This window comes from Danio rerio, chromosome 22 (assembly GCF_049306965.1).
Source record: "Danio rerio strain Tuebingen ecotype United States chromosome 22, GRCz12tu, whole genome shotgun sequence".
Lineage (NCBI taxonomy): Eukaryota > Metazoa > Chordata > Actinopteri > Cypriniformes > Danionidae > Danio > Danio rerio.
This window is the reverse complement of record NC_133197.1, coordinates 24,069,347-24,202,500: the sequence shown is the minus strand read 5'-3', so window position 1 is coordinate 24,202,500 and position 133,154 is coordinate 24,069,347. Positions and strand designations below refer to the sequence as shown.

General features: G+C 34.4%; 7 protein-coding genes, 2 long non-coding RNA genes and 1 other non-coding gene across 15 annotated transcripts in view; 8 read left to right on the top strand and 2 right to left on the bottom strand.

Moving 5' to 3' along the window:
• LOC101883865 (claudin-1) overlaps nt 1-5,107 on the bottom strand; it is a 5,725-nt gene extending 618 nt beyond the window's left edge. Inside the window, exons 1-3 of the mRNA XM_068216462.2 lie at nt 2,776-5,107; nt 2,520-2,684; nt 14-95 (exon numbers count right to left, since the gene is read on the bottom strand). Of these exons, the coding sequence (XP_068072563.1) occupies nt 14-95; nt 2,520-2,684; nt 2,776-2,986 (458 nt within the window). The 5' untranslated portion in view covers nt 2,987-5,107. The remainder of the gene's footprint in view (nt 1-13; nt 96-2,519; nt 2,685-2,775) is intronic.
• A 7,928-nt stretch (nt 5,108-13,035) lies between these two features.
• On the top strand, nt 13,036-15,270 carry LOC137488936 (uncharacterized). The gene is made up of 2 exons (XR_011008235.2): nt 13,036-13,214; nt 14,743-15,270. It is a non-coding gene; the product is annotated as an uncharacterized lncRNA (long non-coding RNA).
• Nucleotides 14,778-14,857, top strand: mir725 (microRNA 725). The gene has a single exon (NR_030506.1). It is a non-coding gene; the product is annotated as a microRNA 725 (primary transcript).
• A 3,649-nt stretch (nt 15,271-18,919) lies between the features above and the next one.
• On the bottom strand, nt 18,920-62,753 carry ccdc50a (coiled-coil domain containing 50a). Of its 4 annotated transcripts, XR_012397479.1 has the most exons (13): nt 62,484-62,692; nt 47,496-47,558; nt 42,643-42,772; nt 35,635-35,725; nt 31,083-31,182; nt 27,645-28,460; nt 26,086-26,210; nt 25,965-26,009; nt 25,781-25,885; nt 25,302-25,396; nt 23,086-23,192; nt 20,544-23,004; nt 18,920-19,944 (listed from the first exon to the last, which is right to left on the bottom strand). XR_012397479.1 is itself a non-coding variant. In NM_001365997.1 (12 exons), exons 1-12 carry the CDS (start codon nt 62,530-62,532, stop codon nt 22,985-22,987), a joined length of 1,746 nt encoding a protein of 581 aa, NP_001352926.1. In that variant the 5' UTR covers nt 62,533-62,753; the 3' UTR covers nt 21,066-22,984. The 4 variants fall into 4 exon arrangements, 2 of the variants coding, with proteins under 2 accessions (NP_001352926.1, NP_001352927.1); XR_012397480.1 differs by lacking the exon at nt 27,645-28,460; NM_001365997.1 differs by lacking the exon at nt 18,920-19,944 and having other exon boundaries at nt 21,066-23,004; nt 62,484-62,753.
• Nucleotides 62,754-67,746: 4,993 nt separating this feature from the next.
• Nucleotides 67,747-69,855, top strand: uts2d (urotensin 2 domain containing). The gene is given in 5 exon segments (NM_001258318.2): nt 67,747-67,893; nt 68,620-68,724; nt 69,260-69,297; nt 69,458-69,542; nt 69,627-69,855. Coding segments are annotated over 5 exon segments (348 nt in total). The 5' UTR covers nt 67,747-67,799; the 3' UTR covers nt 69,653-69,855.
• Nucleotides 69,856-71,951: 2,096 nt separating this feature from the next.
• Nucleotides 71,952-76,451, top strand: LOC101884430 (uncharacterized). Its single transcript, XM_021469461.3, has 2 exons — nt 71,952-72,004; nt 73,596-76,451. Exon 2 carries the CDS (start codon nt 73,605-73,607, stop codon nt 75,510-75,512), a length of 1,908 nt encoding a protein of 635 aa, XP_021325136.1. The 5' UTR covers nt 71,952-72,004; nt 73,596-73,604; the 3' UTR covers nt 75,513-76,451.
• Nucleotides 76,452-81,204: 4,753 nt separating this feature from the next.
• On the top strand, nt 81,205-93,276 carry si:ch211-117l17.6. The gene is made up of 5 exons (XM_001923553.9): nt 81,205-83,639; nt 83,726-83,812; nt 84,798-84,844; nt 89,222-89,388; nt 92,774-93,276. The coding sequence occupies exons 1-5, from the start codon at nt 83,539-83,541 to the stop codon at nt 92,951-92,953; spliced, it is 582 nt and encodes a 193-aa protein (XP_001923588.6). The 5' UTR covers nt 81,205-83,538; the 3' UTR covers nt 92,954-93,276.
• A 2,310-nt stretch (nt 93,277-95,586) lies between these two features.
• On the top strand, nt 95,587-100,263 carry si:ch211-117l17.4. Of its 2 annotated transcripts, XR_012398204.1 has the most exons (8): nt 95,587-95,716; nt 96,599-96,661; nt 96,866-96,933; nt 97,139-97,207; nt 97,412-97,559; nt 97,702-97,857; nt 98,010-98,102; nt 99,374-100,263. It is a non-coding gene; the product is annotated as a si:ch211-117l17.4 (long non-coding RNA). The 2 variants fall into 2 exon arrangements; XR_659588.5 differs by lacking the exon at nt 96,866-96,933.
• Nucleotides 100,264-108,387: 8,124 nt separating this feature from the next.
• rgs13b (regulator of G protein signaling 13b) lies at nt 108,388-117,887 on the top strand. 2 transcript variants are annotated; one of them, XR_012398203.1, is made up of 6 exons: nt 108,388-109,646; nt 109,747-109,806; nt 113,110-113,171; nt 113,255-113,421; nt 116,140-116,672; nt 116,865-117,887. XR_012398203.1 is itself a non-coding variant. In XM_001332065.10 (5 exons), the coding sequence occupies exons 1-5, from the start codon at nt 109,573-109,575 to the stop codon at nt 116,326-116,328; spliced, it is 552 nt and encodes a 183-aa protein (XP_001332101.7). In that variant the 5' UTR covers nt 109,408-109,572; the 3' UTR covers nt 116,329-117,083. The 2 variants fall into 2 exon arrangements, 1 of the variants encoding a protein (XP_001332101.7); XM_001332065.10 differs by having other exon boundaries at nt 109,408-109,646; nt 116,140-117,083.
• A 14,732-nt stretch (nt 117,888-132,619) lies between these two features.
• Nucleotides 132,620-133,154, top strand: part of rgs2 (regulator of G protein signaling 2) — a 2,214-nt gene continuing 1,679 nt past the window's right edge. Inside the window, 2 exon segments of the mRNA NM_001002662.2 lie at nt 132,620-132,751; nt 132,842-132,928. Coding sequence (NP_001002662.2) covers nt 132,648-132,751; nt 132,842-132,928 — 191 coding nt within the window. The 5' untranslated portion in view covers nt 132,620-132,647.

The following is a 133,154-nucleotide window of genomic DNA, read 5'->3' as shown; positions in this document are numbered from 1 at the left end:
AAACTCAACTTACTTATCCTTGTCATCGTCCTTCTGGTAGAAATCATCGACAATTAAATAAGTGAACCAGCTGGTTATTCCCAAAGCAAATAGACCTACATTGGGTAGAAGAAAGAAGAATATATGTTCACAAAGCTTATTTAAATAACTGTTTTAGATGTGAATGTATTTCATTCATTCATTTTTCTTGAGCTTAGTCCCTTATTTATCAGGGGTCGCCAAAGCGGAATGAAGCGCCAACTATTCTAGCAAATGTTTTATGCAGAGGATGCCTTTCCAAATGCAACTTAGTACTGGGAAACACCCATATGCTCTCACATTTTACACACACACACTTATATGTAAATGTATTTTTAAAAAGTAATTTATTAATTTGATGAACAGCTCAACTGTTTTGTATAATTACTCTATTTAAAGCCACATGATCCTTCAGAAATTCTAATGTGTGGATTTTCTGCTCAAGAAACATTTTGTTTTTATTATCAATGTTGAAAATCATTGCATTTTTATGAATGTTATTTTAAACCATTTTAGTTAATTTCAGGGTTTTTAATGAATAAAAGGACATTTTCAAAAGAAAATTAAAAAATGTTTTGAAACATTAAATGCTTTTTTTATTTTAGAGTAAATAATAATTTTAAAAAATTATAAATAAAAAGCAGTTGACTAAACCTTAACAGATTTGTAAAATGTAAAGCATTTTTATTCAGCAAGGATACATTTAATTGATTAAAAATGATTGTAAATTAAAAAATAAATGTCATTTTTTTAAAACCTACTTTCTATTCATAAAATTGAATCAGTTTAAATTATGTTTTCAAATATTTTAGTTAATCCTTTAGGTACCAATTTAGAAATAAAACATGCTAGTTTATAAATGTGTTTTCAATCAATAATTTTTGTTAAGTTTATTAATTATTTATAAAATAAATATATCTGCATTTCTCGGTTTAAAATGTATAGCATTTAATAGCATTTTAAAAGCAATTAAAAGCAATAATAGCATTGTTCAACAAGTAAGATACAGTAATCGATCAAAAGAGCCAGTATATTGATTTATTTGAAATAAATTCTGTTGTGTCATAATAAACAGCTCTATGTAAATTCTGTTTCTCTAGATTTTTGATTAGTAGTTATGATATAGTTAGAATTTTGTTAGATTCCATCTATCTATCATAACACATCTCCGAATATACAGAGCAAAGATGCGACAAATGCACCATTCAGAGATTTGCAGATATAAGCTGAAGTCAGAATTATTAGCCCCCTTTTGATTTATTTGTTTTTTGTAAATATTACCCAAATGATGTTTAACAGGGCAAGGAAATGTTCACAGTATGTCTGATAATAATCTGGAGAAAGTCTTATTTGTTTAATTTCGGCTAGAATAAAAGCAGTTTTGAATTTTTTTAAAACCATTTTAGGGACAAAATTATTAGCCGCTTTAAGCTACATATTTTTTCGATAGTCTACAGAACAAACCATCGTTGGGTAGAATGAATTATTAAAACTATTATGATTAGAAATGTGTTGAAAAAAAAAGTCTCTTAGTTAATCAGAAATTGGGGGAAGAAAATAAACAGGGGCGCTGATAATTCAGGGGGGCTAATAATTCTGACCTTAACAGTAACATTTAAAGTGGATTCAAAAAATATTCTAAATTTTCCTAAGACAAAAATAAGTGCTGTTTAGTAGTTTTAGAACAACTTTCATAACTCTTTTGATCCACTTCAAACACTGAGTACTGTATATATTAACAATTAGACAACACATTACACATGTTTTAATTATGAAAACAACTTTTACTGGAACAACCCTAAATAATTGTCATTTTCAAAAAACAAAAAAATAATATTTTTTAAATAATTTCTAAAATATGTTCTACATTTTCAAATATTAAAGAAAATGCTCTAAATTGCAATATTTTTATTTACAATTTGGAAAAAAAAAAATTTAGCAGACCTAAAAAAAATCTAATTTTACACAAGCCTACACAGAAAAATCCTCTGAGTAAAATTTACTCAGCTTAAATACAGTAGAATTTAATGCCTCTCTAAATTGAGTTGAAGTTACTGAAGTTAATGAGACAATGAAAGGATTAAGTGATGACTGAACACCTGCTGTTATGCTGTTAATAAGCAGAAACACAGAAGAGAAACACAAAACTACATCTCACTTCAGTCACAGCCTTAGATGAAATCAGCAGAAATATAAAACATTGAATCTCTCAAAATCTCAGCAGGGGAACATTAAGCAACTCCACAAGCAGCAGCTTCGCTTTTTACTAACCCATTTGCCCTTATTTAAAGATGAACCAAATACTCTCTGAACTGAGTACATTTTACACAGAGGACTTTGCTGTGTAATAAATGCAGTAAATCCAAAGGAACCTGGAATTTTCAAGTGCTCTCCACATAGTATTTTAATTCAAAGGAATCTTTTATCGGTATAAAAACATTGGAAATATTTTAACAAAATCACTTTAAATGATCAGTAATATTTAAAATTCATAAACTCACCACCACACACAGAGAGGATTCCTCCAAAGAAGGCAGTTCTGTCCTTCATCGTCTCATTGTCGTCTAAAAATTTTGTGCATCTGAGTCCAGAAACAGCTACCAGAACAGCAAAGCTTGACAACACGATGCTGATGATCATGAATACTCGACTCATCCGAATTTCAACTACAACAAGCACACAGCACACATATAAGAAGACATGCATATAAGAAACCGAATGTCTGTTTCATCCATACAGTAAATGACTGATACTTACAAGTTTGATGAAGGAGAGAATTAAAATTGGTGCATCGAACATGTGACGAACTGTCGACTGAACACTGCATCCACAGTCCTTCATATTTCACCAGAATCACAGACTTGTCATTGTCGTGTCCGCTGATTTTCCATTCGTTCGTAAATGTGCCTATAAGCAGGCCACATAATCCAGCGATGGTCAAGATATAACCAAAGAGTTGAAAAGCCATGTTTGAGTAAAATAATCAAACAACGAGAAGTAAATGTTTCGGTCAGTAGTGTTTGTCCACTGAGGCTCACCAATGCAAACTGAGCATTGCAGGCTGCTATTTATCATCTGAAGTAGGTGTGAATCATTCATGGACTGGACATTGGGTCATATTTCAATAGAATTAGTAACTCTGATCTGGAAATATCTAGTTTGAGCTTAACAACAAAGTGTTGGGGGTTAGAAACAGTAGGTTATTGGTTTGATTCCTATTATTATTTAGGGTAAAGTAGATGTGTAAATCATTCATGGGCTGGATGGATCCATGAATTATTTATTCTGAATATAGAATGGTAGGGTTGAATCATTTATTGTCAGGACATCGGGTCACCTTTGGAATTTTTTTGAGTTTCAGGTGTGATGGTTGAAACCTTTAGTTGAAAATCAAACAGTAGGTTGTTGGTTCATTTCCCAAAATGAAGCAGCTTTGGAAAAAGCATTGTGAAGTACAGTTGTTATGAATAATTTATAGACTAGACGTTGGGTCAGATTTCAATAGAATTAGTAGCTCTGATCTGAAAATATATAGTTTGAGTTTGTTTTTGAGATTTTTGTATGGGGCTTGAAACTTTTGATAGAAAAACAGTAAGTTGCTGGTTCAATTCCCCATAAACAGAGAAGTTTAATAAAGCATTGTTGGTTTGAATCATTCATTGTCAGGACATGTGGTCAGATTTGGGAAAACAAATCAAAGTGGAACTTATTTATGAATTTCAGGTATGGTTGTTGAAATCTTTAATTGGAAAACAAACAATAGGTTGCTGATTCATTACCCAAAATTCCAAAATTTTGGAAAAAGCACTGTGAACTACAGCAGGTGTGAATCCTTTATGGACTAGACATTGGGTCAGATTTTAAAGGAATTAGTCTGATCTAAAAAAATTTAGTTTGAGCATATTTTTGAAATTTATGCAAGCGGGTTGAAACTTTTGATTGAAAAACAGTAGGTTGCTGGTTTAGTTCCCCATAATCCGTGCAGGCTATTAAAACATTGTCATTTTGAACCAATCACTGTCAAGACATCGAGTCAGATTTGGAAAAAATCAAAGTTGAACTTTTTTTTTTTTTTTCAGGCATTGTGGTTAAAACCTTTAATTGGAAAACAAACAGGTTGTTGGTTCATTTCCCAAATCAAAACAATTTTGGATAAAGCATTCCAAAGTACCATAGGTGTGAATAACTTATGGACTAGTCATTGGGTCAGTTTTTTTAATAGAGTTTGTAGCTCTGATTTGAAAATATCTAGTTTGAGATTTTTTTTTTTTTTTTTTTTAGATTTTTTGTATGGGGGTTGAAACTATTGATTGAAAACCAGTAGGTTGCTGGTTCAATTCCCCATAAACAGTGTAGGTTAATAAAGCATTGTAGGTTGAATCATTCATTTTCAGGACATTAAGTCAGATTTGTCAAAGTTAGATTTAGGCAGGAAATGTGAACTTGAGCTTATTTTGAGTTTGAGGTGTAGTGGTTAAAACCTTTAAATGGATAAGAGTAGGTTGTTGGTTTATTTCCAAAAATGGAATTAGGATAAAGCATTGTGAAGTACAATAGGTGTGAATCATTTATGGACTAGACATTGGGTCAGTTTTAATGGAATTAGTAGCTCTGATCTGAAAATACCTAGCTTAAGCTTATTTTTTGAGATTTATGTATGGAGCTTGAAACTTTTGATTGAAAAACAGTAGTTTGTAGGTTAATGAATCATTCATAGTCAGGACAGTATAGGTCAGATTAGCAGAAACTTAGCAGATCTGGGCAGGAAAATCTAACTTGAGCTAATTTTGAGCTTCATGTATAATAGTTGAAACCTTTAGTTGGAAAACAGTAGGTTGTTACTTCAATTCCCCAAAACAAGTGTGCAGTACTGCACTGCCGAAGTAAAGCAGGTGTAAATCATTTATGGACTAGGCATGGGGTCAGATTTCAATAGAATTTGCAGATATGGCCTCAAAAAAAATTTAACTTGAACTTATTTTTGAGTTTTATAGAGTTTTATTTTTAATCAGATACAGTATGGTTGTTGGTTTAATTCCCAATATTAAGCCATTTGGGATAAAGTAGGTGTAAATACTTAATTGACTGCACAGGGCCAGATTTCAATGGAATTAGCATCTCTGATCTGAAAAAAAAACTGTATTTTGAAGCTTTTGATTTGAAAATAGTAGGTTTTTGGATCAATTCTCAAAATTAAGCCATTTTGAATAAAGTATCATGAAGTTTTAATATTATGTTGAAAGGACATAAAATTAGTAAATTCGGACCAAAAAAATCTAACTTAAATAAGTTTTATATGTGTGGGGATTGAAGTTTTTAATTGGAAAATGTTGTTGGTTCAATTCCCTTTAATAAGACATTTTGAATAAATCTAAACAAATGTATTTTAAGTAACCAATTGACCATTTATTTTGATGAATGAACATGTTTATAGGGAGGATGATGAAAAATGTTTCAAAACACACAAATCAGCACATTACGCCTGATGATGAATGCATCATGACTATGATAAGTTGTTAAACTAACACCCATTTACTTACAAATACAAAAAGATGTATTTATAGTCTCATAATCTTGTGATGCTTCCTCCTTTTTTAAGGGTTGTGACTCTGACAGGAAACAAATGGGTGTGATGATGGACACATGCCGGGAAGGTTAGCTTTTGGTCATCCATTATAGTAACATTGAGCAACAATATTTCATGATTTTTAAACATTTATTTCAAAGATCATAATGTTGAAGTTTTTTATTTATAATAATTAATAAATATTAAGAGTTTTTCCTTTTTTGTTGAATGAAAGTTTAAATTGTCTGGGGAGAATATTTTGCATAACTTTTATAATTTTTTTATGTAAAGATACAAAGTTAAAACTTTAGCAATGAAGTATACACATTACTATTAACTATATTTGTATTGCAAATTTTCTAAATAAAAATGTATATATATATTTTTTTTCGTGTAAATGTATCTTAATATAATACTTTTTTCAACACATATTGAAGTAAGTATTATGTTCAAAGAAATGGAAAGAAATAAAATGTGCCAACAACACCAATGTTTGTTGTATGTTTTGGCTCTCACACAAAAATGTTTTCCAGTTTTCGAGCTGATGAGTGTACAAACACTTTCTGCTTTGTTTCATTGCATGAGTCATGTTTTGCTGTACTAGATTATGATTCTGATGAAAAGAAAAGCCCTTATTTTCTCAATATGCTACATGATTTGAAATTCCATTAATGTTTTAGGGCACAAACACCCTAGTTAATATGTTTTTTTTTTTTTTTAAATAAAGAAGTTATATATTTAATGGTGCATATTGGCAGAGTCTAACGCTATCCTATGGTTCCTCAATATACCTTATGATTAAAAAGCAAAATGTCAGTACTGAATACTAAAAAAAATCATTAAAGAATCAACAAATAAATTTCTTCATTTAATGCTTTATTAGAGTTTAAGTGCTTTAGAGTGGCTGAATTCAATGAAAGTTAATCCCATTATATAATAACTATATGCCCATTTGTACTTTATATTTTACCCATATCATGTTAAGTGTAAGCGTTGATTTTAATGTTTCAAATAATTTTTGTGAAAGCAATTTTTTTTAAAATATATGGATGAAATTCATCATTCACCATAACAAAAATTAAACAACATACTTGGTTTGACCTGTACTGAAGATATACAATAATAAGCGATCCCAATCAATTTGATTAGACAATAATGAGCAAACATTTGAAGGAAATGGCTAAATATTTAAAATCAGATTAAGATTTAAAATAACAATAAATTAGTATTTTGGTGCTCCACTGTGAACATTTTCATCAAATGATTTTTGTTCTAAGTTTGACCAATGCCTTATTTGTTTGGTATTATATACTGTAACACTGAATTATATTTTAGTTTAAGTATTCTGTGTCAACCCTAAAAAATTTAGGGTTGCACCGATATGAATTTATGAATTTGCCAATAGCTAATACGCAAGCTGGTAAAAATCAGTATTTCTACTTATTTCTGAATGATTGCAAAAACAAAAGGCAAACACAAAAGATTTTATTTTAAAACATTAACTTCAGAAAAGTTTGAACTGATCTCTGAATTTAATAAATAATCTACTATTAATAACTAAACATTAATACAATTTTCACAAGATGGTTATAATGTGCTTAACTGTCATAATTAGCATCTTAATATCCTAAAAGTTTTAAATATTTTAATTAAAAACAAAACAAATGTTTGTACATTTATAAAGCTATATGTCATAATTGCATCCAATTATAAAAAACAAAAAAGCCCCGAATGAATTACCGCTTATGCAAGGTGTTTCTAATGCACTGTCAGTATGAGCAGGACAGTAAATTAGACGTGTTCTCTCTTCCAGTCACACTTTTTTCAAAGTCATGAAAACACTATAGTGAAGTTTTTCTTTTATTATTTGAGCAAACAGAGATACAAAAAATAAATCAATAAAAAATTTGGTTCCCCCATGTACACAATTTATCGGCTTTATCAGCCTAATTTTGTTACCGGATCAATAACGATAACATTAAAAATAGCATTTGTATGGCCAGCAATTTATTGTCCACCTCGAAAAAATGAATATGATTTTTTTTCTCATTCTAATGTAAACACAAACGAAAAACACAAACACACACACACACACACACACTGAAAGAGAATGCAGTGCATCTGAAAGGTATTCATAGTGTTTCACTTTTTCCACATTTCTTTATGTTACAATCTTATTGCAAAATGGATTTAATTCATTTATTTCCTCAACATTCTACATACAAGACCCAATAATGACCATGTGAAAAAAAGATTTTTTTAAATTGTTGCAAATTCATTAAAAATTAAAAAAAAAACTGAAAAATCACATGTACATGAGTATTCACAGCCTTTGCTGTGAAGCTCTAAATTGAGCTCAGGTACACTCTGTTTGCACTGATCATGTTTGAGATGTTTCAGCAGCTTAACGAGTTCACCTGAGGTAAATTCAGTTGATTGGACATGATTTGAAAAGGCATACACCTGTCTATAAGGGCCCAGGGTTGACAGTGCATGTCAATGCACAAATCAAGCATGAAGACAAAGGAATTGTCTGTATAACTCTGAGACAGGATTGTCTCGAGGCACAAGGACAATGACTCAAAGCACCACCAAAATTTCAATGGAGTGGCTTCACAACAACTTGGCGAATGTCCTTGAGTGGCCCAGCCAGAGCCCAAACCTAAATTCTATCGAAATCTGGAGAGATCTGAAAATGGCTGTACACCGTCAATTCCCATCCAACCTGATAGAGCTTGAGAGGTACTGCAAAGAGGACTGGGCAAAAAGTCCCAATGACAAGCTTGTGGCATCAAATTCAAAAAGACTTGAGGCTGTAAATGCTGCCAAAGGTGCATCAACAAAGTATTGGGCAAATGCTGTGAATAATTCTGTACATGTGATTTTTCAGGTTTTTTATGTTTAATACATTTGCAACAGAAACTCTTTTTTCACAATGTCATTATGGGATATTGTGTGTAGAATTGAGGAAATAAATCAATTTAATCCATTTTGGAATAAGGCTGTAACATAAACAAATGTGGAAAAAGTGAAGCGCTATGAACACTATTCAGATGCACTGTACATTTAAATCCAACATTTTACTTATACCTTAAACACTATATTATAACATACTAAGTTTTCTGACTTTTCAATATTAAAGTACTCAACAGTACTGTAATCAAAGACCAACTTATCAATCGTAATATTTTTTTTACTAATTTTTAATAGCTACTACTAATATTATAAAACATAACCAGCATAATCCTCAAACATCAATTAGATGTTCAAGTCAAACTCTGGGTATTTGCGCCCCAGGACAGCCGCTCTCAAACCTGTCAGATGTCATTCCTGCAGAGAAAGCCTCAGGCCCAACGACACATTACTATGGGAATGTACTGTATGTGGCTTTCACTCTTTTTAAACCATACACACAGACTTACCCCATTCATGTGTGGAGCGATTATGAGGGAGAAGTTCTAACATACTTGCACTTAATTACACAAATCAGACTGAAACGACCTACAAATGTCAGAAATTACAAACTTTTAGCTGCAACTGGGAATGCAGTTGCACCATAGTTTTTGCAAAGCAAGTTTGACACACCAAATTGCTCATTTGTAGAGATAAATGCATATTAGGCATTTGAATGCATTTAAAAGTTAAAACACGCACACAGACACACACACACACACACGTTTTTACTTTAAGTATGACTCATGTTAACCACATATGACTTTTATGGAAAGCTTGCCTGCAATGTGCTCACATATATTCACTGCACATTATGGTCAAAACAAAAAACAAGAAAACTACAACATATACATTATTTAATTAGACTCCACAGATCAGACTCTACAGATATATATTCTGCATATTAACCTTTTAATTATAACTTACTATAAAATATGCACCAATGGTCAATCAGGCAGTTGCAATACATGTTAAACTATAAATAAATAAATAAATAAATAAATAAATAAATAAATAATACACACTGCAGTTTTAAGTGTTTTTAAGTGGCCCTTTAACATAGCAATACTTAAAATAAAACCTAGGTTGGCAACTCCAGAGCATGAACAACACTCATTTTACATTTTTCTAATAAATTGCTCAAAAAAAAAAAAAAAAAAAAAAAAAACTGGCTCACTTAGATTTATCTTCATATTAGTCATCAAGCAATATTGGATAATACTGGCTCTTGAGCATGACTTGAATAGGACATAAAACATTTTTTTTTTGAGAAATTAACTCTCAAATGACAAACAAACACATCAAATATACTACTTCTGATATACTATACTCGCTGCACAGAATGAGAGCCACAGATTTGACTTTTTAAGAAAGTTCAACAACAAATTGCTTATAACTAGGCCCACATGGAATCTGCGTGCTCAGAAATCCGCAGATTTTTAGCCCATCATTGAATTTATTTATTTTGTTATGTGTAAATATGTGTAAATTTAATTTTATTCAGTTTTTAAATTAGTCAGTAATATTATTGACTAACAGGAAAATGTTGAAATGATTTATTTACAAAACACTTTATAAACGAATATTTTCTGTCTTTTTGGAGATCTATTTATGAGAGACTTGCTTTGTTTAACAATGTATAAGTGGATCTAATTAGATTTGCACTGTAAATATTAAATACGAATTGGAGAAAATATCTAATTGCAATTTTTTTGACAGATATTTCAGTTTCGATTTAATTTGCGATTTAATTTTGTAGTCAGGCTTCAGCACTACTTTTTCTACAAGAGCAATATAGCAGTTATAGCGTTAGTTATCACATGATGCCTGTGATGCTTTTAAGGTGCTGGTTTTTGTATTTCCTCATAATGTTGCAACAATTCTGCGACAGCTCTTACAAATTACCTGTTTTTATTAGGTGTCTGTAACTTTAAAACAAAAATATTCCCATATTACTAATGCTGTTTTTTCTTTGATATGAATTTGTCTGTTAATGCTTCTGAAGCAGCAGACGCCATCAGTCTAGTTGTCTGCGACTTCCTGTCTGTTTTAATTGTGGGCATTCCGTATAGTTCGGCTGCACAATTCTGATTGATCAAAACAAAAGTGAGTCCACTTAATTGGCTAGTAAGACTGTCACACACAAACGGCAGTCACACATTTGCTCTGGGTGGCAGAAATTATATAATACATATAAATTTCATATTGCAGCCTCTTGTGATTAGCTAATTGCAATGTTTCAAATCACGATTGCTATTCGATTAATCGCTCAGACCAAATTTTTATTTAATGTACTATGTTTAGTTAGGATCCTCCCAAAATCAATTATTCCGCATAAATCCAAAGATTTATTTTATTTTATTTTTTTACAAAATTCTGTGCAAAAACAGCTGAAAAAAATCAGCAGATTCTGTCTGGCCCTATTATAACATATATACCTGTAGCTACACTGTAAAAGATGCTGGGTTCCACATAATCAATTTGTGTTCGGGCAACATGAAAAAATGAAGTTAACTTATTAGTTTTTACAAATTTAAGTGGATTGAACATGAAACAATCAAGCTGTCCCCCCCCCAAAAAAAACTTAGGAATTGTGTTGTATTAGCTGTTGTGTAGTTTCAGTTACATTCTGTCCAAGTGGAATTTTTTTTATTATCTGTCATCCTTATAATTTTTAACCTTTTTGTTTGTGTGATTTAACGTAACGTTGTGAATTTAACGTAACACTGTATTTACAATGCGAAAGCCCTAAAACCACATAACAGCTAATGTTAACGCGGGTATCCCACAAATGGCGGCTATGTTCCATAATACAACCCAGCGTTCACATGGGTGACGTCACCTGACAGAGATCGATTTAAACAAGTAGTTTGAACAACTTAATGTGCAAAAGCTGTTCTATGTGCACAAGTTCTCTCCATATAAAGCAATCTCTCTATGTGCAAGATTGGACAGATAAAAATATTTATTTCTTATCTAATATTTTGAACCAATTAGCAAGTAGCTCTGCAGTGAGGACCACTTGGGCTGATTTACTTTCTTACAAAAATTTTATGGAAAGATGGTCATTCCCTTTTAAATTTAAAGAGCATAACTCTGTAACAAAAGTCATTCCTTCTGGTTTACTAATGCTAATGATAAATCATATGTCCTCATATAGTTCTCATAGAACTGATCCTGTACTATGGGGTAGAACTTTGTAGTAAAAAATGTACAAAGTTATTAGATTGTTATTATTTTTTTTTTAAACAGAGCCTTAAAGCCTGAAAGTTTTTTTTGAATGTCTGTTTTGATATTGTGTGGGGAAAAAGCTTGTTTGCTTCCTTTTCATTTCTGCATAATAAACATAGGCAACTACATTTAAAAATACTTCACATCATTTATGTTAGCAATTATACATTATATAATTCATGCAGACTGATGGAAATTGCTCATTCTGTTTAGATCATCCAGAGTCGTTGTTCATTTTTTTTATGACTGTCAGCATTTAAAAAAGTTTTGGGAAGACCTATCGTTGTGTCCAAAAAAAAAAAAAAAGAATCTGGTTTTAGATGTGATTTGACCCCCAAAGATGTTATATTTTATTTTGACTTAAACAATTTATCTGTGGAATTTATAATAAATCTTTTGATTTTATTTGGTAAACTTCATATTCATAAACGTAGATTCAATAACTCTAAACCTTGTTTAAAGGTTTCTATTGTAGGTTTTTATTTATATATATACTCACTCCACTATATTAATAGCAAGACATGTCAAGATACAGTTGCAAAGAAGCTAAAATTAATTAAACTTGCTGTCATTTGAGTAGGTTAATTCATGTTATCATGTAAAGGTTTCTATCTTGAAGCTGTCTTTTAATTTATTTTATGTAATTTATATTTTATGTTATTTACATTTGTATCATTTGGATGTCATGTTTAAATTGTACATTTGCTATTGTTTAAATAAATGAAAAACACTTCATTTTTTTGAGTGTATAGTAATCTCTGCATATTATGATAAAAGGTAGAGGGCATTTTAACATTAAATAAACAACTTTAGCTTTAAGCTTGGAATGAACTATGCTTCACTATAGGCCTACAAGAGGACAACAAATAAAATTAAATAATTCTGATATGTGAACCTAAACGACTCCCTTATAGATATACAGTATTTGCATATTAAAGTCTCTAAAAATGCCCCAAAAACACACGCTTCAGCTGTAAGCCTGACTCGAGTTCGCGTCTCGAGCTTCGGGTTTCAGCACTCGCGTTTCCTTCTTTGGAAAAACCAAAACAACTTAACCAGCACAGCGAACTTATTTTCAGGTAGCCCGGTGGTAGTCGTTTTTATTCACCAGAATAAGTTTTTACACGCATATCCAACCTGTTTGAGTTTAATTATCACTGACTCACCACACCCTCATGTGACCACCTGTACCGGTTTTTCCTGAAGATGTGCCGCAGGCTCATCGGCCCGAAAAGGGTAAACGACGAGAATTAAAGCAAAGCCTGAAGAGCTGCACTCACACCTGCGCGCCGACACACCTAAACGCTTCAGTTTACGCTCTCGGAAGAGAAGGTGTTGAGGTGTACGGTGTAAAGCTGTCTGGAGGCTGTAAGTGTTAAGTATTAGGTGTGTGCATCTCCAATTTTCGATACGAGACGGGGGTTTTGACCGTTGCAGCGTTTCTCAGGTAAGCAATTGTCATTGCTGAGGGGAGCCCTTTAGGTAACTGACAGCCCGTTTGAGTGACGTGTTCGAGTGTGATAATAAACACGACATAAACCCTTACGGTTTAATATTCTCTGTCTAAAAGTTCACAGGTGAGGTGTTTTTTTTAATCATTTCATGTTTTTCATTATTAAACTTGTCTGACGTCGGTTATCTGTGCGTTGCGTTTTTAAAATGGCGCGTCAAGTTTAGTGTAACGTTCATATAAAAGCAAGTTGATCTTCATATTCAATTTTTGTGGCTGTCACTAAACAAAATGGGTTGTCAAAGCCAATAAATGCATGTCAAATAGTATTATTTTCTAAGTTAGACAGTGCTTTCTAATTAGATTGGGGGGAAAAGTGAAATTTAAAATAAATAAATAAATAAATAACTTGCAAAAATAAAATCGAACCGGTATTAAAATTAATAGATAGACCAACTTAGGACTTTGAATTATAGGGATAGTTCACCCAACAACAACAACAACAAAATAGCTGCTCACTATTTACTCACCCTCAAGTGGCTTCAAATCTTTGTAAGTTTCTTTATTCTGTTGAACACTGTTAAATATATTTTTAATAAATCTAAAAACATTCACTAACCACTGACTTCCACAGTAGAAACAGGTAGGTATGGAATTCAATAATAGGTTTTCAGCATTCTTCAAAATATCTTATTTTGTATTTGGCAGAAGAATGAATCTCAAAGGTTTAACTGTAAAAAAAAAAAATGTTTCTGGTTGGTTTAAGCTGAATTAAATTAACCTTATGAGTCCATTGAACTGATATTACGTTAAACTGACTTAAAACAGCTTGTAACGTATAAAATTAAGTTAGAACATGATTAACATGATTAATTATAAAAGTTTAATAAGTTACAATGACTAAAAACATATGCTGTCGGGACTAATTGATTATATAATGTTTTACAGTGTGGAAACAAGGGTGCGAAAATGACAGAATTTTCATTTTTGGGAAAAAATATCCCTTTAAGTCTTATTGACTTTCATTTTAAATGACTAACATTTAGCCTGTTGAAATGACAATTGTGATTTGATAGATTTAATAGCCTTTTGAAAGTTTCTAAATACTTTGTATGGGCTATAAATATGCTCTATATTAGTAATATGTAATATTTGTCATTAATTTATTAAAAAAAATAATTTCCCTTGCTTAAATTAATCATTTTATTAAAGAAGTGTGTTTAATTTTTGTAAGGGTGAATGATTAGCTTTTTATACCGAATTTGTTGCATTTTACCGTGACACCCATTTTAAGTGCAAACATTCAATGTAATAATAATAATAATGCCAGGATTTTTGAAGACACACTGGGAAATTGTTGAAAAACATTAAGCAATGTTGAAATAAATTTAAGTAGATTTAGATAAGTGGTTAAAGTATAATATCTACCTAATAATAAAAATAATAATTATTATTATTATTAAAAACGAAGTTATTTTAAAGTGGAACATGTGCATGAAATTTCATACAGCCATTTTTATTCCAGATGTTGCATAATACATGTTTACCTGGACGTAAGACCTGCAGTGCACATTGCTAGGAATGGTGGCTGAGATGAAGAGCAGGATTTCAGTCATTGTTTCTAGTAGTGCGCGCTGCAGATATTCAGCTTTACTAAACTCAAATCCGCAAACCTGAGAAGAGGACAGTTGTAAAATGGATTTATATATGCATGAAATACTCACGTATGCCTCTGGATGGCAGCAGAGCTGAAGGAAAGAGTTTCTGTCACCTGTGAAGATCTGTGCTGTTTCAACATGCAATCTAGCATGCACATCTTCGGCATGTCGGTGAACCTGCCCTCGACTGGCGGTTGTTTTCATTTACAGACAGGACATTTCCTCATTCATTAGTTATTGAAGCCTTTATGAAGATGAAAACCACACCACAAATTTTGCATTTGACTATTTAAAGTGATTCATTTTACAACTTGCTTTCAGTTTCTGTTGTCTTGGGTTGGGTTGATGTGTGGGATTGTTGAAAGTGACAAATAAAGAAAATGACAAAGACAAATGCACCTGTGTGACTGAAAGCTTTCTAATGGATTTAAGTGCTTGATTATTAAATAAAACAATTAAAGTATACCCTAAACCTAATTTATTATCAATATTTTCAAGAACATGCATACAATGTAAACAATGCTGGGTTCCACACAATTTCTACATGTCGTCTTAACACAAAACAATTAAGTCAGTTCAATCATTTTGTAACAATTTAAGTTGTCATCCCAAAAACTCTAAAATTGTTTCAACTTATTTTAAATAGGAAGTTTGAACAAGCAGCAAAAGTAATTTTGTTTCAGTGTTTATTTATTTAATATCTTTCTTTATAAATATAATTATTAACTTTATGATTCAGGATGTTTAAACAATATTTGGAGACTATATTATAATAAATAGATTTAGTTAAAGGTGGCTCACGCTCTAAATAAATGTTGGATTGTCATAACCAAACATTGGTTTGTCAAATGTGGACAAACACAACATTGGGTTAGTTTTTTTTTTCCACTTAAAAGTAAAAGTAAATTACCCTTTTAATTCAACAGTTAATCCTAACTCAATTATATTAATCACAACCTAGCTTTTAAAGAGTAGCCTACAAATACTACCTGACAAATGTCTTGTCGCTATCCAAGGTTTAGGAACAATAAATAATAACTTGATTTCTAGTTGATCATTTAGTATCAGAAGTGGCTTATATGAAAGGTAAAGGCCTCTAGATTACCCTTATTTGACCAAAATAAAATATGATCATGCCTTGATTTTTGATTATTTAATTACCACAGTAGGGGCTGACTTTGCTTAGACAAAGGTCTTGTCACTTAACAGAAAGAATGCACAGTATAGCATATAAAGTCATGGTGCAGTGGAAAAATAATTTATGACTCCCATGAGCTTGGACGACTTCATTCATACATCTCTGCAATGACTCAAATAAATTATTAATAAGTCATCTTGAATGGCAAAGAAAGCATTTTTGCAGACTACCAAAGTTCATCAGGATATTTTGGATTCATCTTCAAAGCCTCCTCCTTCCTATTACTCCAGACATGCTCTATGATGTTCATGTCTGCTGACTGGGCTGGCCAATCGTGGAGCACCTTGACCTTCTGTACTTTTAGGAACTTTGATATGGAGGCTGAATTATGAGAAGGAGCGCTATCCTGCTGAAGAATTTGCCCTCTTCTGTGGTTTGTAATGTAATGGGCAGCACAAATGTCTTGATACCTTAGGCCAGGGGTCACCAATCTCGGTCCTGGAGGGCCGGTATCCCTGCAGGGTTTAGCTCCAACTTGCCTCAACACACCTGCCTGGATGTTTCCATAGATATATACACTAGATATCGCATAGGGACCCTGAGCATGCGTCAATAGCGCCGCCACATTGGTACAGTGCTCCCAGGACAAATGTCATTCAACCGCACTAGTCAAGACAGTGTTATTACGTGAAGATGCGGGACTTTAGCGCTGTCTACGGGTGTAGAAACGAGCAAACAAAGCACAAAGGCAGAACATTTTACAGGTAATATTAAGTTTTTTTCTGTTTTTGTATGTTCTGAACTTTTGCGCTAATCAGGTAACGTTATTGATGATAACAGTCAATTACTGCATTCACCATAAGGCAAAGCAGCTCCAACTCGCACTAAACACTCGGCTTATGCTAGTTTTGTTGAATAAAATAAGCAAACAATGCAAAAGAAATATGACAACGAGATGCTGCGCTGCCAGAAACTTGTATTATTGTCAGCTAACGTTAGTGAAAGTGTCGTTCTGGGGATTCATTTACAAGCGAGTCACTCCCTCCGTCAGTATGAGAAGTGAAAGCAGGAGAGGAGGTGTGTTTCAGGACACTGATTACATTAAATTTAACAGGGAGGGTGAATAGTACATTTCTGTACACACAAACACAAGCTTTTTGTCAGGAATGCCCGTGCGGTCACTGCTCCATCAATGTAGAAAAGTGATGTAAAATTATAATTTTCGTAATTAGAAAAAAAAAAAATTACATAATAACATCCAGGAAAACTCCTGATCATAGATATATGTGTATATGTGTATATCTCTGGCTTTGGATGGCCACAGTCCTTCACTGTTGGTCCCGCATTCATTTCAAAGGAGTGCTACCCTTTAGCAAGATGGGGGTGCTATTGACGCATTCCGTCCTATAGACCACAATAGGCCAGGCGACATCTAATGTATATATCTATGGGATGTTTCAAATATACCTAGCAAGACCTTGATTAGCTTGTTCAGGTGTGTTTGATTAGGGTTGGAGCTAAAATCTGAAGGACACCGGCCCTACAGGAACAAGTTTGGTGACCACTGCCTTAGGCTATTGATGTTGCCATCCACTTTGCAGATCTCTCGCACAGCCAAACAAACCATGACTTTTCCTTCACCAAACTTGACTGATTTCTGTGAGAATCTTGAGTCAATGCGGGTTCCAATAGGTCACAAATTGGTGCAGTATTTGTGATGATTCGGATGCTGCTCAACAGATCAGCATCAGAAAAATCTACCTTTCCAAAATGATCAACTAGAAGTCAAGTTACTATTTGGTGCTCTTATAACTGGGATCGACAACAAGACTTGTCAGGTAATCATTTTTTAAAAACTTCTATAAAAAATAGGTAATAGTTTTAACTCATATAAATAAACAATTTATTTAAAAAACAACAAATTTTCAGTAATTATTTATTTTTCAAACTATTTAAATACATGAAGATAATAATTTAATGTTTTAATTGTCATAAATGTTGTTGAAAAGAATAAAAAAATAAATCAGCCAAAAATGTTTTGTTGACATGCTAAATATTTTAATTTAAATATATAATTTTTTAATTAATAAAAAAATAATTTAAATAATTAATTATATATAGGCCTATTAACACACACTTCTATAATAAATTATAATATAATAAATTACTTGTAACAATAAAATAACAAATAAATAATTCAATAATTAAAGGCATGCAAAAAAAAAAACTATATATGTACAGTTAAAAAACAGAATTATTAAATCCCCTTTGAATTTTGTTTTTCTAAATAAAATAAAAATTTTCTAAATAATGTTTAACAGGGAAAGGAAATTTTCACAGTATGTCTCATATTATTTTCTTCTGGGGAAAGTCTTATTTGTTGTATTTCAGCTAGAATAAAAGCAGTTTTTAATTTTTTAAAAAACATTTTAAGGGTAAAATTATTAACCCCTTTTAAGCTTATTTCTCCCCAATAGTCTACAGAACAAACCATCTTTATACAATATCTTACCTAATTACCCTAACCTGCCTAGTTCACCTAATTAACCCAGTTAAGCCTTTAAATGTCACTTTAAGCTGTTTAGAAGTGTCTAGTAAAGATCTAGTCAAATATTATTTACTGTCATCATGGCAAATATAACATAAATCAGTTATTAGAAATGAGTTATTAAAACTATTATGTTTAGAAATGTGTTGAAAAAATCTCTCGGTTAACGGGGCTGATAATTCAGGGGGGCTTATAATTCAGATTTCTTTCGCATGACATTAATTATTGAATTATATAAAATTTTGCCTAAAAAATGAATTAAACACTTCATGAATAAACAGTAGTTGTCAGGTTCTACCCAGGGAGTTGTTATTTATTTGACAAGGTTTTACAAATACACTTGAGCGCCACAAACAGACCCTTTAAAAGTCATTTATTTGGTATTTACAGTTGGCCAGTGGAAGCTATGAGAATGTGCAAGATACAAACACTTTCGCCGGTCACAAAAACGCTTCCAGCAGCAGCTGATTGTAAAACAAACTGGCATGAACATCATCTCCGTACAATAAGAGAAAAAAAAAATCTGACGCTCCGCCACACACATACACACACACACACATCTACAACAACACATCGGGTGCTAAAAATTCAGTTTGTTTGTTACAACCTCCAGCAAAAACATTTGTAAACCAGATTCAGTTCCCCCTCTGATCACTGGTCAGTTTTACAGCAATACTATGTTTTTAAAATCCCTGAATCTTACAAATTTGGCACAAAAACCATCCAGCCAATTAGTATCAGAATCGTAACATATAATCGTCTTTTCTACAGCGCACTGATTGATACAGCACTGAGAGAGAGATATATATATATATATGCACATTCATCACTAAAACACACACACACAAACACAAAGTGATCGAAAACTGATTCAGTAATACAGATGCACAAGAAAAAATAAATTATCTAAAAATAACCAGTTAAGCACAGCAGCATCATGGCAACAGATTTCCCCTAAAAGTTTATTTCAGGCCATGCCTTTCAGAGAAATGCACAAACACAAACTTAGCATATCGTTATTGAGAGCGATTAGCACTAGCGATCCAACACTGGTCTTAATAGAGGCACTAATGCGATGTACAAAAGTAGCTGCTGCCTTTAGTTGTAACTGTACTGGATGCTACATGAAGCTCGCACAATCATATTCCCATCCAAAAGCAGAGTGGATTGTATTCCCTTTAACTCATTTTGATGGGAAGGATGGAATGTTAGCAGTAATTAAGCTGTAAGGTAACGATAAGAATAAAAAATGCCCTGATAGAGTGATGTGCTTCTGGCACTTTCCATTAATAGAGTAACAAATGTAGTGTTTTTATTGGCGATAAATGCGCAAATTGTTCTGAAGCAGTGGTCTCAAACTTAAATTCCTGGAGGGCCGCAGCTCTGCACGGTTTAGCTCTAACCACCTCCAACTCACACCTGCATAATAGTCTCTAGTAGTCTTGAACACCTTAATTAGTTGGATCAGCTGTGCTTGATTAGGGTTGGAGTAAAACTGCAGAGCTGCAGTCCTCCAGGAATCAAGTTTGAGACTATTGTTCTCATAGGACTATTTGATATTCTGGATTATATTTAGATTAGAAAAGAAAAAGGAGGATCATTTAAATATTTGATAATCACAACGCTGTCATAATACTGTTAAATGTACTTTCACAAAAACTTAATCAAGATTTGGTCTCAAAGAGCTTGGCAGCAGCCGAAGGCCTTAATTTACACGAAAATAAATAATTATTATAAAGAAATAAAATTAAAATAGATTTCTATAAAACAAAAATAGCATTGTTTTGTGAAAACAGAACAAAAAAATAAAGCAAATACAAATCAATATGAAAGCTAAATTCCAAAAAGCATAAAAAAACACAAAATCAAAAAACAAAAACAGAGAAGAAAATAACAAAGCATCAAAATAAAAAGCACAATTAAAACAAAAGGGAAGAAAAACAAAGTAAAATATCCAGAATAGACGAAGACACAATGCAGACCAAATGCAAAACAGCAATATAGAAAATAAACAAATAAATAAATAAGAATAGACTTTTACAAAACAAAAATAGCATTGTTTTATGAAGACAGAACGAAAAAATAAAGCAAATAAGAAGCAATAAGAAAATGAAAGTACAAACAGCATAAAAAAAGACACACGAAATTAAACAAAAAACAGCGACGAAAATAACAAGGCATCAAAATAAAATGCACAATGAAAACAAAAGTGAAAACAAAAACAAACTAAAAGATCCAAAGTAGATGACGACAAACAATGCAAGCCAAAACCAAAAGAGCAATAAAAAAACAAATAAAGAAATAAAATAAAAACTTAAAGAAAAAATAATAATAAGGATTTCTACAAAACAAAAATAGCAAGACAGGACAAAAAAATCAAATGCAGAACAATATGAAAGTGAAAGTCCAAAAAAAAAAAAAAAAACGCAAATCAATCAAAAAACAGAAACGGCGATGAATAAAAAAAAGCACAATTAAAACAAAAATAAAAGCAAAAACAAACTAAAAGATAAAAAAAACACAAAGACAAACAATGCAAATCAAAAGCAATAAAACAAAAACAAAACAAAAGGAAAGCAAAAGTGTTTTCTTAATTGTACAAGCTTCACTGAACAAAACAACAAACAAAATGTAACCCTAACTTGTACACTATTTATGGAAAGTGCCAGATAAACGCTGCCGTAGTCACTTGTTCGCTGCTTTGATGGGTTTGCTGGTAACTTTTTATGTCCCTGCTTAATGTAAGTCTGCCACCAAATTCAAAGCACTGTAACTCCGAACACATATTAGCATGAATTGCATATGACGATGCAAGCAATAAAACGGTTTACATCTGTGCTGACAGCAATGCTACTACATGCCTTAGAACTTGTATTTGGAATTGCTATTGACTTATAAATAAAAATAAAATATATATAAAAATAAAAACTGAAGAGTAGAGATGAGTTTGTGGCCATTTTTTTTGTTTGTTTGTTTTGTTTTTAAGTTTTCTGGATGATACGATTTATATAGAGCCCATACTGTTCACATTCAGCCAGCATGCATTTGAACGATGGAGCATCATATTAGCAGGTGTCGAAGAAAAAAAACCTACGAAGAATCATTGTGGACACTGCAGTAATAATCGCAAAAACAAAGGCACCCGAAGGCTCAGCATCTCAAACTCTAGAAGCGAGATCAGTCTCTCACTAATGATGATAATGATTGATATTTGATTAGTTGGAAAACAGAGCAAAGGGCTGGAGCTTTGCGTTAAAGATGACAATTCACCCAAAAATAAAAACTTGCTGTTAATTTACTCACTCTCAAACTTTGGGGATTCACAAAATGCAAGTGAAAACTTACTTTCTGTGCCTCCTGAGAATAAATAGATTTAATTAAGTAAAATTATCACTCTTTATGCGTTTTGTATACGTGTCTAATATTTGTTTAGTATGTAGTGGTGGGTATTTTGATTTTTGGGTTATGTTACCTCAGATTTAACACATTTAAATGTGCTTCAAATGGCGTAGGAAACATTAGATAGTCTCACTGAGGCTACAAATTCTGCCATGCTTCTGGGTTTAAGTACGTACGTAAAATGACGTGAATCTCTGAGCGCACATTCAGAGTTCGGAAGCCTACCCAAGTCCATCAGAAATGGGTAGTCTGGTGTGTGGTTGATCCCTCTATGAAAGAGGTGTAGCATGAAACCTCAATAAAACCTCAATAATGTATCGTCAGGTGTTATATTTGTTTTGCCTGTAAATATGGTTTGCATTTAATAAGTTACGAACAATTGAAGAGGAAAAAAATAGTCACGTAAGACAAGACCTGTGTGCACATGCGCGAGTAAATGAACAGCAAATTTTCAATTTTGGTTAAACTTCTAAAGCAGATGTCCAGAATTTTGACTACTTCCGGGATTAACAGTCTCTCCAGATCGATGATAGAAGGTAGAACTTTAAAATACGAATTATAAAATAAAATAGATCCTCTCAAAAATAAATCAATAAATATACAGCACAAAAATGATTTATATTAACTCAAATAATGTTAAATAAAAACTAAATGTTGAAAACTCTTGATCATCAACATCAAGATGAGGCTTGATTGGAGATGCCAAAAAAAAAAAGAGAGCTGTGCAGTAAATCACTTCCCAGTCCAGTCGTCCACAATAAGACGAGAACATGAGAAGCAAACAGGAAACCGTCCCTGTTGGCCAGTAGTTCATAGCTCCAGGATAAAAGACTCCTTCACAACATGAAAAGACAACACCGGCTTACCTGATGCGATAAGCCGAATAATTCAAGAAAAAATAATCAAATAAAGTGTCAGTAGCTTCTGCTGAAAGCCTCATGAACTCAAAGTAGTTTCTGAATCACTTCCTCGCAAAGTAAAGGGCCGAATGGACATAAAATTGGACAGCAGTGGAGGCTTATGGTCACTGTCTGTAGTAGGCACCTAAAAAGAGACAAAGTTAGATGTTAGAAAGTCACCCGAATTTGAAGTGTGATATCACAGTTGTGTTGTGCAAGTGTGAACCTTTGTACGCAGCTTCTGGCCTTGATGGAGGTCGAGGCGAGTATGGGCTCTCGACGTAGGCGTAGCTTGGGTTTATGTTCTCATAATGCTGTGTAGGAGGTGGAGGCCTGAAGTGAAGAAACAAAACAATACGAGACTCCAGCAAGACTTTTGGGAGTATAAAAGTGCTGATGAATAGGGATGGATGATATAGACCTGAAACTACATCACGATATTTTCTGGTATTTATTACGATAACAATATCAAGGTGGATAATTGTAAATTGTAAATGTAAGTCATAATCAAGGGTGCACAAATCTGGTACACATGACAGAATGCAATGCTAGAGGATTGCTTTTGTGTATTAACGCATTTTGGAACCTTGTTACCAAAGTTAAGATAAGATAAATATTACAAACATGCTAATTTGTGTGTCAACTGTGTGAAATAATAACATTAAAGTTATTTGTTTTGGTTCTGTGCCTGAGGACTGGGTTGTGTTGGTCCTAACCTTCGCCCACCACCCATTTCACAATGCCCCGGCCTATGGTCAAGAGCTTTGGGTCATGAATTAAAGGACAAGATCTTGAATACAAGCGGCCGAAATGAGTTTCCTTCGCAGGGTGGCAGCACCCTTATAGATAGGGTGAGGAGCTGTCACCCGGCACGAGTTCGGAGTAGAGCTCCTCCACATCAAGAGAAGCCAGCTGAGGTGGCTCGGGCATCTGTTTCGAATGCCTCCTGGACACCTACCTAGGGAGGTGTTCCAGGCATGGCCCAATCAGGAGGAGACCTTGAGGAAGACCCAGGACATGCTGGAGGGAGTATGTCTCTTGACTAGCCTGGGAAAGCCTCTGGATCCCCCCTGAGAAGCTGGAGGAAGTGTTTGGGGAGAGGAAAGTCAGGTTCTCTCCTCCTGAGACTGCTGCCTCCGTGACCCGGCCAGGGAAAAGTGGAAGAAAATGAATAAACTAATATTTAATTTGTATGGTGGGTATTTGGATTTTGGGTTTATGTTACCTCAGATTTAACTCATTTAGATGCGATTCTATTGGCGCTGGACACATTACATAGACTCATTGACTTGACAAATTCTGCCATGCTTGTGGCTTGAAAGAAGACTGTAAAATAAAGTGAATCTGAGTGCACATTCAGAGTTGCAGTTGCATTTGTAAACCGACTCAAGTTTGTCTGAAATGGGCGGTCTGGTGTGCGGTTTAAACAAACTCTGCCAATGGTTCCATTTAAAGGGGGTGTAAACTCTGGTATGAGCCAGAGAAAGGTAGAGAAATCTCAGGAATACAACAATATATGTAGATCTAATTTAGCAAAAAAATGAGCAATTATATAGGAAAATGACAGTATGTAGGTACCAGGTGGGCTGTTTTTTTGATGGTCCAACCAATCAATAACAAAATAGCTAGATTTTCTATTTGATTTAATGATCAATTAAATATCAAACCCCCTCTACACGAAATGTTTAAATAATTCGTACATTAACTAACCTAAAATAAATAAAGCATTGTGACTGTGCCTTAAAGCATATCATATTGCTCTCTCTTGTAAATGTGATCTCTTTATATTGTACTTTTAAATATTGCTGTTTGTTTTTTGCAATTTGTTTATTATTATATTTCAATAAGGGTTAACGGGACAGCATACGCCAGAAGAAAAGGAGTGAGTCAGGCCTGTTTTTGAATACTTAGCCTTGGCTATATTTATATATAAAAATCCACTTTTGGAAAGGAATTTTGCATCTTAATTCTGATGTTCTCATCGTGCTAGAGAAAGAGCATTATAACTGTAGCGTGTGACTGCTTCATTTAGGAGGGTTTGAAAAAAACAGACGACTTTGGAAGTCGATTCCATTACTAGGTCCATTGAGAGACAAGAAATCCCTATTCCTAGTACCAGGTACTTTTTTGAAAACCAGACCAAAAATGTAATGCTAACCCACCTAGCTATTATTTTTGAACTCATTTTTACATTTTAAACACTCGACTGATGATACGGAGTAAATTTGGAGTAAAATATAGTTTGTCAGTAAATCAGTTACTGAACTGACTCAAACACTCAAAATTGTATTGCACTCATTCTATTTTAGTACATCCAATCACAGGCCCATTGTAGGTTTTATTGTTATCATTGCAGAACAAGCAATTGTTATAGTAGGAGTGAGGTATTTTGCAAACGTTAAGATATCACCCATCCCTATTGATGAAATGGAGATGTTGTACCTCGCAGGTTTGTGGTTGCGTGCTCTCTGGTACTCCTCCTCTCTGCTACGCACCTCTTCTCGTGTTCGTGGTCGTACTACATCTTCTTGCACTGGCTAATATGTAGGACCAAATGACATTAGTTTCAACAGGGACCATGCATGTGAACAAAACACTATATTGTCACTATATTGTCAGTCTGACCAGTGGGTGGAGCCACAGTCCTGCAGAACCATGATAAAGAATTGCCTGTAGAGTTCTAGTAAGACTCAATCCCTGATTATCTTGTTCAGTGTTTTTATTAGTGTCAAAGCAAAACTGTGGCTCTTAAAAACTGAACTTGGCTACCCCTGCTGCTAAAGTGTCTTATTTCTGATAAAAACTGTAAAAACTGTGAATATATATTTAATGGATCTTTTTAAAAAGGTTAAACATGTTTGACCAATCAGCATTCAGAACCAGAACTATGCATCTTATATGTTGAAATGGATGTTGCTTACTTTGTATTCTAGCTCGGGTCGTCTCCTCTCAATCACTTGTTTTTCCTTATCTTTCGATTTTTTATATTCTCTTTTCTCTTCCTCCATTAGCCGTCGGGCTATTTCCTTAAATCATAAAACACAAAATAATCAGGTCTGGAAGAAACCCAACATCAATTCCTCCCAAAAATTCAACTTGCCGTACCTCATCTTGTGCAACTTGAGCTGCTCGTTTGTCAACTTGGACAGCCTGAAAAAAAAGACAGGTGGTTAAATTTTTTGGACTACAGATGGTTAATAATTATAACCACAGAAAATCGAGATACCTTTAACTCTTCATCTTGTAGTTTGCGTGCCACCTCCAGGTCTCTGAACTCTTGGTCATGTAGGTCTAACTGGGCCAGTCCATGTGTTGCTTCCTTCATGCCATACTCTCCTCGTACCTTGCGGCCTGCAGGGGGCACAACAAGACATCAGTCAACAGGAAAGCACGCTTCTGCCATGCAACTCAGAGGTCTTCAACACTGCCCCTGGGGACCCACTTTCCAGCAGAGTTTAGTTCCAAATCAAACAAACTGGAACCTGCAAACCAAATTCTTTAGTATCACCTGAAACACAGGTTAAGTAAAGTTAGCTTTGCAAAATATGCCTACTTGCATACTATTTAGTAAATGGTCAAAAGTAGTAGTCTGAATTGTTTTTATAAAAGTAGGTGAGAAGTATGTGGATGACCTATACCAGGGGTGACCAATCCTGCTCCTGTCATGCATATTATAGCTTTTACCCTTATGAAAGTGTTAGTTCACTCAAAAATCAAAAACTATGCAGTTAATTATATACCCTCATGTCGTTCCAAACCCCAGAGGTGTTTGTTTGTCTTCAGAACACAAATTAAGATATTTAAGGTGAAATCTGAAACCTCTCTTATCCTCCATTGACAGCAAGGTTTCAGACATTTTCAAAGTTCAGAAAGATACCAGAAACATCCACAAAACAGAACACAAGGATTCTTGTAACTTGATATTCTGATTGAACCACTGAATTATCTTAATTTGTGTCCCAAAGACGAATGAAGGTCTCGTAATTTAAAAAAAAAAAAAAAATTGTTGGGTGAACTAACCCTAAACATCTGAACTGGCTAATAAAAGGTCTTATTTAGCTTACCAGAAACTTCCAGATGGACGTGTTGAGGCTACAGTTTAGGACAATGGCCTGCCAGGACCTTGACCCAATCCTTCTAGTAAGATTCTAAAGAGACTTTACTATTCTATGAAGCAACTGAAAAGGATTTATGAATGCCAGTGAAGTGACAAACAACATGGCATGGGTCAGAGTGCAATAAATCCAAGTTTCAATTAAACTACATAGATTAGAAGTGACCATTATGAACGACCATTATCCTGCAAGAGTTAAGCTTGAACACATTTGCCTAGAATAGATTTCTTTTTATAAAGTTTGAGGACCTTGATAAGCTGGTTCATGTGTTTTTAATAAGGGTTAAAGCTGAACTCTGTAGGACAACGGCCCTCCAGGAACAAGTTTAGACACTCCTGATACAGATCATACCTTTTAACAGTCGTAAAGTAAGTTCCAAACCAAATGTAGAGTCCACTCTAAAATTATGTGATTTCAGATGCAGCAAGTGTGTTTCCAGAGACAGTGTTGAAGACCTCTGCAGTAATATATTCAAACAGCATTCAGAGATTTGTTTTAAGATTGAGAAAGGATGATCAAAAATGCAAGTTGCAAAGTTTTAGTGCACAAGATTCCTGCAAACCAAAATCACCAATAAATAGGAAAAAGGAAATCAAGAGTATCCCTTGACAGTACTCCCACCACCAGTAGCACCGCAGGCTCACTCAAACACATGGACACAGGTCCATACCTCTCTCTCTGGAGGAATAGCCAGGGGATTGGCCATCATTTGAGTGGCCTCTGAAAGTGGGTTCCTCAAACACCTCATTGGGACCAATGGGAAGCCTAGGCCTGTTGCTGAAATCCTCCCACTCCAGGTTGTCTTCCGACCTTCCTCTAGAAGGGGACAGACTGTAGTCCAGTTCTCGCTCTCTACTTCTGTGCCTTTCTCTGTTCCCATCTCTGCCTCTTTCTCTTTGTCTATCTCTGCTTCTATGCCCATCAATATTTTGGTCCATTGCCCTGTCCATGTTTCTACCCCTGACATCTCCGCTAAACAAGCGATCTTGACTTTTTGTTCGGTTTCGGTCTCTTTGCCTGTCCTTGGTTCTCTGTCCATCCCTTTCTCGTTCTCGATCCTTGTTCCTCTCCTTGTCCCAAACCCTGTCTCGGTCAGCAGAGTAGTCCCTATGTGGTTTCTCCTTCAACCGCACAACAGGCTCAAAGTTGTCCCCTTGATCCTGTTTCTTCTTTCTACGGGGTTCTGTGTTATCCAGATCGAGAGGTTGGTTTCTTTCTTTCAAATGATCTTCAGAGATTTTTGGTTGTCGATCGGGTGAGTAGTACTCCCTTCCCTTGTTTGTAATCTCTGGACGCTTTGATCGGCTGAACTCAACAGGCTCATATTCTGGATAACGACTATGGCTATTAGGATATCTTTTTCTGTCCGGGTTGGGGGAGCTGTAAGGGGAAATCATTTGGTTGTAGTCACGGTGCTTCTCTTTTCTGTAATCTGAAGAAGTGGAATGAGGGTTCGGCTCCCGCAGGTCTGATGGAAATCGGGAGGCTGTGTGAAAGTGAGTGTGAGGGATGGGAAGAGGTGGAGTTCAGAACAAGGAAGAAAATAAAACTTAACTGGGTTAGTACACATGGGTTAGTACACTATGGATAATGTAGGAAGCAAAATTGTAAATAAAGCTTTTTCTGACTAGTACCACCAACCCACTCAAGTAAAGGTGGTACAGCCAGAATCCAGAATTGTGCCACAAATACAAAAGTGATCAAAATTTAACTGTACTTTGAAAGCCATTAAACTGGATTTTGCCATATTTTAGACTGTTTTTAATATTAAAAACTTATACACATAACAAAATGATTCATATTTAAAAATTATTCAATATATTTAAAGATATTTTATTGTGAAATATACTTACAGTAGTATAACAATGTCAACTTTATGTCAATGTTAATTTTAGATTTGACTTACTGGCTGTAAACCCACTTGTTTCTCATTCAAATTCTCCAGATTTCAAAATCTTTAAACCTTAATCCCTTTTCTACAACCTAATCTCAGTGCACACTGTAGGTGTCTATAAAAGGCCCACACACTTTTCCGTTCTAATTTATGCCAACAAACCAAGACTTAGAGACACAAATAGCTTGTTAACACTCCTCCAGCAATTTCATCAGATTCTAAATTGGTGGGTTCAGATAAACATGTCTGATTTCTTCCTCCTTGCAGAAATGCAGCACAGGCCAAATTGTTTGCATCCTGGCGTGAGAACGGAGCTTAGCTATTCTGTCATGGTTCAAAAGAGAGCGAGCTAAAGATACTCCCCTAAGCGTTCTCAGAGATGGTGAATTTTTTATGTTGTGCCCTGTAGGTGGTTGCTAATCTGTGCTTACCATGGCAGGGTCATTGCGAACAAAATATAAACACTGTGAAGAAACGCATTACGAGCCGAAGCTACATTCTTTAGGGTTTGGGTTTCATTGAAATGAACTCTTCATTAAGCACATATGAACGGTAGATCTGAGTATTTATTGAGGCGAGCAGACCCTATGGGAACAATACCAGCCAACCAGAAAGAGGCCCTAAACACATTAAAATGATTGCATGAGAGAATGATTACATAACACGTGAAAACAAACAGTTAGAATGCAAATACTGGCACGCAAGGGCGGATAGGGTTAACAGATGCAGTGTTGACATGAATAACTGGCATGTCCAGTTTTGTAGCACTTGTTGCTAAATGGTAATCCATTACGAACGCAAGATGGTCTGCTGGTGCTATATTAGATACGAGGCAAAAATGCCTTCTTAGAGATCCCCAATGTTGTTTAAACAAACAGCAGATGAACATGTGGTCAAGTTATTCGAAACATTGTTTAACTTTACAACAAACAGATCAAAGTATCTGCAGTGCTTTTGACTTGAAATAAGCATTAATGACTGTAATCAGTTCCTAGAGCGCAAACACTTCTAAAAAAAACTGAAACAGTAAAAGCACTAATGTAAGTGTAAATGTAAAACTTTGTCAACGTCCTATCTTCATTTGACTCCTATATCTGGTCCTGACTACATAAATACTAAACAATATGTTTTGTTTTTCATTTTATTGTTTTTTAAATTTCTTTGTTTTCTATTTATAGTTATTAGTTTACAAAATAAAAACTTGGATCAGTGTGATAACTTGAGCGTTCTTTACTAGTTCATTAAAAGAATGTTTTGTGTGTGTATTGGCTGTATTGTGTCTTTGCATACAACTAACAAGGTCATGTTGTCTGTTTTTGTATCACTTCAAACACACGTTTGCATGGCATTTCAAAACATTCGCAGGAAATCCTACAACCACCTCTTTTCCAGCTATCAAAACTGTTTACCAATCAAAAATCCCAATGTGCTCCTCTACAAACTTCCACCTTTACCCAACTGCAATCCTTTCAAAGGTTATTATATTAACGAAAACTAATGAAAAAAATGAAAACTAGAATTGAAAAAACATTTCTTGTAAGCGAAATAAAAACAAAAAAACAGTTTTTTTTTTAAACTAGAATTAACTAAAACGGTATTGTGTACAAACAAAACTAACTAAATTGTTTTTGTCTTTGCAAATGTATTTAATACGTAAGCCTTTTGGAAGTGAGGGTGCTTTTACAGCTAGACTTGGTTGGTTTGGCATATGTGAAACCCGCAAAACCGCTTGGATCCACACCAAAACAACCAGTCTGAGATCGCCTGAATGAGGAGGTCTCGGCTTGATTGAAACGAACTCTGAAGCGGATCGATTGTAGTCAGAAAGCAATACAATCTGAACAAGGCTATATCACAGTGTATGATGGTTATGTAATATGTATATATGGCAATATGAATAAAGAATTATGAGTAGGGCGGAACATCATTCCTACCGGCAAACGTGTGTTTCATGCTAAATACGAAAGTGAAAGCATGTTAACTATTAACGAGAGCTGTTTATCCATTAGGAAAATTGACCGAACTGCAGTTTGTTTGTCTATTACTTCTCTCTATAATGTAAAGCCTGTAATACAGAATTCTAGCCAACTGCTATGTATGAGAAAGTCTAGTAAAACTAGTAACTAGTCCTTCCTTTGTAAACAAAGTCAAAACTAAATCAAAACTAAAACTAATGACAAGTCCAAAACTATTATACCCTTGTGGTCTACACACCTTTGTCTTCATAGAATTCCTCCTCAATGTTTGTTTCCATCTGCTTCTGTCGTTTCCTCTCCTCCTTCATCTCTCGCTCATGCAGCTTTCGTGCAATGGCCTATTTGAATGCATAGAAAAATAAATGTAAATGTCATGAAAATGTCAGTTACAGCTTACACGCACAAGACAATAAAACCAACAAAAACTGGAACAGCATCTTTAAAAAAATAAATAAAAAATAAATAATTTTAAAAAAGATTTTTAAAATTCTGATCTGCAAACTGGGTTTCCACTAATCTCAAATAATCATCAAAGCTCTTAGTTAAGCCACTTTCCACTGAACATGACAATTCGGACACGGCTGTCGGAATACGCCCCTATGTGGTAGTTGCACAGAATTTTCTGTTTTGTCGTGCACCATGGGAAATGCAAAAGCAAAAGCCTTTATTCTCTATGCGTTCACCATGGTTGAATGAATGAGTACTAAAAACTCATCATAGACCGCAAAAAATTTTGGGGGAAATGTGGAGACGGGATTAAAAATAATAATATTTTTTATTACTCATTTATGAATACTTTTTTTCTGTTTCAAAAAATAACGGAAAAGTCCTATTTCTCATCTCGCGTGCATGCACCTGCTCGGACAACACTGAAATACATCATATCTAGTTGGCCTGTCGCATATGGTCTAGTCGCAGGAGTTCAAATATTTTAATGAATCTGTAGCTCAAATCGGATCCTAATTTTCCACACACTAAGATGATCGAACTCCACACAGCTCCTCGCTACTCTCCATTGGAAATGAATGACTTCTGGCCTGTCGCTTGTCCTGTAAAAGGCAGCTTTAGTTACTTTTTTTTCCTTACAATCGTATTTTCACAGCATGTTAATCCATTACAGCAGATCAACCAGATAGACCAAGGGTATCAAACTGCTGGCCTGTGAACCATTTGGAACCCTGCCTCGTTCTTCCTCCGGCCCGCAACTGATGTCAAAATATAACAAGATTCGGCCTGCCAAAACATATATTTTTGAATCACAATTATTGTTGTGCAGTTGCATATACACTTGTGGTTTTGACCCCCACCTACTGGACATTCAAGGTACTGTACTATATACTTATTACTTTCGGTTTCTCTCAGTGTGTGACGCCCCATTCACATGGGGCTTCAGCATTAACGCTTGACAGAGGGCGTGTCTGAAGTTGGGAATAGCGCTGCTATGACGTTGCATCAATGTGCTAAAATGTTAAAATGGCCCTTCTGTGAAATGTCAGTCACTGATATGGCCCCCTGCCAATTTGGGTTAAAGACGCCTGATCTAAACCCAGACATCAGCTGTCAATGCATCATAAGGAAACAAAAACAATACTTTTGTGTTGGCACATTCAAGAACAAAGAACATGTGTCTCTGAATGAGGGGAGATAATGAGGGAAGATAAATGCTTCATTTCCACTTAGCGGTACAGTCCAATTCAGTGAAATACAGTTCGGGTCACCCTGACCAGGCTTGTGTTTTCACTGAAAACAAGCATACCCCATACTTTGTAGGCTTGGTGTTCGCCAGAATGTTGTAATCAAGGTCATTCTCACTCAAAGACGATAGCTATGTGTCTATTGCAAACTTTAAGTTCATTATTTCAAGAGTGTATGTGCGACAAACATACGCAAACAGAGAGAAAAGGCATCAACATTCACGCTTTTCACACATTTAGATGGTCCTTGCAAACGGTCCCATAAACAACAATGGAGGACAGCAGATCCTGTTCTTGGTATTTTGCTTTTTGTCACAAAAAGACCACAAGCTTTGTTGGAGCATGGTTCCTTTCTGTGCATCACTAAAGTATTATTATAGTGTCATGCTTTGGCTGTGTAATTAAAATGCTGCCAGTTTCCAGTTCTTCCCAATTGGTACTGTACTGCTGTGCTAGATACTCGTAGGAAAGGGTGCCACAAAGTGTTATTGTACGGTTAACTATTTAGGTACCTTTGATGTATTGCAGTTCTTTAATGAACATGTATTATTGTGCCCAAACTACAAATAATGGTTCTTACAATTATCTGTACTGAAATTATAGAGAAAACTGTGGAACACTTTACTTTTCTCTGAAAAAAAGGAAAGCCAAATAATAGCTTTTATTTGCAATATTATTTAATGTTATAAATGCATTTACTTTCACTCTTAAACATTTTATTATTATAATACAATTTTAATGGTTCTTTTGAATGGTATTGTCTCATTTTCAGCAACTTCTAATTATAGAATATTTTGAAGGATTAAAATTAATCTTCCAACCACAAGGATTAATGAAAATGAACACTATATTCAATAAAATGTATTTTACTTTGCAATAACATTTAATTATTTAGTTTCTTTTATTTTCTATGAAATAAACGCAGCCTTTGCGAGCAGAATAAGCTTATAATAAAATATGATATAAGTTTTACTGATTCCAAACTTTTGACTGCTGGCGTTTATAAAAGTGTATACAGTTAAAGTCTGAATTATTAGTCCTCCTGCTAAATTTAAATTCTTTTATATTTTTACCCCAATTTCTGTTTAACAGAGATAATTTTTTTTAACACATTTCTGTGACATAACTGACTTCTTTTATCTTTGCCATGGTGACACTAGGCATGGGACGATAACTGTTATCAAGGTTTACCACGATTTGGAAAAATCAAGGTTTTAAAACCACAAGAATTTTCAGTTATACCATTCCTAAGGCATTTGTAAGTGTTTTTATTTTATTTTATTATTTTTTTATATGTTTTTTCCATTTATTTTTATTTATTCATTCTTTTAGGGCAACAGTATTGCCAGCAGAAAAGGACCATTCACATCAAAAGCTTCTGGTCACAATACAGCAAACATATGAGAAATAAACCCTTCATAAACCGACATTTTATGAAGCTTTTTGCATCCTATCCCTTACTTTAAATCCAAAGGAAAAAAAAGATATTCAAAGATGCTTTTTTCAAGAAATCTGTTTTGTAAACTAATTAAGTTAGCAGGTCAATGATATTAATTGCTTAGCCATTCATCCATTTATTTATTTTCTATCGATTTTCCAGGGCTGGGTCGCAGGGGCAGCAGTCTTAGGAGAGAACCCTAGACTTCCCTCTCCCCAGACACTTCCTCCAGCTCCACCAGGGGGATCCCGAGGCGTTCCCAGGCCAGCCGAGAGACATAGTCCCTCCAGTGTGTCCTGGGTCTTCCCTAGGTATGTGTCCAGGAGGCATCCAAAACAAATGCCCAAGCCTCCTCAGCTGACTTCTCTCGATGTGGAGGAGCAGCGGCTCTACTCCAAGCTCCTCCCGGGTGTCAGAGCTCCTCACCCTATCTATAAGGGTGCGCCCTGCCACCCTTAGAAGCAAACTCATTTCAGCCGTATCTGAGATCTTGTCCTTTCGGTCAAGACCCACAGCTCATGACCACAACAGAGTAGGAACATAGATTGACCGGTAAATTGAAAGCTTTGCCTTTCGGCTCAGCTCCTTCTTTACCACAACAGACCGGTGCATTGACCGCATTACTGCTGCACCAATCCACCTGGGGTAAGGACTTTCCTCCAACCTGGAGATGGCAAACCACCTTTTTCCAGTGGAGCACAATGGCCTCGGACTTGGAGGTGCTGATTCTCATCCCAGCTGCGTCACACTCGGCAGCAAACCGCTCCTTTGCATGCTGAAGGTCCATGTTCGATGAAGCCAACAGAACAACATCGTCTGCGAATAACAGAGATAAAATCCTGTAGTCCCTGAACCGGACACCCTCCAGCCCAAGGCTGTGCCTTGAAATTCTGTTCATAAAAATTATGAACAGAATTGGTGACAAGAGGTAGACCTGCCAGAGCCCAACATGCACTGGAAACAAGTCTGACTTATTGCCGGCAATGCGAACCAGACTACTACTCTGTTCATACAGGGACGCAACAGCTCTTAACAAAGCGCCTCTGACCCTATAATCCCCGAGCACCCTCCACAGAATGCCACGAGGGACACGGTCGAATGCCTTCTCCAAGCCCACAAAACACATGTGGACTGGTTGGGCATACGTCCATGAAAGCTCGAGCACCCTGGTAAGTATAGAGCTGGTACAATGTACCATGGCCTGGACAAAAATCACATTGTTCCTCCTGGATCCTAGGTTCAACTGTTTACTGTTCCAAAATACTTTAAATGATATACTGTAGCTCAAAAAATATAGCTTAAGGGGACAGATAATATTGACCTTAAAATGGTTATAAACCATATTCAAAACTGCTTTTATTCTAGATGAAATAAAACAAATAAGACTTTCTGCAGGAGAAAAAATACTATCAGACATACTGTGAAAAATTGAAATGATAAACATCATTTATATTTGACTTGTATGTCATCCTTTAAAAATAACAAAGTAGTCAACAAAAGCACTGCTGTATCATGGGTGTGAATACTTATGACCTATACACAGAAAACGCCAGTATCTGTTCTACAAACACAATCACGCTGATGTCATGTGACCGCTGTGGGCATGGCTAAGGCAATGATGACCAGCACAAGTGACTACTGGGAAAGACGGCTCTCACCTCGTCTTTCTCCTCCTGCTGCCGCTGCTGTTCAGCCTGTCGGACCAGTTGGTCTTGAATCTCCTGAGCAATTTCATTGTCAATGCGTTCGCTGGAGGGACAGAGAAAAACAGTTGAGTTTACACATCGAGATCTTGCATCATCCAGTGTGGGTTTCACTTCCTATGTTTAATTTTTTGTTGGGGGACTAAAATAAAGTGCACTGGGTTATAAAAAGTCAACATGGCAGTATTAAACAGGGCAGCTATTGGCAAACTTTTTGCAAAACTTATAGGCAAAATATTTCGTTAATGATTTTAAAGGCAAAAGAAGCGGAGGTTAATTCATGTTAAATTTAAAAACCTGGAATGAAATTTTTTTTGGTTCATATATTTATTTACAATTATAATATATAAAAATGTATCCATATGTTAAATTCACTTGTTTTTGTGATTAATGTCTATTGATTTGAATATTGAATTTGATTATGCTTTTTACTTTTAAATTGAGTTTTAATTTCATTTTGGTCTGTTTATTTCAGTTGAACTAGTTTTAGTTGTTTGATTTAAACCATTTCAGAAACAAGTCCAAGTTTACATTGTTCATGTAATATGCAGTTAAACTTTTTTGTGACGTTAAAAACTTTAATTTCCAGTTTTTGTTTGACTAACACTTTTTTTTACTTTTTTACTTTTTTACCAAGCATTTTATCCATTTCCTATTTATATTATTTTGCTTTACAAAACATGAAAGCACTAAATATAACATTATAATTAGTGTACACTACCGGCCAAAAGTTTGGGGTAATTTATTTTTTCAAATTTTTACATTTCATTAAGGCAGAATTTATTAAATGTAAAAAATAAAATAAAATAATAATAAAAAAATATATATATAATATAATTTATAATAAATATATATAATACTGTTAAAAAAGTATTTATTAAAGATTTACTATTTACTTTATGTATTTTTGAATGAAATTATTACTATTATTGTTTCATTATTGTTTTAAATATATAAATATAAATTAAATGATAAACTACTTTTGAACAGTTGTTTTATAGTGCAAACATTTCATAATTTTACCATCTTTAGGTGAGGAGGAAAAGCTTATTTTTAACTTTTAAAAATCGTACTGACCAAAAACTTTGGACCAGGAGTGTATATTCCTATTATAATAATAATTATTGTTTACTAATCTGACTTAGCAAATAATACTTGTATTAAAGTTACAGAGTTAATTAATTAGCATTTATATTTTCAGTTTCCATTTGTGCTCATTTTGTAAACAAATAAATTAAATGTATATAAATTAATAAATAATCAATTTGAGCTTAATCTGTAATTTGCTATAGGTTCAGCTCATATACAGCTTGATTTCAATTACTAAAAACTACAGCACCGATTTAGTTAATAACAGCATAGAAAAAATGTATATTTGGCCCTTTTTTCCCCTAAAGTTTGTGTACTCCTAATAGTCTTGCATTTTTTTTGTTAGAGCCATTGATTTTGCTAAAACATGTTAAAAACGTGTTTAATCCTAGGAGCAATGCCAATCCGGTGTCTAGATTTACACCAGTTTGGGAGATTAATTAACACATAATTTGCCATGTGATTACTGTTCAGAGAGTAAGTAGTAAAGCAATCCCATTACAACCTAGATAATGTAATTAGCTTGACTCAAAGCCATGTGTAAGAGGCAGCACAACCTTTTTAATCAAACACTCCTATGCTCACAGAGATTTCATTTATTTGATCGATAATACACTTAAAACAACAATATTGTGGAATATTACAACAATTACATTTTTTCTATTTTTTTCTAAAGGTAAAGTGAGTGAGATAAAGAGACAAGGATTTAATTATAACTTAATCTCTTGATAGAAATAAAACCTTGAACCCTGTTTTTCATAAGATAGACAATACATGAAAGACATCCATATTGTTGTTGAGTGCAAGACATTGAATGCAACGCCTTAGCAACTGAATAGTTTCTTATTCTGTTTTTATTATTATTTATTTTTTTCATTCAACTGACAAATAATAAAAAAAAGTTTAGTATTTAAGACCTTTTACATGCCACTGTTTCTTTTCAGTGTGTATAAGTAAAAAAAAAACAAAGTTGAAATAAAAAAAAAAGAAATCCACTATTTAGAGCTGTAACTACTCTTAGAGTTGTTTGACATCTCTCACTCTTAGGGTGCTTTCACACCTACACTTTTGCTTTGGAACGTATCTCGTTTGCCCAGTTAGAGCAGTTCGTTTGGCATATGTGAACAGGGCAATCGCGCTCTGTTCTGCGCCAAAGTAATCGCTAGCTGTCTCGGCTCGATTGAAACGAAGCCTGGAGCGGTTCGATTGCAGTGAGAAAGCGATCCAATCCGAACTTGGTTATATCACAGTGTTTTATGGATATGTAATAGGCATACGGCTATATGAAGAGAGAATTATGAGTAGGGCGGGAAGTTTCGCGAGTCTCCGGATGCCCGCAAGTGAGTGATGATCTCCCGGTAATCTCGCGTCTCCCTCCCGGTCCTTTAATAGGCATCGTCGCGCACCCTTCTCACCCCTCCCCACCGCATTTCTCCTCAGACATGTCGCGCACGCACCCTGTCAATCACCACTAAACCACCACCTCTCCTGACAGCTGAGCGGGACGCTGCAAAATAAGCCCTGACACTCTGATCAATGTAAGGAGAGTTTACTCACACATAACTTGTTTTAGCTCTTTTGTTCCGATTAGAAACTTTGCAGTGTGAAAGCGAACCGCTCCAAGAGCAAAGAGCAACAATGTAACAATTGTAATCTCTGTTTCGGAAAAATTGAATTGATTCACCGCTGTGAAAGCACCCTTACAGATGTGCTTCACTTACAGGTAAAATCTGCCCCCCACGCTCCACGCTCTGGCACACCTCCTCCAACTGGGCCAAGGCCGGCCAACTGAACTGAGCCAGATTCAGAGCACTCACACTTCTCAAACGATCTGTAGCTACGTAGCCAAGATGCGAATACATCTTAAAAAAAGACTATAAAAAACATGCGCATACCGGAGTAGGATAAACTTTTTATTAAATAGGAAAAGCTGGTCATAAACTATGAAGAAAACACTTTTACCAAACAAATTCCAGTGTGCACATTAAAAAGACGTCATGTGATGGTAAAAATGTGTGTGAATGGACAAAGCAGCAGGCTGAGCACATTTTAGAATATCTGAAACGTTGTTTTGGTCATTCTAAAACGCCTTAACCATCTCAGTACTAGTATTATTACATTATTAATGACCTCCAGAATCAAGAGTGACTGTGCTGCGTGTCTCATGCCTTCAAACGTCACCGCGCATTCATTGCATGTCAGGATTCTGAGGCGCAAGTCATTCATTGAATGAAGAAAAGATTTAAGCAGCTTCTTCTACCGCAGCAAATTCTGTTTTTACTGTTAAAATTAGGCGAATATCAATCAGGAAGGGATGATTTTGTTCTCTATGACTCGTTGGATAGAAACACTGCTTTATTCGCACATCTTTTATGAGATATTCCAGTTTTGCGCATAAAGTTAATTCGCATTTTTGGATGGAAACATAGCTAGAGAGACTGTCATCTGATGTCCTAAGGCATGTTTCTGCAACTGCTAGCGAAACCGGAAAAAGTGATACATTATTTTGAAAGGTGCTTCAGGTGTTCAATTTCACTGTAATAAAGGTATATTGGTGAAGACAAAAAAGGCTTTTGTTCAAATGTAAATAAAAAGCTGAGAAATATTTTTTTTTTTCATGATGATGCCTCTTGTAACCCTAACGCATATATATTCCTGGCAAAAAAATGCAGTGGTGGTGGTATCCCATACACACACACACACAAACAATATAACACAGGGATATCAACTACATCTTCTGAGCAGCGAACCAAGTTTTTTCCCCCTCAGGCTCTTTTCGCTCAAACTCTGGCGATATCATCAGCTCTGAGACCTTGAGATGTCGCCCAGCAGGAAGAACACTCTATCCGCATGTGGCATGAGCTCAAGTCAAAACATTTTACCATCACAACCAAATACGAGACGACACAAGGCCTTCGCATTCAGACACAAGCACAAACTAAACTCCATCTGAGCATAAACTGAAGACATGACTTTAAAACAATGTCTAGATCTGACAGACAACACGAGTTATTAAGACTGATAGCACTCAGACGACTCCTGCTCACAGTTCTTATCTCGAAAGATGGCAAACCACATGCCATTTCCCTTTTACTGCTGAAAATTTGTGCCTTCTACTGTGCTCAATGTGCTTTTTTGTGTCTATTTAAGTTGTTTTTAGCATGTTAAAGTTTTCTAAAGCTTCATAAGTCAATTAAGTCATTGGGCCCAATCATACACCTGGAGCAATAAGACATCAGATGTGTTTGGCGCAATTTATTGGTATTTTCAGACCAATGCAACCCTAATTTTCACGTTTTGTGCCACGATGTTCAAATAGCATATCCCTTTGCTCCACTTTGAGGACTCATAAGCATGCTGGTCTAAAATAGAGGTGTGTTTAGGTGCATCATTGGCTCGTTGCTATTTTGAAGAACTAAAATTGACCGCGCTATTGACCAACTAAAAGCAGGTCTAAAGTCCAGCACAGAGCGCGTTAGTTATGTGCTTATGCGAGTCCAAAACACATACACATTGCTTAATACACACAGGAAGAACAGCAATACAGAAATATCTTTACATATGAAAAAAAATTAAGGATTAAAATGTTACAAAAATGATTATTTTCTACATAAATATAAAAACTACTGCCCTCCATGCCTCATCTTGCATTTGTATAATGTTATCATTATTAGCAGCATTATTTATTATATGCATACTGCATATCTATATTTGTTTTAAGAAAACAAGTTTACATTTGTCCACCTGTCAGGTTTTGGAGATGTATGCATCATCATATGGGGCATAAGAATAGGACGTGTATTTAAATAAAACTTTTCTTTTTTTTTTTGACCCCATTTCATTATTATTGCTCATTTATTTGTTTTCTGGAAATTATAACTGAATTTAGAAATGGTTTAGAAAAAATCCTTGCACTTAAACAAAAGTAAAGGAGTAAAGAGTAAAAGTAAAGTAAAGAGAAAGTAAAGAGGCCAATGGAGGAGGCTCGTTCTTTATCTATATGTAGATGCTCTGTTTAACTGTTTACTCGCTAGTGAAGCGTGCAGCTTTTCCACTTACAAAGTCCGCCATGTAAATAGCAAATGTGCCATGGCACGACGCAACTGACTCTTAAAAGTAATGGGAGATGAATCTGACTGGTTTAATGCACGTTATTCTCAAAACTACGGTGGCCGAGAGACCTTAACGCGCTGCAATTTAAGAAAGCACATGCAATTACAAAAAACATCAGCAAATAAACGATCTTCATCAATTTGACAGCACACGTGTTGCAAATTCACAACACAAACAACTGAAGAAACGCGCAGCAAATCAGTCACAACGGAATTGTTTCTAGGGGACCCAAAAACATGACAAACCCTGCTGAGATATGGATGTGTTATTATGCCCTGACTGTTGCTCAGTGAAGTGATTGGTGGTCTTTGAAAGGCGTGTTTTTTTTCGTTTATTTTAATATCCTGATGACACGACATGAAAAACCCATAATAAAACATATCTATGATAATAATACATCCATATCTCAACAGGGTCTGTCATGTTTTTGGGTCCCCTAGAAACATTTCCGTTGTGTTACGTGGATATTTGCAAGTGTTGTGACCAATTTGCAGCGCATTTCTTTAGTTGTTTGTGTTGTGAGATTTTGCTACAAGTACGCTGTCAAATTGATGAAGAATGTCTCTTTATTTGCTGGTGTTTTTTTGTAATTGCATGTGCTTTCTTAAATTGCAGCGCGATAAGCTCTGTCGGTCACCATACAAAACACACCATTAACTCATTAAGAGAATAAGCACAACCCTGTAAGACCATCTGCCAGGGTCGAAGAGCCTATTTTCCAACCTTAAAATAGCAAGAGTAGATATGGCCTTAGTGATTTTGTGCCATGTGCTATTTTTGGGTCTAGATCGTTAAAACAGAGCCCACTGTCTCTAAAAAAAGAAGCGATTCTGAACTGCATGAAATGAAATATCTGTAACTCCAGTCTTACTTCCATGGTCAGTTTGAAACAAATTAATTTTATACCAGTCTACAGTCTTCAAAGCATTGTGTTTGGTTTATATTGTCCACATGTTGAGAAGACATGACCTTGTGTGCAGCAGAACCACTTTTTGGTTTTTCAGAACCATAATTTTTGGTAGCTGAAAATTCAGTGCATTTCTAATATATGCCTATAAACAATTGAATTCTGACCAATCATAGAAGACTGGACAATATGACCAATTAGAGCAGAGTAATCCAACCAATCAGATCAGAGCCATCTTTCCCCGATTAGAGAATAAGTCCAACTACCTGTCGAAGACGCACTCTTTTTGCGCAGACTTTCTGCGTCCCAAATGACACACTATACTCTTATACACTTACACACTCAACAGCATAGTATATGTATGTAGAGTCATCCCAAATGGAACACTAACATTTTTTTTTTTACTAATCAGAAATTCAAACCATTTCCCTGATGACATTGGCCAAATATATGACCAAACTACCAAATAATCCCTGCTGTGAGTATAACCGTGTTCACCATCGGGGGGTGGCATAACTACTCTTGTAGAAGAATTTTGTTTTTACAATCCAAAATAAATGAAGTAATTCATTTGTGCAATTCTAGGTGTGCTCCACTCTGGTGAGTGGGCTTGACAAACCATCTGTAGGACACACTCTTTTCTCTCTGTGGATGGGGTTGTGTGTGTTTATTAAAAAACACTGCTACCTAAACTAACTAGAAGACCTCTAAAACCAGATTAGGAATCATTAAAAAATATCATTAGCACTTTTAAGTTTGGGGTTTGTTCACAACCAGTACAGTGTTACCTTTAACCACAAGATGTAGTGTAGTTTTCATAGGTTGTGAAGTGCAGTTGGTTTGAGGTCACTTACATGCGACGGTGTTGTCTCTGGCTCTCGGCTTTGGCCCGCAGGTCCTCCTCCTGCTGCAGACGTTTGGCCACTTGCAGGTCCTGCTGTGCCAGGCGGCTCTTGTACACGTTGGATGCCAAGTGGCTCTCAACTGAAAGAAGAAAACAAATCAATTTAATTAAATTCATCTGCATTTCTATAGTGCTTATCAAAGTTACCATAGCTTAACATAGAAGGTCTAGTAAATTGAAACTGCGTCAGTCCAGTTTTCAGAGTTGAAGTTCAGTTTAGTTCAGTTCAGTGTGCTTTATTGTCACTGCTGATAGTCCAAACACTGAAGAGCAAATCCATCGATGGGTAGCTCCATAAATCCCAAGTCAATTCAACTCATCTTTATTTCTATACGGCTTGGTATAAATGTAGATTGTCTCAAACATAGATGAAATTTTAGTCAATTAAAATTGCTTCAGTTGTTTTGACACTTAAAATTCAGCTTAGTTAAGTTCAGTGCAATGCAAATGTCACTGCTGAAAATTGAAACATTAAAGAACAACTCCACCAAACAAGAAAATCTGAGAATGTTTAATGCAAATAAATTAGATGAAATGAACAGTCAACACTGCATGCGCAGTGTTGTGAAGAACAAACAATTGGTTGGTAAAGTCGATATTTTAACACAAAATTAATATTTAAAAAATTAAATAAAGTGAAAATAAGTAATTGGCTGAATAATGAATCTCAGAATTTTAAGTTTTACAATTGTGTATGTACTGTAATATTAATAATCAGATGTGTGAACCTACACTGGTCTCACGGTTCGGTTACAATTATCATGCTATCGATTTGGTTCAAAACAATATCTCTGTGCATCACGGTGCATTGACGATGCTTTCCATACACAGTTTTATATGTTCTTCACAGCACAGCAATTCTTGTATTAAAATGTATAAATATATACAATTTGTAATACATCTTTGTCCCTTAATACAGTCAGATATATGAACTGTACCTTTAAAAACAAAAAAAAGTACATGCACAGAACAACACGAGCATTTATGGCAAATAAACAAATATAAATATCCCGCTCGCTTTCCGAGTCCTGTCTAGTGAATGCATTCTTGCACCCCCTATGATTGGTCATGCGCTCAACAGAAAGGGCTGTGATTGGCTCTAACGCTCTGGTGCTGTTCACCGATGATAAACTGCAACGGCAACCCAGCTGATCCATGATAGACGCAGTGGAGAAAACTCTGCAGACAAGTGTTCGTGTCTGTATCCAGAATTATAGCTGTAACAGCCAAGAGGAGAGGAAAAGTCATGCCAGCAGGTCAAAGTGAGAGAGAGAGAGAGAGAGAGAGAGAGAGAGAGAGAGAGAGAGAGAGAGAGAGAGAGGAGTACTTTCATTTTCTAAATCGCAGTGAAACAGGGGCTTCTGCTGTAATTGTCGGTGAAACACTGTCCAGCAAACACACACGCAGTGAAATTGTGCACAGCTTCTGCATTAAGTAATTGGAGCATTGTAAATTCTCGCGCTTGCATCCCTCGCCATAGTAAGCTACGGCGACATATCGCAAATGAGATAAATGACGACAGTACACAATAACCGGTTATGATTATTACTGATATGATTATTACTGATATGATTATTACTGTCCGCATCTGCATCGTGGTGCACTGACGAAATAATTAATTTTGACACCCTTAATAGTTAATAAAAAAAATATTCAAAAAAACAACTACCTAAAAAAATTATAATATAAAAAATGAAGATGCAATTAAAATTAACGAATGACTGAATAATAACTGACATCATTAAAAAAAAAATAATAATAATAATATTAATAATAATAATAATAATAATAGTAAATAAAAATATAAAATAACTAAAAATCTAAATAAATAATAAATCAAAACAATATAATGAAAAGCAATAATTAATAACAAAAATAATAATGTTGTCATATTATTATTCAAATCTAAAGTCTAAACTAATTCAATATTCACTAAATCATTTCTTTTAAACAACTGAAATCTCATAAATAGCATCAAACTTGTTGCCATTTCAAGACCAAGTGCGACATGGACAACAAGGCAGTAAATCGCAGACACTGACGCAATTCTAGCCGAAGCAGTGCATCATCTGAACACAAGTCTGAACACTTTTATTGATCCTGTGACGGTGAGAACATAATATCTTTAGAAAAAACCATGACAGATTGAAACAGATTGACAGATTTATGTGACAGATTTAGCTGACGTCAGTCAAGCCAGTGACATTTGTTACGTGGAGCCATTTAAACTTCACGAAGAGAGAACGAGACCTTCATTCACTGAAATGCTGTTAGTTGGGACGATTCAGTACCATCTGGTATCAGGATGAAGAAACGTTTGTTTTGGACATAAACTGCTCCTGTGGCTTGGTGAAAGGTCAAATCATTTAATTTATCAATAAAAAAGCTGCTTTATTCAGTGATAAAAATAGCCTTCTTAATGATCTTCAAAGAACAGCTTTCATGGAGTTCATAGAGTTTGTGAATGTTTTATTTCATGTATAAAATTATTCATGTGCTCTTCATTTATTTTAAACAAAGAAACAATTTAGATGCAATTTCTGTCAGTCAAATATTTTGCATGTCGGAATAATTAAAGCCAAATAAAGACACTCCAATTTTATACATTTTAATGTCATAAAAAGAGTTGTTTAATGAGTTTAAAAGTAGACAATCCTGCATAAATACAGCAAAAATGCAGTAAACTCATAATGAGAAGGACATTTATGTTTATATATTTTTACTTAACATTACTCAATTAATGAACAATATTCAACTGATTTCTCTGCTTTAACATTTCCTCAGTACATTAACTGATGCTACTCAAAGAGGAGTACATCCTAGTTTAAAAGGGATATAAACCATGTGATCTTTATTCCGCAGCATTAGATCAAATAATTACAATGAGTCTAAAAAACACCTGTAAAAATTAGGGATGCAACAACTTACCGGTTTCATTATTAACCGTGCTTTAATTCATCACATTTAATTAATCGTAAAGGCTTCTCAACACTGTCTTTCTGCACGAAACAAAACTGCTGCAACTAAACAAAGTTATGCCAACTGTAAGCTAGTTTAAAGTTCCGAGCTTGAACACCGAGGCTAATACGCACGCACACTTGAGAAACTATGGCTGAGGCTGTTAACTAAGGGCAGTTCCCATATCACGTCTTTTGTGCGTGTAAGTTCATTATGTCCAATCGAGGCACGCAGCTTGCGTGCAAATTAGAAGCAACGCACCTACGCTTTGCAATTTTTCAATTTATTTTTAATTTTATTTATTAATAAATAATTCATTGTTCTGTCATTTATTTTTAGTGCAATTATGACTTATGTTTAAATGACTTATGTTTAAACTTTAGTTATTTCCAGCTGATGAGTGTAAAAGGAATACAATTTTTATTTTTTTATTCAAATTTGGAGTGCCTATTTTTATGGATAAATTATAGAAATGTTGTAAATTTTACATTTTAATAAATGGAAAATACTATTTTAAGCAACAAACAAAAGATTCCAGAAATTCCATGAGAAAGTAAAAAAAATAAATTCCTTGACTTTCAATGTCTGGAATAGACCTTTAAAAATGTTATAATATTGCAGAAATTCTGACCTCTAGCAGTGTTTCCCAACCCTGTTCCTGAAGACACAGCAACAGTACACATTTTCAACCTCTTCCTCTTTCAATTCAAACACAGGTGCACAAATAAGCACTGCTGGTGTGCCTCCAGGAACAGGGTTGGGAAACACTGGCCAATAGGAACCCTGCATATAATATTAAAGTGATAATGAAAAGTTTTCAAAATTGTGCTGGCCTATATGTTATCCAGCAAAACTTATTCTTAATAGCAGGTGTAAATTTTACATTTTAATAAACGGTGACTACAAGTTTAAGCAACAAACAAAAATCTCTGATATTCCATGATTAGAACAAAAAAATAAATAAATTCCTTGACTTTCAATGTCTGGAATACTAGACCTTTTAAAATGTCATGATATTGCAAAAGTTCCATGACCTCTAGCAGTGTTTCCCAACCCTATTCCTAAAGGCACGCCAACATTACACCTTTTCAACCTCTTCCTATTCAAACACAACTGAATCAATTCATCAGAACATATAAAGAAACTCCAAAACCTGAAATGAATGGCTCAGATAAGCGACACATTCAAAATATGTGTTTTTGGCATGCCTTTAGGAACAGGGTTGGGAAAAACTGACCTATAGGAACCCCGCATATTCTATTATGGTGATAATGAAAAGTTTTCACCAAATTGTACAGGCTTATATCTTATTCGGTAAAACGTATTCTTAATAGCAGGTGTAACATACAGTGTACATGTCTTTTCACTCTATGTCCACACATGGAATGACAATATAGCTCACAATAAAGCTGTGAAAAAAGCTAAATGACAATAAAGGTCAACTTGACTTGAAACAGGGGATAAAAAGACACCTTTAAAGCAAGAAGCTATCTGTTAGTCAACACTTTGGGTTTTTTAGTCAACTTGAACCAATTACAAAACCTTTTGGTGGAATTCTTACAAATTTCCCAAACACATGATGTAACCGCATGGGCTTCAACACAGTTAAACATATTGATCTGTGACCAAAGGTGTAATAGACACAAACATAAGTAAATGGGAGGGAAGGTGGTTACTTTGGACTTTTCTTTTAACTGTGATTCATTTTGCATGCTCTCTTGAGGACAGGGGAAAACCGTAACTGCATGAATGACTCATTCAGTGTCAATAAACAGCTTCAGGATATTAGGTCATTACATGTTGATTTCACATAATAAATAAAACAATAAAAGATCAGAGACTTACTCTCCTGTTCCTGAAGGTTGTGGGCCAGACAGTGGTCTTCGAGCAAGGCAAAGTCCCGACACACTGCAGACAGAAAGAAAGATGGAAGCCACATTATTTAATGTTAACCAAACATGACATCACACATTCAGGTCAAGACACAATCCTCAGGTTTACAGGTCTATTTAAACACAGCACACACATTATGGCATTTATCTTACAGGGCCATGACACCCCCCACTTTGGTTCAGGTCTACCTCAGAGTTTTTTTTAAAAAGATACATAATAATAAGCGTGGCCAACAGATATAATGAGGGGAAGGAGGGGAGTGAACAACTGTTGTAAGCTCACAAAATGAGACACAAACAATGAGGGGACGCATGATTTTATAGTTTACAAAGTAAAAATGCAAAGAAATAAACAGTAATTTAATGCCCTGCTGCATTTGTTATTCGTCATTTCATATACACAACCAAAATTTATACAATTGTAAAGATAATCGTGTATATAAACACTAAATGAGGACTTTTCCCTCAATCTCCAGGTCTGAATGCAGACTCAGTGCAGCAGGTCTCTTGCCTTGTCTATTTTAACCATTAGCCCTGTTGGTAATCTAGAGGATTTAGGCGAACACAGAAGCACAGCGATGTGTCTAAATCTTAATAAACTCCTGATAAAGGACAACGTCCGCCATTCTTCAATACTCGCACTGCTCTCCCGACAAAAATGCTTGCTACACACTCACAGCTTTGTTTTATCGGCCCTGACAGCATAGCGGGGAAAAACATGCAACAAACCCTGTGGATCATCGAAACAAACATATACGACCCTTCATAAACAGCTGAATACTGTGTGCCGTGGACGCGGTTTCACCCAGTCAGGATCTTACAGCTTGGCACTGGCAGGTCTGCCTTGCAGTTGGAAAGCACGTAGTCATAAATAATTAAGAAGCCGTCTCTTCTCATAGGATAGGGAAACTTCGCTATGAATAATAATGAGAAACAGACGTGTCATCTTTGCACTTGCAGTTTTGCTCTACGTTGCCAATTTTGATCCCGCCCCAAAAATCTTTTTAAACCCAGAAGCTAAAATTAGCTGACAAAAGCTCAAAATTATCCAGTTTTTCCCCACTATTAAAGCTAACATTGTCTTAACTGATGCTCAACACACACAAATCTGTTAAAATCTCAAAAAAAAGAATGGTTTCGTGAACCTTTAAGCTTGAATTGGATTAAGGAGTGTGTGGTATTTGTTGACATTGTAATGGGTTATTTTTTACAATGTGTGAGCTGATTATCATTCACTGCATGTTGAAGCCTATTCATAAACAGTTTGAATGAACCTATAATTCAAATAATTATGCTTTTATGTTTTATTTATAGGTTTCTGCAGGTTTCAAGTCAAATTTAAGACCTTTTTAAGACCATTATGGATGAAATATCACACTTATAGGGCAAACCGCAATGTTTCTTTTTTTTTTTTTGAATGGCCAGTGGATATTTTTACATGCCCCATCAAAATTTAAAAACACTTATTTTACAAACACATAAACAAATGTTATTGTAAGAAAGATAATTAAACCAAGTTGGTGAATTGAGTTTATAAATGTCATTTTTGCTCAACTTTTTTTTTAGATTGATTGTTGGTTGTACCAATTAAGTAGCTTCACATGAACAAAGAAAAATTAAGACCTTTTTGAAATGATTTAAGATTTACAACACAACATTTTAGTGAGTTTGGACTTTAAGACCTAAAATGTTGTTTTTAAAATGTAAGACATTTTTAAGACCCAGCGGCCAACCTGTATATATGATTTCACAAAGCATAATTTAAGGGTGCTTTCACATCTGTAGTTCACTTCATTTGGCAATAAATGATACATTGTTGCATTTTTTGTCGTCTTTGGGTCGTTTTCACACCAAACTGCTGGCTTTGGTCCGAACCAGTTGAAACGAACCAAAATGCTGTCATCTGACAAAATCCACATCTCTCACTGGCCAGATGTTGTTAAAGATATTTCCTAAACTGCTTATTGATTGGTTAGAATCAGAGATGTATAAAGTACTAGAGACCCATACTTAAGTAAAAGTACAAGTGCTTTATCAAAAATTGACTTGAGTAGAAGTAGAAGTGCTGTTTAAGCACCATACTTAAGTGGAAGTACAAAAGTATTCAACATTTTTTGTACTTAAGTATTACAAGTAGTTTATTTCAAAATTTACTACTCAAGTACTGAAAGTAAAAGTACAAGTATTGTGTAATGTAGTTATTAAAGAAAGCAGTCAAAATACACTAATTGTTTTGTTTATTTTAAAAATCTTTTTGGGGCACTTGATTAAGCAGAACGAAAAGAAACATGGCTTATGATACTGTTTTTCTCTGTAAATAGTTTCTATGGTACAAGAGCTCACATCGTCAGGCCCTTTTACCAAAAAATGCCTTCACTGATGAGATAATTCAGCATGTTCACTCACATACATACTCTCTCTCACACACACACACACACACACACACACACTGCCCTGCACACACCTAAATGTACACTCTCTCCCCACTCTCACACATTCATACACTCTCACACACACAGTTCTCTCTCTCTCTCTCTCTCTCTCTCTCTCTCTCTCTCTCTCTCTCTCTCACACACACACACACACACATTTTTGTGAATTGTGGGGACATTACATAGGTTGCAATTGTTTTTACACTCTCTCTTACACACACACACACACACGCACACACACACACACACACACACACACAGACGCACACACAGGTACAATCACACTGTTGTTTTCTCTTACGCATTATTCACTCTCACTCACACACACACACACACACACACACACACACACACACACACACACACACACACACACACACACACTCACACTTTGGGAGTTTTAAAGTTTGATTGCTTTAAAATAAAAAGCTTTAAACTAAACAAGCAAACTAAGTCCTGCTTCACAAATTCACTTGATTTTGATTTTACTGTAAAAAAAAAAACAGGAAAATGTGTATATTACTGTGTTAAATGAAAATCTGAAATATTTTATGGCTTATGGCTATGATTTAGTAATATTTTTTATTTATTTTTATTATGTTTTTAATGAAATTGGTCTTACAGTTCATATTTTCTGTAGTATATTTATTAATTCTGGTACTTTTACCATAAACCAACATCTCAACCATTTGGTAGAGGCTGATATTTTAGAAATAATGTGATGTGTTGAATAAAAATGCACGGATTGTGTTAACTAGCGACATTTGGAGTTAAGAAATGCAATCAAAAAATAAATTCTATTGCTTTTGTCTTGGTGTGACAGTTAAAGGGGTTTTTGTAATAAAATTTTGTCCTTTAATACAGCAGTCAGATATACGAACTGTGCCCTTAATTTGACCTGCTCAAAGAAAACACTCTTTCTGGATGTATCAAACAAAACTCATGCACAGAAGACAGCACGAGCATTTACAGCTAATAAACTCATGTCAATATTATCCCGCCTGCTTTTTGAGCGATGACAGGCGGGTCTTACACGGCTATGATTGGTTATTGTCCTCAACAGAAAGGGCTTTAGAAATATAAGCGCTGTTCACCCATGGCGGGAAGAATACGCGATTATCACAGGTAATAGACACAGTGAAGAAAACTTGGCACGCTCATGTCTGGATCCACAGCTTTAACAGCTAAGAAGAGAGGAAAAGTTACCTTACAAACTGGCCAGCGGGTCAAATGTCCAAAGTGAGAGAGCGAGAGATAGGCAGAGGTGAAGTTTTACAACATTTCTCCCTAATAGTACACTAGCGGCTGGTATGCTGTGCCGCCTCGCCCTCGCGCCTCCGTACTTAGCTATAGTATTGCGACATCGCGCATAGGAGATAAATGACGTCATCACGTAATAACCGGGTATGACCTATTACTGAACTGATATCGATCATTTTGACACCCCTAGTAACGAGTAACGATGCAGCACATAAAAAATCTATCGGAGTAAAAGTATTAAACTCATGTAAAATATGTACTTAAGTAAAAGTGGAAGTAGGAGAAAAAAATAATACTCCAGTAAAGTACAGATACTGCCTTTTAGTACTTAAGTACAGTAGTGAAGTAGTTCTACTTCGTTACTATACATCTCTGGTTAGAATTCACGTGTGGGAAAATGCCAACGAACTCTCGCAAGTAAACAAACCGGCAGACACAAAATGTCTTTTTTACTCAGGAGGGACGACTGCACTAACTGATTGTATGCATGCTTTAGACAAACTATACATTTCGAGAATGAAGCGCGGCTGCGGCTGGAAAACAGTGTTTTAATGCATTGCATGTCACTTCAGGAGGAGGCGTGATTTAATTTAGCTAAACTGCGACATGGTCATCTTCCGGAAATATTACCAACGATCCATCAGGTAATGTTTTCCTCTCTCTCTCTCTCGCTGTTGGTAAAGCGATGTCAACAAATATTTTTCCTCCTTATCCCATAATGCACAGCACTTTTTGCAGTTGGACCTGTTTTAGTACGGATTCGTACTATTTAGTTAGTTTCTCACCACAAACGAACCGCTCCAGGGTTCGTTTAAAAGCGTACCGAGACCACCTCTTCAAGCAGATCTCGTTACGCTTATTTGGTCCGCTTTTGGTGCGCACTCGAGTACGATTGCTGCATTCTCACCTGCTGAAGCGAACCAAAAGGGAAAACGAAAACGAACTCTAGACCGATTCAATCGAACTAAATAAGGCAGGTGTGAAAGCATCCTAAGACTTTGTAGGACCTTTATAAGACCATTATGAATGATATTTTAGACGTATACAAGTCCACATGCTAAAGATTTTTTCCCTAATAGCCCAGTTGATCTAGTGGAAAAGATTTTTACTTGCCTCATCAAAAAATATTTATTTAGCTATTTCTTAGCCACATATTTTACATAGTGTGTCATACAAGCAAACAACCCCAGTTGTATACATACATTACAGGCTCTTTAAAAAAATTAAATAAACCAAATGTGTGCACATGAAACAGTCTATTAAGGTTGGTGTCCTCCACCTATATGGTCTACACATGAAGAACTTTCAAACTAATTTTATCATAAGGAAGATAATTAAACCACGTTGGTTATGAAGCTATTAAATTAGCTATTATAATATTAATTATAATTAAAGCTTTGTTAAAGGTTTTTTTGAGATGTTTTGTTGCCGATTGGATGTTTTTTTTCCTGATTGACAAGTTTTACATGGACACAGTAAAATTAAGACCGTTTAAAAAAATGTAAAACCAAAAAGACAATATGTCAGTGAATTTAAGACTTTTGAAGGCCTATCGTTTTGTTTTTAAAACATAAGAAATTTTAAGACCCACCGAACACCCTGAAATATAACCGCATGAGTGTTATCACAAAGGTAATATTGATTTTATACAAACCAACTTTTTTCTGACTTTTCATTTTAGAAAAAATACAGTTTTTCACTGGGACTATAAAGTTTGGGACTATAAAAATAGTCCCAAACTATGCGAAGACGAATATTTATGCATTTCAGAGCAACATTGTGGTGTTTCATTCCTTAATCTGTTAACAACAGATAAAATTGTTAAGTTTTTTTAGTCTCTTGCTTAGTTTTTAAATGAGTTTTGAACAATACATCACTGATTTATTGGATTACTCATTAAGAAAGAAACTTGACAACAACTACGGTCAGTTTTAGTGTCATAATTATCCATGACAGGTCTGAACTAGCCAAGATAACTGCATCAAAACGCAGCTAAATTTTGCCTACTAAAATATTATTTAAAAAGAAGAGGGGAAATTAGGTAGAGCTTAATACTTTTGAGGAATTATGCAAACATTTTGATTTGATAAAAAACATTTTTGTTAAAAAATCAACTATAAAAATAAACATTACATATACATTTTGTTGTTTTTCATGTTCTGTTCACCAAAAAATAAAAGAAGAAACATTTTTTTTAAATATCAACCATACCATCATTACATTGATAAAAAAAAAAACAACAACAAAATGATCTGATGCTGAATGGCTGAAACTGAAAATGCAATAACAGGCATGTTGATGCATAAACTACTAGGCAAAACTTATAAATTTAAATTAAGTTGAAACTGGGAGTTTTGTAAACATCCAGTTAGTCTGATATTTCTCAGCTGTTCCAGACTCAAATTAAAACATTTAGAAAAGAAGAGTCTGTTTTAAACTGAAACCGCAGTGCATCAGACCATTTTCACCTCAGTTTTAAATATAACCTGAAAAACTGTCGTCTACATCCGCCTCGTTTAACACGCTCTTATCTGCTTTTCTGTGCCCTATGCTGACCTGATTCTGCACCTGGCAAACAACCAGCTGTTGTGACACGGTTCATAAAGTGGATGATGTCGTCGGAGTGCACTTTATTCACGACTAATAAAAAAAATAAAAAATTCCCTCAAGCCACCGACACATGCTTCGACAGCACAAATCTAATAAAAGCAACATTTGAATTTCAGTTTGCTATCTAAGAAAGGTTGTCGTTTCTAGAAACTAAGCAGGATTAATAACCAAATACACCAATTTCGCACCAAAAACTAATCACGTAATGCAAACGTAATTAGCAGTTCACACTGCAACTGGAGTTTGTTTGCTCCGTTAGGATGAGACACTGCAAGAGGATAAAATTAAGCCACTGCTGCAGATCAGTGATTAAAGACGTCGTCCATCTGCTGCTGATTAGCAACTTTAGCAGCATCTTGAGCTGAAGAGCTGCAGAACTGAGACTACTGGATATTCATAGCACCAAATGAGGAACCGAGAGTAAAATTTGCATTGGTAAACTATTCGCATTGGCTGGTGAAGCGTTATTGTGACATTTTCATGCAGTTTATAACATGCTTTTGTATGATTAAGAGAATAGATTAGCTAAGTAAAGATTTTAAAAAGGGACCAAAAACATATTGTACTGACAACATGCATCTTGCCTTCACTTCTTGCCTCTTTAAAGCAAAACATGTTAGCCGGCAGCCATCTTTTAATAAGAAATTAAATACTGGCTGTTGGTTGTTGCTAGATCAGACACGTTTGCGGCTGGAAGTTAACAAAAACAATTTATATTTTTTTATTAAATTTCATGTTAATTGTATGTTATTAACGTCTACCCCCACCAAAACCCTAAACCCAACCGTCACAGTAATGTAAAAACAGTAGTTGTACCAAGTATTATTTGTTATCTATTAAACTACCCCAATAAATTGTAACTTTTTAACATCTACCCCTACCCTAACACCATCACAGTACTTCAAAAATACTAATTCTTGTTATACAGTGTCATAAAAAATGGTGCTATCTGTGTATTGTTGTGCATATCGCACTTTCGGCCAGCTGTGTATCCTATCTCGACTTTACCCTGGCTGTCCAATAAATAAATGCATGTACACCCAAAGGGAACAAGTTAAGGGTGTCACGATTTCGATTTTAATCGAAAATCGATCGAAATTTATGCTCGATTTCGATTATCGAATCAAAAAATAGAATCGTCGATGCTGCCACGCCCCCATGTCACGTTAGCTTGGCTTGCCAAGCGGGAAAAAACACGCTTGTTGAAGTGCTTGTTAAACTGTGCAGACGCAGGAGACCCATCGTCAGAGCTTAAACCTTCAGGGCTCGACAAAAAGGACTGCCCGATAGCCCGGGGCCAGCGTGCGAGACGCTCGGGTCAGTGTACAGTGCTGCCTTGTTGACTGACAGATTGAGCCAGAGCTGCGTGCTGCGATTGTCTGTCAATTGTGTGCAAATACAATCTTACGGTGCTTTCACACATAGACGTTTGTTTCGGAATCTGTCTCGTTCCCCCCGTTAGTTTGTTTGGCATATATCCAGCAGTTGCGCTCGCATCCGCACCAAATTAATCAGTCTGAGATCGCCTGAATGAGACAGTCTCTGCCCTACTGAGCGGATCGATTGTAGTGAGAAAACAAAACAATGCAACGAACTAACGACCCAGGCTATATCACAGTGTATTATGATCGTGTAATAGCCATATATACGGCTATATGAAGAGAAAATGATGAGCAGGGCCAGATGTCATTCTAACCGGTAAATGCCAAAGTGAAAGCATGCTGAAATATTACCGAGAGCTGTTTATCCAGCCTGATCTCGGTTTATCCGTCAGGGAAATTGACCGCAATTACTATCTGTTAATTTTTCCATATTTTAATCGTATAATATGTTGTATTAGGCCTGTTGTTTTGTTCAATTCCGCACTGACAGCTCGAAAGAAAGATTTACATTGATCTGATACAGTCTCGGTTCATCTGCTATGTCTCTCTATAATTTAAGCCTATAATGCAGAATTCTAGCCAACGTTTCTTTAATAGATTGATTAATTCAATAGATCGATTTTTACAAAACCTGAAAATTGAAATGAGGCTTTGTATATATGAGAAAGTCTGACCTCTGCTTTATATTCGGTGACGATGTCTGTGGGTTGTTAAAATTAAAGTGCACATTTTTGCTTATAAAATATTCTATACACAACTGGTCAAAAGTTTGGGGTCAGTATGATTGTTAAATATGTTAAACTAAGCTTCTTCTGCTCACCAAGGCTGCAATTATTTCATCATAAATACAAATTATGAAATGTTGCACTATAAAATAACTGTTCAAAAGTAGTTTATCATTTAATTTATTAATTTATTCCAGTGATTTTAAAGATGAAACATCAGCTTCATTACTCCAGTCACATGATCCTTCAGAAATCACTAATATTAATTATTATTAAATTTATTAATGGTAATAGTAACAAAAGCAATAATGTCTGGAGTAATGATTTTATTTGAAACTACATACAATAACAAAGTATTTATTTAAAATTTTGATAAATATTTAACAATTTAATATTTTTTACATTTAATAAATGTAGCCTTGATGAACTGAATGTTTTCTTAAAAAAATTAAATAATTACTGTAAATACAGTGGAAGTCAGAATTATTAGCCCCCCTTTGTTGTTTTTTTCTTTTTAAAATATTTCCTAAATGATGTTTAACAGAGCAAGGAAATGTTGATAGTATGTCTGATAATATTTTTTCCTCTGAACAAAGTCTTATTTGTTTTATTTTGGCTAGAATAAAAGCAGTTCTTAATTTTTTTATGAACATTTTAAGGTCAAATTTATTAGCCCCTTAAGCTAATTGTTTTTCAGACTGTCTCCAGAACAAACCATCGTTATACAATAACTTGCCTAATTACCCTAGCCTGCCTGGTTAACCTAATTAACCTGGTTAAGACTGCTTCAATCTTTTACTTTCACACTAGTACTTAGTCATTTTAGCAAACACCTCAGATACTGTTGGCTGGTTCCTGTTGGTTGTGCACCTTTTTTTACCGACGCCATAACAACGACAGAGATCACTGCCTATTCACAAGAAAAAAGTGATTGACAGGTGGTAATTATGTGTGAAACTTGCCTTTATTCATTTACTGTATGATTTGTTTATGGGTAAAACAAAGACCATACAGGTCAGGTAGTTTAAACGGTAGACTACAAATAAATAATTTGTTATTAATTAATTAATTATTCATAATTGAAAATCGAATCGAATCGTGACTTCAGAATCGAAAATGTAATTGAATCGAGAATTTGAAGAATCGTGACACCCCTAGAACAAGTTCTTCACCCCAACCTACTTTAAAGCCATTTCTATAGCTGCACAATATATTGTTTCTGCATCAATATCGCAATGTGCACATCTGCAATAGTCACATCGCAAGATCTGATACTGTTGAGTCTGAATTAAACTGTATTTGACCAGAAGCCACAGAACACACATGGTTTGTAGAGTCACTCCTAAGTTTTATCTATAATAGATTGAATAGTCATATAAATTGATAGTCTTATAAAAAATAACCATAACAGTACATTTGTAAAATGTACAATATTTATCAACACATTTTTACGATTTTTTGATTAAAGAATTCAAAAGTTCATCACTAGGCATGGGCCAGTATAAGATTCTGATGGTATGATAACCTTAATTGGATAAAAATATCATGGTTTCACAGTATTGTAATTTACTGCTCCAAAATATGTACATTTTAAAAACTTTTTTCCCTTTAAACACAATATAGTTTATTTTGAGAAACATTTGAAAATTTTTGAACGATAAACATGTCTGGCTAAATAATTAAAATGAATCATTGCCTTCTGCTGTTTTCATCAGTTTCAAAAACACAGATTTCTACACAATTTAAAAAGGCATTTTTGGATATCTTTTCTGCTGGAGATACTTTTGTCATATAAAAAATAAAAAATCTTACAAATACTGTAGCAATGGTATGGCAGAAAATGTAGGCGGTTTTAAAACCTAGACTTTTCTAAACCCCGGTATACCTTGAAAATGTTATCCCCCCATGACTAATCATCACTAATTTGAAATAGGTTTTTTTACACTACAGAAACGTTTGTAACTTTTGATCAATTTAAAGCATGTTTACTTAAAATTTTTTCATAAAGATCTACACCCCAAACTGAAACGTACAACTAAAATATATAAACAGACACTTCTATTATATTAACTGTGTTGTATGCAGTTGACACACAATGTCACATACAAATGAGCACACAATAAATACAGCCTGAAGTGACAAAAACAACACGACATCAATTAAAACATCTGATTCATTTGTGATGACGATACTCCAGGCATTAATAAACACCATCTGAGCGGCAACTGGCAAGCCTACACAAGGAAAAGCTCAAAACTCTCCAAAGCAAACACAAAAACCAGAACTGAACGCATCCCAAGAGGTCTATGCAAGGCAGCAAATACTGCACATTTTTTAAGCCTGCACATTTCCAGACAAGCATCCCCAATGATCCCTGCATGAACAGAGAAAAGCACAACAACTAAATGCTGAATCCACACGCACAACACAACTGAAAACAGAAAACCACAAGGACATTCTTCAAGGAAAGACAAACAGAAACCTGTGAGAGATTGAAAAACACGGTATGTTGTTTGTCTTCATCCTGTTATAAAGACGAAAACATTCTGATCTAGCTTTGAAGAGATAGTACAGGCCCCAAAAATGTACTCACCATTTACACACCCTCAAGTGGTTCCAAACATTCAGAAGTTTCTTTATTCTGTTAAACACTAACAGTTTTTTTAAAGCTGAAAACCTGTAACCATTGACTTCCATGGTAGGAAAACAAGCGCTATTGAAGTCAATGGTTACAGGTTTCCAGCATTCTCCAAAACATCTGCTTTTGTATGAAGGTTCAGTCACACTTATAGGGAAAACAATGAAAATTAGTGATGACTTTTTTTCTCAAACTTACTGCTAGTTAAGGGGCTGTTAACACCTGGTCACTTCATGCATATTTTCTGATTGGACAGCTTTTCGATCGTGATATGAGCAGGTGTAAATGCCCTCCGAAACGCATTGGAAATGAATATAAATTCAATTGCCCAGACCCCTTTAAGAAGTGGTTTTCAGACGAAACCAGACAGGTCTAAATGCATTTGGCTGTTGAAACCACATATGTAAATTTAACTTCTCCCAAAATTAAATTAAAATAAGATACAAAATGTGAAAGTGAATATGTTGTTGGCTGTATGACTGTCAGATATACAACAGCCAATGCACAAGCAATGGAAGGCTACAGTTAACAGTTTGAGATGTTAGTTTTATGTTTTTTATTTGTTTCATTTTATTTTCAACTGTGAAATTATTCAATTAAATTGTTAAATTAATACCAGATATATATGCCAATGTATTTATTATAAAATCAATTCATTTCCTTTAGATGTTGCTATTAAAATGCATCATTAAAACAAAGATTATTTTTAGATTATTGCAGCATGAGGTAGAGTACTCAAATAACTCTATATGGTCACCTTAAAATTATAAGGTTCTATCTGACATTTTTGTCAAAATTGAGTCACTAACATATTGATTTTAAATGACAACTTATTTACATTATTATTTATACAAGCTGTTTACATTTTAAGACTTTTTATTAAAAACAAATGTTTCACACACACTGTTTGCTATATGGAATGCAAAAGCTTTTAAGCTCAATATCTCAAAATCATTCAGAACGCAGATAGAACCTTATAATTCCAAGGTGACAATATGATAACTCAATATGTAATTGAAATATTTACATATTTAAAAAATGTATATATGTTTTTGTAATTAATATACTTTTTTTAGTTTTAATTTTATTTTTGACTGTGAAATTATGAAAGTAAATTGTTGAATTAATTAGGGCTGTGCAAAATTATCGATATATCTGACTAGCGAGATAATTTCTTTCACGATAGTGTATCGATAGTCCAACCTGAAGTATCGATACAAGTAGCTAATTCGCGATTAACAAAACGTTAAGTAGAACGGCATTAGAAGTAAGCAAGAGTGAGCATAATGGAAAATACAAAGGTGCACAATAAAAATTTTGTGAACTCGCACAAATGCTTCCAAATATATTTTGAGGTCGAATAGATAACATTTTGGGCGCATTTTAGTATACAATTTAGAGCCCTGATTTTGGAGTTTAGTTTAGTTTTAGTTTAGTTTAGAGTTTAGTCAAATTTTAAAGCACTGTGTTACAGTTTTATGTTTACTTGATGCACTTTAAAAAATATATTTACTTGCTTTAGTTCTATAAATTGTTTATTTTATTTATATGTGACTTTAGTGGCATATACGTTTTAGTTAAGCGTTTACAATATGCATTTAATACATTTCAGTGAGTTCTTTGTTCAATCACAATATGCAATTGTAAGGAATTGAAATGCATAGAAAATAAATTTGAATTGGAGTTTTAATTCGTCTGCTGACTTTATCATGTTGTCAATATAACATGACACACATACTAATACAAACTATTGCAATATATCACAATATTTATTGTATCGCAATATACTGTGATATATTCTATCGTGACCCATGTATTGTGATTTGCATCATATCTTGAGGCCATTGCCAATACACAGCCCATGAATTAATATTGGATGGCAGTATTAACTGGTCAGCAGATATCTAATATATAGGTTGCTCACAGACATGTGATCTATTTTACCAAACTAGGCAACTTCATATTGGTTAAAACTGATCATTTGTCCTGTACCAACTGTATAACACCCTCTGTCTTAAGCACCAGGTATAGTTTAGGGCTAGGTTTCCCAGTCATGGCTTAGACTATGCCAAAATTAGGCCATAGTTCAGTTGGTACATCAAGTCGTTTTTATACATGTTCCTTAGAAATATCATTACGGCTGTCCATCTTAAGATAAAACAAATCTACTGATATATGTTAAGATCAGCCAGTATTTTTTTTCAGTGAAAACAGCTAAGAAGACTTGCAATTTAGTCTGGATCCAGGCTTAAAGGTAAAGTTCACTCAAAAAATTAGGATTTACTCATTATTTACTCACTCTCGAGTGGTTTCAAACCTTTAACAGTTTGTTTATTGTGTTAACTTCGAAATAATGTATTTTAAAGAAGGACGAAAACCTCTAACCATTGAATTGCACAGTAGGAAAAACAAATATTCAGAAAGTCAATGGTGACAGGTTTTCAGAATTATTCAAAACACACTCATTAATGTTTAAGACGAGTAATTGATGACAGAATTTTGCCTTTAAAACTTGTTTGTGAAACCAGGGATGAGTGTACGCAGGAGTTTCCATGCAGTGTGCAAAGGAAATGTTCATCATCAGAACACAAAACACAACTCCTAATTCTTTATCTGCATGTACAGAGTGTAGACATGTTCACATGAAGTCTGAATTGTGTGAGCAGCACTAGGAGTCTACACTAGTTTGTTAAAGCGTCAACACTGAATTGAGCCACTGTTTCATAGCCTAACAGATGAAACCAAACAACAACAAACTACTGAAGACAGCAAAAACAAACAATACCCACACTGACGAGTGCTTGTTTGAGGGGATTGAAGTACCCACAGGTTTTGTGGCTTTTTGGAGGAGTAAAAAATCAAACACTAGACAAGGATAAATATGTCTACTGTTTATGTAGATGTCATGTTATATGTTCATGTGTTAATATGTCACTGTCTTTTTAAAATGTATACGTTTAGAAATAGATAAACTTTACTCAAATATAAAGATTTTGACTTAATCAAGAGTAAGAAACATTTAGGTTCTAATAAGCTTAAAAGTGCCAAATTTTATACTTCAATTTTTAAACTAATGACTGAATGTGAATGAAAACTTCGTTTAAAACTATTGTGTATTTGACCTGCCTCACAAATGAGGTCTCAACCTTCTTGACAGCATTTATGACGTTAAAAATCATAATGATTAGCCAGAATTACTTAACCTGAATATGAACAACATCTACAGTACTTCAGGTAATAAATGAAGCACTACATTGGAGATTGCCCAAGAAATTACGTGTCTGTAAATACTACCACACCAATTCACCCTAAGCATTAAATGGGGTTGAAATTACTGGGTTGAATTCCTGCAAAGCTAGCTTTTCTCTTAACGACATGATTAGCCACCAACAGCTTGTGTTGCACCACAGTCATCCTCAGTATGCAGAAGATTTCATGCTGAATCTGCTCCAATCTGACAGCACGTGCCAACATTCACACTGCTTAACCGCCAATACATACTACAACACCTACAGCTGATGCTAGCCACCATATGATATCCATTACACGACATTAGAAGCAAAACACAACGAAAGATAAAGCGGTAGAGGTCCTAACGTTGTCAAACATATCGGCGTCGTTCCTGGCGACCCAGTGCAGCTAATATTCAATGGCTGTCTGACTTTCTATGCGCTTTTACTCACGACAAACCAAAATAATCAGTTTACCTTAATAATTAACTATATGTGATCCCTATCAAACCTTGAAGACAGTTTTAAGTCATCTGACATGAATTGACAGGCTCGCGCTCGTCTTGTTTAAACGCGTTTCTCGCTGCGCGTGCCAGTCACCCGTTTATTTTAACGCAGAAACACACAATGCACGCGCACCATCATCATCTTCTTCTCCACTCACCCTCTTTTACGCCAGGCAGGTTTTTCTGATCAATACTAAAATCAGCCATCCTAATGTTTCTCTGGGGTTTCTGAAGGTTATTGTTTGACAGACTGATGGCGGTTTCCGTCAGATAAATAAATCCCGATCGATGGCTTCGTGTCGCTCTGATTGGTTTCTGTCGCCAGCCGAGGTTTCTGTCTGTCCCTCCCTCTGTACCCAGAGTAGATGAAAATTACGTGCACACACAAACACACACATACACAATCCACCAAGGAAAAGCCGAGCAATGTGTGTGTGTGTGTGTGTGTGTGTGTGTGTGTGTGTGTTTGCTACGGATGGCAGGGCGGGACATGCAATGCACGCGCGCGCTCACCTTCTGGCACGCAGTGAAGCGCGCGCACGCGAGCAAATAAACGTAACACACCCACTGAACCTGCGCAGTTTCAGTCAACAAACAATCCTATCTGTCAGACCATGGGCCTGTTTCAGAAAGGAGGTTAACTGAAAACTCAGAGTATTTTAACCCTGAAATGAGAGAAACTCTGGGTTTTCCGTTTCAAAATGGCAGGTTTGTTAAACTCGAGAAAGCAGGGTAAGTCAAGCCTGTTTCTGAAAGAAAGGTAACTTTAACTCAGAGTCAGTTACTGTGGTAACTTACTCTGTGAATCTAACCTGGTCAGAAGCAGGTTTTATTCTCTAAACTCAGAGTTTCTGTCTGTCTCCTCCCCTTTTTTAAAGATGAAGCGGCATTTCTCGCCTTAGCCTTACATTTCCACACACCTATTTTTATGCTCATTTTGGATACGTGCATAAAAACGATTGATAGAAATGTCATGATGCACATAACTTTTTAAAATATGCATAAAAAAACGCGCATAACTGAGTAGGATAAACTTTTATTCGATAGAAAATGTGCGCATAAACTACGATGGAAACACTTTTACTAAACAAATTACAGTATGTACATTAAAAAAAAGATCATGATCATATGATAATGAAAATGTGTGTAAATGGACAAACCAGCAAGCTGAGCACACTGTAACATGTCTTAAATATTGTTTTAGTCATTCTAAAATGCCTTAACTGTTTCAGTATTAGTGTATATTATTATTACCTCCGAACGTCTGGTGCGTGTCAAGAGTCTCCGCGTCTCATGGCTTCAGACGCCCCCACGTGTTCATTGTGTTTCAGCATTGTCTTCTGACATTGAGGCGCAAGTACATTAATTAGGCTAAATAAAGAATTAATTGACGCAGCTTCTTCTACCACAGTAAATTCTGTTTTTACTGTTGATATTTGGTGCCAGTTTAATCAGGAAGTGACGATTTTTTTCTCTTTGACTCGTTGGATGGAATTTTATTCGCATCTTTTATGCAATATGCCAGTTTTGCACATAAATTTATGTAATATATTTGGATGGAAACATAGCTATTGCCTACATTTTAGTCACACACAGAAGAACTGTACTAGAATGACTTATCCTTTTTTAATAAATAATTAAATTAAATTCACCTTCGACATGCACTGTAACTAGATTAATGGGATTATTATTCTTTCTAAAAAATATTTTTAGTACTGCTTACCTTCTAAATGTTATATTAACCTCTATCACTTGATCAATAAAAAAGGCAGACACACAAGTGCACTGTTAAATCATTTAAAACTAATAAATGTATAAAAAAGTTTAGAAAAAAAATATAAACGTCACAAATTACATTACTTATTTTATTATACTTAAATATTTAAATACTTAAAAAGTGAAATTAGGCATTAACTTGAGCAGCTGTTTTCCCACGCTAACTGTCTCTTCTTCACTGATGGTTGTTTCTTTTCAAATATATACACACTCATATTTGCTATAACTTTGCATGAGAACATCAAGTTCAGCTGGAGAAAGAAATTGTGATCTCTTTTATAAGATATTGCCATAGTCACTCGTAATGTCTACGCTCCATTGATAATGCCTTTTTAAAGTCACGGTGTGCACGCTTAACTCTGAGTTGGTCTACTCGAAGTTGATTGACCCAACTCAGATCAGCTGTTCTGAAACCGAAAACTCTGAGTTTTTAATCTCTCGGTAAATCAACTCAGAGTTCAAATTTAAACTCTGAGTTGTTTGAACCTCCTTACTGAAACAGGCCCCATACCGACTAAAACATGTGGGTTGGCAATATTTTTAAAAATCCGATATGGTTTGTGGTTATTGAATGGTCAATTTAGGGCAGTCTAAACAATCTGAGGTTACAAATTCCTTGAATTGAAACTGATGCCTCTGTTGCTTCGAAGAAAATGCAGTAACTCAATTTGAAAATTATTAAGTCCACTACATCATTTTTAAAGGGAAAGAAACAAAAGAAAATTGAATTTTAAAAAATATATATTTACCACTATTGACGATATCAAAAACAACAACAAACGTGCTTAAAATCAGAGCTTGTTTATTATGAGTCATTTACATGAGTCATATCATAAAATATAATGAAATATATGAGTACACACTATGGGAAAATAATCGTTAAAACTAAAAAAATATGATTAATACAGTACCATATATAGTATAATTGTTTAAATATAAATATGCCATTATTTTAATGCAATTTTTAAGAAATGTAATTTTGTAATATTATCATGTCATTACAGTCAAAAGCTAAAATCCCAAACAGAAAAAAAACTTTATTCGATGGTTTTTTCAAACTTTTTTTCAATGCAATTTAAGTTTTATCAAATGGAAAATATTTGATGGCATACATTGTTCCTTAAAATTATTTGAAAAGAAATGAAACCTGACTCGACTGGGTTTAATTAGAGTGGCATTCAAATATTTAAAAACAAATATGACATTGATGTTAAAATATTAAACATTAAAGAAGAAATATAATATAAAAAACTTGATTTTTCTTACCTTTATTATTTTACTTAAAATAATAATTATAATTTAAAAAACATTCAATATTTATTGGACTAACTGTATTTATTATTTTATTATATTTATTATTTTAAAAACGTAATGAAAATGATATATAAGTGTCACTGATGTTACAAACAAATACATATTTAAAATTTAGATTTAAAAACAAAATATTTATTGTTTATTACAATATATACCTTACCTTCAATGTATTTATTATCATTAAAATGAATTATATAGTTTTTTTTAGCATTTTGTAATTATTATACTAAACATCACTAAAACAACAATTATTTTTTATCAAACATAACCTGCAGTATATATACAGTTGAAGTCAGAATTATTAGCCCCCCTGTTTATTTTCCCCCCAATTTCTGTTTAACGGAAAGAAGATTTTCTAGTTAATAGTTTTAATAACTCATTTCTAATAACTGATTTATTTTATCTTTGCCATGATGACAGTAAATAATATTTGACTAGATAATTTTCAAGATACTTCTATATTAAAGCTTAAAGGTACATTTAAAGGCTTCACTAGGTTAATTAGGTTAACTAGGCAGGGTAGCGTTATTAGGCAAGTTATTGTATAATTAATGTTTTGTTCTGTAGACTATTGGGAAAAAAAATAGCTCAAAGGGGCTAATAATTTTGTCCTTAAATTTATTTATTTATTTATTTTTATTCAAAACTGCTTTTTTCTAGCCTAAACAAAATGAATAAGACTTTCTCCAGAAGAAAAATATCATCGTAAACAATATAAACATCATTTGGGAAATATAAAAAAAAAATTATTAAAAATATATTAATATTAAATATTAAAAAAGAATAAAATCAAAAGAGGACCAATAATTCTGACTATATATTAGGGATGCTCTGATCGATTGCCAAAGATCAGTATCGGCCGATAATCATATTTTATGACTCAATCGGTACTTGCCAATCTCATGAACCGATCGCAGGTGTTTGTTTTTGACAATATTGCAAGTTGACTAAAACCTGGCTGAAAATTTCATTTATTTTAAGTTAAAGTTTTTTTCATTTATTTTCTTGTCGGCTTAGTCCCTTTATTAATCTGGGGTCGCCACAGCAGAATGAACCGACATTTGAAAACATCCACAAACACTCATTCACACACACTCATACACTACGGTAAATTCAGCCAACCCAATTCACCTGTACCGCATGTCTTTGGACTGTGGGGGAAACCGAAGCACCCGGAGGAAACCCACATGACGCAGGGAGAACATGCAAACTCCACACATAAACGCCAACTGAGCCAAGGATCAGCGACCCATGTATTTTTTTAAACTTGAATATTTAAAATACCTTTTTATAATATACTTATTGCAATAAACAAATATGTATTCATAGGTGTGCATTTTAACATGTTATGCATCAAATATGCACTCCAAACTTTTACTTCTACCATCATTTGCAATGTTTCTTGATTGCTTTGTTAGTCATTTTTCCTACCAGTGTTTTTATTTGTTGTATCTATTATTTTCTGTAAAGCTGCTTCTGACCATGACACGTCCACACTGAATGGTTATATGAGACATGTTTAGGGGATCTCCACTGAAGTATCATACTTAGAGGGGGAAATGTGCTTTATGCATTATAAAGCTTAAAGCATCAGAATCGGTACTCTGTATCAGCAGATCAGTGCGGAATCAGTGCTTGGTTGTGGCTGCAAAAATCTTGATCGGAGCATCATTATAATTTTTAATACTGCAATTGATTTGTTATTACCATATGAATCTTAGAACAGAGATAAACAGGGCTAAACTGCTTAAAATAAAGTAACTCTGAAAATAAATTATTCAATATTATATATATGTTAGAAATATAGCATGTAATCAATTAATTACAAATGCCTATACTGCCTACAGTGTAATGTTCCCCATGAAATATTATCTAACATAATTTAATTTGTCCTTCTTTTTATTACTATGATGTTATTAATAATAAAAAAAATATGAAAAGGATAAAAAGAGCATTACATATTACTCAAATAGTCTGCATCATGCTTGTCAGCCATGCAATAGATCTAAAATCTTAATCCAATTTTTCAAATTGCAGAAGTCAGCACATTTATAGAACGATATGTTATATCATAGCATCCGTACGGTTCTGCTATTCCAGACACTGCACACTTTTAGCGAAATGAAAAGAGATGAATGATTTCAGCAGTATTGAAGAGGCCTCTGATTGATTACAGCCATTGGCCCTGAAAGCCCATCAGAACATCAGCTCGGCCTGTCAAACACACGCTTTCAGACGTACCACCAATTCCGTCACGCTCTTGATTTACAGCTGTGACACATTCATACGTCTGCAACGGCTGATTAAAAGGGTCTCAGCGGATGAGTGTCCGGCAGAAGAGATTTTGGTCAGGAAGGAGAGAAACCCAACATTTTACAAGTGCAATGGACAGAACAATTCCAAGCGTTCTTCTACAAATCGCTTTTTTACTTCTCGTTGGTGCTTTCAGCGTTCATACAAGAAGCCTCGAGAGTCCAGGTGAGTTTATTTGTTCATACAAGGGGGAAAAAAATGGTGATTTACTTTTGGGTCAAATATTGAGAAACACAATTGTTAGATTATTTTTGTTTGTTGATATTTGTTGAGTTTGTTGATATTTGAACCAAATATTTAGTTAAATCATGCCCTTTTAGAGGTTATTTAAACCTAAAGTTAGGTCAAACTAACCCTTTTCTGCATTTGAACCAAAAATCAAGTTAAACCAACCCTTTCTTATTTTTAAATCAAAAATTAAGTTGAACCAACCCCTTTTTTATATTTGAACCAAAGATTTAGGTAAACCAACCCATCTTTAAAGATTATTTAAACCTAAATTAAAGTTAAACAAACCTTCTTTTTTGTATTTAAGCCAAAGAATTAAGTAAATCCAACCCATTTCTATAGGTTATTTAAATAAAATATCTGGTTAAACCAACTTTTTTTTTTGGCTATTTGAACCAAAATTTAACTGAAAACTAAATTGTCCTTTAAGTTAAATCAACACATTGTTTATATTTGAACAAAAAATTAAATTAAACTATTTTTGTATATTTAACTATTTTTATATTCAAGCCAATAAATTAATTTAAACCAACACTTTTTATATTTGAATGTAAAATTATGCTAAACCAAAAGTTTTTGTATAGAATTAAATCAAAATGAAATAAATAAATAATTATACAGTATATATTTAAATGTTTTTCTATTTTATTTTATTTTTTTCAGTCAACCAGGTTTTCCAGTCGAAGGATGATTCAGATATCCAGGATCAAATTTTGGCATTTTTGCTGCGGAAAAATGTCATGCCTCTTCAAGAAAAGGATTTATTAGGTACAGTAAATCACTGTTTTATTTTTGTGCATTGCACTGAAACAAAGACAAGATGTTCTGTTATGTCCTCAGTATATTGCATGGGATAAAAGTCTTTTGTAAAAAAATTAAATGTCAAGATTTGGGTTAGATAATGATTCAATGTAACTTTACTGTAAAAATTAAACAAGTTACATTTACTTGTACTTGAAATTGAAGAAGTGGTCTTACTAAATGTTATCTTTTTTTAAATACAGCAGACAAAAAAATCTTTTGTTTTTTTGTGATTCATATGAATCGAAAATTGATTCCTAAATCATTTTATAATTCAAAATCTCCAAATCAAATTTTATTTAAAGAGCGTTTAAAATGTTTTAAATTACAATTGTTTTCTAAAATGCTGTACTAAATTATCAGACATGAGCACTAACCAAATACATTTAAAAAACTCTCATAATGAGTTAAAAGTTAGAGAATGAAAATACATTTTAAGACTGGATTTAAACAAAAAACATCTTTGCACTTACCTTATAGCTTTGTTGTTAATGAATTTCAGGACTGGAGTTGGCCAGGAAAATCACAGAACTGCAGGAGGTAAAAAATAAAGAAAGAAATAGATTTATATATTTAACATGTTTTATGTGTACAAGTTGTTTCATGTTATGGAAATTGCAAACAATAATTCAAAAAACACAAAAATGATATATATGATAAAGCTAAATCAACTGTTCTGATTGTCAAAAACCCGTTTCAGCTTCAAAAGGAGCTCAATCTTGAAAGAAAACTGGTGTCAAACGCAATGGACAACAGAAGATCGATGACCCGCAAACGAGATGACAGTGAGTTTTGCAGATTTATATCTTCAATAAAGTTGATAAAAGTGTCATATTTCATTTTTTTTTTTTTTTTACAATTCTTTGTAGCCTGTTTCTGGAAATACTGTGTTTGAGGATCTTCAAGTGAAGTGCGAGGAGAAGGAAAAGTCTGCAAAATCATTGAATGCCTTAAGATGTGTCAAACAAGCAGAATCATTTTACATATCAAATGAATATGTATTCAGAACATGTCATGATAATCATGATAGTAATAATGTACTCACGACTGTACTCTTTTAACAAAAATGTATTTTATTTAAATGTCATGTCAATAAAATGTAAAAGGAAAAAAATCTGGTTTATTCCTTCATTGCATTATGCACATTATTTGCCTTTTTAAATATTCTCTAATTTAAATCAACGGCAAGCTGCCTTGAGTGTTTTTTTAAGAGCTGTTGTCTCCCTCTAGTGTTAAGTCTTTGAACTGTCCAAATGGGACATTTCTCTTTCACTCAAAAATGAATATTTGCTGTTAGTTTGTTCATCCTCAAGTTGTCAAGAAATATTTTTTATTATTCAGATTTTAGTTAAAACTGTAGCCCTTGAAGATTTATAATATGCAAGTCAGAGCCGGTTTCCAAACATTTTATCCTACCCATCAGATTATCCTACCAACACTGTATTTCAATGGTTCAGAGTAGGGATTAGGTAAGTTAGGGCGATACTACAGCTCCATATTACACTACTTCACAGTAGAACAGTGCATCCAGAAAGCATTTATAGAGCTTAACTTTTTCCAAAATAGATTAAATTCATGTATTTCCTCAAAATTCCACATGCAATATCCCATAATGACAATGTGAAAAAAGATGTTTTGAAATTGTTGCAAATTTAATAAAAAAAAAAAAAAAGCTGAAAAACACATGTACAGAAGTATTCACAGCCTTTGCTCAATACTTTGTTGATGCACCTCTGGCAGCATTTACAGCCTCAAGTCTTTTTGATTATGAAGTCACAAGCTTGGCACTCCAGTCTTTGGGAATGTTTGCCCATTCCTCCTTGCAGTACCTCTCAGGCTCTATCAGGTTGGAAAGCGACGGTGTACAGCCATTTTCAGATCTCTCGAGGGATGTTTAATCGGATTTAAACCGATGGCTGGGCCAATCAAGGATATTCACCAAGTTGTTGTGAAACCACTCCATTAATATTTTTGTGATGAGCTTTGGGTCATTGTCCTGCTGGAAGATGAACACCTTCCCCAGCCTTGTGCCTCGAGACAATCCTGTCTCAGAGGTCTATAGACAATTCCTTTGTCTTCATGTTTGGTTTGTGCTTTGACATGCACTGTCAAACCTGGGCCCTTATATAGACAGGTGTATGCCTTTTCAAATCATGTCCAATCAGCTGCATTTACCACAGGTGAACTCCAATAATCTGCTGAAACATCTCAAGAATGATCAGTGGAAACAGAGTGTACCTGAGCTCAATTTAGAGGCTGTCAATACTTATGTACATGTGATGTTTCAGTTTTTTTTTATTTTTAATAAATTTGCAATCTATTTTTCAGATTGTCATTATGGGCTATTGTGTGAATTTGAGGGAGTAAAGTCAAGCGCTATGAATATGTTCCACATGCACTGTATAAGGAATAACTGATGATGGGCTATTAAATTATTTGACAATAATGCACACCAGAGGCAAATTGTCAGGTTTTTGTCCTCAACTACTGTGAAGCACTAGATTTTTAAGCTTTTCAACCAAGGACTTCTGCTTTGTTTTAATGTGATTTTTGACTGTTTTTTTTTGTGAAATACCCAAAATCATTCTGTGTATTGATATGAAACATTGTACAGTATAAGTAATGTGGTCAAAACCTGTCTGGATCAACTTTAGCTGTGCGTTTATTTGTAAACCACACTCCTTAGAATGTTCATCAGCCAATCTAAATCAAGTATTCAACAGTATTATAAAGACAAAATAATGTCCATAGAAACTGCTTTGCAAACACTATTTCCTGTAAGAGTCTTCTAAATGGAATTACTTACTATGGAACTTTGAAGATTGTTTTTATTTATTATTATAACATTTTAACAGTACAAAAATTATACATGCCAGGGGGTAAGTTAATAAATACATTGTAGAGTTCACAAAGTTTTAAAGTGCGTAGGGCTTTCTTATTTAGAGAGTCTCTGATACTACTAATATGTTTGGAAGATTTCTATATACTATTTTAATTCTGACCTAAACATTTATATGAGTAAAATACTAACAACAAAATAAAAATAGGCAACATCAATATGAGTTGCATACAGAATTTACTGGGATTCTACAAGCAAATGTCTTAAAAAACTCAAGAAGGATGCAGTATCTCTTGTGGGCTGCTCTGCAGAGTATGATAAGCGTAGAAAAGGAAAAGTTTTTCCAAAGTCTGCTTATTAACAGCAGAACGCATCCGTTTCACCAACAGTCTTCAACACTTGTGAGAGGTAAGTTTAACATTACTACTAATTCATGTATTTGTTTGTTTTGGGCACTTAAAAGAAGTCTAAAAATCTGCACTTGTGTTTATTTCTTTTTCAAACCTGCATCTCTTACTTACTCATGTAGAATGCAAAAACAGATTTTTAAAAAATATATACAATTTTTTAAATATTACTTTTTATCCATGAAGTTAAAGTCAGTGCTGTCCGATGTTATTTTGGACCTCATTGCTTGTATTGTATGGACAAAAAAATAAAAAAAAAATAATAATAATATTAATAATAAAAAACATAAAGGTGAAAATTATGCCCAATAAGAATGGTTTAGTTTAAACCATGGCCCGTTCTTTAGAATATCAAAATATAATGAATGCAATTTATTGAACAACTGAATAATGAAGACACTGGGCTTTGTAAATGTATTAGCTTTAAGGTACATTTTGGTGTAATAATTGTGTTGCTAAATTCTGTTTTTGTAGTTTACACATCAGCTATAATGTTGTTGTTTTCAAATGTAGTATTGTTTTATTTGACTTTTTGAAATGATTTGCATACAGACAAAGAAGCTGTGAAAATTATACCAAAAAATGCTGTATTGTGCATGCCAGGCCCGTAGGTGTTGTTTTGGTTGCCAAATATACTTGCCCATATTGAACATATAAAGTGCATTATGCAACAGTTTTGTAATTTACACAAGGGTGATAATGGTATCATTTTCAAAAACTTTGAAACACATTTTCTTTTCCTTTTTGAAAAGTTTTGCAAACAGACAACAAAGCAGTCAAATGTTCTCTGTTCGCATGGAGCCACAAAAATGACAAGAAAAAAAAACACTGCATTATGCATGCCTGAACAGTAGGGGACAATGTTGCTTGTAAAGAAACACTATGCACCTGTACCAAAGTCCCTTTGTGGCAAGTCAACTCACTCGGCAGCCATCTTTGAAACACCTATCGAGCAGTATGCTCAGGCATTCTGTCTGAAAGGGGAAACATCAAACTCTCCAAAACTGCTTGCCAAGCTTACAATTGAATTTCATACTAGGAATCACCAATAAAGTTAAACAACAACTGTCTCTTTAGTTTCATTTCCAAACATCCAATTCACACAAAATCTGCAGAAACTCATGTCTGGTCCGAGCCCCTCCCCCAGAGTATCGTCAATCTAGCGATCGATGATTGGCTCCTGTACATCTGGCTTTATTCGCCATATAGTGATCGATGATTGCCTCCTGTATTAGAAAGCAGACTTTATTTGCCATATAGTGATCAATGGTTGGCTCCTGTACTAGTAGGCTTTATTCTCCATATTGACCATATATACACTTTTCCCCATTCAGAAAGATACAAGTGACATGTCTTGTGCATTCTATAGTCTTTGCCTGTACATACCTACAGCCCACCATTGCTAGATTGGTTGTCAAATACTAGCACACATATAGTTTTGCATAGTTTTCAGAATCTTGCGACTATAAGTTTTATTTTTTTTTCGGCCACCAAAACAGAATGATCATGTAAGTGAAAGGCCGAAATGCCTTAAAAGTGTCTCTTGTGTAAATACACACTTATTCTGACATGTACTTGTGTTTGTTCTCCAGTTTGAGAGTATGTGGTTCAGATTTGCTCTCCTTCAGCTTCTGCCTCAGCTCACCCTCAGTTCTTGGTGCCCCAGTGAGTGTGTTTGCGACATTAGGGGATCTGCAAAATGCATTGGAAACATCAACGACATACCCCAACTGGACCCGACAAAAACATTCCTACTCTTGTTGAACGATACAAACATAAAGGTCCTCAAGGACCGAAGTTTTCAGCAGCTCTCTCTCCTGCTACGAGTAATGATCACGCACAGCACTCTTGACACCATCCAACCAGAAGCCTTCCACGGTGCTCCACAGCTTCGCTCCATCAAAATGTCATCAAACGCACTTGCAGTTGTTCCACCTAAGGTGTTTATTGAGCAGAGGAACTTGGAGCAACTGCAGCTGGATGGCAACCAGATAGTTTCTGTTAGTTCAGAACTCTTTGAAGGGTTGGTCAGCATGACTGAGCTAGATTTGAGCAAGAACCGCATTTCCCAACTGGATGCTGGCGTCTTTCAGAGCTTAACCAAGCTGATTTATTTAAACTTGGCTGGTAATCAACTGAGAAATCTACCAAAGACTGTATTCCACAACCTTGGTAACCTTCAGACTCTGGTCCTCACGTCCAACCATCTGGAGATTCTCGAAAGTGGTTCCTTTGATCATCTAAGTAACCTGTTGGTACTAATGCTACAGAAGAACCAGATCAGAGAGATTCCTCCACGTCTTTTCTGGCACATGCCATCCCTGCTCACCCTTTCCATGTCAAACAACCAACTCCAACATATCCCACCTGAGAGTTTCTACTACTTACCCAACCTAACCAAGCTCACCCTCTACAAGAACCCCTTGATCTTCCTGCCAGACCAGCTGATCGGACACATGCCAAGGCTCCAAGAACTATACCTTTACGAAACTAACCTAGTCACTGTGCCTTCAAATCTTTTTGCTAACACAACCAACCTTCAATATCTCAATGTACACCTAAACAGCAACTTAACCTTGCTACCAAAAGACGTTTTCTGTTGCCTTCCCAACCTAAGAAAACTGTCCCTCAAACACAACAACCTTCGCGAGCTGCATCCGGAGATCTTTTCTAATCTGAACAGGCTTCAGATTCTAACCCTTGATGGGAACAAGTTTGAGTCTCTCCCATCTACAATATTTCTCAATACCTCAAGACTAGAAATACTGAATCTCAACCAGAACCATTTGAGGTTTCTCCCAGGAGATGTTTTTGTTCATGCAGGAGCGCTTAAGGTTCTCACTCTTAGTGATAACCGATGGATGTGCGATTGTAGCATATTGGGTTTTGCAGAATGGATTCGAGACAACTGGAGGATGATCAGTGACTTGGATAATGGAGTAGCATGCTATGAACCGAACTACCTACAAAATCATTTGCTGCAAACATTGACCTACAAAGATCTCCAATGTGGCTTGAGTGTCTTACAGACAACATTAATGACAAACATTAACACCTTTACCGTACCAATTCTCATGTCAACAATCCCTAGATTGATTTCAACTACAAGTAGGGAAGCGACTGAAACTACAAGTCCTTTTCCAGTAGTCACATCTCAAGTTTCTCCAACATCTAATTATATCTTCATAAAGGAAGGCATTGACTATTACAATGACTATGACAATGATCCAGCATTCTACAAAACAATTGTTCTTGATAACGGACCGGAAATTGTGCACAACAATTACTACAACGGTTGGGTGTACCTGTGGACTTTGCCGTTGACTGGTCCCTATAGTGGCTTCATGTTGGCGTTGTACTTGGTTCTCTTGGTCACCGGTGCAGTCCTGATCATGGTCAGCTTGTATGCTTTGTATCGACTTCATAAAGTAATGTGGGTTTTAGGGACTCATACTATGGGAGATAGAATAATGGCTAGAAGAGTACGACGCTTCAGAATTAATCCCTAGAGTTTCTACAGTAGATTGTTATATACAGTTGACGTCAGAATTATTAGCCCCCCTTTGATTTTATTTTATTTTTTTATATTTATCAAATGATGTTTAACAGAACAAGGAAATTTTCACAGTATGTCTGATAATATATTTTTTAAATTTTTTTTGGAGAAAGTCTTATTTGTTTTGTTTTGGCTAAAATAAATGCAGTTATTAATTTTTTAAACACCATTTTAAGGACATAATTATTAGCCCCTTTAAGCTAGTTTTTTATTTCGATATACAGAACAAACCATTGTTATACAATAACTTGCCTAATTACCCTAACATGCCTAGTTAACCTAATTAACCTAGTCAAGCCTTTAAATGTCACTTTAGGCTGTATAGAAGTGTTTTGAAAAATATCTAGAAAAATATTATTTACTGTCATCATGACAAAGATTAAATAAATTAGTTATGAGATATGAGTTATTAAAACTATTATGTTTAGAAAGGTGTTGAAAAAAATCTTCACTCTGTTAAACAGAAATTGGAGAAAAAAATAAACAAGTGGTCTAATCATTTAGGGGGGCTAATAATTCTGACTTCCATTCTTTTACGAACAGCAGACTTTCAATGACTTTTTAAATCACCATTAACTTTAAATCATATACCACTGTAATGCATACCCCAGCATATGAAGCACCATAAAAATCCTTACTGTATTTTATATTTCACTTAAAATTGACATTAAAATGTCAGAGTAATGTTCAAAAATTAACCATTATACAAAGTCTTATTCAAAGAATTTTAATCAAATTTGTTGAATTCAATACTTGTGTTATTCAAATGCGGTTTTTGAAATATTGATAGAAATATCCATTATTTCTCATTGTTCTTGCACAAGATTTAAAATTTTACATTTTACATAATGTAATTTCTCTGTTTCTTTATTCTTTTGGCAGTTGTGAACAATTGTTGAAAAAAAAAAAAAGTTTTATATATATATATTTGTATGTGTGTGTGTGTGTGTGTGTGTATTATATATATATAAAACTTATTTATATATTAATGGATTTATATATATATATATATATATTAATGGATGTGTCTACATTTGGTATCTATGCATTTCTCACAAAGGCCTGAAGCCATCAAGGCTTTATCTTCTATTTTGCCGTTCTTTTTAAAAATACATGTTTCATTACAAATGATCTTCAGCACAACAATTTATGTGAAAATAAGTGTTTATTTATGATTCGCATTTAGCATGCTTTGCAATTTTTCATGTTTAAATAAAAATGAAACCAATTGATTTCAAATGGTCCTAAAATTATCCCTGTTAAACACATTAATATATACTAGGTAAGATTATATATTTATTTGCATTTATGTAAGCAGGCATCTACAATGAATAATTTGTCTCTTTTTAAACGTATAAGACTTTCTTTTTAAAGTTTTAATGTTCCAGTACTTTACATTTACAAAACTGATATGATGAACACACCCTTGGTAGTTGTTTGCATGGGCGAAAACCAAATGAAAAACCTTTCTGTACACTGTAAAGCCCAACAGTCAACTTTATCAAATGAAATGAGTGTAGTGAACTCAAAATGGACTGAAAGGTAATTCTACTCATTTGAAAAGAGTTTTGAACAGTGTTGAAGGTGATGAGTTAGTTAAATACCTCATTGCTTCAACTTAAATGGAGTAAGTTCACAGTACTCATATAGATTAGTAACTCAAATGGTTTGTAGCAATCGGTTTCCTAAAACAGTTTGAGTTGCCTTAACATATTGGGTTTTACAGTACTCAGTTGGTTTGATTTCTCTTTATTTATTGGGTTTTACTGTGCTCAACTTGCTTCTTTTACTCAAATGGATTAAGTTCAAAGTGCTCATTTGGATTAGTTTTTGAACTTAAATGGTTTGAGTGTCCTTAACTTTTTGGGATTTACCGTGTACTTTCAATGTGGTTTCTTGGCCACTTATACCGAGTTTATGTATAATTTTTTAAAATTAATTATAACTTTTATTTTTATATTTTTTCATGTAAAAATTTACATAATTAAATAATATTTTTATTTATTGAACAAAAGTATTTTCAATGATTTTAAATGGAATTTTTACATTATTTGTTTCCTGTTTTAATTGTTTTTAGGTACAAATGCCTTAAAAGTGTTATTTTTATTACATGCCACAAATATATAATATTTCACAATTATTATATTTCTAAAAAAAGCATTGTTGAATAAATAAATAAAATGATTGTGGATTCACTAAATAAAAGTAACAGAAATGAATAAATTACCAATTAAATATTTCTATTTTGTTTACAGCATTGTCTATACCTTAGCTTTGTTTTAAAATATTATTATTTTTAAAGCTAAATTCACATGAAATTTCTTAACTTTTGTGTTTTCAATTTAATGGGGATAAAAAACAATAGTCTTCACTCTGAACCCAAGCATGACATGGTGAAGAGAGGATGTAAAAGCAAATAATACCACTTTCTGCAATACGGATTTGTGCCACTGGAGACATAAATCCCACACACACACTTCACCTTCAAGTATAACACTGAACCTCCCATTGAATACTTGTGGTTAAACTCACTATTAGCATAGTTTAGCTGACACAGCAAACATGTAGCAAATTCTTATCAGATTCTCACCACTCCCACATGACTAATATTACATCTCAAAGTATGGTGTGGTAACTCAAAGCAAGTGTTCCTTCGCTGGGTGTTCGTTTGACTGAAGCAGGATGTGATAAAGCTCACGTGTCTGAAATATCTGAATGATGACTCTAAGAAATAAACTACTGGAAAAATGAAATATGTGCCAAGTTTTTATACAGCTGTAGATCAGCTGTTTTACTACTTTAAACTCTTCCTGCTTCCCATTGAAATCTTGTGTTAAAATAAAAGCTAAACTTTTTTTTTTATTTTTTATTGCAACTAGTTTATATATTCTGCTTGTACTTTTCAATGTACTTTTCTACAAATACCACATTGTTTTAAACAAGTTTTTGGGTAAAATATGGACAAATTTAACTCTTGTGAACATCTTAACCATAAGCCATCATAACCAAATATTGTCCAAAAGTCCGGCAATTTTACAGCGAGATGCTGCACAATTCTGTTTGTACTGTTCTTTTTCTCTTTCACTTTTGATTGGTTATAAAATAAAAATGATAAAATAAGTTGTAATATTTTTTGACTGATATTTTTCAGAAAAAGTGATTAGTTGACTTTAAAAAGTGAGCAAATTAATGCCTTAAAGTTATTAAGCAAACAAACTATGTCCATAATTATGAAAAATAATTCAACTTAAAGGAGCCATTTAATAAAACATCTACCTAAGCATATCTGAATAATTCAGCTATTTAGAGCTCAGTAATGAACCGTAAGCCTGAAATAGCATTGTTTCCTCATTCTCATGTTAATCCTGTGAGTGTAAAATTCAGGTAAAAACCAGGCCAATTGAAAACACACACACACACACACACACACACACACACACACACACACACACACACACACACACACACACACACACACACACACACACATGTAGACTACATTACGTTGCATTACGTGATCATACATTTGCACCCCTCAGGCTGCATTTGTTTGGACACAATGTTTTTAATAGGTCACAACTATGATGTTTTTCCCCTTCCTATTAAGTTTATCTCAGCTTTCAGTAAACTTACTATGAACGTGAGGCGCTTGAAAACGAAAGAGGCAGGGAGACTAATAAAACCCTAACATGACAGTGTCTTTACATTGTTTTCAATATGTTGCTAAATAAAGCAGACACTCAGACACACAGCGCCAGTGTGTGTATAGGAAATTCATTCAAAACATGCAGCGTGGTGCTTTGCATCCGCAGTGTGGTGGACTTCAATTAGGAGGGGTTCTCAGTCAGCAGTCTATTCACAGCCGTCAGAACACAAAATGCAGGATGTACAGATTAAAAATAATTTAGTGGCACTCCAAAGTGGGATAAGGTCAGTTTAACTGTATCTATTGTTAGTTTAACTTACAATATATTATGTAATATATTAACCAAGCGGAAACATCCCACTCTCCTTCGTGAAGCCAATACTGCTAGATGCTAGATGCTCACTGACTGCAATGCTAAACTGGCTAATTTTACAGCTGATAAAAAACATGTTTACAGCCTGGTACAAAAGATGGTTTTAGTGCAATAGCTAATCTTACCCTTTATGACAACTGTGAGGGATGTGAATTTTTTTATAAGTCATCCGTTTTGTTTTTATTAAGTTTTATTAAGTCTGTATAATTAAGGGCATAGCCACTGAAGTAACAGCTAGGTCTCACTGGTCGCCATCATGTCATTCTGGCTGATTAGCCCCTGAACTCGGCATTTACATTGTATTTTTGTGTTTTTTTATGTGGCTTTACACAATAAATTGCCTTTTAAATGTATTTTCTACAATTATCAGATGATATGACATGCTGTGTACACTTAATTGTGTTCACAAACCATTCAAGTTGCTTCCGTTTCCCAGTTGAGTAAAATTATAAACTAATTTACTATTATTACAAATGTATTTGTCAGGGATCTGGAAGGATGATGGAGCGGGGACCCACTTGGAGACAAAAGTATTTATTAAAACAAAACAAGAAGGGAAAAAAAAACTACCCTGAGGGGGAAAACATGGATAAATTGCAAAAACAAACTTGACTGGGCTGGCAGGACAAAGCAGGGCTGGAAATAACAAGACAGGAAAATATCGACGACGAACTGGCACAGGACAGCAGACATGAGGGGATTATAAGCAGATGTAAATTAACACAAACAGATGAACATAATTAAATAATAATGGGTTAACAAGGAGGGTGGGACTAGACAATAGATGGGAGAGCGCATGACACAGAGACAACACAAACCATGCGCTCACATAAAACAGGACAAGAACACGCAGCCAATGAGAGAACTCATTAACCGCATGTTCATGACAACACAAGCACAACTCTGAAGCACACAAAAGCACGTGACCACTGTGTAAACACAGAGCTACGTGCTTTGACAACAGACGCATGACACGAGCACACGATAGATAAACACAATACCGTGCGCTCACACATATGCAACGCGCATGTTTTATCTCAGCGTCAACCAAAACCGAAACCAACTAGACGGAGACAGCGAGAATGAAACAGCGCGATGCTGACAGAACAAAACACAAACACGAGTACAAGAGCGCACGTCCAAGGCACGCAGAGCCCGCGTGGACGCATTAAGCGGGAGCACACACGCTCTGCGCACACCCACGACGCCGCGCGCAAACACAGAGACAGACTCAATGACAGGAACAGGACAGGACAGAGCCAGTGTCCGGACTCTGCCACCAAAACAAGAACTTACAAGACCAGAGTGGCAGAACCCTGACAGTATTTGTTTTTTTTTTAAGATAATTTATCATTTTCTTTAGAACTTAAATGCACTCCAAAATCTGACAGATTGATTAGCTGTAGGAAATATGAGTCGTTGTCATTCATATAGTGTTATGCTGGATTTCATGAATAGCCTTGCATTTACTAACACAGACTATATTTGAAGTATTTGGATGTAATTTGCATTTTCCTCCTGAAGAAAAACATAATAAGAACAATATTTAGTGGCTCAATGTATTGCAACAGTGTTTTTAAAAGTCTAAACACTTTTTTGATGTAGTGAACAACCAAGCACATGTGGTCAGAACAGCAGGTCATAAAGTATTAATAAATAAAGTAGTAATAAAGAAAGCGTTTCTCCCAAAGAAAATCCCGTCTAAGCAAAATGCTAGCAGGCATCTGTAGCTTCACTCTCGCTTCACCTTTTTGCACTTGTTTTTCATCACCCGGTCAGTGCAAAATAGCGAAGGTTGGCCATGCCTACTTGTAGCTTCATTTGAGCTCTTCAGAAACATACGGGTGACGTCACGGATACTACTGTATGTCCATATTGATGAGCTGCATCTCAGAGCAGAGCTCTTTAACTCTTTCCTTTCTTTGATAAAAAATTAGAAAGACAACAGTTACCTGCCATTGATTCTTTTTTTTTTCTTTTTTTACGTCAATGTGTGGTTTAGGTATATTACAGTAAGGAAAGCCCTAACGCATGACGTGAGTGAGGTACCAGACTTCTGGGTCTCCTAGGAGCAAAATAAAAGAAGATCAGTAAAACTGAAAGTCAGATCGCATGTATAAATGAAGAGTTATACAATTTGCATTTGACTTACTCTCTTCATTATAATGGCTCACCACAGCAAAATGATCCGCACCCATCAATTTGAATGAAGTTATATACATTCAAGACTGAAATTATTAATTCCCCAGGCTAATTCTGACTTAAAATAAATAAATAAAATAAAAGCTGAGAAATTTATATATTTTTTCCACAATGATGTCTCTTGTACATCATAATTCTGACTACAGCTATACTTTCTATATACTGTAGGTGTCAAGCCAATAGCTTTTTACAAAGTAGTAACAAAGCTTTGTATTATTAATTCAATAATAACTCTAACTTAAAAGTCTAACTTAAGCCGCCATATACAGCATATTATGTTTGTCACACTGATTTTAGTAGAGAGTTTAAAACCTTTTAATATATAAAATCACAATGTAAAAGTCTAATAAAAACAATATAAACAATTCTACAAATTTTCAAATTGACACAATTGCCGTAACATTAAATTATACAGCAATTTAGTTAAAATAGTTTTTTTTAGATAAATGTTTATATTTGGTTGTCATTACATTTTGAACTGTACCACACCACCTTGCACAGTTGAAGACAAACTTATTAGCCCTTATGAAATTATTATTATTTTTAAAATGGGTCTCAAACTTAGTTCTTGAGGGCCGCAGCTCTGCAGTTTTACTTCAACCCTAATCAAACACAGCTGATCCAAATAATCAAGGTGTTCAAAATAGTCGTGAACACCTTGATTGGTTGCATAAGCTGTGTTTGATTAAGGTGGAGGCAAAACTGTGCAGAGCTGTGGCCTTTCAGGAATTGAGTTTGAGACCAACTGTATGGGTTAACACATGAAGGTTTTTTTTTCTCAACACAATAGTTTTAATAACTATTTTACCAAGATTACATGACACACACTGGATACTATTTTACTAGTTATTTCACAGGATATTCAGCTTTAGGCAATTTACAGTCTTAACTAGGTTAATTGGGTTAAAATTGCACAACAATGGTTTCTGTAGCCAATTAAAAATGTTTTCCCAAGAAGGCTAATAATAATGGTGTAAGTTTTTCTTAATCAGTTTTTTTTTTATTCCAGATAAAAAAGACACTAAATAAAATAAAATAACTAATTTTAAATAAAGATTTAGGCAACATAGTAGCAGTAGGTAGTGCTGTCGCCTTACAGCAAGAAGGTCGCTGGGTCGAACCTCGGCTCAGTTGGCGTTTCTGTGTGGAGTTTGTATGTTCTCCCTGCATTCGTGTGGGTTTCTTCAGGGTGCTTCGATTTTCCCCACAGTCCAAAGACATGTGGTACAGGTGAATTGAGTAGGCTAAATTGTAATTGTATGAGTGTGTATGTGTGTGTGAATGAGTGTGTGTGGATGTTTCCTAAAAATGGGTTGCGGCTGGAAGGGCAACCGCTGCGTAAAAACGTGCTGGATAAGTTGGCGGTTCATTCCGCTGTGGTGACCCCAGATTAATAAAGGAACTAAGCCAACAAGAAAATAAATAAATGAATGAAATAAAGATTTTTTTTAAAAATGTAAATTTAATAAAGATAATGGTTCACATATTTGTAAACACAATCAAATGTACTGTCCTAGCAACCCCAAAATGGTCTCGTTATGACATAACATATTTCCATTTCCGCAGTAAGCTTGAGCTTTAACATTGTGATTTTATGAGTCATATGGATGATGGATTTCATAGCGTCAGTGGCATCCAGAGATATGCATGAACATGTTCAGGTATGAAAACATCCCATTTTCATCTGCCTGACTTCTATAAAGACACCGGGTGGAAAAAAGTGCGTCAGAAAACATGAAACATAGCGGATCGTTCTGAATGAATGTTTTCTACCAATCAATGATGCCTAAACTGCTTTTCTCCAAGATTCGGATCTACGAATTCAAGGAGCTCATTCGCAACAAGAATCAGACAAAAACGTAAATCATTTTTATTAGGTTCTTTCAATACATTAAGTTCCTGAACGTGGATTTATGAGGTTGTTTTCATTTTTTTAATCCCACAGGCTGGATGTTTTGTTAAGTAGGAAAAAGCAGAAAAGCAACATCAGATGTGTTTTGACTCAGAAAAAGACTGAAGTCTCTCATTCTCCGTAAGTTTATGTGTGCTGTTATGTGTATAGTTTATATTTATGTGTATACAATCATTTTAACACAATCTCAAAATTAAAATCATCATTGAATTGGTACTTAATGTGTAAAAATCTTTTACGAATATGGAAAAGGTTTTATTTAGTTAGCAGTTGATTTTAAATGGTTTTAATTACAGTTTAAAGTCAGAATTATTAGCCCCTTCTAATTTTTTAAAAATCTTTTTTTAAATATTTCCCAAATGATGTTTACCAGAGCAAGCAAATTTTCACAGTATGTCTGATAATATATTTTCTCCTGGAGAAAGTCTTGTTTTTTTTAATTTTGGCAAGAATAAAAGCAGTTTTGAATAAAAAAAAACATTTTAAGGTCAAAATTATTAGCCCCTTCGAGCTATTTTTCCCCCCGATAGTCTACAGAACAAACCATCCTTATTCAATAACTTACCTAATTACCCTAACCTTTCTAGTTAACCTAATTAACCTAGTTAAGTCTTTAAACGTCACTTTAAGCTGTATAGAAGTTTTTTGAAAAAAATCTAGTCAAATACTATTTACTGTCCACATAGCAACAATAAAATAATCAGTTATTAGAAATGAGTTATTAAAACTATCATGTTTATAAATGTGTTGAAAAAATCTTCTCTCCGTTAAACAGAAATTGGGGAAAAATTAAATGGGGGGGTGGAGGGGGAGTAATAATTCTGACTTCAACTGTAAACAAATAGTGCAAACTTCATACAAAGGTTCACCTAATTGGGCAAAAGTGTTTTATTTTAATGCTTTGCAGAATTATGGATGGAAAATTTAGTAATTTTAGAAAATGATTTTCCACAGATAATTTGTTTTTTTGAATAAATATTTTAAAATCTTAGCACGTCACACCTTGGGCTAATTTCATTGTGTTTATAAGTACTTTATGTAAATATGGATGGCAAAATATTGTATTTTAGACAGTAGTCCATCTAATTGCATGATCTTTTTTAAGATTACAGGACCATAGGCAAAAGTTGGCTGATCTGCTAGAAAACACAGGTTAGTTCCACCACAAATTATTAATTTATATATAAAGTATATAACAAAACAGAAGTTTTCCTAAAACAAGATTCACTTCCAATGTGTGAGCTTGTTCTTGCTTATGTGGTTTACGAAGAAAAAACTGTAATGACATGTGCATGACGTCATAAGTTACTAAGGTGATTTATGAGGACTTGCTTAGTGTTCTTGTAATTCAAAATAGTTAAAATCAGGGGTGTCCAAACTCGGTCCTGGAGGGCTGGTGTCCAACTGAGTTTAGCTCCAACTTGCTTCAACACACCTGGCAGGAAATTTCCAGTATATCTAGAGCTTGATTAGCTGGTTCAGGTGTTTTTGATAAGGTTGGAGCTTCGAGTTTGGACACCCCTGGTTAAAATCATACTTAACAGGGTCATTAAATCAATATAATTTTACCACAGGTTTCAGGTTTAGGTTTAGGGGTGTTACTGGGGTAAGGCAATATAATAAGCATTTTTACTTTAAAAAATACATTACACCTATGGATATATATTATGTGTACAGTGGTCCCTCACTGTAACGCGGTTCACTATACGTGGCCTTACAGTTTTGCAGATTTTTTTCGTGCAATTTGACATGCTTTTTTTCTATAGCGGATTGTTTTCTGCTTCCTGATTGGCTGTAGACCATTGTCAATCAATCCTCCTCTGTGTCGTGTCTCCATACAGTATAGAATGCGCTCAGCTTGCCAAATTTACATAAATCTTTGATCGCTAGCATTGTGACTTTGAAGCGCTGTACTATATGTTTATAAGTTTTCTCCTCGCAATATTGACGAAACGTTCTGCACCATCAAAGGCAACTGAGCTATAGTACCTAAAAAGCAGAGGAAGGCACTAATCATTATTCAAAAAAGTTTAACTTTTGGACATGTAAAAGGAAGGTAGAAGTTATGCAGCTGTAGGGCGCCATTATGGTAATCTTATTTTCTTCGAAGGTTTGAACTTTGAGAGTGTTTAAACAAGAAAGAAAAGTGTAAAAATGCCTGTCTGAGAGAAGTGTATAAAGTGTGTAGTGAGGGGTTTTACAGTTTTAAAACATCTATAATAATTGTAAAAAAAATAAATTAATCTGACTACTTTGCAGATTTTTCGCAGAATCTCACGGCGATTTGTAACTTTTTGATAGTGGCTAATTCGTATGAATTCGTCTGATCTAGTTAATAAAATTTAGTACGATTTGCTCATCACTCAATGATGGTTGGGGTTGGGTGCCACGCCTCCTTTTTAAAATCGTACATTTTTGTATGACTCAACTCGAACGAATTCATATGATTTTGCCACTAAACTGACAAAACGTAAAATACTTACGTTTCCTCGTGAGATGAGGCTACAAGACTATCTCATACAAGTGTGTGTGTATGTTAAAGGCAATTTTTGAAATAATGCCTTATTTATTCTGATCTAAGTGATCATATGTCATAATTAATTTATTTTACCTCGGCTTAGTCACTAATATATCAGGAGTTGCCACAGCGGATATATATGTAGATAGATATAGATATACTAGATTATACCCATATGATAAAAGTATATAAATATTATACTTTATATACTTTTATCATATGGGTATAATCTAGTATAGGTCATTTCACATGATGTCATTGATGATGCACGAGGGCAGGAAGTGATTTTTCTACATAGGAATCCTTTTATTATAAATATAAAAATTATACACAGGCCAACATGTAGCTAAGTGTATTATATGTTAATGTGTTATAAAAAATCTGATACAAACACAAACACACTTATACAAAATCCAGGAGAATAAAATGATCTGCCCTGCGGCGTAACTGCTGTAATGAAATCTCCATCTTGATTTGCAATAATCCAAGTCTTTACTTGCGTTCTGGCAGAATAAACAACCGTAACATTAACGTGTATATGCGCAGCAGCTGTGAATATTTGTTGATAGTAAGTTCATCGACAGAACATAAAAGAAATGCAACCCTTACAGCAAAACTACGTACACTTGTATTATTTACAAAAATGAATAAATAAATAATAATGTACAGTATGCGTCCACACTTTTGTTTGCTTTCATCTGTTATTTTGTGATGTCAGGAAGATATCCATGTGGGAAAAATAACTAGTAAATTATAATAAACATGTTTTTGAATCAAAGATTAAAGTGTATAATGTGTACAACTCTTTGCTATACAGTAGGTCATAAATTGATTCTTGTTTCTAATTTGCTTGACAAGATATAAGATTTCAGTGTAAGTTCAGAAGGGTGTCTTCTTTAATTCATAATACAAGTAGACATTGATAATAGCACAATTCTTTATTTTGTGAAGGTAAAGAGTTTAAATGTCATCTTGGATAGCACACTTACATTTGAAGATCACATTAATAATATTACATGTACTGCATATTTCCACCTGCGATATATCGCAGTCTCTGCCCTTCTCTCACAACCAATAACACAGCAATTCTTATCCACGCATTAGTTACTTTACGTCTTGACTACTGTAATGCATTTCTTTCTGGGCTTCCTTCTAAACTTCTCCATAAACTTCAACTGGTTCAGAACCATGCAGCTTGTGTCATCTCTAGGACTCCATCTCACAAGCATGTCACACCACTCCTTAATCAGCTTCACTGGCTTCCAGTAAAGCTTCGTATTGATTTTAAAATATTACTTTTAACTTTTAACTTTTAAAGCACTATAAAATCTCGCTCCTCAATATATATTACCGATCTTAGATCAGCTAACTCTTACTCCCTGGTACCACCTCACACTCGATTAAGCACAATGGGATCTTTTAGCTCTACAGCTCCTTGGCTATGGAACTCGCTTCCCCTGGATCAAAGGAGCAGTGACAGTCTTGACAAACTTAAATCTCGTCTAAAGAACCATCTTTTTAAGCAGGCTTTCCTTTAACAATTTTTTTTGCATGTTTTTATCATCTTATTTTATATTCGCGATGTGTGTTTATACCAATTTGGTAATGTTTTATTGCTTGTTTTAATTTGTTCTAGCATGGTTGTTGATGCTTATTGTAAGGCGACCTTGGGTGTCAAGAAAGGCACCATCTACAAATATAATGAATTATTATTATTAAATAATCACATTTTTTGTTGTTGTTCCTCAGATTAAAATACAATTAAACACAATCTAGGACACAATCTAACAGAATCTAATCGAAATACTGAGTAGGTGGTGGGGCTTTCATTTTGCGCATCATTCTCTCATAGCAAACTAACGGTAAGAGGGGCGTAGCTAGGAATATTATGGCTGAAGCTGTCAAACTGACATCAACAGAAGGACTGTTGCTGCTGTGTTTACATTGCAAGATGGATCGACAACAGGGGATTTCACACTGCATAACTTTAAAAAAGTAGGAATCGCCGACAACGTTGTCTTGGTCCAAAAACTACGTCTCACAACCATACACATGTCACGAGAAGTGACATGGAAACAACGCAAGGTCTAATAGTACAGTATATCTTTTGTTATTAACTACAAAATGAGAAAGAAGCCTTTAGTCGGGTAGAAAATACTTATTTTGCTTACCTTGGCTTTTGAGAGCAATTAGTTACTTCTTTTACCCTGTTGTGGTATTGTTCAGATGACCTGTCAAACAGGCACGGGTGCTCCTGCTAAATTTCCACTAGTTTTTCCTTCATTTCTTGAGTGTAAATAGGTCCAAAATGAAGCCCTTTTAACTTCTCCCTCAACCTTCCGCTGGTCTGCAGATATCTATAGTGGATGCTGCTCTCTCAATGGCTGAAGGTAATCGCTGATGTTATTTTCAGTCTAAATTCATTTCACACGGCAGGATTTTGAATCGCAGACAGCCCCAGATATTTAGCATGCTAAATATCTGCACCGTCATGGTCGACTCATTTGCGATTCTCTCAGATCATGTCTTTAACAGTTCATACTGTGTGATTTTTACTTGCGTGAATGAGCACTTGCTCATTTCGGGCATTTGGCTGCGTTTTTTCTAAACCTGTCGGCGAGTCAAAATAGGAGCTTAAATCATGCAGTCTGAACTCGACATTACAGAATTTATACGAGAATTACAGAATTCAGAGTAGGCAGCGGGGCTTTCATTTTGCTCATCATTCTCTAATAATAAACTAACGGTAAGAGGGGCATGGCTAAGAATATTCATAGAACATTCAAGAATAAGTCAGCAGAAGGACCACGACTCCAAAAGCAAAGCTCAGAATTTGATTTAAGATTACAAAAACAAAAAAAAAAATTTAGCAGATTTATTTGCGCGGATTAATTATTTACCTAAAGAATAATAATGTACGCTAGCAAAATTAACACTTCTCACAAACATTAACTCAGAGATGGGTGTATTGATTCTTTATTATTCTAAATTTAATATATTTTCTTTAACAGACTACCTTGCCGCCTTTCAGTCATTCCTGCAGTCTGAGTTTAGTGCGGAGAACATTGAGTTTTGGCTTGCCTGCAGAGAATACAAGCAGATCAGATCAACGGGAAAACTCTCAAGCAAAGCAGCAGAGATCTACAAAACATTCCTCCATTCTACAGCTCAGAAAGAGGTCAGTATGTGCAGACACTGAAGAATTAAATACAGTAGGATCTTTTCAAATTGTGACAGTACATTATGACGAAGGGAAATGCCATTGCATAACAGACTGTTAAACTCAAGCGATTCAGGAAACTTAAAACATTTGAGGAAACATTGCTTTAAAGGAAGAGTTCACCCAACAAGAAACATTCGATCATCATTTAGTCACTTGTTCCAAACAAGGTTATTTCAGTAAATGAAAACCACATCCAAGACTAAAACTGGCAAAAAAATCTATACATTTTGTTAACTAAAATAAAATACAAAATTCACAATATACAGTTGAAGTCAGAATTATTAGCCCCCCTTTGATTTTTTTTCTTGTTTAAATATTTTCCAGATGATGTTTAACAGAGCAAGAAAATTTCCACAGTATGTCTGATAATGTTTTATCTTCTGGAGAAAGTCTTATTTAACTTATTTTGGCTAGAATAAAAGCAGTTTTTTTTTTATATAATTTAAAAATGTAACAATTAAAAAAAAAGCTATATTTTTTCCCTGATAGTCTGCAGAACAAACCATCATTATACAATAACTTGGCTAATTACCCTAACCTGCCTATAGTTAGCCTAATTAACCTAGTTAAGCCTTTAAATGTCACTTTGAGCTGTATAGATTGTCTTGAAAAATATCGAGTCAAATATTATTTACTGTCATCATGGAAAAGATAAAATAAATCAGTTATTAGAAATGAGTCATTAAAACTATTATGTTTAGAAATGTGGGGCTAATAATTCAGGGGGGCTAATAATTCTGACTTCAACTGTACAGTATATAATATCTTGACAGACTTCTTACAAAGTATATTACAATATTTTAAAAATACAAAAATATTAGACACTAAAGTATTTTGATACAACATATTCAGCCATTTTCATAAACCCTATAAAATACAAATTACAATATGCTAATTTGTATTTAAAATACATATTTAAAATACATGTTACGTTAATACTGTCCATCCCTGTTTGTGCAAACTGTGTAAACACTAAACTTTGCTCTGGTCAACACTGGACGTGTTTTGTTAAAGGTGCAGTGAAATTAAAATAAAGTTTTTTAAATGTTAACATCAGTATGTTAGTCTTCAAGGATATCTATAAGCCAGTGTGGCACAAAACAATGACAAAATTCCAGTTTAGAAAACCAATATATAAACATGTAAAGCTTGTAGTTTGTCATTTCCGCTCAAACGTATCAACATTTTTTTCACGTCACTAGTGTTGTCACGATACTGGAATTCGATACCAATCGGTACTGGAATGTCAAAAACGTCAATTTCCCGCTAACATTTGAGGACGTTCTTTAACAGGGAGAAAAATACGAGTCGCAAGTTATGAAGTATTAAGCATTTTAATTCAACTGACAACCAATCACACTCATTTCTGTTGAGCATGTGAACACAATGGCAAATCAGCGCTGTTTAAGAACCCGCTCAATGTTAGCAGGAAATGGACGTTTTTTAATTTTTCAGTACCGATTGGTATCAAATTGCAGTATCGCGTCATCACGGCGTGATTTAGGCTGTATCATTTCAAAACAAATTTGAAGACTCCTTTAAATACGTCCTTCGTTTTCAAGGTAATGAAGGACACAACCAATGGATCCTTCGCCGCCTCGAACATCCAAAGACTCATTGTGCGCTGATAACGGCAGAATGTTTTTAAAAGAAAACTCCGGATTAAATGTATGAAATAGGTTTATTTTACTTGGATATCTTAAAAAAACATGTTAAAAACAAAATGAGTATGACGTGTCTTACTAAAAAGTGATTTTATAGACCGTTTACATTTTTATCTGTACATGTATGGATTAAACAAGTCTTCATCCTTCGGATAATTTAGCCTCTAAAATGAAACGCAGCTATTTTCTTTTTATTTGATGCACTTGAGCTCAACCACTCTCACTGGCAGGTAAAACGAAATGCTTTTGGCTGCTCTTTTGAAAGTGGAAGAGCTACACTATGTCCCGCCCTCTCTGTTTTTCAGTTAAGATTATGACAAATATCGAATAAAAAAATGCACATTTTTAATGCACTTCATAGGACCTTTAACTTTGATATATTATCAAAACTAAAACTGAAATTATATATAAAAAAATAAATAGAAAAGTGTTAAAAATAATAAAAACTTAACTAAAAGTAACAAAACCATTGTTAACACTTTTTTTTGATGGTCCATTTGAGTATTAGTAATATCTACTGATACTGCTCCTTCAACAGATATTTAATTGACTATAAAAAAACTTTGCAAGTACATGTCAACTTACACTAACCCTAACCTCAACCCTAACCCTAATCTAACAGTCTACTAATAATCTAATGAGAATTAGCTGGCATGTAGATGCAATGTAACTTAAATTCAACAAACGAACCATCAAAATAAAGTCTGTGTGATCAACCCATTAAATAAATTAAGTAAAACTAAACTGAAATGAACAGAAATTTAAAAATAGTACTAAAGTAAAAACTAATTTAAAGATGCAATGGTTCCAAACCCGTGTATGTTTCTTTCTTCAGTTGAACACAAAAGATATTTCAAATGTTGGAAACCAGTGACTTTTATAGAACTTATAAAATACTATAAACATTCTTCAAAATATCTTCTTTTGTGTCCAATAGAAAAAAACTAAAGGTGATAAAGATCAATTATCATCTTTTATTTACAAAATGAATACATTATAAATATGATCATGTTTTATTATGCAATAAAAGAGAAGTGGCCAAAAATAGTGTGGCTGAAGGGGCAAACTGATGTCAACAGAAGAACCGCCACTCCAAATGCAAATGGTCAGACTTTGGTAGAAGATTACCAAAACAAACATTTTTGTCAGTGGATTGATTTACATGGATTAGTTGCTCACCTAAAGAGTAACAATGTGCTCTAGAAAAACAAACAGTGTACATTTTGCTGCTGCATGGACTATGAAGGGATATTTGATCTAAAAAAAAGTTGTCACCATTTACAAATCCTCCATTTGTTCCAAACCTGTCAGAGGCTCTATCTTCTGTTGAACACGAAAGAAGATATTTAGAAAAATGTTGAGGTAAAAAAAAACAACCAATGACTTCCATAATAATTTTGGATGTCAATGGTTGCTGGTTTCCAACATTCCCCAGAAAATCTTGCTTTGTGTTCAACTGGAGAAAGAAAGTCATTATCACTTAGAACCACTCCAGCGTGAAATAATCGGTCATTTGTTGTTAAAATATTCCTTTAACAATATAGGTCAAAAACTAACCAGAATGTTTGCATTTGCTATTGGCTTCTCAAACTAAACACCAGTGTAAATGTCACTGCAGATTTAAATTTGCTCCAATAATCTCCCTGAGATGTAAATGTTCCTTTTTTTTTTTAAAGGTCAACATTGACCATTGCACTCGCGAGGAGATCAAGAGATCGTTGGCCAAGCCTGACCTCGGGTGTTTTGACAAGGCAGAAAAGCTTGTGTACAGACTGATGGAGGAAGACTCTTGTCCACGCTTCCTCAAATCTGAAGCTTTTCAGAACCTGAGGAACATGAGCAGGAACCCAATGTAGACCTGAAAGTTCATTCCCTGAAAAAGCACTTCTGAATGAGCTGGCACACTGAAAGAGGACATGCTGTGGGCACGTGGTTTAGAGGAAATGACTGAGGAGAACAGAAAGCGTGGCTTGCAGACGCTCGACTTGATTGTGTTTGATTGATAAGATGAATGAGAAGAAGTAAAACGGAAATCATCTAGAATGGAGGTTGAGGAGAGATGAGCTGGTTGTTTTTTGAAATGGGCGCTTTTCTATAAATTATAGTTTTGAAAGTCAAATTCGATTTCAGAAAAGTTGTTCTAGGGCAAAATAAACATGACTAGTGTTTGAGTCACATGTTTTTGTGTTTGTGTGTGTGTGTGTGTGGTCTTTTATAGTTTTTAATTATTATTTTAATTATGCTAAAAATTTTAAAGACATAATTGAGAAGACATGTGGGACCTTATTTCAAACTTTAATATGCATATAAGAAAAATAATAACAACAATACTAATAATAAGTGTTACAGTTTCCTCCAGTCAAAAGACATGCGGTATAGGTGAAATAAATAAGCTAAATTGGAACGCCATTGCAAAGGTAACAGAGGTGATGATGGTAACACGGTTGACTTTTATACTTTAATTTGATATTATAGCGCCTGTGTTAAAATTCATAAATGTACTTGTTTGACATTTTAATGGCTTTATCTGTGTAAATGTATGGAATTCAAGAATAATAAAAGGTTGACAAAATAAAATAATATCTTACTATAAAAATTGCTAATACATTCCCATGACCAAACTAACAAAAAATGAGAAAACATTCTACTTAATAGTAACATTAATGACATATTAATAACATTTTTTTCAAATGCCTATTTTATACAGTAAATATTCATCAAAGACCGCAACACCAAAGCTGACACAAAGCTTTTTTAATTTAATAAATTCGTATTTTTGGAGTTTTGGTGTTGCCGCCTTTGATGAATATTTACTTTGCACCTTGTGCGATTTTTGGCTGAGCACCCAGTTAAGAGGGATGTGCGTGCTTTTGTACAGGTTTTTCATTATTTTATACAGTAAAAAATGATTATTGTATTGTATCTTACCCCACCCCTAAACGCAACACAATTTAACACAATTAAACACAATCAACACAATTTTGAATGTCAAAAGATTCCACTATGTTTGATTATTAATCATTTCGAATAACAAGGACACTGGGCATGTCCTTATAAACCACTTTAAGATTGTGGCTCCGACGCAATCTCACAGTATTTCGTAACTTTTTGATTTAGTGGCTAATTTATATAAATTTGTATGATCTTATTTGTGCAATTGAGTACGATTTGCTCATCCCCCAATGACGGTTGGGTTTAGGGGTGGGGTTGGGTCCCATGCCTCCTTTTTAAAATCATTTATCTTTGTATGACTAAACTTGTATTAGCCACTAAACGTACAAAACGTAAAAGTTACATTTCCTTGTGAGATCAGTCTGGTTACTCCTACAGGTCATGGCCATGTCATTATATGATTTTGTCCCCGTAAACCACATAGGCAAGTACACACTCACTCACACATTGGATTAAAACTTTTTTAAAGTCGTCCACCTAAAACTATACAGCATATGATGATGGATGACATATTTTTTAAGTTCACATTTGTTTTTATGAAAATCAGGGTTATTCTGCCAAATTCAATTCAATTTAATTCATGTTTATTTATTATAGCGCTTTTGACAATGTAGATTTTGTCAAAGAAGCTTAACATAGTTCTAGTAAAGACCAGATTCAGAGTTGAAAATGTTATACAAATACTTCTCCTGAATACCATGCTATTGTAATATGCAAAATTAATATAAACATGTTTCTAAATCTTTAAATGACAACAATTTTGTTTTGCATTTGGAAGAAATGTCACCAGTGCTGTACACCAATACTTTACACTCACCGGCCACTTTATTAGGTACACCTTACTAGTACCGGGTTGGACCCCTTTTTGCCTTCAGAACTGCCTTAAACTTCATGTCATAGATTCAACAAGGTACCATAAATATTCCTCAGAGATTTTGGTTCATCTTGACATGAGAGCATCACACAGTTGCTGCAGATTTGTTGGCTGCACATCTATGATGCAAATCTCCCGTTCCACCACATCCGCAAAGTGCTGTATTGGATTGAGTTCTTGTGACTGTGGAGGCCATTTGAGGACAGTGAACTCACTGGGATGTTCAAGAAACCAGTCTGAGATGATTCGGGGTTTATGACATGGTGTGTTATCCTGCTAGAAGTAGCCATCAGAAGATGAGTACACTGTGGTCATAAAGGGATGGACATGGCCAGCAACAATGTTTAGGTAGACTGTGGCGTTGACACAATGCTCAATTGATACTAATGGGTGTGTCAAGAAAATATCCCACACAGCACACTGTAAAAGCAAACATGGTATTTAATTAAAAATATTAAATTGACCTTAATCAATTTTTATCAACCTGCTATTAACACTCACTTTTAGTAAGTTACTTGTACTTTGAGGTTGAAAAATCTTACCAGCTCAGTCTGCTTGAGCTGGATTAATTTAGAAAAAGTAAGTTTATGACACTGTGGGCATGCGCAGATCAATCAATCATCCCCAACCAATCAAGCTGCTTCGTAAGGCGGGTCTTGGCGTGGCGGGATTCGTAATTTTGCAAACGGTAGATGAAGCTGGATATCATTGAGCTGGACCTAAACATCGCTTCAACGGCACTTGTGATTATCGTCAGCATAACAGCGATTCTTGTGCTTGGCACACTCATTTGGTGAGTAAATATTTTAATTTACCCTTGCGCAGATCGTTTTGTTTCTGTGTCAGCGCCAGTGTTTTGTGCCTGCTAGTAATGATGTGTGTAGTAATGTCGGCTAACGCTAGCTAACTTTATTATGGACATAACGTGACTATATTTTGATGAAACTTGGTCAATACTTTATTATTTTCAAGACTTTTGTCACGTTAAAATTGAGGAAAAACTTTAGTGTAGCAGTAACGTTAACTGTCCCTCGCGCCCACCTGCCATGTCAGCATATGTCAGTAACATTTGTCATCGAGTACTAACTAGCAGCTAGCATGATGATGACAGACTGATCCCGGCGGTTTGGGAGTTTCCTGAGTTTTATAACTGTTGTTTGTAAGCTCAGGCAGAACATCAGAACAAGTCTGGATGTATAATTTTATTTTAAAATTGTCTGTAAAGACTATGCTAATTTTAGCTACCAACAATAACAGTCTGTGCTTATCAAAAACAGGATTAACGTTACCACTCTGTGTCGACATATGATTGGGGATATCACCACAGTCAACTAACTTAATGTTATTTTATTTAACACGTCGCACTTCATAGTCAATATTCGTAGCTGTGCTGTTTCCATGTTTACCATAGTGCCCACTACCCAGATCAGTCTTGGTTCGCTACAGACAAGAGTGTTTACCTGTCTGAAAAGATCTTTACACTCAGTTTATCATAGTCTGCTATGATAGGGAACATATTTGCTGGCATACTCAGTGCCTTACATTATTCTTTAAGGTCATCTTGTACATAATATGTTCATTTTAATACTGGGAGCTGTCATTGTGGGTTATAGGCCTATGTTACAGCTTTCACATGTACTTGGTTGTGCTAAATTGTTGTATTTTTATTTAACAGTTTCCTTCCAGGCACAAGCATATGGTGATCCATCCACACATTCCATAATCCCAGCAATAAAAGGTATTTTTAACTAATAACTGTATTATTATTGCATGCTAAAGTAAAAGTTATGCTTACATCAGAGCAATTGGATTACAACAAAAGCTAAGAAAATCTTGTGTTGAAATTATTTCATTATAGTATATTTCATCATACAGAATATTTTATGCATATTTTGAATTTCAAATATTTGATGTAATTAGTATTTCTGGACTGTCTCTATAGATACTGTGGGTTCGATTTATAGTCCATCATACCCAGGACAACAGTTCCCTTGATGTCTAACCACATAAGCGAGTCATTTACCATTTACTTTTTGTACTGCTGTATTCACTTGTCTTAAAGAAGTTCATTGATTAAAAGCTTGATAATTAGATTTTTGCAAGGATTTAGTTTTTCCTATAGCTCTGGTATTTCAAATCTGATACTGCATTTGAGTGTTTTTGTCTTTTTATGTTGCTAGGCTTGATGCTAAAATTATCTTTTCTTTCTTTTCAGATTTTCAAACAGTTTTCAAAATGGACCAGAGGTTGTTACTGAGAGTCATCATCGCAGAAGATGATATAAGTAAGTTGACTTTAATTAAGAGACCACAGTCCATTGAAGAATTCAAAGTGCAACTGGTGGATAAACTGTCACTGCAGTATGACTTTAAACTGCAGTATGAAGATCAAGACTCCAATAATGCCCTCTGCAATTTGACTGAAATAACTGATTTACCTGAAAAAGCTACAGTCAAAATCATCCCTCTTGTGACTCTCCATTTAACAGCATTGTCATCACCCACCACAACATTAGACACTGAGGGCAGCACAGCAGACACTGAGATCCTGTCGCCTGTAGGAGCATCACCATCGCTAAGACAACAGTGGCCAGAGTTCTTTGACATACCCAATTAGCACATATCATAGAGAGACAGGTAAGCAATTTTTGTTCTCAACCAATAAAATAATGCAAATAAACATAAATTCAAGGTGTGTGACTAGAAATCCAAACACTTGTTGGAATGTTAATCCCTCTGCCACCTCTCCATCCCTACCCACTCCTCTCTACTTTTTCAGGTGTTTGCTGAGTTTAATATTGCCAGTAAGAATCTTGAGGGAGACTTCTTTGAGGCTCTGGACCAGTATGCCCCACGTTTCATTGAACTTTTCAAAACAAAATAGGGAACTGTTGGCCAGAAACTCAGGGAGCTGATGCAGCACATGAGCTGGATGGTAAGTAGGTTTATTTTGCTTTTGATCTGTGTGATAGTTTATCAATCAAGTTCTAAATGAGACCATCCAGACCAACCTATTTTATTTCCTGTCTGCTTGTGCCTTGCAAATTACTCTGTTAACTGGTCTTTTCTCTCTCTATGTATCATTAGACACCAGACGACACAGTACTTCGCTCTGTTGTCCTCAAAGGCATTCCCATTTTACTCGGTGATGACTCCAGTGAATTCTACAAGACCTGCTCTGTAAGTACTTGCACATAAGAAAAAGTTTGGTCTTGTAGAACACTTAGAATTGAAGACAAGGAGACTTGGTTCTTTCTTCAGCAGGGTTCTTTATTGAGAACATGAGCTGCTGCAGTCAAGCCTGATCAAGGCACAACAAAAGGGTTAAATATATCATATAATTTTATTGACAAGTACACATTTCCATTGCCAACACTTAGTGTCAGATAACTTAAGGACATTGCTATTGCTACAGTTTCTATGACTGCTCCACAGATTTCTTGTTGCAAATTTTACACACTTACACACACACACACACACCCACCAACCTGGAGGTGGACACACACCACACACACACACACAAACTTACTGACACGCTCACACACACTCACACATTCAAAAAGACTCACACACACAGATTCAAACACAGACACACACACTCACACACACTCAAACACAGACTGAGACAAACACACACACACACACTTAAACACAGGCTCACACACACTCACACATTCAAAAAGACTCACTCACAGGTTCAAACACAGACTCAGAGACACACACACACACACACACTTTACCAAAATAAAAGAGGAATCAAAATGAAAACTAAAATTTACAATTTTAATTTGAGTTGTCACTATTATTGCGTGAGCGTTAATAAAGAGCTTTTGTAAAACTATTTGTAGTTTCTTTTTCACGTTTGGCTTTTCATTTTAATATTGGCTGTCTTGCCTCGAGACTGTAGTGAAAATGAAATGTGAAATCACCAATTGCATTATATTTTTCAATTTGACAGGGATGATGCACTGTCACCATGAGAATGAAATCATTTCATTGTCAATTTTGTCACACATTTTGCATACAGTTTTCTCTAATGAAATCGTTAATCTGGTTTTAATTTTCATTTTAGTCATTTAATTACTTAAATTTGGCAGAAAATGTCTTCCATAGATCTTAAACATATTCTTAAATTTGTAATCCTACAGTCTGCATGAACATAAAACTATACCTGCGTTGACATAGATGTAATTCTATCTGCTCAATATACAATATACATTTTGTACAGTGATTGATGTATTTTGTAGGTTGAAAAGTCAGTGTCACTCTTTGAGGATGTATAGACCTTTTTAGCTTTAGTTTAACCATAACAAATATATTTTGTTTGCTTTATTGTTACAATCCAGTGTGAAAACATTTTTAAAACCATATTCTCTGATAACATTACAACACTAAAAAAGATTGTTTTAGAATAGCATAAATTGCAATGCTGAAGAATGTGTGTCTTTTAGGATACAGAGAGAGACGAGGCCCTAGAATGCATCACTGTAGTCCTCACGAGGGTCAAAGCTCAGTGGACCTCCAGCCCATCTCCACTGCCATCATTCTGGAGGGAGGTATTCTCATGGATCATGTTAAAAACTTGCCTCAGGCAGTTTGTCCTTTGTTTGGTCTTACATATGCATTGCATTTGGATACCCAAAATGCATGGCAAATACACTCAACTTCATTCAGACTGTGATGCTTGGACTGGTAAAGAAAAACCTCCCACCAAAACTGTTAACTCCTGAAGAACAGTCTTCTGGGTTAGAACAGTAAAGAGCCATCGGCTGTCAGATAGCACTTTGTAAGCTTTGCAGCCATTAATGTTCTCCTCTTATCAGAGAAAGTTTGATGCTTTCATGGAATTGTTCTCGCTTATTTACGTTCTCAATGGAAAAAAAAAAAAGAATATTCCATTAAAGTCTACCATGTTATGCAGGTATGCTAATGGTGGAAATAGTGCCATGTTGTGTTGCAAAGAGTTGTTAGATGTTATTAGATGATAATGTCAGAAAATAACCTAGCAAGGTTATCCTGTTTACATTTGTGTTTTGGGAAAACTTTTAATGATGTTTTTATTTGTGTTGGTTTAATCCTTGGACTGCTCACTTTGGGACACAAAAGTATGTTGTACTTTCGGTTTTGATCAGAAATGCACTGATTGTGCATGCACTGAAGTCGTCCTGTAGTTACCTGTTTAATATTGGGAGACATGCATACAATTAGCTCACAGAAATGTTTTTATTTTATTTTTTTATATATTTTTCCATGTCATTTTATACAGTTAAATCAAACCACAACTTTGTTGTTTAGCTGCTGTTTTGTACTTGAATGTGCATTGAATAAATTTTGTAATGGAGCTGAATCAAACCCGTGAGTGTTCTTTTAAATTATATGTTTGTGTTGTGTTTGCCTTTATCACATAGTAACAGCAAAAATAGATAAATGGGGAAGAGAAAAGGCCACATTTTGCAGCTGCCCAGGTTTGGGTCCAAGAAGGACCCATTAAAGGAAATTGGTTTCTTTAATTTAAGTGAATTTAAAAAAATGAGTGAGCAGAACTGATAGTGTTAAGTTGTAGGTATTTAGTAATTCTAAGTGGGGTTAAATTTATATCAAGCAATCAACACAAAATGAAAAAATTAAGTTAACACTAAGCATGGCTATTAAGTTACATGAACATAAAAAAAACGTGTTAGTGGTACTACTTGATATAGTACTGCACACTTAAAAAAAACAAGCTTTTCTAACTCACTAATCTTAAGTTTACTTTGCTTAATTTTTTTGAGGCAACGAGTTTGCATACTTTTTTTAAGTAAGGTCAACTAATTACATTTTACAGTGCATTACACTACTAGCACCAGCCTGAACCATAGATACATGGCATGATGAATCTATGTTTTCTTGTTGTTGATGCCAACTTCTGACCCTGCCATCTGAATGTCGCAGCAGAAATCGAGACTAATCAGATCAAGCAAGGTTTTTCCATTCTACTAAGGTTCAATTTTGTTGAGCCTGTGCAAATTGTAGCCTTAGATTCCTGTTTTAGCTGACAGGAGTGGCACACGATGTGGTCTTCTGCTGCTGTAGCCCATCCGCCTTAAGGTTGGATGTTTAGTGCCTTCAGAGTTGCTCTTCTGTATACCTCGGTTATAATGAGTGGTTATTTGATTTACTGTTGCCTTTCTATCAGCTGGAACCAGTCTGGCCATTCTCCTCTGACCTCTGGCAATAACAAGGCATTTGCGCCCACAGAACTGCTGCTCACTGGATATTTTGTCTTTTTCGGACAATTCTCTGTGAACCCTAAAGATGGTTGTGGTTAAAAATCCCAGTACATCAGCAGTTTCTGAAATACTTAGACCAGCCCGTCTGGGTCACCTTTCTTCCCAATTCTGATGCTCAGTCTGAACTGCAGCAAATCGTCTTGACCATGTCTACATGCCTAAATGCACTGAGCTGCTGCCATGTGATTGGCTAAATAGAAATTTGCATTAACGAGGAGGTTTTGTACAGGTGTACCCAATAAAGTGTTTATTAATAAAGTCTAATAATATTAATAATAAGCTGTGTATTATTACTTTTATTATTTTTTTATTATTATTAAACATTCTCACAATAAAAACAACAACAACAAAAAATACTAGACAGTTATTGACATTTGGATCAGACATTTAGTTAATTCCAATTGTGATCCCAAATCATTTCATAATACATGACACCATTAATTTTTCTCTTCTAAATTTTTACAAGTTGTGTAAATCTCTTTTCAGTCCTCCAGTATGTAGAGTCCAAAAAATCCTGCCATCTTTACGATCAGACACACAAACATTGCAGAGGAGCACAAGATCTATTTTTAGACTCTCCACATTCAACCCTGACTAATTATGAGCAGAAAACCAACTCAGAGAAGACGTTTTTCAAGCTCCGTGAACAACTGTGTTTTGGTCACATGTCTGATTTCAGCTAACTGATGCATAGAGATGAGCCTGAAGCTAAAGACGTTGCCATAAAATACAATAATAATCCCTGTCAGCGCTTGACCTCACTGTGACAAAGACGGACTTTCTCAAGTTGAAGACTTAAAAAGGCAATTCTAAGAATAACTGTGTTTGATAAACCTAAGGCTCTACCAAAACAGTGGTCTGATGCATGATGGATCGCCTTCAGCTTTATGGCCTTCTTGGGGAAGGTAATTCAGCCATGAAGACAGCAATGTTTTTAAGTGCACTGGAAATTACACTGAGCTTAATGGATTAAGATGCTTTTTTAATATTGCAGGATTACTGGGTGCACATTATTTGGTTTGATGAGTGGGAGAGAACAAAATGGCATAAAAAACCCATCAAAATGCTTATCGATTTGACATCTGTTGCCCACCTTGATGTCAAAATTACATCAAATTGTCATCTTACATTGGCGTCAAAAACCATTACAAGATAAGTCTTTATTCTATATTAACAACCGCCTGGTTGTACTTTATCCCACTTAATACTTGCCACAAAACATAAAAAAGACACAATACATCGTTCTGAACTATAATAGTTTAATAATTCTTTATTTAAAGTAGTGGTGGGCCTTTATTGTCAAGTAGCGGTGGGCAGTGCTGTGTTAACGCAAAATTCTTATCGGGTAACAAAAATAAAATTGCCGCTAATCAATTCTCAAAGTTGGGTTGGGAGCTGGGTCTATTCTACGCAAACTATGATGACTTTCACCTTGATATTTTAGCGCGAACGTATACCTGGCTGAATTGTACTGTAGGTGGCGAGAACAAGTCTTCGAATCTTCTTGTATTCCTACTGTGAAATTACCACATCAAACATGACGTGCTAACATGGATGCAGTTCACTAAAGTGAATTTGATTAATTTTAGCTCCACATCTAACTATCAGGCACCTGTAGAGTTTATGCGTTCAACTAAACATATACAAATAAAATGAACTGGGTGCTTTTTTAAATGAATGATGGTGAATAAAAATCAAAACAATGAGCCTTCTGACAAAAAAGTGCCCTTCTGAATCAAATCAGCAGGATGCCCTTCTGGATCTTTCACTTACTTTGAAGACACTACTGACTATGCTTACATGAACATCTGTGATCTAGTTATTTGCCTTAAAAGACAATAATATAATTAAGGTGTTTACGTGAAGTTTTCTTCATATAAGATACTGTATTTTTGGGTGACTTTAACTACAGTTCGGTAGTTTCGCAGTCACTCATGAACATTTTATCCATGCCCCATGACAAACTGGGGTATTAGACACAAATAAGGAGGAAGGACTGGTAAGAGTGTTATGGATTGTAATAACGCACGCCAAATGGAAAGAAAAAGACTTCCACATTTTGCAATGTGTTTGTGTGTGTGTGTTTGTGTGTGTGTGTGTGTGTGCGGTCCTTTACTGACAGCCGTGTGTGAGGATCTTGTCGGAAAATGTGGCGAAAAGTTCTACATGACGGTAATAGTTTGATTGCGGTGTTTACTTCAATAATGCCACTAACATCTGCATACTCCACGTCTTAATTCCATTTCTGTGTAGTACAGTTATGACTTTAGTCGGACTAAGGTGATCAAAAACCGCTGTTTTGAGCTATGTAGGCCTACAGTTCAAAATTCATGTTTAACTGAATAAACAGTTATTGAACATCATTTATTTTTGTCACCAATTATCATAATAGAACAGTTTCTCAAACAGTTTGTGATGCATTTTGGAAACAGGAGATAAGCCCCTGGTCTAATGCGCCACCTGGCTTGAGAAACCTGTTCTCAAAGACTTACTTTTAGTCATTATTTGTGTAGCACACATATTCTGAATGCCTTTGGCAGAATTCAAATGAGCCATTTTAATCTAGATTAATCTAGATTAATTCCAAGATTAAAGTGAGATTAATCTAGATCAAAAATGTATCTATGCCCACCTATAATTTAAAGGCAAAACTGATAGAAACAAAAATGGCGGAATGGAGCATATACACTAACCTACGTATTATTCAGTGACAAGATGGTGCCAAACAGTGAAAAACAGTGGTTTTACAGACAAGCATGTAAATATGTATATGAGGCACTGATGGTGAGCCTGTGTTATTTAGCGGTTGTTATCTGGGATTATCTCGCGACTGATCAATCAGAATCAAGTATTCCAGAGTCATGTAATAATCGAATGTAGCATATTGCACGAATAATTAAATCCAACATTATTTTATACTTCCTATACCTTCCTTTCTCATCTCAACACAACATGTTGTCACTCAGAATTGAGACTGATGTGAAATCATGTTGTAACACAGCCAAAAGGAAATTAATTGCAAAGGCATCCGATCATTGGCCAAACGTTTCATCAATCTGAGAGTTACCCACTTTCAGTCACGTCCACCAATCTTGCTGCCAATCTGCCTATTATCTGTGGCCTAAAACACATACTGAAAGGAAATGAGTAATGTTCAAAGGCGCTGGCGTCGCCTGAGGCAGAAAATTACTCAATTGCGCACAATGGAGAAGCAGAGAGTGTGAAAGTATGTGCGCTGGTCAGGTGACAGTGAGGATTTACACACTAACACATGGAGACCAGTGTCAACACTCGGCTGACAATACCCATTTATGGAGAAGTCAACATATGGAGAAAGTTACTTAATACAGGGTTCCCACACCTTGGTTAACTTCAAACTCAAGGACCTTTCAAGTACTTTCAAGTTCCAGAACTCTCACAGATGCAATATATTGTGTGACACATTACACAGTGTTCTCCTGTAAGATATATTGCTACAGTTTTCATGTGTCAAACACAACTTTACAAGAAAAAATTCATTTATTTTCTTTCGGCTCAGTCCCTTATTTATCAGGGGTCACCACAGCGGAAAGAACCGCCAACTGTTCCACCATATGTTTTACACAGTGGATGCCATTTTAGCCCCAGCCCAGTACTGGAAAATGCAATAAAAAATTCTTTCATTTATTCTTAGCCATGAGAGAGATCTGATATTATATTTGTCATATTTCTGTTTTGTGTAAAACTAATGAACATAACACATCCTATACTGCATTTTTAAATGATTTGATAATACATTTTTTGCATGGATTCCATTGAAAAGAGCTCACAGGTTCATTTAACCAGAAGTTTGAAGGTTTATGAATATGCCTTTATGTTTTTCTTGCATTATCCTAACAAGCAAAGCATTTCAAATTCAAAGTAATTCAATTTAAAATGTTGTATTAAATAAAATATTTAGGGAAGAGATTATCAGAAGTTTCATGGGCATGTGAAAGTCATGACCAAGTAAAAAACTATGTGTAAAACATGATAAGCAACACATAATGTGCAGTAAGCAAGAATGCAGAAAAGTGTTGGCAAAATAACACATTAATGAACCATAATAAATTATATGGAACCTTTTCCATACATTTTTTAACATTTTTTTAAATTTATTCCAACACAGAATAAATTCAAGTACTTATAAGAACCTGTATCTGTGTATATTTATTTTCCACAACTTTCCAGGGTATTGACATTTTTCCCTTCAGATTCACAAAATTTCAAGGATTTCAAGGATCCTTGCGAATCCTTTTAATATTGATCAATGCACATTGAACCAAGACACTACAGACCAAAATGCGAGAAAAATAAGCAATATATACTAAATAATCAAATGAGGGTGCACAGAAGTAAATCTTAGAAAAGGTTATTAGAAGTGATGTTATGTTATTTAATCACTCCATAGTTCAGAAAATACTGCAAACACAATTTGTTATTTTGCTTAATAAAATGTTGTATATAATTATTAGGAGCGTAATATATGAGCAAATTCCTTAGTAAAAACATTTAGAATCCAGATAGGAATAAAACTGTGTATTTTTGGTTTGTGAGTGAAGTTCCCCAGCAGGCACTGGACATCAGATTGACTTTGCACCCCAACGTTGTGGCGATGTTGCATTTAGTTTGAAAATGAAAATCGGGTTGACATCAGAACTAAACGTCAGGCCGAATCAATGTCCAACGTCCAAGGTCTAATCATGTTACACCTTGAAGTTTTGTGAACAATACCACTATGACGTCTATCAGATGTTAGATTTTAAACGAATAAACGTCAGCATTTGATGTTAATATGACATTGGTTTAAGATGTTGGCTTGGTGTCGGATTTTAGCCACTTTCCAACACAACTTAAAATCAACCAAATATCAATGTCATTTGACGTTGTTATTTGACATTAGGTATGCCACGGTTCTCAATATAATATTGAACCGTATGGTACGACCTCCACGGTTCAATAAGCGCTTGTGAATTTTGGTTTTCTCGCGGTTTTGGGTTTAAATAATTTATGTGCGTTTCATATCTGCCCGAATGGACTGTGTGTGCCTGTAAATCCATGAGCTGAGATGAGGAAACTCCTCCCCGCGAGTAAATATCCAATCACTTTGCTCTAAAGTTAGGGGGCGCTCGACCATCATTCCACACTTTAACATTGTGAGCGGCGGTGAAGTGAGGCTGAGGCAAAAGTACAAGGAAGTGCCGGCAAAGTGAGACAACAGTACGAGTAAGCGCCGGCGTCTTTCAAATCTGCGGTGTGAGGACATTTCGGTTTTGCCGGTAAGAATAATGCCAATAAAAGAAAAAACGGTGAACAAGAAATAACTGTGTGCAAGTATTGTTTTACACGTATAACCATGACTGCACATCTGCAGTGCCATCACCCAGCAATATCACTGTCTAAAGGCAGGATAGCAGAGAAGGTAATAAAGTCTTACAAATAGCAACAATCCCTCGCTGAATCTTACAAGCAAACATACCCAACTGGTTCTGAGAGACACATAAAAACAACAAAGGCAGTGCGGGTGTTTATTGCTAAAGATTTGCAGCCGTTTTTGGAGATTGGAGATGTGGGCTTTTGTCATTTTATAAAAGCACTCGATCCGCATTACAGACTACAGTATCGCATTTTTTCAGCACCAAGATAATTAAGATGGTTTATTTATGTTTACTTAAGTACAAATAAGTTTTTTTGAAATGGCCAATTTATCTTTATTAACTTATTAACCCATGTATGTTTATTTTCAAAGTGTAGGATTTTATGTGTTGCCCAGTTTGTACATGGGCTACCAGCAGCTGTGAGTTTTCAGTGTTAATTTTTTTATACGATACACTAGGAACTAGTGTACTTTTGCTTTTGGCTTTTAAGTAAAACAAAATGAGTATTGCAATAAATCATTTTATTTTTTTCTCCTAAACCTCTTACTGTTCCTATTGCCTATAGACAAAAAAATAAAAATAAAAAAAAATAAAAAAAAACATGTGTCAAGCCATGCGAACCGAACCGAAAACCAAAACCGAGGTATGTATTGAACCGTGGGCTAAATGTATTGTTGCATACCTATTAGACATCAAAATAATGTTGTCCTTAAACACTGACTAGACACTGAATTTTGGTCACCTGACGTCACAGCATAAATCTCAACTAATATTAAAGTCTTATGATGTTGCGTGCCTACTGGGTAAAGTGTATATTTATGACTCGTGCGGGAGAAAAAACTCATATGGAGAAAACAGCCTTTGAAAATACATACTGAAATTTAAATCTACAAACACAAAATAAAATTATGCAGTAAAAGAACACTTAAATGTGTATTCTGAATGATTTCTTTACAGGAGACTGAAAAAACACTGAATTATTATTTTCTTTTAATATAATGAATTATTATGAAGGAACATGTATTTGTGTAGTTGCACCACAGGACTAGGCCCATACGGAATCTGCGCGCACAGAAATAAACAGATTTTTAAACTTGTTATTAAGTCTATTCATCTACTTGTGTAAATGTGTGTATATGGGCGACGCGGTGGCGCAGTGGGTAGCACTTGCCTCACAGCAAGAAGGTCGCTCGTTCTAGCATCGGCTGGGTGAGTTGGCATTTCTATGTGGAGTTTGCATGTTCTCCCCGTTTTCACGTGGGTTTCCTCCAGGTGCTCCGGTTTTCCCCACAAGTCCAAATACTTGTGGTACAGGTGAATTGATTGACCGTAGTCAATGAGTGTGTGAATGAATGTGTGTGGATGTTTCTTAGTGATGGGTTGTGGCTGGAAGGGCATCCGCTGAGTAAAAACATATGCTGGATAAGTTAGCGGTTCATTCCGCCGTGGCAACCCCAGATTAATAAAGGGACTAAGCCGAAAATGAATGAATGAATGTGTGTAAAATTATTTTTATTCAGTTTTTAAATTAATTTCGGTAATAATATTGGCTAATATGAAAGTGTTCAGACTTATTTACAATATTGTTTGTAAAGTAATACTTTCTGTCTTTTAGTATAATAAATTTAATATATTATATGAGACTTGCTTTGTTTACCAACTAAGTGGATCCTATTGGATTTGCATTGTAAACATTAAATAAATGTTATATATGTAATATTAAATAAATTTAATATATATACATATATAAATATATTTATTTTATTTTTTTATTATTATTTATTTTTTTTTTTTACAAAATTTTGCACAGAAATAGCAAAAAATGTCTGCAGATTCTGTCTGGCCACACATAACATAGCACAGTCTGGTAAAATTGTCTCTTTATAAAAATAAATTACCTGATATATTTCAAAGATGTAGTCACCTTTACATGCAGTCATAAGAGTATGTGCTTGATTCATTTATGCTGGTTACACCACATGTCCTTGATTCAAGAAATAGGCTAAAACATTTTTTCCTTGCTAAAAGGGAATGTTTTATGCAAGTAAATGAATTGATTTGGTTTTAAAATTTTCTGAGGGCTGTTTTGTTGAAAGTAATGTGTAGATTTTGTACATTTTAGAAGGATTATCATGGCTTCCAATGGGTTAAGTGATGATATTTCAGATTATATGTTAAATAAATTCAACTGCATTGTATTTTTCTTTGTGGTGGGTCATATGCAATTCAAAATTTCAAAGAGTTTCTCTCTTTTTAATAAACAAAAATGTGTAAATGCACAAAAACATGAACAGTTCAGATGCAAAAACCTGCAAGTGCCATCTTCTAACTTTAGCATTTTTCTGAGCCTCCTGTGTTCTTATTTATTTTATTTTAAACTTTAAGCCAACAAAAATAACCTATTTTCAAAAAGAGCTCACTTTAGGAGATGTGGATGCTTTTCTTCTGAACTCCCATTCCTGATATGGTTTTACTAAAACTTTTGCACCCCCAAAACTCTAAATGTGAAAATAATAAAAAAAATTTCTGAATAAAGCACAAGAACCAGATCTTCCATTCAACCCAGATAAACAAATAGTCCCTCATTTTCCTCCATGTTTGCAGAATAGCTATTTAACACCGCCATGAAAAACATAAAAACAAAAGGAAACCAGCACCAAAGCACCCCGACCATCTCATTTGACTCTCATTTCCATCTGCGCGCCTTTACGATGTGTCCCCATAGCGTCTACGTCCACAGATTACTGAAAAACCCAAAGCATGCAAAGCTGTCATTTGCATGTTAGCAGGTACAAATCTAAAAATATGAAGAAGCTTTTCGCACATGAGCAGCTGTGGAGGAGGAGGAATCGATGGGGCTTCCTCTTTGGTGACACACAAAAAAAGAAAAAGAAAAAGCATAAAAAAGCAGAGCCAGATACACAGAAGGCAAACCTGAAGAGCACCAGCATGAGGATTTCTGGCCAATAAAGCCCTGGATCTACCATGTCTGGCCTAATTCAAGCTTTCCCAGCGCATTTCAGCATGGACAGAGACGATTGCAGGAGAAACAAGACCTTGTAAGTGTCGTCTTCTTCACAAGGGAGTGTATTGTGAGGGGTTTTAGGGTAGCTTTGCATGTGTGAAATGCCGACAACAACGCTGACTTTCTCTCCATAGAGGAAAGAACCTCATGTGCCGATTAAAGTCAATGTTCGCCGGTTCGTCCGTTCCGGAGAGGTGAGGGGATGATAAAAAGTGATATAGTGGATGTGTGACAGGGTTTCTGCAGGTTTCAGCCCTATATGGTTAAATAAATAAAAAATGATAAAATGTCTATAAATATATAGTAAATGTAGGAGTAAGACTCAATTGATTGACTTTTTTTTATCAGAAATATATTTTTACTAACGTGGTTAATGAATATATATATATATATTTTTTTTTTTTGAAAATCAGTTGACACTTTTTAAATGCAAAAAAAAATACAAATGGCTAAAATTGTATTTGTAAAAAAAGATACCTATGGTATGTAAACAAAACAATAAAACTATTAAATAGTTTGTATTTTTAAAAGAATAAGAATAATTATATACACACACACACACACACACACATATATATATGTATATATATATATATATATATATATATATATATATATACATACAAACAATAATACATACAAATGTCAAATGTAAGACTTTTAAAGAACTTTAAGGCCCTTATATACAAAATTTAAGACCTATTTCATAATAATTCTTTACTAATAATATATATTATTATATATTATTATTATATTGTTGCAATTATAGTTGAACATGCAACAAAAAGAACTTCGAAACCACAAAATCAATACAAAAACAGGTTGTAGCCATTTATTTAATATTACATATATAACATTTATTTAATGTTTACAATGCAAATCCAATAGGATCCACTTAGTTGGTAAACAAAGCAAGTCTCATATAATATATTAAATTTATTATACTAAAAGATATATATATATATATATATATATATATATATATATATATATATATATATATATATATATATATATATATATATATATATATATATATATATATATATATTCTAAATTTAATTGACATTTTTTAAATGCCAAAAAAAATACACATGGCTAAAATTGCATTTGTAAAAAGAAATCTACAGTGTGTAAACATAAAAGTAAGACTTAATTAAACAAATATTTTTTATACATAAAGAAAATATTATACAGTTGAAGTCAAAATTATTAGCCCCCGTGAATTATTAGACCGCTTGTTTATTCTTTCCCGAATTTCTGTTTATCAGAGAGAAGATTTTTCAGCATTTTTCTAAACATAATTGTTTTAACAACTCATTTCTAATAACTGATTTATTTTATCTTTGCCATAATGATAGTAAATTATATTTGACTAGATATTTTTCAAGACACTTCTATACAGTTTAAAGTGACGTTTAAGGGCTTAACTAGGTTAATTAGGTTAACTAAGCAGGTTACACTATTAAGAAAAAATATAGCTTAAATGGGCTAATAATATTGTCCCAAAAATGGTGTTTAAAAATTTTTAAACTGTTTTCATTCTAGCCAAAATAAAACAAATAGGACTTTTTCCCAGAAGAAAAAAATATTATTAGACATACTGTGAACATTTCCTTGCTCTGTTAAGTACTCTTTAAGATCCATATATACAAAATTTAAGACCTGTATAATAATGATTCTTTACCAATAATTAGTCAAATTATAGTTGAACATGCAACAAAAAGAATTCAAAACAAAACCCAAAATCAATACGAAAATTGGTTTCAGCCCTGTATGGTTAAATAAAAAAATGATAAAATGTCTATGGATAAAAAGTATTATGTTACAGTAAGACTCAATGGATGGATTTTTTTTAAAATCGGAAATATAGTTTTACTAACATGGTTAATGTATTCGATTGTCGGAAATCAATTGACACTTTTTAAATGCTAAAAAAATAAACAAATGACTAAAATTGTATTTGTAAAAAGTAACCTACAGTATGTAACAAAAAAATTATTAAACAAATACATTGTTTGTATATAAAAAATTAATAATAAATACATATATACAGTTGCAATCAGAGTTTTAAACCCCCTAAAATGTTAGCCGCCCTGTTTATTTTTTCCGTAATTTCTGTTTAAAAGAGAGATTTTTCTAAACATAAGTTTTAATAACTCATCTCTAATAACAGATCATTGCCATGATGACAGTAAATAATATTTGACTAGATATTTTTCAAGACACTTCTATACAGCTTAAAGTGACATTTAAAGGCTTAACTAGGTTTATTAAGTTAACTAGGCAGGTTAGAGTAATTAGGAAAGTTATTGTATAATGATGGTTTGTTCTGTAGACTATTGAAAAAAAAAATATATATATAGATTAAAGGGGCTAAAAATTTTGACCCTAAAATAGTCTGAAAAAAAAGCTGCTTTTATTCTAGCCAAAATAAAACAAATAAGACTTTCTTCAGTAAAAAAAAATATTATCAGACATATGTGGAAATTTCAAACATCATTAATTGTCAATTGTCAAACATAATTTGGGAAATATTTTTAAAAGAAATAAATTCAAAAGAGGGCTAATAATTCTGATTGCAACTGTATACTCATTTGATAATCATTTTTTACCAATAATATTAGGGCTGGGCGATTTGGCCTAAAATTAAAATCTCCATTAATTGAACATTTTAACTCAATTATGACTAATAAACGATTATTTTATTTGTTTATTTACTTTATTTTTTTGCCCTCACAGTTCACTGGCAAGTTTTTTATGCCTTCTAATGGCATCTTTGGAGCCAATGTAGAGCAAAGTAAGGCTCAAGAATGGGTCCATTGTCCTACTTGACCAGAGATCAGATGTGGCTGCAAAAATAACAGAGCGGGGTCACGTGACACGTAGGGAAAGCAATTGAAAAAAATCGTCCTGGAAAAATTGGCTCGATTATGGGTTCGGCATGTCGATTTTGATTACTTTTAGATTAATTGCCCAGACCTAAATAATATACAGTCCAATTATATTTGAACATGCAACAAAAAGAACTTCAAAACCACAAAAACCAATACAAAAACACATTTAAAATACTTTTTAATCATTTATACCGTATAAAGATAAGTTACTTTATTAAAAAGTTCAAAACTTTACTTATTTTTATCAGGTATCTTTTTAAGTTAAACAAATTATAACTTGACGTTTTAGTCATTTTAATTGGTGTAAGTTGAAATTAAGTAAGTTCAATTTGATACAACTCAAAAATTGAATACAGCAGCAAATGTTTTGCATAAATATAATTAAAAACATTAATTAAATTAACATTAAAGACATTTAAGACCTGGAGCACAACAACAAAGTGCGATTTAAGACTTTTTAAAGGCCTAACATTTTAATTCTGGCATTGATTTCAGGCATGTTAAGACCTGTGGAAACCCTGTGTGAGGTCAAAAATAGTTTGAGACAAGAGATATTGCTTGTAATCCGGTCAACTAATCAAACCTGTCTGATCCCATCAGGCTAAGTTTAGAAGACACCCAACAATGGTCTCAGTCTCTGGAGCGACTCCTCGGGTCCAAATGTAAGGCCTTTTTTTTTGTAAGTCTATTTTTGGCACTGGTAAACTGGAACATAAATTAAAGAGGTGCTGTTTGCCTCCTCCAGATGGCCTGGCAACTTTCCGCACCTTTCTGAAATCAGAGTTTAGCGATGAAAATATCGAATTCTGGTTGACCTGCGAGGATTATAAGACGATCACGTCATCCCATAAGATGAGCTCTAAGGCCAGGAAGATCTTTGAACAGTTTGTTGAAGCAGAGTCTCCGAAAGAGGTAAAAGACACAACACTGTTGATCTGCAGACTGTCATTTATAATGGTAAAAATGCTTTTACTTAGTACCTAAATGCACACATGTCAGTACCAAAAGGTCCATATTGGTACCTTAAAGTACATACTAGTACCTTTCGAATGGGTACCAGCTTTTATAATTGCTGAGAGTGATTAATTATTGACGCCATTTACAATAGAAATGCTATGCAGATAATTTTATATGTTCAATATTTAAATAACTCAAATATGCATTAATATTTAGTCAAAATGTACTGTTACAATTTAACAATACAATAAAAATGTGTATAAACAATTGCAATATGCTAATACATATTCATAATTAAAGTATTTACATATTTGTTTTGCCACTGTAATAATAATAAAACCTTTTATAAGTACTATAAAAACCAAATAAGTACATTTGTGTAACAAACTGTATCAATATCTATCAAATAACAATACAGTATCTAATATAAATAATCAAATATTACTATTTAAATTTAAATAAATAATTTAAAATTAAATAAAAAACTAAAAAAGTTATAATAATTTAATCACCACTAGATTTTTATTGAAATGAAACTCTATACAAAGCTCATTTATTTATATTATTTATTTATTTATTTATTTATTTTATATTATTCAAAAAACTGACCCTGCATCCACAGGACATAAACATATTGACGTTGTACCCCAACTTCGTGGAGACGTTGGATTTTGTTTGGAGATGAAAATTGGGTTGATGTCAGTGTCAAACGTCCAACCTAAAATCAACCAAATATCAACGTCTAATCATGTTACACCTTGACGGTGTATAGACGTTACCACAATGACATCAGACGTTGGATTTTGGTCACTTTCCAACACAACCTAAAATCAACCAAATATCAACGTAAATTGACGCCGCTAAGGGACGTCAAAATAACCTTGTCCTTAGAGGCTGGCTAGACGTTAAGTTTTGATCACCTGACGTCATGATCTAAATCTAACCTATTATTAACATCTTATGACGTTTTGTGCCTGCTGGGAAGTTTACCACTGATTGGTATATAGTTATTTATAATAATTTTTAGATAAATTTCAGATTACAATAGTTCAGATTACAAACCAGACCAATAAACCCATTGCCCTATAGGACCAAAACCAAACTAAGGGAAAAAATAGCATTTACCAAAATGATCCAATTGGCACCTTGACATCACAGTGATAAAATCAAACACAAAATAAAAGAAGTCAAACATGGTAATCGATTTAATGTTAACTGACGACCTTGATGTCAAAAATGAACTTGCCATCTAATGCTGTGTTCACACCAAACGGTTAAGAACGGATAAATCACGTTATTCATGCGTTAATAGATGCGTTAACATTTTAAGTATAATCGTTTCATTCGTGTGTCAAATTCGCTTTATTTGCGCGTCAAATTCACTTCAGAACAGATGCGGATTCGCAGAACAGATCTATCATGGCTGGGACTTCTGTCTGCCAGGTGACTCTAGCTTCATTGCTAAATGGCTAACATAGATTTTAATAAGAGAATAGCTTTGTTCATGGGCTTTAGGAGCACTAAAAAACAGAGTTTATTCGCTTGGAGCCGCGTCTGAGTCCACTAAATCCATTCAGAGGTACACCAGCTCTGTAAGTTCATAAACTCCTCCTGAATCTATACCTGGATGATGCAGGCTTTCAGCGGTGCTTCTTACTGAGCCGAGCCCAGTTTGATGAACTGTTGTCAGTGTCGGCAGGAGGATTTTCCCCCTGGACACCAACAACAGGCGCTACATCATAATCACGCCCCCACAAGAGCAAGCTCCTGATTGGTTAACCCGACACGAATGTCTGATGAAGTTCAGATTTTCCAACTCGAGCGTTTAGCGAGAAACACATGATAGGCACGTCAATTGCGCAATGCGCTAAACTCGCGCCACCTCATTCGTGCGAATTGCGTCAGTCGCACCACCTCATTCGCACTTATTGCGCCACAGGATGTCTATTCACATCTTTGCATTGACTTAAAAAGTAAATCACCCGTGCTTGATGCTTCTTCCGCATCTCGTATGAACACAGCATAACACATCAAAAACAGGTCTTCAATTTGATTTTTCACCTATTTTTCACATCAATGTTTGATGTAAATTTGATGTCATTTGAACATTAAGGCAGACTAAATGCATTGTAGAGATACAAAATAGAGTGTATATTTGGAATTTGGAACTGAAACTTTTCCTATAATACTTTTTGTCAATACTTTGGTGGTCAAAAGGACATCAATGTGTAGATGTCAAATAGATGTCAAGATTTTGATAAATTTTTTTGTTGTCAATTTGATGTTGTTTTGACATCAAGGTACCTGATTGTGGTCCATTTGCAAAAAACCATGGCTTCTATATTACACATTTGATTTTTTTGCAATTACGTTTGCATATTTTAGACAAAATGTCTTAATATTTGCCTAGTATATATTCTAGTCACTGTAAAAAAACAACAACTATACAATCTCTAAGTTATAATAACGGGTTTTTATGTTAATTTAATTTACCAACTTTTCAAATTACAGATTAAGATTCAACTTGATGTTTGTCTTAAGTATTAAGAGTCAGTTTAATTTAAGTTAAAATAACTACTAAGTTTAATTGTATTAAACTTTTTAAAAAGTTCAAGCAGACTTTTGTTTTTCACAACACAGACTCTGTGTAAATGCCTCTTATTTGCATGGCAGATAAACATCGATTATCAGACCCGCGAGGAAATCAAGAGGAAAATGAAGAGTCCAACTGCACAATGTTTCGACGAGGCTCAAAAGATTGTCTACGGACTGATGGAGCGGGACTCTTACCCTAGATTTCTAAGATCTGAGATGTACAAAAGCCTCCTGGAGACGATTGCGGCAGACGATGAAGCGGGATGACTGTGTGGATGTATCAAAAACACTGTACAAAAACTGGAAAGGTCTGGTCTTCGGTCTCGTGGACAGGACCAGAACCACTAAAAATTGAGCCCCTTGAGACCCTAAAACAACCAATAAGGAGACAGTATGGAGCAATGGTTGGACATATGCCATTGATATCAAAGGAAATTGAGAAGTCTGACCAGTTCCTCAAATGAAGGTGCTTCCTGTGTAGATAAAAGCCAGCTCATCCGGTGGTTTCTAAAGCTACATATTTGGGCAAAACACTTTGGGCATAACACTATTGTCTTTTTCCGGCACTTCCAGAATTTCTTCAAGATCTGCTTTGCCATGTGGCAGTTTTTGTAGCTCACATAGAGCAGGGGTGGCCAACCCTGTTCCTGGAGAGCCACCTTCCAACAGATTTCAGTTAATACCCATATCAAACACACCTGAACCAATTAATTAGGAACTGAACACCACATGATAATTACACGCAGGTGTGTATGATATGTTTTGCAACTGAAATCTGCAGGAAGGTGGCTCTCCAGGAACAGGGTTGGTCACCCCTGTAGTAGAGCATGGCATTTATAACGGCAAAAGTTGTGGGTTTGATTGCTAGGGAAAGCAAGGAATGATCAATTTTATACCTTTACTTTAAAAAATGCTGTGTTTTACAATCCAATGCTGCATCCTAATTTGCATACTTATACTATGTTCATAAAGTATGCACTGTAGCATTTTTTGTGATAAAAAATTTATACTTTTAAATGTGTAACAAGAGAGCATGCGAGTTTTGGTACAAACTACATTCTCATAAATGGACCGTTGTGTTGCTTACACTGTAAAAAGTGGAGGAATCCACATAATTCCTTCACGTCGTCCCAACGCAAATCAATTTATGATTTTTACAGTTTTAAGTTGAGTAAACATATAACAACTAAGCCGTCCCCAACAAAAACCTCAAGAACTGTGTTGTTTCGGCTTATTTTAATTGGAACTTGACCTTTTTAGCTTTAGTTTTCAGCTCTTAGTAGTTTGAAGAAGCACCAAACTTAACATTTTTTGAGTGTATTTACAGTTGAAGTTAGAATTGTCAGGCTCCTTGAATTATTAGTCCCCTGTTTATTTTTCCCCCAATTTTTTCAAAACATAATAGTTTTTAATAACTATTATTAATAATTATCTTTGCCATGATGACAATAAATTATTTTTTACTAGATATTTTTCAAGACATTTCTAGACAGCTTATAGTGACATTTTAAGGCTTAACTGGGTATATAGGTTAACTAAGCAGGGGTACGTTTCCCAAACAACGACGTAACTTGCAGCTGAACTATCATAGTATGATGCATCGTTTGGAAAAAGAACTATGTAGTGATGAGTGTTTCCCAAAACCTGCAGTTTCTCTATCCCGGATCCATAGCTTGAACCACGTTAGTTATCTCGTAAAACGCCCATAATGACGCTCTTAACAGGGTGGAGTAACTACTTCTTTAGAGAAAAACACAATTTCTCTGTGCAAATTATATTGTATTACATGCACATGCATTTAAAATAAAATCCAATATTAGATTTGGTAAAAACATGCACTCGCTTTCCATATTAACTGAAATGTAAATGGAACATAGGGCCTATGTTTGCTTTATTAATATTGAGAAGTTTAACATTACATATTCCATTCTGAAACATATCACTTACAACAGCTAGCACGTATTGTAATATCCTATAAATCATATAAATAAATAAATAATGAGGCTATTTATTATAAAATTAAATATAATTTTTAATTATTAGAAATGAAGAAATCATACTTTAATAATAATATTAATGATGCTAATAATTATTATTATTAAGTAAATAAAAATAAAAATTGTTTATTTAATTTTAATTTTTTTGAAAAGTCTACTTTTACAATTTGACATATGTAAACTACGGCAGAAAGTCATATACATAAATAACCTACTATAAATTAAAAGACTTATCGTATCGTTGTTTTCAAAAGCTTTAGAGACGTAACATAAATTCCGCTTTTAATAGGTCACCTACAGCTTTCGCCATGAGGCTGTGTTTAAAATGAGATAAATGTTTTCAAAGTGCACTGCGAAGAGAGCACAATTGTAAACATAAAGATCGCTGAAACTATACTGTAAAAATAGTTTGAAAGCAAATTACACCTAAAAGAGATGACCTTAATGCTTTAATTGTTAAAATGTTTTAAATGAAAGGTCATAGAGGGGATAAGTGGGAATAGAACACAGCCAGGAACTATGTTTCTAACAACAGCTCCAGAGCAGTAGTTGCGAGTGCTCAAGTTTGCGACACAGTTTGCAAATGTTTGTTGGAGCGACAGATTTGGGAAACGGCAAATCAACAAACTATGTTTGTAACGACGGAACTTGTGACCTTAGTTGGTTAACGATGGTTTTGGGAAACGCACCCCAGGTTAAGGTAATTAGGCAAGTTATTGTATAATGATGTTTTGTTCTGTAGACTATTCAAAATATATATAGCATAAAGGGGCTAATAATTTTTACCTTAAAATTACTTAAAAATTTAAACTGCTTTTATTCTAGCCAAAATAAAACAAATAAGACTTTCTCCAGAAGAAAAAAATATTATCAGACATACAGAAAACATTTCCTTGCTCTGCTAAACATCATTTGGGAAATATTTCAAAAATAAAAAAAATCAAAGAGGGGCTAATCATTCTGACTTTAACTGTACATGCCCTGTCAATCATCTTGCCATCCATATTTTATCCATATTCTCTTCATATATAATTTCCAACCATATTGGAGATGCATCAGCAGGCTAATCGGCAGAAAAATCTCCCAGGTGTTTGCATAATTATGCATTTAGAAGCCAATGACCAAACTCGTCTTTATAAGTGTTTACATTGTTGTTGCAGATGAAACATAATGCGGAAAACGTGAAATAAATATATTCTAGACGAGGTTACATACTAATAAACAGTCATTCCAACATATTTATTAAAGCCTCTCCGCTAAACTGCAGGTCTTTTGGCCATCCACCATGTTTGTATTGTAGTTTGTTAACACTTTTTACCCACGGTTGTAATTTTAACCGAATTACATCTACTGCTCAATGTATTCTTGGTAATATTAGCGATTAGAGCAAAGCTAATGGAAGGCAAGCCTGAAATGATTAGCCTAAAATGCATAATGGCTAATGCTAATGTGGCATTTTTTGCATTGACAGGCGCCTTTTTTGAATGATTTACCAACGGCCGTGAACGTTTTGCGCGCTGCTTATCCGCAATTGAGCGCTTCGAGTTTTAACTGCCTGCTGCGCCTCTCGTTTTTGTAGTTGTGTGGAAAAGGCATGTTCCGTCTGTCGCGTCTGTTTCATTCTCAGATTAAATGAAAGCAGAGGCAGGGTTTCCGTTGAGGCGACAGCAGTGTTTGTGTTGTCAAGATGACTACTGAGACTTCTAAAAAGGGAGGAGAGGCTAGCGGTCGCTGTTTTGAGTTATCCAGAGCTGTACGACTCACAAATCTTGAATTTCACAATACTATTTAATATTAAATTATCCCAATATCAAAAGTAATACTCTCGCACAGTACCCAGCTGATTCATTCGTTGCCTCGCATACCACACTTTCTTTTTTTTTTGTCAACAAAAAAGGCGGTGTGGTGTGCCTCGTGTTTTTGAAATGTAAAAGCACATTCAGTGTGATCGACCCCTAAAAGCCAGAATTTGATTGGCTAAGATTTGATTTAGATGACGAAGTTAGCAATACACGTTTTCCAATGGTGTGTACTACCAATGCTGTCTCACTGCAATTCGTAACTTTTTTATTTAGTGGCTATTTCGCATTAATTCATACAGTCTCATTCGTACAATTTAGTACAATTGCTTATCCCCCAATGATGATTGGGTTTAGGGGTGGGGTATGGTGCCTCGCCTCCTTTTTACAAGTCGTACATTTCGAATTTTTAAAAATCAAATTTGTACGAATTAGCCATTTAACTGACAAAACGTAAAATACTTACGTCTCCTTGTAAGATCAGGCTGGTAATACAGAAGTTTTTTTTTTTTTTTCATGTCTCCTATTGTAAGAAAGTCTCTGATCTCCACCTAAAATTTATACCAGAAATAGAACAACATTGGGATACTAATTTCAACATTTTTGAATACTATTTAGAAAGAATATATGCAAATTGGGATGCAGCACATCTTTGGACATATATGGTCACAACCAAATGTTTGTTACAATTTCAGCTCAATAATTGGGTTTGTCTATATGTGTCTAAAACAACTCACCATTTATTAGATTGCTCAATGCAATTTAAGTAACTTCTGAGAAAAACCACCAGCCAAATACATAAAAGCCATGTACTACAAGTTACAAAAAAGCAACTCCAGCTTGTTGGTTGAGGTTGTTTAGACATTTTGAGAAAGGAAGTTGGCATATCCTATTTCGAAACTTATTGCCACACAGATATATAAAGAAAGTGTGACGTAACGACCTGCTAGAAGGTCAAGTTGAAGAGAAAAAAAGAAGTACACTGTAAATCATGCTGGCTACTAAATTTGGGAAAATATAACAAAGGAAAGCGTTGTGGTAAAAAAAAAAAATCTAATGGTTAAATTTGTCCATATCTTACTCAAATTTGCGGCAAGCATTTGTTTTGGGGTGTACAGTTGTAGCATGTGTGCCACACACAAAAAACTGTAGGCATTACTTTTAATGTTATTACATTTAATTTAAATTTATACTATTTATTAGCCACAGCCACTGGTTGGATGTTGACTTTTTGCTGTCCACTGTCAGTTTTTGAGGACAAAACAATAAAAATTAGGCACTTTTGACTCATTTTTGTTGTGTTTGGTTTGCTTCATGTCTTTAAAAATTACAGACCAAAGTTAATGTTTTAATACTTAGATATGTGTAATTTCTATATGTAATGTCTATACCTCAGAGTAACTGTATGTAAATGTTTTCAAAAAATATCTATATGCAGCATAATTTAAGTTAATAATGTATTTACAGTCAATAAACAAACATTACTATAATATATGTGAAACATTAAAACACTTGCCATGAACTTCTACTGTCTCTTAAGTTATGGTTATCTACATCTTGAACTAAACATAAAAATAGTTCTATATCCAATGATGTCTGATAGTGATGATGACACAATAACCAATAAGGATGTCCAAATATGGTCACACTTATTTTAAGTCCGTTTGTTGAATTTAAGTCTACATAAGTCTAATTTTATCTACATGCCAACTAATTCTCATTAGATTTTAAGCAGACTGTTAGGTTAATGTTAGTGTAAGTTGACATGTACAGTACTTGTAAAGTTTCTTATAGTCTTAGTTATAGTTAAATGCTGGTTGAAGGAGCAGTATCAAAAGATATTAAGCAGACAGTCTACTAATGCTCAAATGGACCATCAAAATAAAGTGTTACCCAAAATATTACTGAATCTTTACTTATTTAATGCAATTTTACTTGTCGGATGTATTTAGGCGGACAAATGGTTGATATTAATTATTATTTTCCTCAAAAGAAAATTACAGCACACTAAAGGGCTTAATAATTGCAATTAACTTCGACTATCCATTTATTTATTGTTATTTGAATCAAAATATTAGCAAAAATACATATATTACTGTAAATAATGTAAAATACAACATTTTAATGTAAATAATCGATTTTTTTGTCAAAGAAAATTACACTATTAAGTTGTTCAATATTAACTGCTAATAAATACTAGTCAAATAGTCAAGAACTATTAAAGTCACAGTCACACTAGAATTTGTGCTTGCAAAATTCTGTCGTACGGCACTGCGAAAAGGGGTGGAATAAAACAATACGATAAGATGCTGATAAACTTGATTGCTCCATAATTAAAATGTTTGCCCAGAGAGGTCAAGTTTTGAACTTTGATTGGTCTCACGTAATCACGTGATGCAATTTCGCAGGTCAGAGTTCATCAAGCTAGAACTCTCGATTGCAGTGAAATGCGAAACTCGTGACACAAGCTTGCGTTTCCAGTCTGCTGCAGTCACATGCATATAAATGGAAGTCTATGGAGCAAAAAGTGCAGTGTGACATCACTTAACTCTTCAAATATTATTGTCAAAATCCTAAAGCATACACAAAAAAGGTTATATCCAATATTGTCCAATTGCAATAACTACAAAATATTGTGTATCCATACTAAAATGTCTGTTATTACAAAGTTTTGGCATTCTAAAAAAACTTTAGGCTTACACAATAGTCTAGAAACTGCTTAAATGTTAATTAACCAACAAATCACTCATGTTTTAAATTAACGACAATAATTGGTTAAAAAAAAATTACCACAAACTAAGTAAGTACTTTTGCCTCTCTTTAGTATTAATTAATATCAATAGTATTCTATATATCCTAAATTAATGTTATTTAAATCTTAAACTGTTTGCAAACTGACTATGACACATTGTTCAATACCAAAGACTAAAAATAAGCAATAAGATGTTCATATATAAATGTATTATTATCTTCTTTTGTGGCCTATAAAGTGACTTTATCTTTGAAGGGTGTCCTCATTGTCCTTAAAGACAGTATAGCCATTGCTGATATTATTAAAAACACCAGTAAATATGATCTTCACAGCAACCGTCAAGTCATTTGTTTAAAATATCACAGAAATTATTCATTTCTTAACGCTTTAGCCGACAAGTCCCATGACTATTTAGTGAAACAATTACCTCTGAAACAGGAACAGATGAGTTTCAGTTCCCACAGGACGGGGAATTAAGAAAGAAAGACTTCATAACCTCCAGAGAAGTGTGCATTGCAGCGGCTGCCGAAAAGTCATGGGATCTTGCAACTCGCACATTTCTGCTGTTGCACGTCTAGGCTAAGTTCATGCCGCAAGCTTTCCTCTGTGAGACTTGCCATTTGGTGGAGATTTCACATTTGGAAGGGACTGTCCCGCTGGAGAAACTTGACCAAGGGCATATTGGTAATAAAGCAGAACTGTGACCAGACTTCTTTTTAGGGATTGAAGGCATTTCTTTTGAGGTTTCTCATGCAGAAAGCGAATGCCAAATTTAGCATGTATGTAATGGATTTCATGAGCTTTAAATATAGAGCTGGTCAGTCATGACGTCAATTTGTAGCCAATCTAAACTCTACTAATGGCAAATGTGTGTTGAGTGTTTTGTGTTTATCTATGTAGAATTTGCCTATTAGTCATGCATTTAGAAATAGCTAGCATAAAACTGTGAAGACGGCCAAAACTATGTTTAAAACAGTAGAAATTTGGCTATGAAAGGCTTTCAGAGATTAACATTTTAGTTACCTGGACCTCTTATAAATGGTGATTGATTGCTGTTAGCATATAGTAGCATGTTAGCATCTTATGTTTACAATGGTCATGGTGGTTTATGTGACTGATTTTTATCAAATATAACATGACACTGTTCATTCATTCATTTTGCTTCAGGCTAGTGATTTATCAGGGGTCACCACAGCGGAATGAACCGTCACCTCTAGCATATGTTTTATGCAGGGAATGACAGACTGCCCAAGAAAGGCTAAATCACGGACATGTCTAAAAATCTGCTGATTCTGTTTGAGGAAAAACTGGATAGCTGTACTATGCTAGATTTCGGAACAGAGTTAATAGCTAATAGCTAACATAATACTTGTTCAGAGCCAAAGTTAGATCAAAATAGCACTGCGAGGGGTTAAATAAACCACTACAAATGGGGCCTTTAGAAGTTTAACTGTTCTGGTAGCCAATTGGGAATGCTAGATTAAATTTTTTTTATTGTTTTCCAATTAGAATAGCAGGTTACAAGTCTGTTAGCATCAGTGGTTTTGTGTCTTGTTTGTGCTATAGCCTTGCAGAAAAAACAAAAAAACAAAACAGCACTTGCTGGTTTGGTAGGTTTTGAACCATGACTGCTGGTTCATTCTAGTTCTTTACTGGTCATGTGATGATCCAGAGCTGACCAGAACATGACCAGCAAGAACCTTTGGGGCTTAAGTCTGCACAAGTAATGCTAACCACAGAGAGAACTAAAATGCTAATTTGTATAAGGACAAACTGGATAGCTAAACTTTTGTTCTTAGGTTTTGGAATAGATCTAGAATAGCATGAAACTGCTGCTCAAAGATGACAGGACAGTGTAGTGTGGAGGTGAAAACTAGTTGAAACTTTGCCAGAAGACTTTCAGAGATTAGCTTTTCAGCTATAAAGTTTATGAACTGCTTTCACAATAAGTTAACGGTTTCGCGTTACCCTGTTAGCATCTTGTGTTTACAAAGCACACATTGGTTTTGTGACTAACTGATGCTGGAGAACATAAAGTGAAAGTTTGTTCAAATAAAGCTAATCACAATTCTGGTTAAGGACAAACTGTACAGCTGTACTTCTGTAAGGTTACTCCTAATCTTTAACTGTTTGCGCCCTCAGCGCCCACACACACACAAAAATCCACCATGTATGAAGGTTATTTTAGGTTCACCAAACAAGCTGCCTATTTCACATCAAATACATTGTTCTTGTTTTCATGTTAAGGTACTTTTGGAGTCCCCCTTGAGTACAGCACATGTGTCACTGCTGGGAAATACCTCGTGCGTAAAGCTTGTGGACTATCGTCTATTCAAACGGAAACTTGGCAACGATTTCTCTGCACACCACTTACAGAGCTCACAGATATTTACAGTCCGAACACCATAACAGACGATAAGTCTTTTAAAAACACTGGGTCTGACATCTGCAGAGCTGGACGATATAGATGGGCTCATAAAATGTACTTTGGGGGGAGACTTTGCTAGCAGAAACACTGCTCAATGCACCTGTCCATTTTGGGCTTTTTGTAGTGAAATAAAGTGGTTTTTTTTTATTTATTCCAGTCAAATGTAAAGAAAACATCAAAAATGCACTCATATGTTTTTATCATTTTGTGTCTGTGGATTTTAATTACGGCACATATTTTTAAAGGTCGATGTCTCAAAAAGACTTTCTCCAATTCAGCATCTTTACATGCACAAACTGCATAGTTTTAATATTATTCATATTCAGAAGTGTTTTATTTGAGGATTTGTTCATACATATTTGGCTACAACATTTTGTTCAACCACCTTTATATTTTTTTTAGACTGTTCACAGTATTTTCTGTAACACGGAATGATGAAAATCGAAAAAAAAAAAAAAAAAAAAATGGTCAAGACGATCTGCTGCAGTTCAAACCGAGCATCAGAATGGGGAAGAAAGGTGATTTAAGTGACTTTGAATGTGGCATGGTTGTTGGTGCCAGACAAGCTGATCTGAGTATTTCAGAAACTGCTGATTTACTGGAATTTTCACGCACAAACATCTCTAGGGTTTACAGAGAAAGGTCCAAAAAAAGAAAATATCCAGTGAGAAGCAGTTGTGGGGGTGCAAATGCCTTGTTGATGCCAGAGGTGAGAGGAGAATGACCAGATGATCCAGTTGATGATCCAGTTCCAGCTGATAGAAAGGCTACAGAAGCTCAAATAATTACTCTTGACAACCAAGGAATGCAGAAGAGCATCTCTGAACTCACAACATGTCCAGCCTTGAGGCGGATGGGCTACAGCAGCAGAAGATCACACCAGGTCCAAAATCTGATTAAATGTGGGATCTTTTAAAATGAGCTAGACCAGTTTATCACTTCAGTCTTGGTTTTACAGCAAGTGCTTCCTTAAATAGTAACACATTTAGTAACTATTTTTTAAATTAAAGTGAGTCAAGATTGTAATATTTAACTTTTAAAAGTAACTTTACTCAATACTGTTTTTTTTTCACCCTTCACTCAGTGTCTTTATATGTTGCAGAGCTGCACAGAAAGATCATTTGGATTTTCTCCCAAAACACTCGTCCTCTGATCAGATGAACTCCACTAAAACGAAACTGCCTGAGAAGTAGATAATCATCAGTACAATGACAAGATGACAAATAGGAAGTGGTAAAAAAAAGCTCTTTTTGTTGCAAAAGACAATTCATGAGAGAACGTTTCATGTGGATAATCAAAATCTGATTAAATGAGGGATCTTTTGAAAATGACCAAGACCAGTTTAGCACCTTAGTCTTGGTTCTACAGCAAGTGCATGAAAATGTCGACTTCATATCAATTGTTAATGCTCCGATGCCTATGCAAATCCAGCTGTTTTCCATACCCTCTTTAAATAAGGCCTTGATGCTAATCATGTACACAAATCTATATTTGCATCTCATTGCCTAAATGGATGGAAACATGCATAGTTGCAATGCCACACGGGTGACAGGAACAAAGCGTTCTGTTTGCGCTGTTCAGGGATGTGTTCGCTTTCCAGCAGCAGTAGCTCAAAACCTGTATTTCATGTTCAAATTATTACACACTTCAGCGTCATTACAACAGATGCATAATACATCATGTATCGAGAACAGTATACACTCCCAAACCCACCCATCAATATACACACATGTACACACACCCACACATACCCACCCACTCACCGCACAAGTGTGTATTAATTATTACTAAGTACAGCCTACTTATTCCCAGTATGTACAGTACAAAGAATCTACATATTAGATTTCACCTATTTTATCTTTCACTTATTTCAATTTATATCCATATATATTTTCATGGTAATCGAGTAAAGTGTTATAATATTTGTAATATTGATAGACTTTGTACATGGGTGATGCTGAATTATGATCATTGAATCATTATTTTATCCATATTTAGGAGTATTTGAAACTATTTAAATTAATTTGAATTTTTTTTTTAGATATAATTCTTATAATAATGAATATTTACATATATAGTTGAATAAATTATAAATATTATTAAATAAATATATATTTATAATAATATAATTATAATTATTATATGTAATATAATAATGTAATATAATAATATAATATTATATACATACATACATACATACATATATATATATATATATATATATATATATATCAGGCCAATAGCTAGTCTGGTGTAAGTTGTGGTTCTTTTTTCTCAAGATGTAGACCTTTTTGCAGTTATTAGCCTCATTTTCTATTTAATTATAAGGTTTAAATGCTGCATTATAGTGACATTTAAAGCACAATTTTTAGCTGAATTAGCTTGTCGGATGGTCATCATAACCACACTTTTTAATGTAAAAAATTATTAATACTTATTTTTTAATATACAAATTTATTCCATCATATCTGGGGCGCAGCTGTCCGCCTGACAATCTTTCGCTGATTTAATGGTGGGTGGGGATGGGGGGTGTTGTCGCTTACGAAAGTGAGGAGCGGGCAGAGGTTTGTTAGGTCCCCTAGTAATATCTGTGGAGGGCCCAAAACTGAGTGGATCCTTAGAATTATCTTAACTCCCCCCAGCGGCGCCCCACCATCATATATCATAAGAAAAAGCTAGGAATATCCATATCAAATCACGTGATCGCGGTTTCAGACTTGATCTGAACAGGATGTTACATCCCGATCAGGATATGTACAGCCATCTGCTAAAGTTTTAAATGAAAAACTGTAGTCTATTGTCATTTACTAGGCAAATAACAAACTAGCCAGAACATTCAACTTTTCTCTGTCAGAATTTGGGTATTACAATAATGAAAAATTAAAACAAAATAAAAATATATACTAATACTAATAATAATAATAATAATTAAAGAGCTTGATGATTTTTCTAGCCTCTCTTGTAAAAAAAAAAAAAAAGAATAACATTCATGAATAGCCAAATTAGTATTCAAATTAATTTGTTTTTGGTGCTTCACACTTTTTTCTTGGTCATTTTTGTTTGAAGAATAAGGTCCAAGATTTAGAATAAATGTTACTAGTAAAATGCTTCGTCTATTTAAAAACAATACAGCAGCGAAAGATGACTTCACTTTTATCCAACTGTATGTTTTCTTGCACAGCGGGATCTTGAACTTCAAAAAAAATTGTTAGCATTGGTTTAAAACTGATTAGCTAAAGTCTTAGCAAAGTGATTGCCAGCTAAGGATTCTGCTTGGTCATAAATACTTTTTTAATAAGTCATTTTTATAATTTATGATGATGCAGCAGACAAAATAGGACAAATGAGCTCATGTATGGGACAAATTATTGACCTTTGTAATGGAAGTGTGGGTCTTTTGAACTCCAAATGAACTATAAGTTTAACTTACAAATTTTTTAAAAAGTTACTTTGACTCGATGAAAAAGAGTTGTGGTAACTCATAAACTGATTATATTAAGCAGAATTTTAATTAAATGAGTTATGAATGAATAAATGATATTTTTGTATTAACTCTTATGCTACAAGGAATACCAAACCATTTGAGTAGCTATATGGGTGTCTGGCCTTAATTTAAGTTAATTGAACTAGGAGTGATTTGATAAATTAACTTAAAATGTTTAAGTTACTAATTATATTGGTGTATGTGACACAATAAGTTTACAGTATTCAAACCATTTTGTTTCAAAAATGTTTTGATTTCCTCAAACAGTTTGAGCTAACTATACTTATCGGGTTTTCCAGTACATATATACTGTAAAACACAACAGTCAACTTTATCAAACGAAATGAGTGTAGTTAACTCAAAATTTACTGAAAGTTAATTCTACTTAGTTAACTCAGTGTTAAAGGTAATAAGTCATTTAAATACCTCATTAAACTTAAATGGAGTAAGTTCACAGTACACATTTAGATTAGTAACTTAAATGGTTTGTAGCAATCGGTTTCCTCAAACAGTTTGAGTTGCCTTAACTTATTGGGTTTTACAGTACTCAGTTGGTTTGAGTTATCTTTATTTATTTGGTTTTACTGTGCTCAAATTGCTTCATTTACTCAAATGGATTAAGTTCACAGTACTCATTAGGATTAGTTTTTGAACTTAAATTGTTGCAATCAGTTTTCTTAAGTGGTTTAAATTACCTTAACTTTTTAGGTTTTACAGTGCATATTTACACACACACACACTATTATTATGTGTGTGTGATGCTAAATCATTTTGTCCATATTTTGGAGTTTTTATACTCTCAAAAGTTATTTGAAACTTTTTTATTAATTTGAAAAAATTGTTTAGATTAAATTTTTATAATGATGAATATTTAAATATGTTTTTTGTGCAATGATTGTGTGTACGTAATATTACGATCCAGAATGTTTAAATGCTGATATCATGAATATTTAAATAATAATAATATCTTAAAAACGTATAGAAGACATACATTTTAATTTCTTTATCCTAAAACTAGGCATATGTATAATGTATTATTAGAATTAATTTTTCATATGCAAATTAGTAAATGTGTGTATGTATATATAGACTTCTTCACTTTCTGTTATTTTATCTTCCAATTTCTCATGAGTGAATTGGCAGATATTATCAAAAGAAGGGCTTGTGTAAAACCTGATGATCAAGCAGCCGAGTGAGTTTTCTGAAGTGTTCTCAGATACTTGGAAGCAAGGAAACTTGATCTGTACACAGTTCAGATCAATCTAAATCTAAACCGAGAAATCTTGGACATTGGCTGTGCTTTTTAAAACATGACATTTGAGTTGCGTCACAAATTAGTCAAACATTCCGTTTTGTCATGCTATTTAGTTCCTGTTCATCTTTCTTAACGCATGAAGCTGTGCTGTCAACAGACACAAACACATCTCAAAGATGGCATAAAAAACAAAAACATGTTGATGTACAGTTATTTAGCCCTTTCAAGTCAAGGTTTTAACACCATGCTGTATATGCTTCTTAAAACAGCATTCAAGATTCCACACTTAGCTGATGATTGATAATAAAGGCACACTGTGCCAGGAGAGAGCCCTGAGCTCAGAAGATCCTTGAGGCTGGGGCTGCCTCCTGTTTCATTGGGAGAGAGGGAAGTCTGAGCTCAGGTACGTCTCGAGAGCTCCTCCAAATTCGTTCATCCGAATGAACCACCAACTAGACCAGCATATGGTTATTCATTGAATGCCCAGTACTAAAACACTCATATACTGTGCAAATTTGGTTAATTTAATTGTCCTGTATTAGTCTAGGAAAGAGGGGGAGGAGATGCCTAAGGTATGGAAATCTGGTTATTTATGTGCGCTTAGATTCATCTGATATGTTAATGCGGGACTAGCTGTGGTCAATCATAAGCACATGATCCTCTCGAAATTAGTTTTACTTTTAATGCCTTAAAGGGACAGTTCACCAAAAAATAAATAAAAAATTATTCTGTCATTATCAACTCACTTATTGTGTTTTTTTATTCATCTGTTAAACACAAAAGACGATATTTTGAAGAATGCTGCATGGAAGCCAGTACCCATTCACTTCCACAGTATTTTTTTTCCCTACTATAAAAGTAAATTTTATAGCAGTTTTCAACATACTTCAAAATATCTTCTTTTGTGTTCAACAGAAAACAAGAAACCCGCAATGGTTTGGAACCACTTGAGGGTGAGTAAATAGCGAATGCATTTTCATTTTTGGGTGAACTATCCCTCTTAAGAGTCTCAACTTAATGTTGACCTACTGTTCTTTTTACTTCAAACATTTTTTATTTCAGTACCATCCTGTAAATCTTAAAAAAAAAAAAAAAACTTCCACACACTCAAACAGTGAACATGTCAAGCACTACAAGCATTTTCTGCGGCTTGAAATACATCCAAAGTAATTAGGAGAGTGAGCTTTTTTTAGAAAAGGCTTCTATAAATAAAACACTCCTTCCTTGCCTTCCACAAATAGCCGCGTGAGGAATGCTGTTGGAGAACATACCGGTTTGTTTAGTGCTTTTGTTTAAGACGGATGTCGTGCTAAAGTCCTCAAGTGACAGAAGTGACTTCATTTACACTTATGCTCCTTCTTTCATTGCTTCTTTGATAATAAATCTTCAACTGGATATCGAAAAAGAGCAACACCTTTTCTTGTTGTGCTTTGCTTATATTTATCAAGTGTTTTAGCATCTATATAGAGCCAGATATATAGGTAAATCTATAATTACTAATATCTCTCTCACCATACATAAAGTAAATGGCTGATTGACTTGATTTTTGAAGCTTTCTAAATATGCTGGAGTATGCATTTAAGGCATTATTTCATAAAATATGAACTATAAAATCTTGTTTTATGGAATCTAAGAATTTTATTTTACAGTTTGTTCACGTTATTGTATGAATACGAAAAAATAAAAGTAAATAAGTATAAGAAAATACAGTATATTTATAAATCCAATGTAAAATCAGATATAAAATATTTTTATAACAGTTCAAAACTCATACTTATACATATTAGTTTTTTTTTTTTTACTCAAATGGTTTGTTGCAAACGGTTTGAGTTGCCTTAACTTATTGAGATTTACAGTACTCAGTTGTGTGGGTTCTTTATATTTATTGGGTTTTACTGTGCTCAAATTGCTTCATTTACTCAAATGTATTAAGTTCACAGTACTCAATAGGATCAGATTTAAATGGTTTGTTGCGATTGGTTTCTTCCAAGTTACCTTAACTTTTGGGGTTTTACAGTGTATAACTTGGTTTAAATTAGTTTGTTTTTGACATATTGGAGGCAAATGTTTTTACAGAAGAGATTTTGAGAATCTAATTTTGTCACTACAAACACAACACACATTTTTCACATTTTTGTATAAGATAAAATATAATCAGACAAATTGTATGAACAAACCCCCCAGTAAAAACCTTCTGAACACAGATATGAATTAAACTACGTAGTATGGTGTGTGTAAGTGATGCTGAAGGTGAGATTTATGACTAATACAAGAGAAGAAATAGCCTTTAGCTCAGGGGTCACTCAAATATTTGGTTGGTGCTCTTTGGGTAAGGGATTCATCCAAACAACAATAGGAATCAGTACAAGGCACTCGAAAAATGTGGAAAATTGAAAAAGCCTTTAATCACATGGCTAAATCTTAAAAAACCTAGGCGTTTCGGCAAGGTTCTGCCTTCATCAATGTAACAGGGATTTTTAATACTAAGATTTAGCCATGCGAATAAAGGCTTTTTAAATTTTCCACATTTTTCGAGAGCCTTTAACATATGTTTTGCAATTGAAATCTACACACACATATTAATAAAGTGTAATAAACATCACATTAAACTGAAAAAAAACAAAACAAAAATATCTCAAAACTTGCAGATGCGTGAAAAAGAAAGTGTTTTGCCTTTAGTTTCTCTCCTTCATGAAAGATTACTTGAGGGAAAAAAAAACCTGCAGTGCTTCTGCCAAGTCAGACTGTGATGCAAGGCGACCAATCAAACGCTCCTCCTGCTGACTAGGCTCCGCCCACATACAGAGCCCTTGAGTATAAAAAGAGCTCACAGAAGACAGAAGACATTTCAGCTCAATTTGATTGATAGCAATGGACAGATTGACCAAAATGAGAACTGCCAGTCCAGATTCAGGCAGGGAGCATTTGATCAACTATAGGAACTCTGAGGAGATGACGGAACAAAGCCAGATAAAGTAAGATGTGCTGTATGTTGCGTAGTATTTGGTTTGATGTTGATGTCAATATGCGTGTGGTTGCTGATGTTTGTTGATTGCTTTTAATAGAAAGAAAAGCTGGAGGCCGAGAATATTCTTCAGCACTTCACCTTTAAAGGAATCACAGAACACCACGCCACAGAAAAAATCACACTTGTGAGTTGATGGATTCCTTCATATTTTTGTATTTATATTTCATAATTTAGCAGACGCTTTCATCTGAATTAAGGCAATCTGTTTGCGTTTACATCAGAAGAAATGTGGAATGTATAAACAGATGGGATATGATAAATGATGAATGTAATAAGTGTAACATAATTTGCAGAAAATGTCCAAATAAAGTGTATGTGTGTCATTTTATTTTGATTTTAATCTCTGCGTT

Coding starts and splice junctions, on each gene's coding strand:
- ccdc50a (NM_001365997.1), bottom strand. CDS start 62,532: ATGGCTGATTTTAGTATTGATCAGAAAAACCTGCCTGGCGTAAAAGAG. Junction 31,183..35,634: donor AGCAGGAGGAGAAAGACGAG/GTGAGAGCCGTC, acceptor GCATTCAAATAG/GCCATTGCACGAAAGCTGCA. Junction 26,211..27,644: donor CTATTCCTCCAGAGAGAGAG/GTATGGACCTGT, acceptor TGCCCCCTGCAG/GCCGCAAGGTACGAGGAGAG.
- LOC101884430 (XM_021469461.3), top strand. CDS start 73,605: ATGTGGTTCAGATTTGCTCTCCTTCAGCTTCTGCCTCAGCTCACCCTC.
- si:ch211-117l17.6 (XM_001923553.9), top strand. CDS start 83,539: ATGAATGTTTTCTACCAATCAATGATGCCTAAACTGCTTTTCTCCAAG. Junction 83,640..83,725: donor AACAAGAATCAGACAAAAAC/GTAAATCATTTT, acceptor TTAATCCCACAG/GCTGGATGTTTTGTTAAGTA. Junction 84,845..89,221: donor TGATCTGCTAGAAAACACAG/GTTAGTTCCACC, acceptor TTTCTTTAACAG/ACTACCTTGCCGCCTTTCAG.
- rgs13b (XM_001332065.10), top strand. CDS start 109,573: ATGTCTGGCCTAATTCAAGCTTTCCCAGCGCATTTCAGCATGGACAGA. Junction 113,172..113,254: donor GCGACTCCTCGGGTCCAAAT/GTAAGGCCTTTT, acceptor TGCCTCCTCCAG/ATGGCCTGGCAACTTTCCGC. Junction 113,422..116,139: donor AAGCAGAGTCTCCGAAAGAG/GTAAAAGACACA, acceptor TTTGCATGGCAG/ATAAACATCGATTATCAGAC.